Source organism: Denticeps clupeoides, chromosome 18 (genome assembly GCF_900700375.1).
Source record: "Denticeps clupeoides chromosome 18, fDenClu1.1, whole genome shotgun sequence".
NCBI lineage: Eukaryota > Metazoa > Chordata > Actinopteri > Clupeiformes > Denticipitidae > Denticeps > Denticeps clupeoides.
Window position 1 is genome coordinate 12,250,310 of NC_041724.1, and position 115,997 is coordinate 12,366,306.

At 42.5% G+C, this 115,997-nt stretch overlaps 8 protein-coding genes across 12 annotated transcripts; 2 read left to right on the forward strand and 6 right to left on the reverse strand.

Annotated features, from left to right (window-relative positions):
* Nucleotides 1–6,102: 6,102 nt before the first annotated feature.
* On the reverse strand, nucleotides 6,103–7,661 carry mid1ip1l (MID1 interacting protein 1, like). Of its 2 annotated transcripts, XR_003743022.1 has the most exons (3): nucleotides 7,553–7,661; nucleotides 6,875–7,419; nucleotides 6,103–6,780 (listed from the first exon to the last, which is right to left on the reverse strand). XR_003743022.1 is itself a non-coding variant. In XM_028960346.1 (2 exons), exon 2 carries the CDS (start codon nucleotides 7,394–7,396, stop codon nucleotides 6,929–6,931), a length of 468 nt encoding a protein of 155 aa, XP_028816179.1. In that variant the 5' UTR covers nucleotides 7,397–7,419; nucleotides 7,553–7,661; the 3' UTR covers nucleotides 6,103–6,928. The 2 variants fall into 2 exon arrangements, 1 of the variants encoding a protein (XP_028816179.1); XM_028960346.1 differs by having other exon boundaries at nucleotides 6,103–7,419.
* Nucleotides 7,662–8,377: 716 nt separating this feature from the next.
* On the reverse strand, nucleotides 8,378–12,013 carry tspan6 (tetraspanin 6). The gene is made up of 8 exons (XM_028960405.1): nucleotides 11,856–12,013; nucleotides 10,379–10,567; nucleotides 10,206–10,280; nucleotides 10,028–10,123; nucleotides 9,783–9,944; nucleotides 9,543–9,626; nucleotides 9,362–9,446; nucleotides 8,378–9,236 (listed from the first exon to the last, which is right to left on the reverse strand). The coding sequence occupies exons 1-7, from the start codon at nucleotides 11,940–11,942 to the stop codon at nucleotides 9,378–9,380; spliced, it is 762 nt and encodes a 253-aa protein (XP_028816238.1). The 5' UTR covers nucleotides 11,943–12,013; the 3' UTR covers nucleotides 8,378–9,236; nucleotides 9,362–9,377.
* A 2,684-nt stretch (nucleotides 12,014–14,697) lies between these two features.
* Nucleotides 14,698–22,867, forward strand: srpx2 (sushi-repeat containing protein X-linked 2). Its single transcript, XM_028960448.1, has 10 exons — nucleotides 14,698–14,878; nucleotides 17,085–17,165; nucleotides 18,041–18,232; nucleotides 18,327–18,503; nucleotides 20,185–20,308; nucleotides 20,392–20,513; nucleotides 21,368–21,547; nucleotides 21,725–21,858; nucleotides 22,082–22,203; nucleotides 22,341–22,867. Exons 1-10 carry the CDS (start codon nucleotides 14,803–14,805, stop codon nucleotides 22,519–22,521), a joined length of 1,389 nt encoding a protein of 462 aa, XP_028816281.1. The 5' UTR covers nucleotides 14,698–14,802; the 3' UTR covers nucleotides 22,522–22,867.
* Nucleotides 22,751–34,766, reverse strand: sytl4 (synaptotagmin-like 4). Of its 2 annotated transcripts, none has more exons than XM_028960445.1 (16): nucleotides 34,472–34,766; nucleotides 32,149–32,274; nucleotides 30,979–31,194; nucleotides 30,650–30,759; nucleotides 30,457–30,565; nucleotides 30,222–30,347; nucleotides 28,885–28,993; nucleotides 28,374–28,586; nucleotides 27,629–27,721; nucleotides 27,349–27,527; nucleotides 27,134–27,236; nucleotides 25,704–25,886; nucleotides 25,245–25,347; nucleotides 24,963–25,071; nucleotides 24,680–24,888; nucleotides 22,751–23,387 (listed from the first exon to the last, which is right to left on the reverse strand). In XM_028960445.1, the coding sequence occupies exons 1-16, from the start codon at nucleotides 34,477–34,479 to the stop codon at nucleotides 23,245–23,247; spliced, it is 2,139 nt and encodes a 712-aa protein (XP_028816278.1). In that variant the 5' UTR covers nucleotides 34,480–34,766; the 3' UTR covers nucleotides 22,751–23,244. The 2 variants fall into 2 exon arrangements, with proteins under 2 accessions (XP_028816278.1, XP_028816279.1); XM_028960446.1 differs by having other exon boundaries at nucleotides 25,704–25,865; nucleotides 34,472–34,765.
* A 1,870-nt stretch (nucleotides 34,767–36,636) lies between these two features.
* On the reverse strand, nucleotides 36,637–39,704 carry tyw2 (tRNA wybutosine-synthesizing protein 2). Its single transcript, XM_028960415.1, has 7 exons — nucleotides 39,517–39,704; nucleotides 39,044–39,212; nucleotides 38,781–38,970; nucleotides 38,543–38,693; nucleotides 38,291–38,400; nucleotides 38,014–38,171; nucleotides 36,637–37,208 (listed from the first exon to the last, which is right to left on the reverse strand). The coding sequence occupies exons 1-7, from the start codon at nucleotides 39,567–39,569 to the stop codon at nucleotides 36,822–36,824; spliced, it is 1,218 nt and encodes a 405-aa protein (XP_028816248.1). The 5' UTR covers nucleotides 39,570–39,704; the 3' UTR covers nucleotides 36,637–36,821.
* Nucleotides 39,705–40,368: 664 nt separating this feature from the next.
* On the forward strand, nucleotides 40,369–64,235 carry zdhhc9 (zDHHC palmitoyltransferase 9). Its single transcript, XM_028960130.1, has 9 exons — nucleotides 40,369–40,927; nucleotides 50,839–50,999; nucleotides 53,552–53,710; nucleotides 54,214–54,351; nucleotides 54,488–54,536; nucleotides 55,105–55,207; nucleotides 57,439–57,542; nucleotides 57,644–57,758; nucleotides 61,290–64,235. The coding sequence occupies exons 1-9, from the start codon at nucleotides 40,758–40,760 to the stop codon at nucleotides 61,476–61,478; spliced, it is 1,188 nt and encodes a 395-aa protein (XP_028815963.1). The 5' UTR covers nucleotides 40,369–40,757; the 3' UTR covers nucleotides 61,479–64,235.
* Nucleotides 63,427–72,567, reverse strand: sash3 (SAM and SH3 domain containing 3). Of its 2 annotated transcripts, none has more exons than XM_028960132.1 (8): nucleotides 72,404–72,567; nucleotides 70,047–70,142; nucleotides 68,381–68,512; nucleotides 67,628–67,769; nucleotides 67,364–67,524; nucleotides 66,376–66,588; nucleotides 66,041–66,185; nucleotides 63,427–65,406 (listed from the first exon to the last, which is right to left on the reverse strand). In XM_028960132.1, the coding sequence occupies exons 1-8, from the start codon at nucleotides 72,464–72,466 to the stop codon at nucleotides 65,183–65,185; spliced, it is 1,176 nt and encodes a 391-aa protein (XP_028815965.1). In that variant the 5' UTR covers nucleotides 72,467–72,567; the 3' UTR covers nucleotides 63,427–65,182. The 2 variants fall into 2 exon arrangements, with proteins under 2 accessions (XP_028815965.1, XP_028815964.1); XM_028960131.1 differs by having other exon boundaries at nucleotides 63,427–65,409; nucleotides 72,404–72,566.
* Nucleotides 72,568–76,530: 3,963 nt separating this feature from the next.
* Nucleotides 76,531–86,503, reverse strand: xpnpep2 (X-prolyl aminopeptidase (aminopeptidase P) 2, membrane-bound). Of its 2 annotated transcripts, none has more exons than XM_028960324.1 (21): nucleotides 86,259–86,503; nucleotides 85,677–85,744; nucleotides 85,433–85,543; nucleotides 85,085–85,148; nucleotides 84,906–85,010; nucleotides 83,982–84,068; nucleotides 83,433–83,576; nucleotides 83,021–83,122; nucleotides 82,015–82,096; nucleotides 81,736–81,937; nucleotides 81,505–81,594; nucleotides 80,164–80,273; nucleotides 78,903–78,980; nucleotides 78,732–78,803; nucleotides 78,575–78,635; nucleotides 78,376–78,445; nucleotides 78,158–78,262; nucleotides 77,580–77,639; nucleotides 77,421–77,497; nucleotides 77,255–77,344; nucleotides 76,531–76,785 (listed from the first exon to the last, which is right to left on the reverse strand). In XM_028960324.1, the coding sequence occupies exons 1-21, from the start codon at nucleotides 86,323–86,325 to the stop codon at nucleotides 76,585–76,587; spliced, it is 2,046 nt and encodes a 681-aa protein (XP_028816157.1). In that variant the 5' UTR covers nucleotides 86,326–86,503; the 3' UTR covers nucleotides 76,531–76,584. The 2 variants fall into 2 exon arrangements, with proteins under 2 accessions (XP_028816157.1, XP_028816158.1); XM_028960325.1 differs by lacking the exon at nucleotides 86,259–86,503 and adding an exon at nucleotides 85,816–85,916.
* Between the last annotated feature and the right edge of the window lie 29,494 nt (nucleotides 86,504–115,997).

Consider the following 115,997-nt stretch of genomic DNA (forward strand, 5'->3'; position numbering starts at 1 on the left):
GTCCAGGCATGGCCCGATCAAACATGCAGAAACATGAACTCGTTTTTTTTTTTTCTTTGCGCCCCACCCACACGACTTTACAGCACATTGCATGCTCATTGCAGGCTCAGCAACATACACGATGTTATCTTTTGGAAATACACCTGAACAGGCTTCAATGGATGGATTGTCATCAAGAAAAAATCTAAAGAGAAAAAGAGAAAAGAATTAATCTGATTTCCCCTCTGTGGATCAAAGTCAGAGCGATCGGTTACACCACAAAGCAGCGGCTTATTGTTTCCCGTATAGACCACCGCCCTGTCCGGCAGGTTCGGAGCATAAAACGTCTCACTAGTGCTACAGGAAGGAAAATGGGGGAACTCTCTATTCCAGTGTCGGTAGTAATGCTGGTAACATTTTGTGTGTAACTAGTTAATTTATATTAGTAGAAAATGAAGGCAATGCATGCTTTCTCTGTGTGAAAGCTATTAAATGTCATTTTAAAGGTTTAGTACGGTATAATGAGCATAATAAAAGTATGCATTGCAAAATTTTGATTCAGGTATTTATTGTCTGTTGCGGAATTTTGCGAGCATTTCTGCCCCATCCCCCTGCTCTTGTCTGCTCCCTCCGAGTTCACTGGGTTTCTCTGCCTGCTCACAGATTATGCAACAGTCCTGTTTTTTTTTTCTTTCCTAAAGCCCACAAAGGGGAAGGCCTTTGTCGTTTTGGCTCTAGCTCTGCAGCTCAGGAAAGAACACTTTTATAAAACTTCCTATTCACTCTTTCACCACAATGAAAAAGGGACCTGAGACTTTAACCACTGGCTCAACCAGAAACTGTTCCATGCTGCCCTGTTCTCAAACAAGACAAAATCTACATCTGAATCGACGTGAAATGTTGTCCCTTAAAACATGCAGAGATTTCTGCATAGCGAGAGAATGCAGGTGCAAAAATGACATCGCCTTTTGTGAGACTAGAGTGACCTGTAGTTACCTGCAGGGTAAATGCAATCAAATTTGTATTTGTACAGTGCTTTCTGTACAGTGTACACTGGCACAAATGGCCTGACTGTAAATCATTATTATAAATATACAGAATGACCAGAGTGCAAATAACGAATTACTCACATTAAGTACAAAATACAAAATATTTCATGCTTTTGTCAAGTGTAATTGTCATTTATTCCCCCTCCCCTAAAAAACCCTTTAGTAACCCCATCTATCACCAGTCAAGGACAGCTTTTGCTGAAAGCCTGTGTTACTAATCTAGGTCTCCCGCTGAATATATTTAGCACGGATTCAACTGAAGGACGATCTAACACTATGCTGGGTTACACACCCCCTTTTGTGAGGACAGATGTCCCCTGCGGCTTAAATTAGAAGGTATTGGAACCGCCTCACGCATTGCCTCACATCCCAATCAGAGGGACTAGTGCAGACTAAGACAAGGACGTGTGTCAATGACCCACATGCACAGCTGACCGCAGTCTAGACGGCGGTAAAAAGCAACTCGCAGGTCACAGTGCACGTCTTGCATGCATGAAGCGACGATGCTGGATGCGGAAAAGCCTTTTATCAGCACGACGTTAGCATGTTAGCATGTTAGCATGTTCAACCATTTCACCAACATATTGTCTTGAATTAGATTGTCTTGACAATAACTGAAAGACCATGAACTTCTTCTGCACAGTTCTGGAAAAAGAGAGACTGAAATAAGGCGCAGGGTTCTTACATCCATTTAGTACTTTACTTAAGTTAGGAATCTTAAATACAATGGCCAAAGGATGCAGGCCGTCATGATGACATTTGTACATTTATTACATGCAATACTGTGATATGGTATCAATAATGACGCACACAGGCTCAATCAAGACAAGAGAACCACAGACTCGACGGCCTTGTTTAGATAGGACTGCAGAACCGCGGGCGCAAAGGGAACCCAAGGAGACACGAAGCAGCGCCCCCCCCGTGCGGAGTCTGCGCTCATTATTACATAACGCCAGCTGCTCCCGGCATTCCCAGGGTGCATGTGCTCCGCATGGCACAGGCGAGCTGGTCACGGAACCTTCTGCACTCGACACCAAGGCCTCAGGGCCTGTGTGCCTGGAGAGAGTTTCTTTACTTTACTTTACCAAAGCGACTTACAAGAGGAAGACACCAGCAATTCTCGTTCAGTTTTCCCGGATTTTGAGTTACAAAACCAAGAGCCCGGATAAGGCCTAACTTGTCAAGAACGATTTTTCATCAGCTCTAACCAAGCCTCTGACGTCGTTGGTGTTCACATCACTTTTGTTGCGGCCCTGTGGGTCTGCAGGGTGAACTGTGGCCCGAGTCACAGCGGGCCACAGTAACCCCTTCTGAGGGTGATGGTAACACGGTGGCACAATGTTCATGTAACAGGGTGCTGATGTCTTCTGTTTGAGGTTTTTTTTTTTTCTCATGCCATTTGCAGCATTTATCAGACGCCCTTTATCCAGAGAGACTTACAATCAGTAGTGACGGGGACAGTCCTCCTGGAGACTCTCAGAGCTAAGTGCCTTGCTCAGGGACACAATGGCTGTAAGTCGGGTTTGAAGCTGTGATTTTTTTGGTTCAGAGGTGAGTGTGTTTCCTACCAGGCTACCACCACCCTCTACTTCCCACTGAGTCATTTTAAGTAATGAGCTGGAAATGTTTAGGGTCTTCTTCTGCAGAACGTCTGGCTCAAATGACAATAAACGGGGTCATGCTGCTCCCTCAGCAAGAGAAGATAAGGCGCGCTACGTGCACGAATCACGGCAGCACGGCTGGCCTTGGTGCGAGAAGAGAGCGTGGGGCTGCAGCCCTCACAGCTGCACGCTGCGGCTCAGATTTTAAAAGACGCACAATTCAAGACCATGTTGATAAGGGACTTTAGGTTTAATGCAAAGTTTTGTGTGTTCTTGGATGAAACAGAACTTTGTTGCTGACTGTCCAGTTTATTGTTCAGCAATTACATGAAGGCGATGACTCAATATTTTGTGCTTTTAGGAATTTATAAAAGTCGAAAGAAATCAACTCGAATCATGAAAATCATAAAAATCGGTTGGTCATGATGGTCCCTTCCTCTGAAAAAGGAGTTACAGAAACTTGATATGACTTTATGGTTCGTCTGTAAGAAGAATATAGCCTTATCAAGGTTATAGCTGTGAACCTTTGTCATGATAAAAAAACGTATCCTATTTAAACTGGTTCCGGGGAAGGCTTGGAATGACTTTTGGGCGCACGCTGACACCAATTACCATGCACAAGGCTGTCCATTGTAGGGAGAGTGGCGTGAGCGTCAGTGTGGGATGGGGGGAAGGGGGGTCTGCAATGACTGGAACACTCCCTACAAAAGTAGCTTCCCACTTCGTAGCTAAACCTGTTGCAAGTTAAACCTGCTTCAAGCTGTGTTCGGGTTTAGTGTCTCTGTCACTATTTAAACACCCGTTTCGCAATGCGACGAAAGAAAAAAGGCGATATCTTTTAAAGCCCACGGGGGGGTTTTATTACTTGATTAAAAAGGCGGGTGCCGACAACCTCATAATTTCACCCATGCCCGCTGCCAGCTGGATGGCAGTTGAACAAGTCTAGCCAGTGCTTGACAAGGGCAGCTGGCTGGGTTCAGTCTGAAGGGTGGCGTGCCAGGTCTCCACTCGCTGTTCATGCACCCGTCTCGTGTCCACGGCCGTGGCAGTGACATTTCCCAATCAGGGACTCGCCACGTCTCACCCAAGACACATTTTGTGTACCAGCGGAAGGGATTCTTTGCCCACTTTATGGGTATCACATTCCGCGAGTGGAGGTTTCAGGTTTGCGTTGGATGGATATTTATCTCCGCATTTGTCCACACCGCTTTGAAAGTGTACTTTGTCCCAAAAGTAACTCTGTGAAGAAAGAATCAGCAGTTTGCAATATGCTTCATCTTCCTGTGAGAACCCAGCACTACACAACGTGCTCTTTAATGACGCAGACACCGTGTCACAGTGGCTGCACACTCTCTCCATTTTGCAACTACTTTTTGACACAGTTAGCATCATCTTGGACACGTCCCAAAAAAACAAGTATCTTCCAGTCAGTTGGAATGGAGAACAGTTTAGGCTACAGGGTTACAGCCCTGGGAAGCAAACACAGTGGCACAATATAACTCAGGCTGCTTATGGTGGATGCCAGACCTATGAGGTTTAAAATAAATTATATATATAATAAATGTTATGGTTTAATGTACAAAAGTAATTATTATAATATTAAATTGAATACATTTAACGTAGTGGGGACTTCTTATGGTTTTCTTTTAACAATGGCTCTCTTCTTACCACCCTTCCATAGAGGCAAACTTTGTGCAGTTAACAACTAGTAGTTGTCCTATGGACAGATTCCCCCAGTAATTTCTGATCAGCGCTGTCCTTGTTCGGCCTGTGAGTTTAGAGACAGCCTTGTCTTGGTAGGTTTACAGTTGTGCCATATTCCTTCCATTTCAGAATGATTGCTTGAACAGTGCTCCGTGGGATGTTCAAGGCTTGGGAAATCTTTTTGTAGCCTAAGCCTCCTTTAAATTTCTCAATAACTTTATCCCTGACCTGTCTGGTGTGTTCTTTGGACTTCATGGTGTTCTCTTAAACAACCTCTGAGGTCGTCACAGAGTAGCTGTATTTGTACTGACATTAGATTACACACAGATGCACTTTATTTAGTCATTAGCACTCACCAGGCAATGTCTATGGGCAACTGACTGCACTCAGACCAAAGGGGGGTGAATAATTACACACACCCCACTTTTCAGTTATTTATTTGTAAAAAATGTTTGGAATCGTGTATGATTTTCGTTCCACTTCTGAAGTGTACACCACTTTGTATTGGTCTTTCACGTGGAATTCCAAAAAAATAGATTCATGTTTGTGGCTGTAATGTGACAAAATGTGGAAAAGTTCAAGGGGGCCGAATACTTTTGCAACCCACTGTATATTCATCATATTAGCTTAATATTCTCCTGACCAATTTACACAGTAAATTGATAAAAAGCACAACTGGTTTGGGTTGGGATTATGGAAACAGTGGAATATTTGCTGTCTGTACCAGTATAGAATGAAGGTGAAGGTGAAGTGAATTTACTGAAGCAGTGCTGGGATGTCCCAAGACTGCCAGCTTGGTCCAGATAGCTTTTGACAGAGGATGACCCAGTTCACTTGAGTGGTCAGCAGTTGGTCTTCACACGTCTTACTCTTGCTCATGGCCTTCTGCCGGTGAATCACAGCTCTCTGTTTAGATGCAAGAGTGGCTTGTGGTTTCATCCTGAATGACTACGGCATCATGACCAAGTAACTCTAACCTTCAAAAAAGGAAACGGTTATCAAAGGGCCTTCATTCCTTCATTTGTTTATATATATATATATATATATATATATATATATATATATATATATATATATATATATATTTGACAACCACGCTGCAATCAGAATGCTGATGCATTACTTCCTTTTTTCCCCTTGGAACAACCTTTTCACACAAGTTTCCGTAACTCAACATGCCTGTTATCAGTACAAATTTTTGCGTATTATGTTGCATGTTTTTACAGTATGCCAAAAAGTGAACAGTAACTGAGAGAACGAAACCGTGAAACGGCACAGACCAATAAAATGATATAGAATTTCCCACCTGGCTCTTTATGAGCAGATCCATAAACAGGCCACTGATTGTAATTTATGGCAGGCTGTTGTCTGACTCCTGTAGACATTAGCATTGGATTGTCACGTGATCAAGTAGTCAGAAACCTTCGGACACAAGGTGAAAAGTTCTTTTGAAAGTGGAAATTAAATATTTCAAGTGTCCGAACTCTAGAAACCTACTAAACGCATTTTATTAACAGAATATAGAAAACGTACACTTCCATTGTAGAAAGGTAGGTGGGGGCTTAGATTTGGAGCAAGGTGTGGTTAGAATTTGGGAAGGTGATACGTGGATCAACGCAAGGCGGGGAGAACAAAGCAACAAAGCCGAGCTCGACAATAGCAGCAGGCCAGAACTTGCAGCTTTCATGTAACCGTTACAGCACACATGTTGCAAACCTGGAACGTTGCAGCGCCTTAATGTGGACAGGAGAAGAAATCAGGCAGGTTTGGAACTAAAAAGTGCTTTATTTGGATCATACATTACTACAGCTCAATAGAAAACTAAATACATTTTAGGATATAAATTAGTATCTGGAACTGTTTTAAACATGGAAAAAAAACAAAAAAAAAAAAAAAAAAAAAATTTTTTTTACAATCAAACTCTAGACAACGTTGACAAGGACAAAAAATTTGAACATTAAGTGGAACACTGTGTAAACAAAACAAATTAAAAGGCACTTTATTGCGCTTGAGGAGTGTGCTACGTGCAAATAAGTCCTCAAATTTTAGAAGACCAGCACTCTAAAACCCAAGCCTAGACGAAGGTGACAGAACAACCAGCATTCGGCTCCTCCCCATCAGGCTATCAGACCAGGACCTTGTGTTACGGGATTCTTGCAGACACGGCACACAGGAGATCTCTGAGCACCGAGGGAGCTAACGGAACCCCTCCCCTCAGTAAGCAGATAGTAGAAAACACAGAGACTGTTTTTCCTTGTTTATTTCTACAAGATGGTTCTCGGTTTTGACGGCACACATTTTGTGAAGGACGTGGGACTCTGCTGGTGTTCGGAGCACCTTTCGAAAGCCATGGCACGGTCAAGAACAAGACTGCAGCGTCCACGAGCGTGATGTTGGGACTGGGTTCAGGGAGGTGGAGGGGTCAAGTCAGCGGTCCTGCAGATCAACTGAATGGCATGGAGCAATGGAGACCTTTGTAGAAGATATATATATAAAAAATAATAAAAAAAAAAAAAAAAAAACACATCATCCAGCTCCTACCACTCAAGGACATCCCATAGCTGCAGTTCACGGCGGAGGTTATAGGTCCCGGGCTTATCTAATGAGACTTCCTCCACCGATCTCCCTCTTGTAGCGGTTGGTGAGGTGGTCCGCCTGAACAGTGAGCTTGGAGAGGACCCCAAAAAGGCCGCGCAGGTGGTAATGGAACTGGTCCTCCAGGGCGGAGACGTCCTCGGGCGGCAGGCTCTGCTGATGCTCCTCCTGCTGCTGCTTGACCGCCATCTCCAGGAAGCTGGCGCCGCCGCTCATCTCCCTCTTCAGCAGGCCCCACTCCATGTCGTTCTTCAGGGACTTGAGCAGCAGGTAGTGCTCGTACATGTCCCGCTGTTTGGCCGGGAGAGCGGCGTCGCCGTGCTTCTCCTGCTCCTCCAGCGGCACGTCCCTCAGCAGGCTCGGCACCATGATGGTCTCGTCCATGTTGTTGGCCGCGGCGATGAAGCGGTGCATCACGTTGATGAGCGAGTGCTTGTTGCAGTGGGCGTCGTGACTGATCTGCATCATGTTGCAACCTTCTGTAGATCAACCTACGGCAGAAGAAAAAAGGAACAGGGCGCACGATGAGAAACGTCCTCCAGAACATCCACAGCTTAACGTGACCCAGGAGAAGCTTCTCAGCCGCTGCAAGCAACACCTTCACCTTCCCCGCCCGGAACGTACCTGCAGGGGCCTCGGACGACGTCAGGTGAGGTGAGGTGAGGGGTGGTGGGTGACGTGCTCAGGCGTCGCGCCGCAGCCTGCAGCCCGGGAGAACAGAAACCTCAGGACTTTCTCTCCGAGCTCCGGAGACCGCGCGGCTTTTATAGCGGGGCGGCCGGCGACAGCCAATCGGAGGGCGGCGCTCCTGGTCCAATCGGAGCGCAGCACGGGCGGCGCTCATGGACCAATCGGAACGCAGCACGGGCGGCGCGTCATCAGCCGCCGGGGCTAATGTTACGCCGCTGGCTCATGTTGAAAGTGCCTGCAGTGAATTTGTTTTGCCATATTTTGTGTCTACTTGTAATAAATGACACACATATTCTCAGTAGCTCCTCTTTCGAAGTGCCGATATTGTTATCGGCGTTAGAAAAAGCTGCTAATACATATCGTGTACAATGTTATATTGATAACAGTCATTAAAATGCAGATATTAACTGTTCTCTGACGAAATTAAGAATAAATGCATGGCAATGGAGACTCATTAGACTAATGGGAATGACATGAGAAGGGTCCTGTGATTTCCGGGTCACCTCAGGTCACGTTTCGCTTAAGACTTGGACGTGGTTTTTACTTTTAAGAAATGCAGAAGCTGCTTTAAAAACAATTCCAGCGAGGCCGTGGCGGCACGGCGTACCTGGAAAAAAACAGAACTTATTTCAGGCGAGGAGCTGTAAACAGGCAGCGACGCAGCGTTGCTCTGTAGAAACGGTGCGATGGCGCCCCCTGGCGTCCGCCACGCCTGCCTGAAGACCAACACGCCCCAGATACGCACTCAAGAGACGACTGTACATGAAATTTGTTGCTTTATTATTATTTTTTTTTTTCAATTTTTCACAGATTAACACTGAAAAAGATATTTCTTACAAAGTTGAAAGGGTTACGTGAACATGTTAACAAGACTAGTGAGAACATGAAAAATCGGACCAACAAAACATCAGTCTCTGGAAAGTGCATGAGCATTTCCATACGTGTCTATACATATTTTTTTTCTGGAGCAGCAGCTTCGTAACCAGCACATGAGTTTAATACTAGCATTTGATATCCTAAATGAGAACTTAAGAAGTAAATTCAATCAGGCTTCTTTTCCAAAGGCTACATAAAAATGGCAGAAACAACATGTTTCACATTGCCTTTACTCAAAAAAACATACAGGGTGTTCAGACATTACAGTGAGAGTAACGTGAATCAATCGTGAACACACAAACACAAAAAAAATCTCTAATTCTACTTATTACAATATAGAACATAAAGACATGCATCTTTATAAAGGTGTGTTGCTCTTGGAGTAGATAGGTGGGAAAAGGCAAGAATTTAATCACATTGCACTGCATCAGCAAACAAGGTGTGAACAACATGAAATGAGCTTTTAACTAGAAATGTTACTGAGCTTATTCTCATCTTTCATTTGTTCAAAGGCACATCTACTTAACATCCAGATCCTTTCTATGCAATGCACACAAAAAAAAAGCCTTATCCCTTTCACATCTTCCCTTCCATCTGGTTGCCATTGAGTTTTAAAAAGCAGCGGCTGATTTTTTAAAAAAAATGAAATGGAACTACAGCTAGCATACAAAGAAGAAAGAAAAAGAAAATTAAAACTATAGGCTCCCTTTGTTTAAACTTCAGTCCTAAGCAGCCAGTGATCCTGAAAGAAAAAACATTTCAAAACACTTTTCATTGTATAGGCATTTGAAAATGCTAAAACAAAGCAAATCCGAGACTTAAAGAACACATTTTATTAAAATAAGAGACAATTGTAGTGTGATTTACCATTAGATACTTGTTTTTATACCATCTCATACTGGTTATTGGTGATGTAACGTGACAAGCAGCACGCCAAGAAGATTCCAATGAGCTGGACAGGAAAAGAAGCAGGTTTACAACACAAAAGAACCAAAAACCCGTAAAAGCAGCCTTGACTAAAATGGAGGTAATGCAGTTCAGACTGTACCTGAAAGAAAGCAATCCCAAAAGATATCCCAGCAATGATGCCCAGGTTGGATTCCATCACATTCGTCACCAGGGCAAAGCAACCCTAAATGGAAGAAGAAGAACAAAACGCACTTCATTCGGTTTTCTCCCCCCCCCCCCCCCCCCAAAGTAATGGCTGTAATGGACTAAGAACGTAAAAATCCAACCTGAATCAAGAAAGAAGATTAAACGCGCGACACGCTTGTTCGGTGGGACTTACTTGGCCGTAGACCGCCTCGGCCGCCTTGTGGACATCTTTGAGGTTCTCGGGCGTACAGAGTTTCATCGCACTGTCTTTGCAGCAGCTGTCGGGGATGCCGCGCTCTTTGAAGTAGTCCGTTTGCTCCCAGTCGGTGAAGTTGTCCACGCCGCAGCACTTCAGCTACAAGCAGGGCAACACCGCGGAGCGCGGCTAAATGAGGACACCGGAAGAACCCACGGCAGACGTAAAGCAGGAGAACTTACGGTCCTCTGGATGGTGTCCACCGCGTGGCCTCTGGCGTCAGTTTGGTTGTAGTTACTGACCGCGCTCCTGTAGACCGTGCCCAGCTTCTCTTTGATCTGGGAGGAACAGCGTTTAGAAACTGCACATCACGATTATCATTTCTTTACATGAGCTTCAACGCCCGCCGCAGCCCATTACCTCGTGTCGGAAAATGAAGCCCGAGATTCCTGCCACCAGCTCGGCGAGGAACACCAACGTCAGAAACATAGCGTACTACGAAAGGGGGAAAAGATAGAATATATATTTAAAAATAAATAAATAAAAATACAAAAAGCGCATCACATTTAATACAAATTATATGCAACTCTTACCAGTTTCAGCATCCATGTGCTGCCGCGGCACGTGGCGAAGCAGCCAAACAGGCCAAAGATGACGATGATGGCGCCGGTCCCAATGAGGACATATGGTGCGTTGGTCCTCTTCTCCAAGGCAAGGTTTAGGTACAGCTCCAAGCTCACTTTACCCCAAACTCCAACTGCCAGCAGGATGACTCCTGTGAACTGTGACAGGGCAAAGACGGTTATTATTACGGAGATATATATAATATATATATATATATAAATCTCATTTCAAATTATTGCTCCTCGGTCATGGTAACATATGGCAGCCAAATGCAATGTTCTTTTAGTGGAATAAGTAACAGTGTAGGCATTTTGGATGTCAAACCCTCTCAAATTATGTTGACGCTCATAACAGGTCACATTTTAAAATGTGAAGTGATTTGTCATTGTGAAACGCAGCACTGCACACAAAACGTGTCGTCTGCATTTAACCATCACCCTCGGTGAGCAGTGGGCGGCCATGACAGGTGTGTGGGGATGGTGCTTTGCTCAGTGGCACCTTGGCGGGCCGGGACTTGAACTGACAACCTTCCGATTACGGGTCCGCTTCCTTACCCGGTACGCCCGGTTCGCATCCTGCCATTGAGAAAAAGCACCGACCCCACACACTGCTCTCCCTTCACGACTGCCCACTGCTCACCAAGGGCGATGGTTAAAAGCAGAGGACACGTTTCGTTGGGCCACCATGGGTCGTGCATCAAAACGACAATCGCTGTCTCTCTTTCTAGGGACAAGGACTAAATGACGTGCTGCCATCGTCTGCTTACGCCTTTGGCCCTTCGGAGGGGCGTCAAAATGTCACATATTCGCCACCGAAGCATAGAAGATGGAGAAGGTGGACGGCAGACGCGCAGAGGTGATTAAAACAGAAGCTGGTTTGGGTTTTTACGAGTTCTATGACGGCGAACCACGGAACGAGACACGACTGCTGACGACGCGCTGTAATCCCCACAGCCCACACGGCCGGACATTAACAGCAGCGATCAATCGGTGGCCGAAGCAATAAACGATAAAGAAAAAGAAGGAAAACGACGCAACCGCGGACTTCGCTCCGGCAAAAGCCACGTTGGACACACCAACAAACGGCCATTTAACACCAGGGCAAAGTTTAAATTCGGGACATTATAATCCGAATCAACCACGATCCACGTCGAAAATAAATAAATAAAAAATCACAAAAAAAAAGAAGAAAACTCCTTATTGCGCCGAACGACGAGCGTGTTGTCCCGCTATTTCGCGTTTATTTCACGGCGGAGATGAATATAAAACACGCTTTTTAATGTAAAAAGTCCGCGTGGAGCGCGTTAGCCCCGCCGCCGCGTCGGGAACTTTAGCCCATTGTTTCCCGCGCCGCTAGCCGCTCGGCGGACCCCCGTTTTCTCCTCTTTTTTTCCTTTTCTCTCTTTTTCTTTTATTCTTCCTCCGTCCCCGCGGCGCGTAAACTCACCCAGAATATGAGGCTGTAGGAGATGAGGAAGGTCTTCAGACATGTTATCACCGGCTTGGTCTGCAGCCTTCGTGACGGGGGAGACATGGCTGCTGCAGCGGGGGGGGAAACAGAAAACTTCTCCTCCTCCTCCTCCTCCTCCTCCTGCCAGAAAACTTTTTTTTTTTTTTTTACGTTCGTTCCCGTCGCGTCGACGCTTTCCCGACCAGATGGGAAATTACGTCAGGAATTTGGGATTCGCCTTCCGGCGCAGGGAGAACGTTCGCTTATTGTCGCTCCAAAGTCAACTTGACTCTCGTGTCAGTATATACAAGTACACAGAGAGACATGCGGGACAATAACACACGACACAAAAACGCGACAAAAAGCACACGGAATACAGAGCAGAAGTAGCAGCAATGTGATCATATAACATTATACAGTACAGGCCAAAAGTTTGGACACATCTTCTAATACAATAATGTTTTCTTTATTTTCATGACCATTTACGTTGGTAGATTCTAACTGAAGGCATCAAAACTATGAATGAACACGTGTGGAGTTATGTACTTAACAAAAAAAGGTGAAATAACTGAAAACATGTTTTATATTCTAGTTTCTTTGCTCTGATTACTGCTTTGCACACTCTTGGCATTCTCTCGATGAGCTTCAAGAGGTCGTCACCTGAAATGGTTCTTCAACAGTTCTCAGAGGTGTTTAGCACTTGTTGGTCCAGCTCACCCCAAACCATCTGGACTGGGTTCAGGTCCGGTGACTGTGGAGGCCAGGTCTCCACTTATTGTTAAGTACATAACTCCACATGTGTTCATTCATAGTGTTGATGCCTTCAGTGAGAATCTACCAATGTGAATAAAGAGAACACACTGAATTAGAAGGTTTTTCCAAACTTTTGGCCGGTACTGTATGAATCAGAATCAAAATATCTATACTGTCATTGCAACAAGTACAAGGTGCAGTCCCTGTGTGTAAAAAAGTAAGATAGGAGAAAGATATCTTAAAAAGAAGACAACTAGCATATATAATACAAAATCTAATGCAAAATATGATATAAATTTAAAATTAAAGGGTGTTGTAGAAACCTTGGAGAGAAATATCCTATCCTATGGATATATTTAGTAAGTATAGTGTATATCGTATATGATATAATATGATAATAGTAGTAGTAGTAGTAGTATGACATGAAATGATGATGATGAGGATTATAATAATAATACTTGCAGAACATTGTGCGGTAGTGACAGATTACAGTGCAGGGTGCCATGCTTGTTGTTCAGTTTAGGTGCAGTTTTGAGTTCTGCAGATGATTTAACGCTTGCAGTGGTTTAACCTGATTTACTTTTTTTTTACTCTGGTGAAATGAAAAAGCTGACGTATTGGCTGTTTACTGCATGAATTAATTCTCATGTGCCTGCTGAGATCATGCAACTCACCACCATCAGATGGCGGTAAGGAAAAACTGAGTGGTCTCTCGATGAAGAGGTTTTAAAAGGTTTGCTTTGTTTTTAGCTCCTGAACACAGATCTATGTGTCATTGTAAGAAAGTATGGAGCCATGCATTTTTACTGAACTCATAACTTAACAAACGAATGCCTATTTGTACATAGATGTGGGAATTTTAATTCAACATTTCTCCAAAATGGTCCAGTAATGTATTCAGCATGTGAGAAGTCCTGAGCACTGAAAGTGAAGTGACTGTCATTGTGAAACAATGCAGCACAGCACACGGTGACACAACGAAATGTGTCCTCTGCTTTTAAACCATCACCCTTGGTGAGCAGTGGGCAGCCATGACAGGCGCCCGGGTAGCAGCGTGTGGGGACGGTGCTTTGCTCAGTGGCACCACAGTGGCACCTTGGCGGTTTGGGATTCGGACCGGCAACCTTCTGATTACGGGGGCCGCTTCCTTAACCACACTGATCCAGGAGGTGTTGTCAGAAATTATGAAGAAATACATTTCACAGAACTCCAGAGAACTCCATTTTGTATGGTCCTCCAAAAGGGTTAAGTCAAAATGCTTTAAATTCAACATTATATTTATATTAAATTCAGAGACCACTATCTCTCCTTCTTGACACACATCACTAATCTTTCCTGCTCATGAACATTCCCTCTCTACAATATCAGACCTACAAAGGGTCTACAAAGCCATCCTACCTCACGGCCCGTATTAAACCTCGCACCCTCCGAGCCTCCAGTACTGCTCGCCAGGTCCCTCCACCGCTGAAGGTACGAGGAAGACACTCATCTGGACTCTTCTCTGTCTTGGCCCCTGAACTCCCCCTCGAGGTCAGACCAGCACAGTCTCTGAGTACGGCAGCCTAAGACCTTCCTCTTAAGAGGATACTTAGACTAACTTGTAACTTCCTTATAGTCTGACTTATGGAAGAAAAATGATAACTGAGTGAATAAAATGATTTGTATTGAGTCCTAATGAACCAGAACTGATTACTCCATTAATGGTAACATGAAAGCACATGTCGCTCTGGATAATGCCATAAATGTAAATGTCAGAGAATTCCTGAATATGGATCCATGACTCAGAAATGAGGGGAAATAAACAGACCTTGAGAAACGAATACATATTTGTACATAGATGTAAGAATTTATTTGAACATTTCTGTGAGTATCCCACTTACTACCATTGTGTCCCTCAGCAAGACACTTAACCCTAAGTTGCTCTAGGGGGGGACTGTCCCTGTAACTACTGATTGTAAGTCGCTCTGGATAAGGGCGTCTGATAAATAATTTGACTGTAAATGTAAATATAGTTTACCGTATTACACACATTACATAGTAGTGCAATTACCGTAAAGGTCTGAGTACATGCGCGCCACCAAAATTTAGCCTCAGCTGATTTGACGGCGGGGAAGCGAATGTCGGACCGCACTTTGTCCCGGGACCCTCCGGACGCGCCTGCATCGATCGCGCATCGTAGAGATTTACTGCGATGTCTGCAAAGGTCTTTATGTTTTTGCTGCTGGAGGCGCACGTTTTTGCCGAAATCGTTGGACTAACCAGCGAAGGTAAGTACGGCTCGTTCTTTTCATCCATCTCATTAAAGCTCTGGCCAGATCCGTTTATTCGAACTTCTCCCACGTGTTCCACGGATCTCCTAATAATGGAATAACACGCGCAGTCTCGTTCTAATTGTAAAGGCGTTGATTTAGAAATGTCATGATTCTGTTTAAGAACGCCATAATAATAATCTTCTTGTCCGCGGACATGACACCCCTCGATAATTAACATCACTTCCCGGTTTTAAGTTAACCTTTCTTCTTCCTTTCGTCTTAGTGTGTGATACATTTTGTCATGATACAGGATGTCGTCATAATAATAATAATAATAATAATAATAATAGGCTGGTCGTTTACTTTACACAGCCATTCGAACGTAGTCTGTTCCTGTCCTTACTGTCAGTTCGGAACTGAGGGTCAGTAATTAAACCTCAGCAGCATCTTTAATCACCACCTAATTACTAAGTGCCTGTCGACAGAACCCTAATTTGCACCCATTTAAAAAGGTCACCTCTAATTCCCACAAGTGCAATGGTCACAATGACAAAAGTAGATCAGGGGCCAAACTTTTAGTGCATTTTCCGTTTTTTCCTTTACATCCATTTCCCGAGCTGCCACGTAAATCGGAGAATTTGTTCCAGTAGCGCAGTGGAGGTAGATTATTTATGTCAAATCTGGACGTGGTCCCGGAGTGAAAAGCGGTGAGCACATGCTTTCCATGTAGAGTAAGCTGAGCACAGACTTTGTTACGAACGTGTGCTGCGTCACAGTCTGGATATTTTACAACCTCATCAACCTTCGCCGGACCGAGGGCCTGTGTGGTCGGGCCTGTGTCAGTCGGCGTGAAGTCGTCAAGTCAAAGCATGGTGTCACTTGTTTGTGGTCTGTAGATGAAGCTATCTCCTTCGTCACAAAACACAGTTGTATTTTAGATACGCTTTTAATTTCTCCCCAGAACGTGGGTCTTCAACGCGTTTTAGAGTTTTCCTTACTTTTCTGTACTTTACTTGGCAGATTTACAAGGAGAAGTCACCAGCAATTCTCATTCAGTTTCCATAGATTGTGAATCAAAAAACCAAGAGCCCTGATAAGGCCTAACTTGTCCAGAATAGAACATGCTAGGGAATTGTTAAGTGCTAGACAAATTTTTATTAGTGTGTGTGTTAGTGTTAGACCTGTTTGAAATACTTTTTAAACAAGTGAGTTTTCAAATGTTTCTTAAAGGTGGTAGTAATCCTCTTACGTTTCTGATGTGATGAGTTCACATTATTCTTCAATAGCGCTTTAAATGCCCGGCTTGCGGTTTGTCTCCAGTCCAAGTGACTGTGGCTTTATGAAGGATTCAGCTCCAGCACGCCAGGGTACGAAGAGGCTGATGCACGTACAACTGGACCGTTTCATTGCTGTGCATGTCCATTCCTGTTCTTTTAATAAAAACATAGAAAGACTTTCTACAGCTTTAACCTTCCCCGCACACCGGCTGTGACGCATTTGCAGTTCTGTGTTGTTTGTAGGCTTTATTTCAGCATTAAATGTATACACACAACTCAAGATGCCACAAGGTCCCTTCACCTCATCTGGTCGAGCTGCCCCTCCAGCAGGGTATTCTGAGGGTATTACACTAGCGTGAGCTTCCCCACCCCTCGCAGTGGCACCGAAGGCCCATTGGCAGAGCAGATGAAACGGAGAAATACAGACGTGAACCACATTATTATTGTGCCATTATTACTTTATTATTGTGGCCACTTCATTATTGTTGAAGCATTATTACAGTATTTGGGGTGACAACATTTTTTGGTTTTACACAGTCGCCTCACTGGGATGTGAATCGACAGGAAATAGATTCTGAGCCTCAGGGATTTGGCGTAGTCCTGCAAGCTTCCATAATCACAAATCCAGGTGTTTTTCTTTATCTTCTTCCCCCCCACCTTCTTCAAAACACCCTGTAAAGGACTAGAAGCGACTAGAGAAAGGAGAACGCATCGAGCCGCTGCACTGGCCCGCATTCTTTAAGATGGGTTTTGGATTCCGAAAAGCTATTTGTTCTGGTTTGAATTCCCTGAAAGTGGTTTAAGATGAAAACCAGTTGTGCAGCGCTGTCTAGGGGCTCATTACGGCCCCCTGAGTCATCAGCAGAAATACAAAGTTGACAGATCAGCACTTTGCATTGTGGATATACTGACGTTCACCATGCACACCAACTTTGCGGTTGCAGGCTCAGGGACAACGTATAACAGCCACAGTGAGGTCGTACACGAGGAGGAGACCTACTACACGCCACAGCTGGACTACAGAAGTGAGCAAAATACTGCAACTGGCAACGGGCCGGTATCACAACAGAAACGTCTCTCATAACTATATGATATACTGCATAACAGTTTCAAATATCAAATTAAGCCAAATATGATCATGATGATGAAGAAATACCATCTTTGGTGTCCTTCTACTAGTATAGGATTTTTATGCGATGACCCCAAAATATAACACAGCACCACTCAGGAAAATTATATAAGTATACAGTACAGGCCAAAAGTTTGGACACACCTTCCCATTCAATGTGTGTTCTTTATTTAGGTTGGTAGATTCTCACTGAAGGCATCAAAACTATGAATGAACACATGTGGAGTTATGTACTCCACTGATAGATTGAATCTTACATTTTGCCACTTTAATCAATATGTACAACACATAATTGATATGATTAAGTTATTAAGATTCTGTTGTTAGCAATTTGACAGGCACCTGACAGCATTATTGATGACTGGCTTTTGAATAAACTCACATTGTTTATGTATACACTGTGGACCAAATTCTCCTGGTGCAAATTTCACATCAATAATGTCTTCCCAATTTACACAAATAAATCCATACATACCAGAGAAATCTGTGTGCATCTGTTAGGGGTCACAAACATCTAGATATCTCAGGATCAGGGCTGCATGCGTATGATCAGGTGCTTGAATTCAAACCTTCTGCCGGGGGATTTGTGACTGTGACATTAGGGAACTCTCTATATGTGACTAGATAACATGGATTTAAAAAAAGATGGCTGGGAATGGGTGGGAAATAACCTCTGGGCAAGTTTGTATCTGACACAGGGAACAGGCCCTTTTGGTAAGGTCACTTAACCTTGCTAAAAAAATAAAAACCTGGTCCCCTGTGCACTGGCAGAATCCCGCTGGTGCCACACGCTGACCCTGTCCAATGGCGAGGTGAGCTGCTCGTCTCCATACGGCAGGAACCTTTACAGCTCATTGGGCTCACGATGCGAGTTATCATGTGACCGCGGGTACAAGCTGCTCGGCCGACCTTCTGTGCAGTGCATGGCCAGCCGCAGATGGTCAGGAACAGCCTACTGTCGAAGTAGGTACTTCCCACACCCCTTTATGTGGTATATAAAAGATCATTTCAGCATCTCATCTGTTATTTTGTGTCTTTGATGCCTGTCTGCTCGTAGGAGTACGTTGCCACGTGCTGCCCTTGATCTCACATGGCACTTATCACTGCCCGGATGGTACAGTTGTGGACTCGAGATGTGAGTACATGTGTGATCCGGGCCACCAGATTGAAGGAGACCGCTTGCGCATATGCCAGGATGGAGGCAGTTGGAGTGGCTCTGAGCCCACTTGTGCAGGTACAGAATTGGAAGTAGATGCTAAAGTCTCAGTTGAAATACAGGGAACACGGTGAAACGTTCACTGACATATTGAGATATGGGCTCGTCTAGACCTCAGAGTCATGCTGATGTATCTGACACCAAGCTGTTGTCCATGGATTGGACTTGTTTTTTCTAGCACATCTCAGACCCTTGATTAGATTGAGATCTGGAGAATTTGGAGACAAAGTTAACCATTTTTGCAGTGTGGCAGGATGCATTATCCTGCTAATAGAAGGGGTATACTTTGTCAGGCAACATCAACATGAATGTAGGGCCCGATGTTTCCCAGCTTTCCATAGTGCAACCTGGTGTCATGTGGTAGTAGGGTGGTAGCAGCAATCACACTCTCCTACGAACCCAAAGACCACAAAGCCACAGGTTCAAACCCCACCATTGTCTTCCCTGAGGGGGGGAATGTCCCTGTCACTACGTATTGTAAGTCGCACTGGATAAGACTGGATAAATGTAATGTCCTTCCTCCACATTCTTCCATGAATCCATGGCCCAGTTCTCATGCTGCAGAAGTTCAAACCTACGCGTCTAGTCATTCGGACACGGGCTAGACAGAAACATTGAGCATGAAGTGGTTTCAACCAACAGAGGCTTTGAAAGGTACAGCGAACAGAAACAGATGGTGATAAACTGCGTGTTCTGACACCTTTCAGTCAGAAGCAGCAATAACTTGTTGAGCTCTAGGAAGTCCTCAAGATGTTCACTCCGTGTCTGATTGTATGTCCCCACCCAATGCCAGATGCCTGTGTAACAAGATATTCAATGTCATTCACTTCACTTAAGTGATATGGCCAATTAGAGAGAGTGTGAGAGTTGACATTATTAACAGTAATATTTTTTTTTTTATATTTGGAGGTCACTCCTGTGGTTTTGATTGGAATTTTAAAATGAGATCTGACTGGACCACTGAAGGACTTGCTCTGTTTGGCTGGGAATTGTTGTCTAAGAGCACCTTAGTGCACCCTAGGGGTGTTTTGTCCATTCAGCTTCAACAGGAAACTACGCTCAATTAGCAAAAATGTACTTAAACTGCCTTCAAACTTGTTATACCAATTATTCCAAAGTCTGATCTTCTAGAAAGCTACGTCATCTCTTCATTGTGGTAGCACTAGCAGTAGCAAACATAAAGTCTCTTTATTACTGATATTTTAGATGCTAGTAGTCATACGTTCCATTAAAAGTGTGGGAGAAACGAAATCATCCAAATGAAGTTCTGTGAACACTCAGTGGTGTGTTTAGTGGTGAAATATGAAATTCCACATTGGAAAAGTGCGAGTTGCCAAGATGTCTTGAACTCTGGATTCGGTTTGTTCCACTCTCACACGTGTTCCCCTTGCTGAACTTTCAGTTTTTTTGCTGCGACGTCTCCCCACGTAACTCCACTGCATTTTTCGCTTATTTACATATGCAGATTACTTCTAAAATCGATGATGGGCTGAAGCCTTGAGCCTATAAACACAATGACAAACATGTCATTCGCACTGGAATGGGTTGTTAAACGGCCTGCAAATTCCTCACTATCTTGTTTTGAAAGCCTGTTTGAAGCAGCTGGGCGACTTCCTCAGAGGAAGTTTACTCGACCAGAGCCAACTATTCACTCCCCTCCCCATCCAGATCTGTTCAGCATGTCCTCTCACACTTTCAGACCTCGAGCCTCCAAAAATAAAATGTCCCGCATCCAAAGTCAAGGTTGCCGAGCCGGACAAGCTGACCGCCAAAGTGTCTTGGGACCGGCCGCAGGTTTCGGATTCCGCTGGCAAATCCCTCGAGTACGTAGAGCAAGACATTGTTTGCTTTTGAGAAAGTGTCTTCTGCCCCATTATAAATCCACCATGTCTGCGTTACTCTACAGCCTAATGCGCGTTGGTCCCGAATCGGGGTCAGTTTTCACCGAGGGCATCCACATTATTCGCTACAGAGTTTATGACCAGGCTAAGAACAGGGCAGCCTGCAAGTTCTCTGTGCACATTGAAGGTAAGAAATGCAACTTGCCATTTATTCCTGATAAAATGTGTAGGATCTGTTCTCTTGTATTTGTGAGTTCCCCAGAACGGGCCACGGAGGGCACGTTTCACGCTTTACAGCAGCTTGTATCCAGCACCAATCAGAAGCAGGTGATGGCACCTGCTGGCCACCGTACTTTCTAATACCCACTTGGAAAGAGGCGTGTGCAGGTGTTCAGGTTGCGATCTACAAACTCATCCCCAGACCTTCAAGTTCAGGCCTTCAAAAGACTTCATATCTGGTTTCAGCGGATAATGGACTCTGTATTTTGGCCAGGCAGATTTAAGCAGCTTTCATGAACAGTAGTAGAATGATTAAATAACGCGTTAGATACCCGAAACCTGTAAACAGATATCTGAATGGAAAAAAGGGAGGTGAGAGACGTAGTATTTCCGTCCTGATGAGTGATGGACATGGGAATCACTAATATGTCGCACAGTACAAAAAAGTATGAAAACCATATAGTAGAAGAAACTATCTACTGAAGTCACTTGGGGCACTGTTTTAAAAGTGGTGGTAGGTGAAGCGTTTATGCAATGAACTGACAGCTGTCACACACGCTTCCTTGTTCTGGATTATTACGTGTGTCCGTCAATGCAGCACATGTGCAAACATTATTTAAGACCATGCTCTTTTGTCAGAACTAATTGCACACCAACAAAAAGGGTTCGTATCTTACAGAAGAGAAACTGACGACTGCCAAGCAAATAAGCCCCACGCTTTTAAAAACATTGACCTTTTTCCTTTTACTTACTTCCTTGCACATTTCAATATAACGAAGCCTTAATCTATGAAGAGTCAGTTGGATATTTGTGTCTGAACAGTGAAGAGATGCCCTGCCCTGAAGCCACCGATCCACGGGTACTTGACGTGCTCATCCAGCAAGAACAACTACGGAGCGGTGTGCGAGTCCCACTGTGAAAGTGGGTACGAGAGGCAGGGCCCTGCCACCCGTGTGTGCCAGTTTAACCGCAGCTGGTCCGATGAACCCGCCCTGTGCACTTGTGAGTACTAGGCACCTAGTAGTGATGGTCTTGGGTAAATTCTAAAAATTCTACCTTTTAAAATGTGGCTTGTGATTGTATCATAGACACTGTCCTGCAATCGTATAGTCTAATATAGAATTTGTATACTGTATACTGTATATATACGGGAGTTATATGTGTGTTTGGTGCATCCAGCAATGCAGATCAAGACCGATGTGAGGACTGCGGCTGCTCTGCTCGATCAGTTTTATGAGAAGAGGCGGCTGCTGGTTGTATCCACACCTGATTTAGGCAATGAGTACTACAAGCTTCAGAACATAATGCTTCAGGTACGTCACTGACTAAAGCAGTTTGTCAAGGTCTATGCCCTGAATTTCAGCTGACTTTCTGTTTTTCGACTTTGGATTGGATTTATTAAGATATTTAAATGCACCCCTCTGACTTTATTTGACGCTAAAATCAGTAAATGTATAGAATTTTTTTTTACTCTATAAACAGTTCATTCAGAGCTATATTTTTTTTTCAAAATTTTTTTCCACTTACCCTTCACAGAAAGCAGACTGTGGTTTGGACCTTCGCCATGTCACCGTGATCGAGCTGCTCGGGGTGCAGCCAAAAGAAGTCGGACGAATTAAGGGGCGACATCTCGACACTCAGGTGGTTGAAGATCTCAGGTAATAACCCGCTCCACACAATAACTGTAAATCTCAGCCCGGGAACAGGATGTAGTAATTGGATTTTTTTTTTTTTTCATTGCTCCTGCCAAAATATTGTCAGTTAATGGGTTTTCTCAAATGTTTGTGTGTGTTAGGCAGTCTTTACGCATCTCCACCTCATATTTCACTATGGTGTTGCTGGACGAGTACGGTATGGACCGCGAGCGTTTTGTGAACCCCGCCTCATCCGAAGAGCTCTTCGCTCACATAGAAGACTTCCTGCTGGACGAGGACGAACGTGAACGGCTGGAGGCCAACAGGGAATTCTGTGACTGAGCGCCTTAAAGGACTCCTGAGTTCTGACAACAGGACCCTTCCGTGACAGGACACACTCAGAACAAAGGAGTGAATACAGAGGAGACATCATGTATTTAATTTAGCGTTACACTAATGGTATTGTAGCTAAACCCATTATAAAAGTGTATAGGAAGGTCAAGGAATATTTAAAGGCTGGACTGTAGGTGCATAAAAAAAACAGCATATAAATCAGCGCTGGAGTAGTACATTGGGTGGTCAAATATTTATTTTTATATTATTTAATACGCCATTAAAATTACTTGACATGAAGATAAATTTGCAAGAAGTGCTGGTTTTGCTGGGCAAAATATATCAACTGATTGGAGAGAAATTGTTACATTCATGTGTATGTGACCCAAACGACATTTATATGATGATATTGACAACTTAACCTAAAAGGAAATTAATATAAAACACTGTTAAAGCAGCCAGTTCAAACTTGTTGTAGTGTTTCAATTCAAAATAGCTTCAAATTGGAATTGCGCTTGAACATACAGGCACCAAAATATGTACATAAATTGACAGTATTCTACTTTATTCATTTGATTATTTAAAAATATAAAAGTTGTCCATTGACACTGTAAGGTTATCATTATGTAGCGATTTCTTAGTGTCATTTAACTCATAGTTATAACTGAAGATTCAGATGATCGGTGACAGACGGTCCCTTGTTCTGTGCTGACTGGAGGTGACAGGATGCGCTCATTTGCTCTTTCCCATGGTGGCACGCAGTGGAAGAGTGCCCTCTGCCCACGAGTCGGGGTACTGCATGACGCGCTGCCATAAACTCACCTCATCCTCGGAGGACTCTGCGACCCACTCATCATGGCCAGACTTCAGGGTGACTGTGACAAGAGCACGCACAATTTAAAAACACACTAAATCACCATATATATATATATATATATATACACACACACACACACACACACACACACACACACACACACACACACACACACACACACACTGTATGCTTCTTCAGTGGTCTCATTATGGCACAGCCTTGCATATTTTAACAAGAGGGTATTTTTAAGATTCAGTGAAACACCTCAAAAAAGGTTATTTCACTGGAAACTGGACTTGTTATAGATCCTTGACAACGTTTCGCCCTTCCAACGTTATCAAGGATCCATAAAAGTCCAGTCGCCAGTCAAACAAACTTTTTTTGAGATAACCATGACCTGGACGACTGAGAAACTTCACAGATATTCAGTGAAACGTGTTGTTTAAGTTAAGTGGTCTGCAGTCACAGTCAATATAACCAAATTAGGAGGGGGGTTAACTAGGAACATTAGGCCCAAAGTCTGGTTTGTCGGCTTAATTTAACCTTATCCTATTACTCTGCTGTCATGCGATGTGCCCCTCTAAGACATCAAAGAATCAGAAGTGTGGGACACCACTGAAAGAAGAAGTGTATCCAGAGCAACAACCACTCAGAGGTCCTCCGATGACACTCAGATTAACTGTGGCCCCAGGCCGCATACTGAACCCGGCGTGTACACAGCGAAGGCTGTAATATAACGCGGCTCATTAGTGTTCAGACAACAAAGTGCAGAAAGCTGAAGTGTGTCTTATTATCAGACATACACTCGAAAAATGCATCATTCATGCAGTGGCAAAGTACATGTCCATGTGGAAGGATGAAGACACTGTAGGCTACATTCTGGTATATAGGATGTATTTCTAGTCAACAGTATGTCTTCGGGCCCAATTTTCAAGGAGTGTAAACATCACATGTCCTCAGGACTGCTTCCACCCCGCTCATTTTGTTGGTGTGTAAATATTTCTGAAGCCCAGAAGACAAAAAGAAAATAGGAAAATGGGAGGAGCCTATGGGGATGATCTCTCACGTCCCCTAATACTTCATTCTGGATAATACATCACAGAGGCAAAAAGCAGCACAAGGTCCGTCTCCTCCCTTCCTCCTCTGTTTCTCTTGGTGATCTATGTTTGTAATACCCCTTGGGGGGGTATTACATGGGGGTGTCAGTGAACATCACAAAGGAGATCCCGTCACGGCCACACCCACCTTTCCAAAAAGACATTCTGGGCTAAACATCTGACCTCGGTGATCACGCCCACAGGCTTCTATAGCATTTTTGTTATGTAATGGGCAAAATATGAATGCATGTACCATTGCCTGCGCTCAGTCGCACTCCGCCAAGGAAGTCGTTGCTGGACAGGGCTTCCCGGTCCCAGATGGTCAGTTCCAGACACATGTCCTTCAGTTGCTCCAGGGTCACATCTTTATACACAAACGTGTGATCGTAGTGCGGGTTTAAGCTCTTCTTAACCACGGTGGTTTTTCTCTTTGTGGATTTGTTCTTGGATGGCAGCAGATACCTGGGGAATGTACGACAACTCGGTTTAAAGGAGTCCACAAAGGGTCCGGTGAACGTTAAAACAGCGCTGCTGACCCTTTCACAAAGGAATCGGACGTGCCCCCTGATTTCATAGCTGTTAAATTTTTGGCTTCTTTGATCAGGACATGCAGCTCTGCCCCTTCCTCTGTTTTCCCTTTCTTTCCTGTCAGAGGAAAAGAGAGCGAGGAGAAAAATAACACACACTAGTCCAAATCACTGTGCAACGTTTTTTCCACGCTTATACTTTCCACACTTCAGAACCTTATTCAACATTGCAGCATATGGCAAACCCCTACAGTAGAGTAATACGACAAAGTGCATTAAAGACTAAACCACCTTTGGGCTTTTCTCCAGGCGGCTTTTTGGGTGTGATGTATTTCAGGGAGATCACCAGCTCCCCTTTGTACTGTGCAAATGCGGACGACTGGGATGATATTGCCTGCAGGAAGAACAGAAAAGTCTATTTTCAGCAAATCTTTTATTCTTTATTTATTCATTTGTTATACTTTTTATTATTTTTATAAATTATAGGTAGGAACGCATTTGCCTCCTATCTACTGCATTTTAATGCCTTATTGTACTACAACTATAGCATGTTTTCATTTATTTTATTTTATTATTTCAAAACTAAAACAACCACAACGCACAGACATGTTAGCATAGATTTATCATGGTGGTCAGTAAACACTATTGATCAGGATCTGGAGAGTTTATTATCATTATTATTAATAATCAAATGTCATATCAGGCTGTTGATGGATGCAAAGCTGAGGGAAGGCTTGGTTGAAACTGTACCTTCCCTCTGAGGGCCACGCACTGTTCATGGGGAGCGTCAACATCATGGCAGTCAAGTGGGATCTCCACTTCGCCCAAGAAGGCATTGCGGCCAAAGCGGTCATAGTGCCAGACGGAGAGCTGGAGGGTCCGCGTGACTAACTGAGAGCGACTGATGGTGTACTGGAAAAAGAGAAAGGAAAACTGGACCAAGCACACACACACACACACACACACATACACTCCTACATCAGGTAGTTATATGTTTAATGAAGGATCTGGCCTTTCATCAAAATAGTTGTACGGGAACACCTTTATTCAGGATTACCGTGTCCAAACCTATCTGTCCTCACTCCGCGTTCTGTTTACACTGTGGGTTACAAAAATGGGCTGCGAAAATCAATATTTGTCTGTTAGTCATGCACGATGATGAAGCTAAACTTAACGTCTGTGTCAATACAAATCTAATTGCCTGTCAGAGGTCAGCGCTTTAATCTACTATGAACTGAAACGGAATTTAAAACACAAAACGCTGTGCTACACTTGAAGGAATGGGCTTCATCCGTTCCATACAGCACCTTCACTATTCCCAGAACATTCAATAGCATAGACGTGGGCCAATCGCATGCCTTTACCACTGATTGAAAACTGGTAAAAGATTTATGGATTACCGGAGACATGGCGAGCCTGAATTACCCCGCTAGGCCAACCAAAAATAAACTGAGAATATCTCAGCAATTAGAAAGAGAAAATGTATGATTTTGTCTCGTACCACTTTTACACTAGTGCAAGGATCAGGTGAAGAATCAGTATATATATATATATGTTACTGTGGCAAAGTAAATGAATCATGTCTACCAGAGTCAACATCCATTTGAAATGATGTGATTGCAAGCAGAACGAGAGGACAACGTCTGACCATTACCTCCAACAGGTCTGATCATTTAACTTCTTGGAATCATTCATTTTTGGGGCTTTTAAGTCCTGGATATCCAGCATCATGTACATGTTGCTATGGTGTCATGTTTGGTTCGCCCCTTCACTTAGAATGAATGTTCACATTATGGAGGTGATTGTACAATATGACAATAGTCATGGAGTGAAACACACTCGCCTATCAATCAAACCCCACTTACTACCATTGTGTACCTGAGCAAGACACAAGTCTCCAGGGGGACTGTAAGGCAGTTTGATAAATGCTACAAATGTAAATATGTGATGTCACCACCATTGTCCCAACAGAGGAACAGAACCTGTGACGAGGAAACACAATGAAGCTACCCTCGTGGCTTGTGGCCAACACCTTACTGAGACACTTCACGTCACCAAATGGTGATGTGGATCATTTGCCTATAACTTGAGCATCCAGTCACAGCACAGTGGGAAACGGGATACAGGATAGGAAGGCTCTGGGACTGGTTAAGAAGTCCATTGTGTTTTACATTAAATACCTTCAGGATTTCATTGAAGGCAGGACTGGTGGTATTTTGCTTGACTGCAGTCTTCTTCTTACTCTGACGAGACTTGTCAGGCAGGAGGTAGCACTTAACGTATCTACACATTGAGAGAGGTTGCTTAATTAGTTCCCATAAAAATCCATCAAAACATGGAATTTTCCCACTGAGAATAAATTCCCCCCAACCCGCGTGGGTGTAAGTGCACTCACGGGTTGGTGCGCTGTTTCGCTGAGTTGGCATACGCCAGGCCCCGGCATTCTTTCACCAGGACAGACAGGATTTGTGTGTGTTCCTCGTAGCCGACGGAGAACATAATTTCCCCGCTCACCTCCACCGTGTCGTAATCGCCAGCCTCGCTGTACACACTCATCATGCTTCCCAGAGTGCTCTGTGTTTCAAACACCACCACACCCACATACCAAACGCGCACGATGTTTACACACGCCGCTGACCTGCTCCATTTACTCAGTTCCCAGCTCTGCCGTTTACCTTGGAGTTGCGGCGGAGGCTTGAGTTGCTGTCGGCTACTGTTCTTCTGTGGATTTTCACCAAGTTATCAATATCCTCATCTTCCTCGTCATCCTAACATCACAGCACACATAATCACACAGCATGTCACACAGTTGACTAATAGCCTTAACTATAGGCTCAACCACTGCTACCCACAACAACAACACTACGCCTTTTTTCGGATCCAGGGCAGCTGTTCCTGAAATTCATGAGCATTCATGAGGGTTGAGAACCTGGGTAACATTACATCAGGAGGACGAAAAAATCTCTAAATAACTGTAAACAGTCAGCAAAAATGGCTTGCCAAGAACTTTCATTTGGTTTCACCGCACCCACAATGTCACTGACAACCTTTGATAGGATATTATGAATTGGAATGTCAGCTAAATTAATACAATTTATTCTAAGCACAAACAAATCTAGCATCATAAGTCGAAACAGTAGAAATGGTCTACTTAGGCCAAATTTGGTTGTAAATGTTTTATACTTGTCTTTAACATCGCTCACATTTATAAAAAGGAAAATAAATATATCTTTCATTCAAGTTCTATGCAAATTGGTATTAGAATTAAATTGACTAAACTGAAAACATTTAAATTATAGTTTAGAGAAGATAACATATCTTCCAACATTTGCATCAGTACATATTTATGATACAGATGTACCTAATGCAAATATGTGAACTCTAGAATGTATTTGATGTTTTCTAGGAGGAATTGCTTACAGTGACATTTAGACCTGGCACCGACTTGCTTCGGTCACCCATGGAACCCTCCGTGGCATTAGAACCCCCATCACGCAGGTCCAGCACTGACGTGGCCAGCCCTCCTGAAGCTCCAGAGAGTCTGTGCACCCGCCTGACACTTCTTTTGAACAGATTGTCATCCTCTGACACCAACGAGTCGGTGGCGGGACTCAGATTATGTTTTAGGGAAGACTAGGAGAAAAAAAAAAAAAAAAAAAAAAAAATAAATTATATATATATATATATATATATATATATATATATATATATATATATATATATATATATATATATATATATACACACATACACACACACACACACACACCACACACACGCACACGCACACGCACACGCACACGCACACGCACACACACACACACACACACACACAAAACAATGGTTCATTTAGCAGGCAGTAAATAATAGGATGTTACAGCAATAAATTGTAAATAAATGAAATGAAAGATGTGAATGGATGACTTCTTACTGTCTCTGTGCTGGGTGTGGGGCTGTGGCTTCTGCTGGGTTTGGGAGGAACTGAACGATTTGATGCGTCAGAACCTGCTGGACTTAGCTTAGCGGGCGAATTGCCTTTCCTGTGGATTAAAACGACACACCAACATGAACACGTAAAGCGTTCTCTCTTCGTACGACAAACAAGTCCATGAATCATGGCACTAGCAGTCATTATTTCTAAAAGAAAGCCATGCAGGCGTGTTATGCAAGATATTACGGATATATATGTGGGGGCGTCGACATATGTGACATTTGATGAGCCATGCCACTCAATAGCACTTGTTGCGCCTACATCACGGCCCAGGGGAGCCAATTACCTTCAGACACACTGTGCCATTTATTTTAGAATATCATATGACTCTTTGTTGTAGATCATGTAACCTATGAATGTGCAAAGGTGTTTCCTACCTTTAGTTTTACAAAATACACCTTTATCAAATGTGTGTGTAAAGCAATTATGTCATATTAGTGAGGAAATTCTGCATTGTCATTACCCACATTTTTTCTATTTGCAATTTGCACAATTTGAAGGTTAATGAAAATGTGACTATCGTAACAAATTATATCACTTCTCTGACACAACCAAACATGTCAATAAAACACTTGAAACTGTCATTTTTCTGACATAACAATCATGATATGCTACTCTGTGGCCAAGATGTTAGTGATCACAGACATCATACATCCATAGATTTCCATTTGAACAGAACGGCATCTGGAAGATGGGAATCTTTCATCCCTGATTTTAAAAAAAGGCTGGTACAGATTTCAGACAGGACTAGGAAACTTTGGGTGATTTGAAGTAATAATTTGAAGTATAATTAAGTAAGTAATGGCTGGGCTATTTTTAACATCTGTAGGACTAAACTGTTTTCTGTGTTTTGAACTGGTTTGTATTATAATGATAGAAAACTGATCAAATGAGTCTGCATATCCACAGATTCTAATCAGTTTGATAAATAGTCATAACGGGAAATACAGAACATTGTCTACTACCATCTAGTGGTGCTTCCTTATATGATTTTTTCCCAAAAAAGCCAAAATGTACCCTTAATAACTGGGTGATTATTAGTCTGATGGATAAAATGGAAAAGGTCATTACTGTTTCAATAATGTAATAAGGGAAGTGAAATCCAAAAATATTTACATACAATTTATAAAAAAATATATTTATATATACAGATAAAATAAGGAAAATATCCATAATTTAATTTATACAGCTCATACTTGATTGGACCTGAAGACCTACTTTTTATATTTTTTAAATAATGAAAACAATCGACTTTTACCACAGTGACACTGACTCACCGGGGTAAGACTGGAGTGCCACGGGAGGATTCTGTCCCAGTTTGGCTGTTTAGACTAGTTTTATCTGTGGACTCTGTGTCGCTGCGCTGCTGCAGCACCTCGGGCTGCTCCGTGGCACCCGACTGCCTGGAAATCACATAAGATTCACAACATCATCAAAAAAATAAATACAAAGTGCCCCAAAGTTGTGTTGAACTGCCCGAGACATTTCTAAAGGGTATGGGTTTCTTCTCACCCTCTGTTGGAGATAGCCACGTCTTTGAGCCTGGGTCGTGGGACAGGAGCAGCTGGGCTTAAATCCACGCTGTTCAGGAGAACCTCCCCAGCGGTCTCACGCTTCTTCACTGAAACAGACCAACAGCGAGCCTCAGAAAAGGACTGGCGTACACCCTCTTCATGGCAAATGTCGTCAGAAATGAGGTGCTTGCCCGGGGGCCGGCTCTTGAGGGAGGCCCGGACGATTTCGCGGCCGGGGGCTTTGGAGAAGCGGTTCACCCGCTGGTCATAGAACCAGTCCCCACTACTCTTTTTCAGGTCACTACAGGGAAATAAAACGTTAGGCCTCTCGGTGAAACATTAACCAGCAAAGAAAGAGTGCGTCGTTGAGTTTCCCCACTTCCCTGGTTTACTCTTCCCCCCGAGGCAACAATTCCTAACTGGCTGGCAAATTAAAAAAAAAAAAAAAAAAAAAAAAAAAAAAAAAAAAAAGTCACCAACCACCAGTGTAGATAACACCCGAGACGAGGCAGACTCTTACGCTTCCGAGGCGCACACGCTGCACACCCAGGCTCCGTTGGTGCGAACCGAGCGGCAGTTCCGGCACACCTGGTGCTTGCAGGCCTGGCACTGGCCGTCGGAGGTGGCGAGGCGGCCCAGAGGCTGCTGGCAGCGGCCGCAGCTTCGCTCGCTGTACTTCCCGCTGCTGCGCTTCGCGCCCTTTTTCTTCAGGTCCAGCACCTCCAGCTTCAGCTTCCTGCAGAGAGCGGAAATGTATGAAACGAAGAGCATTAGGATCTGATATTTTCACATTAACACAGAGGCTATAGTAGATAAGCAGGAATCAGCAATCACGCTTCAGGAGCATTCACAAGCACGTCTCCTGGATTTACAGACATTAATAAATATAAAGAAGAAATGACTGCCAGACCCCACAAAACTGAGAAGTAAATGCTGTGCTTGAAACAAGACTATGAAGAACAATGCAAAATCTGGCAACATGAAGTACAAGGTCCTGTCTCCTCCAATTCCTGCAATTTCATCGTTCGTAATAACACTTGTTAACCTTCACCACGTACGTCCACGTACGTCCACTACCAGACCAAACACACAGACACATTTCTATACATACCTGGCAACGTCTTATAAAGCAGATTAGCAATATCTCACACATACACCCCAGGAAAAAACAGGAAACTCGACTACACACATAACAATATGAACAAAACAACTGATTTAGCTACAGGAGCACTTGACAAACAAACGAGAAAAGTCGTTTATTTTCATAATTTAATAAATGTAATAAGTTAGGTCCAATCAATTTAAATTTGGTCATTTCTGTCTGTATAATTATTTTTGATCAATTGTATGTAAATGATTCATTCATAAAAGGTAAGACTACATATAATACATTCATTTTGTTTTTTTGTTGGGAAAATTTAGTATTGCAGATTATTACCTACAAATGTTCATGAAAGGAAAAACTTTAACTTCTGAAAAGTGTGTCCATTTATACACCCGGTCATTGGCTGTGGGTGAGATGTTGAAGATTTTACAGGCTTTTAATGAAGGACCGTTTCATGAAATTTTCTGAGATGCATATGCATAAGCAATGAGAATATTGCCCTTTTTTTCCTTTTGTGTAATGAAACATGATTTCATTGTACTGAACTGTTTAAAAGTCTCATTGCCAGGTTGGGCTGATTCTTACTTGACTCGCTGATCCTCAGCGTGCCGGAGCTGCTCGTCTCTCTTCAGCACCTCCAGGATCATCTCCCGCTCCGACTCGGTCAGGGATGAGACGTTGATCTCCAGCATCCTTGTGCCTGTCCCTACCCTGGTCACACATACACAGAGACTAAGAACCTACATTCTGAACCCACATGGAGTACGGCGGTGCACTTTTAACGTGAAAAAGGCATATATGTAGATGAGCAGAAACCCTGATATTTCAGAGATGCATGAAGGGCCTTGCGGTGGTTGAAGTGACCTTTTCTTCCCTGGGCCTCCATGTGGAGAGCCGGCAGCCGCCAGCCTATCAGGCGATTGGTGTGGCGCCCCGTAGGCGCTGGCCAATTAACACAACGGTGGAAACACAGCAGACACTGAAAACTTGTTCAATCCCAGGCACCAGGGCATGCCCAACGTAAATTCTCCATGTCCTGTGAGCATCCGTATCTGCTCCGCCGCCTTAAGCAACTCGCGTCATCATGTGACACATCATTTGACAGGTTCTGTATGGAAATACACGTGAATGCTATTATGAAATCCTGGCTTATTGAGGGCCTTACTGGGATAGTAGCAATCCTACCAAATGTAGAATATGACCAAATGACCAGACTCACATCTTGATGAAATCTGTGCATTATAATCAGTGCTTTAGAACTAAAAAAAAGCATCGACCCAAGTGGCAATAAGGCAGACAGCGTTATTTTCATAATCCCACGGAGGGACCGGTGGGAACCTCCTCTCGCTCCCAGAGAAAAATGGAAGAAATAAATGTTAAGATTGATGGGTCGTGGGTGGCTGCGGCCAAGTTCTCGGGAATGGGAACAGGAAAAGCAAAACCAACATGAGCTCACCGGCATATCTCACGGTTCCCACCCTCAAAGGACACAGAGCCAAGGGTGGAGTGTGGAGGATAATTATTTATTCAGTGCTGATATTTAGTCCGCGAGCGGCTGAATGGAATGTGGCTGCATGTGTTCCACAGCGCAACTTGACAATCCCTTACAGCTACACTAGGCGCTCTTCCCTTAACACTTTACGACCTCATGAACGAAACTGCACAAATGTGTTGTCGCAACAGGGCAGGCAAAGCAGTGATCGCCTAAGGTCCAGAGAATAGAATGAATATTTACATGCACTACAGCCATTAATCTGCAGTAAACCGGGCTTAACATATTTAAATTGAAAAAAAAAACTAAACAAAAAAAAAAAAAAAACACTGAGGTTTGTGTCTTTTCCAGCGATACTGAATAAGGGCCTGTCCGAATAAGGGACCGTCTCATCAATAACCACAATCCGGTTTCCTTCTTGAGGCAGTTTATTATTGAAATTCATTCAATCAGAGAAGGAAACATTAATGTAAAAAAACAAAACTACTGTCAAATAGGTCAAATAAATTTATTAATCTATTTAACTATGATGCATGGTGCTGGCAACCCAGGTCTGATATGCCCAACAAATATTAGTCCATGCCAAACGAACTATAATACATACTAATTTGGTAGTAGCCTAGTGGGTAACACACTCGCCTATGAACCAGAAGACCCAGGTTCAAATCCCGCTTACTACCATTGTGTCCCTGAGCAAGACACTTAACCCTAAATTGCTCCAGGGGGGACTGTCCCTGTAACTACTGATTGTAAGTCGCTCTGGATAAGGGCGTCTGATAAATGCTGTAAATGTAATTTAGAATTAAGCCGGTTTTGGGCTCCCCTCCCCCACCAGGTCCCTTTAGCCCACGGCCACCAACGTGCATCATAAAATAGGCTACATTTGGTTTCTAGAATTTATTTACTTAACTTACACCCCTTATGAGCCCAGGTTCTGCTCTAAAGGCCTTGGGTTTACTCACCAGAGGCTTTAAACCCTTTGTTCCAACGTGCATTGTAAAACAAAGAAAGGAGCTGAACAGATTACTGACTGATTGATTGATTGGTTGACTTATTGATTGATTTCGAGCTTCCATGAATGCATGGCAGATAAATGGAGGAGACATTTAGTCTATGAGCGCGGTGTACTGCAGCGTTAGATGTTAGATCGAACTGACTGCATATGACAGCTGCCACTGGAACGTGACATGAGGAGGAAAAGGAAAAGGAAGCGCGGAGGGAATCACCATGAGATGATTTGGATGCTTATTACTAGAAAGAACCGCTGCTTTAAACGGCAACAATAAGAAGAATTGTAATTAAAAACTTTCAACGTGCGAGGTAAATAAACCGAAGAAGAACAGACACTCGTAGGATTAAAAAAACGCTTTTTTAATCCAGCTGATGCGATAAAAAGCGCGCAGCGGCGCCTCTCACCCCGTCATGGAAGTCGGTCCTCCGGTCCTCGTCCTGCGCGGAGCCGCCGCGGTCGCCGCACTTTTTGGGGGGACGTGAGTCAGAATAACTTCAATCCCGGAAGACGGAGCTTTTTTTTTTTTTTTTTTTGTCGTTCTGTGGAAATCGCGGGTTCGGTTACAGGCGCGGCGGCGGCGGCGGCGGAGCTGCGCAACAGGTGCGGAGCTGCACCTCCCCACACCGCGCTGGGAGCTGGGACTTCCTCAGCCCACACGACACCTCCTCCAGCAGCGCGTCGACCGGGCTGCAGCGCAGGAAGTCTGTCCGAAGCGCCACCTGCAAATCCATGCAAATGTGCCGTGCGCGGGGTGTTCCCTGTCACTGGGTGTTCGAGCCCTGGCGGTGACAACACACAAATATACATACACATATGCATACATTTATATATACACACACACATATGCATACATTTATATATACACATATACATACACACACATATACATACATTTATATATACACACACACACACACACATATACATACATTTATATATACACACACACATATGCATACATTTATATATACACACACACACATATACATACATTTATATATACACATATACATACACACACATATACATACACACACATATACATACATTTATATATACACACACACACATATACATACATTTATATATACACATATACATACACACACATATACATACGTTTATATATACACACACACATATGCATACATTTATATATACACATATACATACACACACATATACATACATTTATATATACACACACACACACATACATACATTTATATATACACATATACATACACACACATATACATACATATATATATACACACACACACACACACACACACACACACACATTTATGTATACATTCAAACATATACAGTACAGGCCAAAGTTTGGACACACCTTCTTATTCAATATGTTTTAATTCATAGTTTTGAGATTCTACCAATGTAAATGGTCATGAAAATAAAGAAAACACATTGAATGAGAAGGTGTGTCCAAACTTTTGTCCTGTACTGTTTATGTGTGTGTGTGAGTGTGTGTGCATATATATATATATACACACACACACACACACACATACACACATACATACATACATACATACGATACTATATATAATATTAATAAATTCACATGAATTGGTTTTTTGGAGAATTGACTTAGGAACTAATAATGATTCACAATTCCAGGCTATTGCCATGTATTTCCTGGTCGAATGTGTGTCATGTGACTGGGTACGTTGATTTTCAGGTGCGCTGGATGTGTTCAGGAATGTCGGAGTCACCATTCCTCTGAATTCCTGGGAAAAGGCGCTGATTGTTGATCGGCATGTTTGGTTTGCTGCTGGATGTAGTCCCCACATTATTACAGCAGAGGTTGCATTTGTAATGTCACCTGATGCTGCCACGAAGAAGCTTTTGTTGTAAGGATAGAAACTGGGGTGGAGACAGGGTTTTATGCTCAGTGTTGCCAGATTGGACCTTTCCAGAATAGACCAGAATTGGATCTTTCTCGGACAGATTGTCCAATAACTGTGGAGTGCAAAGTTTATTTAAATATGTAATTGTCTTTCAGATAGTTTCGGCATATTTGTGTGTGTGTTTTCGTGTTGCGTTGGATGAAATAATCAGAAATCTGGCAACATGGCTTGCGCTACTTTGCAAGTATGATGTATTGAACCATTCGTTGAACCAAGTATGAAAATTAAACCATCCAGAATTAGGAAGAAGGGTGTGTGAAAGCTGTCAATTATCCCCATTAGCTCCTCTTATTTTAAAATAAACTTTAAAGGTCATGTTCTCTGTGAGCAAAAAAAATTACCACCAATTGTTAGTTTCTCTTCAAGATAATTGACAAGTAATTGTTTTTATCAATTTATTTTTTAATTGATTTTGCTGATCCTGAGGTCGTATTCTACCTGCTACGTCTATTTTACAGTAAAAAACAGGTTTTTATTATCATTAGTATTATCTTTAATTGACCTTGGTTTGAGTGTGCTGAGCGTATCATGATGTACAGACACGCTCTCTCTGGGAAATTCTTTCCGAGACGTTCCAAGAGGAGCCTTCTGCCTCCCTGTAACTTGGACCAGGACAAGCAGGTTTGAAAAATGGGTGGATTTGAATGATCTGTATTACGCAATTTTGAACAATGGCTGGAATTCAAATACATGGAATAATGCATCACACAGAGAACAGCTTTTAATATAACATCATGGAATGTTTTTCAACTGTTTATTTCTTGTTGTTATTCAATTGTATAAATATCATTTTAAAAAATATGAAAAAAATAAACTCTCTTCAGTCATCTGGTCGGCACTCCAAGTCCAGCACTACATGGTCAACGTGTGGAGCATACGATTTAACTTTCTCAATGTGCTGAATGCAAGTCCTCCACGGCCCACCAGTGATATCCCTCAAAAGTGCAGCGATGAAGGTAGCTGTGTCATTTGCCCAAGCCTCCCAGGCATTCCTATTAGCCCTCTGTGGCAAATTGTCCTCATCCTCCATGTCAGTGGTGTCAGATGCAGTCTGGTGTGCATGGTGCGGTGCTGATGTGACGTTATGGTGGATGTGCAAAATGCCCCCCGTTTTCCTCTTCAGCAGGCGACACGCCACCGGCCAGCCCCCTTCTGAACTGGGTATCAGGCCCAGGTTCACCCGGTCCGCCAGGTCACAGAGCGCAAGCTGCAGGAATGAGGAACATAAATGGCCCATGGTCATGCCCACATTATTAAGTCGGTCCTTCATTACATAAGATTAATTTAAAGATCCCATGACATGAAAAAGTCACTTTGTGAGATTATTTAACATCAATACGAGTTCCGCTAGCCCGGCTACGGTCCTGCAGTGGCTAGAAATGGCCATTCTGCATCACCATTCAGACACAGTCAGATCACCTTATGTCATCATAAGGGGATAGGTTACCTCCCCTTTCTCATGCTTTTTCTGAGTTTCCCACCCCTCCCCCAAAAAAGTAACCCTACCAACTGTCATGGCGTTGCAGTTGCTCGGTGATTGGAAGTAAAGATGAGCACAAATGTATTTTTTAATGTTCCATCATGTGAGACTCTGAAGAGCCAGTGGGTTAATTAATTTTTTTCCTGGAAAAAACACTGACACACCTGTTTGCATAATTTTTGTGAATGCCTGTGACCTTCTATAAGCTGCTCTCCTCCCCATCCCTCATTTAAATTGCCATTTAAAGCTACACATACAGAAATAACGTGTCCTGTGGGACTGTTTACAAGTGACCAAGGCTGAATATCAAAAAGAGATGTCAGATACAGTATTAGGGCACCATTAACACCTATATAAAAGCAAAAAAATATGTCATGTCATGAGTTCAGATGTAAGTTCTACTTTTAAAAGTACTAATTTAACCAGTCTAATTAGGGGGAACAAAAATGGATGTACCAATTGAACAGTCCTCATTGTCAGATTTATTAATAAGGTACATTAAACCCAAACCAGATCCTCCAGTATGCCTCACTTGTCTGTTGTCTCCTTGGTGGATGGTGCAGTGGTCAGACACTCCGTTCAACTGCAGGTTCCGGTGCAGAGCTTCCACAGCATTAGGGTTCCACTCGCAGGCATGAACATGTGCCGCGCCGGCATGAACCAGGTAGGGAAGGGTGAAGTAGCCAATTCCTGTATGCAAGGAGACCTTTTAAATGGCACTGCTACTGCCCTGGTGTTAATAAACTGCATACAGTTAATTATGGTAGTGTAGTAGGTGCAGATTCATTATATTATCATAATTAGCCTACCTGCATATAAATCGACAACAGTTTCACCCTTGCAGTTGAATGATGCGATCCTCAGTTTCTCAGAAATGTTTCCAAAGGAGAACATACACTTGCTAATATCAAATTCATACCTGAAATGTAACATTGTTTTATCCCATTATTAACAAAACAAAAATAAAAGGCTACCAAAACGTCTCAACTTGTGGTGGTCAAATGCACAATATTCCAGTTGATCCGCGACGGCGCACGCAGGCAACCTTCAATCGACTTCACCTTATTCTGTTGTCTGTGTGTGTAACATGGCTGCTCTCTCCCAGCAACACTGTGACCACAGGAGTTCGGAACCCATCTGCTGAAATACGTTTAATCTGTGCCAGACGCTTCACACCCAGCGCTCCGGCCACTGCTGACCACATCTCAGTTCCTGCAGGCGACAGAACATCTTTCAGAAAGAAACAGCTGCGAGAACAAATAACTCTCGTAATAAGCATTTTCAGAAAATAATTATTACCCAGATTCTTCCATATTGCATTTGAAAAGCAACCCTGGCCAAAGAGTATCAGATCTCCATGGCGCTGCCAACTCTGAGGAATATCCATCGTGAGATGGTCATCCCAGTGGAGTCCATGGGAAACCAGTAGCTTCTGCATGACCTCTTCAATTCTATCACTTTGTGACTTTACTTTTGTTTTCTTGGAAAGCTGGGGAAAAAGAAAAAAAAAGTACCATTTTTTTCCTATGGCGATAAAAAAAAACCCTTTATTGAATCCTCACCTGGACCTGTACCAGCTCATAAGAGCTGTCAGGGGGCACAGCTCTTTGAAGGGACATAAGGTCAAGTTTTGGTAAAGCGGATAGCAGCACTGGCAGGCTGATCGTCCCATCAGACTGCTTCTGTAGACAGAACCTCTGGTCCAAAACCCCTGCAGACTGCAAATGTTCCCTTCAAAAGGAGGAAAGACATGCAACAACAGCAATCACAGCATTACAAATCGCATTCGAAGCATCAATTCCGACTGTTACTTATTATTATTTTTTAAATAACAAGCCTACTCCCTTCCAAGCCTTCCAAGCCAAATCCCACTTACTACCATTGTGTCCCTGAGCAAGACACTTAACCCTAAATTGCTCCAGGGGGGGGGGGACTGTCCCTGTAATACTGATTGTAAGTCGCTCTGGATAAGGGCGTCTGGTAAATGCTGTAAATGTAAATGTAGAGCTAACGTTAGCATGCTAGCCCAACAGACCTGTACACCTGCGCGTAGCGCTGCGGAACCTTCACACAAGTGACACTCTCCATTTTTCCATGAGCGACTGACGCACTCCTGCTATTAATTCAGTACATGGCTGGCTGGCCGGCTGTAAGCTTTGCAGGTGCGCCGCCAGCAACATGCTTCGACACTTCCTAGTTTGGATAAACAAACTTTATTGTCAGCAGCCAAACACATTTTGGATCTTTACCGCCACCTACTGGACGCCTTTAATAAAAGCATTTTTGGTGTATTTATTTTTTAACCTAACATGTTGAATTTCTTGTTAATATTTTAATTATCTAAAATGCTACTAAATGCTACCTTCATAAATGTTACCTTCATAAATCTATCTATCTATCTATCTATCTATCTATCTATCTATCTACATTCTGTAATCTCTGTATTTTCTGTTTAAAAGATTTAGATTGTTTATTATATTGTACTGTTCATTGTTCATTTATATACATATATATACATATGTATATACATACATATATTTATTATATTTATAAATAGTATAACCATATTATACAATATGTACAAATAACACTTATATACACATGTTAACATTTATCTTATATTTATAGATATAAATCCATAATACGTATTCATATCGTAGATTGTATATTATTGTATATTATATTTGCTATAGATATTGTTCATTGTATCCTTATATCTATCTGTCCGTCGTGCACCACACCGTGCACCAACGGTACAGTAGCGGGGCGTCGGAAATGGCGCCGCCGCCTTTGTCTCGCGTTTCGGGGCCGCTGGCCCTTTAAGACGCGCGGCTCGGACCTGGGCGTGTTCCCTGCGGACCTGGGCGTGTTCCCTGCGCACATTGATCAGAATCGAGCGCGCCTCGCGCCCTGCGGGATTTGCCGGAACGTCGTCAGATCCAGCCGCTCTCGTATCTCCTTGAAATTCCAAAAAAGAAACCCGGCAAAATACGCATGTCCATATAAATCTACATTTGCGTATTTGCACCTTTTTTTTGTCAGGAGCGACGGGAATGTCAGCCGGTCAAGGTCCAGTTTCTCGCTAGCAGGAGCGGGTCCGACGCGGCCATTCACAGGGGAACTTTGATTGGACGCGAGGCGGGAAAATGGATAAACTCCGTCCCGAACCCTGATGCGATTCTTCCTCTTTTTCGTTTTTTTTTTTTGTGTGTGTGTGTGTGCGCCGTGTAAAATGACTGTGTGCGGCCGCCCGGGCGAGTAACCATCCGAGCCGTCATGTCGGCGGTGATGATCAGCAAGAAGGCGGCGAGCCGGAGGTGGGAGAAGCTGCCGGGCAAGAACACGTTCTGCTGCGACGGCCGGGTGATGATGGCCCGCCAGAAGGGCGTCTTCTACCTCACCCTGTTCCTCATCGTCGGGACCTGCGCGCTCTTCTTCGCCTTCGAGTGAGTCCGATCATCATCATCATCATCATCACCATCATAGTAAAACGACACGAGCCGAAGCCTAGATGCTGAAGAAGCACAACATCATGTTTTTATCATGCTGTGCACTATACGGTGGTGTCGGTCTGTAACCTTTTTTTACGGAATCCATGTCTGCGACAGGCTGATTAGTCGTAGATTAATCGTGATTATTTCCGAGTTTTAATATGGTTGTGTTTGGCATGTACACGCGAGCAGCGGTGGAGAAACTACTGTGAAAATATCAATTAAAAAAAAAAAACCCACAAAGATCATCTGCAGCTTCAACGAGCTTCAACATATAACAAATAATACCAAACAATGTAATGTGATGTAATAGTTTAGACACTACTGTAAATTGGACATATTTAAATGTAACCGGAGACAATACAGTGCAAAGTAATACCATATTCTGACACTGTATTAAGCAGCAGTGGAGAAACCCTACAGCAGCGGTAATCGAGTTCAACCTATAAGACACGTGGACCATAATAAAGTCCATCCTGATTAAAAAATTGTACTAATATTTTTACAGCACTGATCAGGGGTGCGTATTGGCAAGGATCTCTCGATATGATACGTATCACGACATACACGGGTCACAATATGATTATATCACGATATATTGTGATACTGAGCATATTGCGATATTTCACTGTTCACTGAAAATGTAAAAACAGCTGAAATACATGATGCTGTATAGTGGGTAACACTCCAGAAGACCCAGGTTCAAATCCCACTTACTACCATGGTGTCCCTGAGCAAGACACTGGACCCCAAGTGTCCCCTGGGGGGGTCTGTCCCTGTAACTGCTGATCGTAAGTCTCTCTGGATATGGGTGTCTGATAAATGCTGTAAATGTGAAATGTAAATCTACAAGGAGTGGGGGTTGTAAAGAAAACGCTCACTAGCACCACCCGGTGGACAAAATTTCTATACTAAAATATCGTATCGATACAATATCGATACAATAATGTAAATACAATATCACCATGTAAAATATCGCAACTTATCACTATGGATATAGTGCCGATGTTTTTCTCAAGGCTACGTCACAGATCCCGTTAATATTTAAATGAGCCTGGTAATAAATGTCCTTTAGTCAAACTGGACAACAGCAGTATTTATGAATGTCTTCCTATGACCTGCAAATGTGTGTGTGTTGGTGGTAGTGACCTCAGGGTTCACTGATGATGGGTGTGTGAGGCTTAACTCGTTCTTGGCCGCTGTCCATAGGTCTTGGATCAATAGAAGGTTATGGCAAATGTAAAGATTTTTGTTTTACGTTTACACAGTCCTGGGTGGTCAACTCTAATCTTCTCAACACCCTTCTAACCCAGCTGTAGGGTAAAAATCCAAGCGTTGTTCAGCTGGACTGAATCCAGCTTCTGTAGGTGAGGCCCTCCCAACACGCCAGCAGCGGCTAATCGCAAGCCGATCGTTAGCATGCGCCGTTCGTATTGCGATTGGCCATAATTACGCCACCATGGCGACGGGATATTAACATGGCGGCTGAACTGGCAGGACCAGGGTGTAATTCAAAACGGTCCATTACTGAGCCATTTCAGGCCGGCCTCCTGCCCACCAACCCAGCAGCAGCAGCACACGTCGCAACTTCTGCTCGTCTTAATAACTCTTTACGATGAACATAAAAACAATGATACGTTCTATTACGCCCTCGTTAAACAGATCTTCTATCTAGCCATAATTTTTCTTTCTGGGCAGTTTTCAGACTTCCCTTTGTTCTCAGTGACTAATTGAGTTTGTTCATTATCTGTGAAATTCCATCAGACGGCCTCATTTTGGGTTTGGGGGTTTGTTCTTTGTCCGGGTCTGTGCTACAAATCACCGGAGAGTAAGATCTCAGATCTCGGAGAGTACAGAAGAGACACTGTGTCCTTGTAGATGGGCTGGATTGAGTCCAAAAACAGCTGGGTAGGCATCTCATCTCCCTGCGATCATTGGGTGATGGGTGGGGGCAGGTCGGCCGAGCTAAAAAAAAATACCCAAAAACCCGTCTTGGTCCCAAACGTATCCAGAATTTAGTTTTCAAATGATGAATTGAAGAACGATGGGTAGAGTTCGAAGGGTGGGTCTCCAGGCAGGTTTCAGGGTTTGTCACTCTGGTTGTTCTCGTCGGGCCGGCTGCCTCTTCACCTCCCCCCCACCCCCCGGGCTGCGCCGCTCTGCCGGGAGCGACGGGCTCGCTGCCGGAGGGATGGAGGAGGAGCTGCGGGGTGGAAGGCGGCGTCACAGCCCTTCCAGTAATTTGCGACCAAATTAGGCTCCATTTTTTTAGGCTTTTTTTGTGCATTTTGATTCCTTGAAATCATAATGATCAGCATCAAAGGAGGTGTAACATCATGTCATCCAAGCACAAGCATAGCGTGTGAAGCAGCGGCGCACAAACACAACAGGAAGTGGGTCTGGGACGTTGTGGTCACAAGCAAACTGAGTTCATGGGGTTTGGGGGGCGTAACAGGAGGACAAAAGTGTGGGGGTCTCAACAGTAGGCCTTGTTAAATACTGCTTGTGAGTTTTGCCTAAATAAGAAATAAATAATATACAATATATATTTTACAGCATCAAACATCATATTTGCATTGAATTGTAAGAACGAAATGCGTTAATAAGAACTAATAGAATAAAATTGTCCACAACTTCAACACTCTTATAAAATCATTAAACGTGGCCTAATAAACCTGGGACTAAAGAAGTGTTGTTTTCTTCAATGTGGCGATAACTATAACAAAATATATCATGTAATATTGTTGATGGATAAAAACGAGACTAAATATGGTTTACAAGATAAAGACTATACTAAAATACCTCTTCATTTTCGTTGACAAAAACAATATAATTATTTCCTCTCGTTTAACCACATTATATTGTGGTTTCAGTGTCCTATATCTCCCATCTGGTTGCACAGATGACGTCATTTCTGCAATACGCAATTAATTCGATTTCAGGATACTTCTGATGGCCGGGAGAAAACAGTGAAACGATTTTTGGACACTCTTTCTTTACAATGAAGTGGAAAAGAAAACGGAACGCGTGGTCGAAGAACATGGAACAAATCAGAGCGTGGTTCTCTACATCTATGGATGTAGAGTATTCTTGAGTCTATGGAGTAACAATAATATAATCATACATTAAATAAGATAACCTTGTTTAATTATGAAATTGGTTTGACTAAAAAGAAAATGTTGTTTTTGTCTGTTCTAATAGGTACTTGTATTATATTGACTGGGTCAAATATAATTGCATTACTAAAAAATGAAATTTCTAAACATAAATACATATATTTTCTTTAACTAAAACTAGACTAAAATATTCATAGATGACTAAAATGCTCAGACTTTTAGTTGACTGACACCTGACTAGGCTAAAATGAGTCTGGACATGACTAAAATGACAGCTTGACACAAAGACTAGGCTAAAACACAGGCCGCCAAAAACAACTCTAGACTGTACGATGACTGAATTACAGGCTATGATGGAAGTGAGTATAGAAGAACATCAGCAGCATGTGAAGAGGGAGGGAACACTGGAAATCGTTCTTTTAATATAAAAAAGAGATAAGAGAGTCAGCGAAGGAGGAAACTCAGTTTCTTTAATTCACCCCCCCAATTATAAAGATCTTACTTTACGTTGCATTCTTACTTGCTAGGCAGCGGAAGTAGGTCGCAGCAGCACACACTTTGACATAGTCAGAAAGTGACAGCAGGGACGTGACGATGGCCGACTTTGAACCTCTCTTGCACCAATCGCGCCACGGTTTCGCCGGGACACTGTATTTTGGACCTAAGCGTGCCGTAATCGCGTCCTATGCCCTGCTTGGTGTGAGAACTGAGATTATCTGAGGAGTTGCTGCAAGGTGTGATGGATAATGAAAATATAATACAACTATAGGGGAATGTGTACAATATCACTGATGTACCTGCAGCTGCAGTTATGTGAATATTTAGCCATGATGGTTATGAATGAATGGTGCCACGACGAAGGCTAAACAAAGCGTAAAGCCGCTCTGTGTTTTCATGGCCCGTTTTGGAGCGACTGTGTTCCCAGTTCCCTGGAGCGTGTTTTTATTTGTGCGTCTCATACGAGATCTCGTCTCGCGCTGAGGGACAGAGCTGATGCAAATTTCATTGCTTTGCGCGGAGAGCCGATCTGACAGAATTGGCACTGCACATTATAGTCATTGCAGGGTTAACCTTTTATGGACTTTGCATTGCAAAACTAAAAGGTCTATGAATGTTTATGCCTCCTGTCCATATCAGGCGTTTATGGGCACGGATCTCCATCTGTTCATCATTTTGGCCTTTTCTTGGCCTTTGGGGATCATATTGAGGCGCCACTGAGCAAAGTACCGTCCCCGGGCGCCTGTCATTAAGGGTGATGGGTTAAAAGCAGAGGTCACATTTCATTGTGCACCGTGTGCTGTGCTGCAGCGTATCACAATGACAATCACTTCACTTTCATTCATAGTGTCCAAATAAAAAAAATATGGTGTGAATGACATCTTTTGTGCTGGTGCTGTGGAGTCTCTACTTCCCTTGACTGTGCCGTGGCATATTGGACATACCCTTTTTTTCCCTCTTTTGTACGTCTAAATCATGCATCCGTTTTTTTATATTTATGCGCCTTTGACTGATCTGCCAGAATTTGTGTTGCCACAATTTACACACTGCATGAACCCGAATTGACATTTTTCTGCTTAGGTGAGTGGCCTGCGTTACATTACAATGCAGTTTATGGACAAAACAGCATTGTAATACTGTACTGCATGTCTGATTATTGCATATCATGCATCAGCACAGTCTCACCACTTAATAGGAAGAGGCATAGGGAAAATATATTGATTAAACTTTCAGAGCTTTAGGGCACAATAGATGTCATATCCTAGTAACAAACTCGGCTATAAATTCACAGGTTCACCACCTCTGTGCCTGAGCAAGGCGCTTAACCCTATATGGTGATTCAGGGGGACTTCTGGGTAATTCGTTGAGGTCTGAACCGTCACTGGTCTCACGATTCAATTTGATTACTATTATCGACGCATTGCGATGCATCGCATAAAGTTTTCTGCATTATTTGGTATTATGGTTTTAAATATGTCAGTGAGAGTTATCGTCACTTGGACGTTCAAACCAGGCGTTTTTCTGCCATTTGTGGTGTCGGGTGATCGCCACCAGAACACAATCGTTTATCTGCTCGTGAGGTACATGTGGACGAGACTGAACTCCTCCCTGGAGAGACGCTGTGCTCAGACCAGGCAGCCAGAGTCACTACTAGGACTACTTTTTGACTGGAATTTTTGTGGGGTGTGGCCTGCTTTTGGCCACGGTACCATGCGCTAATGTTTGGCAATGGCGCACACAGTCATTCAAGCTTTCCAGTTTGACCTAGAACCTGATCCAGATGGAGAAGCCCCAGAAGTTGTTGCCCAGGATGTATTTGAATGGTTAGTTAAAATTTAAAATAATATATAATTTATATTTTGTATATTAAAAATAAGTAATTTAATTGGTTTTTCATATGGGTAATGTTAAGCACTTTTTTGGGGGCAGGGGTGGGACATTCCCTGGGTGGGCAAAGCATTACGGGAGGTAACCTTTCCCCATATGACATCATAAGGGGCCAAATTCCAGATCTCACCATCTGAGCTCTCTGAATGGTGAAGTAGAATTACAAAAGCATTTCTGGCCACTGCAGAACCATAGACAGGCAAGGGGAACTCGAATTAATGTTAAATAATCTCACAAAGTGAAATTTTCATGTCATGGGACCTTTACAGTAATTCACAACACTAATTAAACTTTACTGCCACTAATCGCTGCGTATGGTTTTAATGGACTTTCCAACCAATCAAAATTCAGCTAGGTCATAGTATAATGGTAGAGAAACAATTTTCAGGAACTGATCTAATGTTAGAGAAGGCACTAGAGAATTCCACTTTTAAAATGCAGAAGCCGAATACACTTAATTGAGAAACTGTCTCAGCACGATTAAACAGAATTTGCATAGTTGGCATGTAATGTCATATCTCTGTAATGGTGGACAGCACATTTATCCTGGATTTAGTGCCACTGTCAAATGTGGCCACTTTTACAGGCCCAGTTAGGCGGTTCATTATTCGAATGGAGTGTTAATAAATCTCAGGCCCCCGATGTTCGGGTTGAAATTACACAGATAACCAGACATGAGCAATGATGCCTCTGCTGATGTTTTAAAGTCTCCTTTGCTCCTTCTTATCGATCTGGAGATGGAACGCTCCCCAGCGGTTGGTCAAAGTCCGGAGAGAGGTCTGGGATTATAGAATTTGTGATGCTTACCAGTCATCAGCATGGAGGATATGCATCATCATGATGCTGATACACACCACAGATAAGCATGTGCTTTGGCTGACCCCTCTCAGAGAATTGACTGCTGTTTTTTTCACCTCGATAAGCGATGGCCAATGCTTTCAGCCATCGTCCTCTAAGGCTTCAGCTGGCAGTGGAAACTTTTATCGACCGGCTCTGCGATCCTGCTCTGTATTCTGACTCTGTCGCTGTTTGCGTTTGTGTGTGTGCCTGTGTTTGGTGAGGAATGATTCTGCTTAAATAAAAAAAGGACGCCGACCTCCAGAACTGTGTAAATCTACCCTTTAAAGATACTGAGCAGCAAAAGAATGGGGTTAATCTGTACCTCTGTAATGAAATAAACATTTAGCATTTGTTGACAGCAGGGACGTGTGGCGTGGCACCGTGCAACGTGTTTCCACTGCAAGCCACCAGAGGTTTTAGGGTTGGTTAACCTATTATGTAAAGTGTGGTTGACGTAACACTCATCCCTGTGGTTGATCTTTCCGAAACCTTTTTTTCCTTCCCCATGGCTTATGTTTCAAGCCTCGCTTTCACAATTCATTTATTGCAACCCCCATAGCCTGGGGTGGGGTTTCTCTCTTCCCCTCGCCAAGATAAAAATGCATTATGCCTTGTAGCTCAATGAAAGGGCCTGTGTCAGCTGATATTTTGCCACGCCCACTGAGTAGGTCCGAGAGTAACCTGTAAATACCTGCAGTACCGAAGTACACAAAACACAAAATCCAATAACATATGACTACATGGACAGGCATTGCCTGTAAAAGCAACGTTTCAAATGTCTTTAAAAGCCTAATAATGCTCTACACTTCTGCAAGTTTGATATCCTAATTGAAATACTTCTGCTACTGGGCACAACAATAAGATTTAGTTTGATACAGGCCCATGCCATTTGCATTTTATAACCTCTGAGTTTTATCACATTGGCCTCTGGACCATGTTGAATGTGTAACCTTTTGTTGCACATAGCTGTGGAAGTGGGCGGGGCGGTCAGCCAGACTGGACCAAATATCTCCCATAAAAGCACATTTCTGTGAAATGATGATAATGAAGCTATAAAAGAAAAGAATTTGGAGAATTAAGGGATTCTTTTTGCAATCGGGTTGAAACTGAAGGTGATGAGACATACAGTACAGGCCAAAAGTGTGGACAAACCTTCTCATTCAATGTGTTTTCTTTATTTTCATGACCATTTACATTGGTAGATTCTCACTGAAGGCATCAAAACTATGAATGAACACATTCATCTTCTAGTTTCTTCAAAATAGCCGCCCTTTGCTCTGATTACTGCTTTGAACACTCTTGGCATTCTCTCGATGAGCTTCAAGAGGTCGTCACCTGAAATGGTTTTTGAAGGAGTTCCCAGAGGTGTTTAGCACTTGTTGGCCCCTTTGCCTTCACTCTGCAGTCCAGCTCACCCCAAACTTTTGGCCTGTACCGCACACATCAAACCTGTTGTACAAGTCTGCTGCCATTTGTCTGATGCAGCAAGTGTTTTCCTCTGTTTAGGAATGCTGGCTCCTGGCTTTTTTCCAACTGGCATGACTTGGCACCTAATCACAAAAAAAGATTTTGCAAAGCTAACAAATCACTGGAAGCAGGCGAACTGGTCGGGTGGTGGTTTTGGTTAGTATTGCAAAAGGGTGATGTTGACATAAAGGAGAACTGATTTCGTGTTCTTCCCGCATTGGTATCCTGAACGCAGCCTTTTGTGAAAAGACGGGAAAGACGATCCAGGACACACCCTTAATCTCTTCACGGGCTGTGCAACGTTAAGCAGGCCTGCATTGACGATATATTATCCATACATTACACTGAAATGCTGTAGAGCTGCTGCCCTCCGCGCGGGCTGGGAGAAGCTTGCCGTTTCCTCTATAAATAGCTTTTTAGTGCAGTGGCCGGTGGAGACTGCCAATCTGCTGCAGGGCTTAATGTTTTCTGCCCACAGTGCTCACGACGAAGGAGGAAGCGGCTCTGCCGTTTGTGCGAGTTAGGCACTGAATGGGGAGGGAGGAGGACAGTAAATATTGTCTCAAGATTAAGGCTTCAGGTAAAAGCATTGTAATCACTGCAATCACTTTGCGATATGGCATAAAATTCATGTTGCGATATAAATTGAACCATAGAGTGTAGACAGGATAAATCGCATAAGTAAATTTAAACGTAACTGTTTTTGAAAGGGTAACGTGTCCATAGCAAAGGCGCTGCATAGTAAACGTTTTATAGATACATCAACATATAACATAACCATATACCAGATAAATCTGGGCAAGTCTAATGAAAGTGGACTTTCTGTCACACCCATAAGGCGAGTGAAATACCAGGTATTTGTATGACGCGAGTGATTATATAAAATTTTGGGATTTTCTGTATTCAGCTGTAGAGTTTACATAAAAAATACTGTCAGAAAACATTATGCTTGTTCATATTTTTAAAATTATGGCCTTGCATCAGGCACTGGGAACACGGGCCATGAAAACACAGAGCGGCTTTACGCTTTGTTTAGCCTTCGTCGTGGCACCATCCATTCATAACCATCATATTCACAAAATTTGGCCTTGCACCAGGCACCAAACAGGCTAGGACCGCCCCTGGCCATTTCCATGCAAGTACGCAGCGTGCTGTGACCAGCAGATTATTGGCAGGTTGAAGGCTTGCTTCATTTAATTTATTGGGTTTGCATGATTTTTAAGACCTTTAATCTCTGGATTTCAGGATTACTGGTCATTTAGTCATGATATTTAAGGCCATGATTTTAAGACTTTTTTTTTTTTTTTTTTAAGACCTTGATTTAAAGACTTTAAGTCGAATTTAAGACTTTTAAGGATTTGTGGAAACACTGCTGTGCACTCTGTGTGCTCACTCATTTCCAAAACAAATGCAACCTTGGATTCTGCAGTAGGGCAGTATAATCAAAATCTCTCCTGTTGGCCAAATTTATATTTCATACTGTTTACACTGCACAGTACTACTGATTAGTGTTTAGAACATTATGGCTGTCACAGCTTGAATTGAACCTTTCCATGCCTTCTATACAGGATATTGTTTTCCTGGACCAGTAATGCCCTTACCTATTAAAAGGACGCAAATAACAGTGATTTTATTCTAACAATCATGAAATAGATTAATAGGGTTATATGGCCTAAAATCATTTTATTCAGTGTCTGAACAAACTTCAACAAAATTTTGGTTCTGCTCCTAATGCCATTAAATGGTTCAGATAATTTGGTGTAATGTAGTGTGTAGTGTTTTATGACATAAATGTAATGGTGTCCCACAGGGTTCAATTCTATGGCCTGCTTCATTTTCTGCTTCTATGAATTACATCGGTAAGGACATTCAAGCAGAAACATACACCTACACTTATTTTTTCATAAAATTAAAGATGTTTAATTTGACATTGCAATACATCACAAATGACTGATCTCAGAAAATCATAATATTTTTACTTCTTAGTCTTACTGTCATGCTGGAAATGTGCTTCCCTTTTGCGCTAATAAAAGAACATTTTCTTTTAATTTTCCGCAGATGTCCGTACCTGGCTCTTCACCTCTCTCCTGCCATCCCTGTATTCGCCATCCTTCTGTTCCTCTTTGTCATGGCCATGCTGCTGAGGACCAGCTTCAGCGACCCGGGAGTGCTGCCACGTGCTCTCCCTGAAGAGGCTACTTTCATTGAGATGGAAATTGGTGGGTTTATACACTCAATCGACTTGTAATAATGGGTGGTGAAAGCTCAAATTTGCTGTTCCAGACTGCGTCCTATGGAGCTGGCTTATATGGCCTAAAAATAAAAAAAAATCCTCTAAATCACTGTAAAAATGCTAATATTCAGCCATTTATTGCATAATATGACACTAATATAAGTAATTTAACAAAATGCTTTTATTTTAACCCAAAGTATAATATTGATCTGGTTCATAGGTTCTGCTGGACCACAGATCTGTAGATGATCATGTGTTCATTCATAGTTTTGATGCCTTCAGTGAGAATCTAGCAATGTAAATGGTCATGAAACTAAAGAAAACACATAGAATGAGAAGGGCCTGTACTGTATATACTCAATGTACACAATATAGTCCTTTACTACATTGCATTTGGAGCAAGCCGAGAGAAATATGTATATTGTACATGTCGCCCACCCCTACACTGATGTAGCTTTTGGAAATGAAATTTTAATGAATATATGATATAGCCCACCTCTAGCGTGAGACTTGTTCTAAATCTTTGGTGTTATGTGATTGTCATTGTGAAACACTGCAGCACAGAACATGGTGCACACAAAGAAATGTCCTCTGCTTTTAACCCATCACCCTTGGTGAGTAGTGGGCACCCATGTGGGCAGCGTGTGTGGGGACCTTGTGGACCGGGATTTGATTACGGGGCCGCTTCCTTATCCGCTAGGCCACCATTGCCACCACTTTTATTGGGGCTGCATCCGGTATCAAGACTAGACTGGATGGAGTCCTCAAAAAGCCTAATTTCACCAGCCCTCTAACCACTGGTGGAGGGGACAGGGCATTGGGTTCAGCAGCCTTGTTTCGGGGCATTAATTATGGAGCGGGTGCGGTGACGCTCAAGCGAGCCCCTTTCCTCTGATTTATTCATGTTTGTTAGCGTTTATAAAGTGTTCTGTGAAGGGACCCTCATCTCATCCAACTTGCATCGCCCTCAGCTCTAAGGAACAGCACCGTGTGCAACTCAGGCTTCCGGGGGTGGGGGGCGGTTGGGGTTGGGGGTGCCCTTGATTGGTCCCTCCTCCATCAACAGAGACTAATTTGATTGAGAGCCTCAATTACAGGGTGTAATATTTTTCCATAATCTTCTGATTATGGCTGGTTCATATTCACGCTGTACAGAATTGGTCTTTTGTGATTTCTGACCTCACCATAGTGTGTTTGCCTGGAACAATATGCTATGTGGCTGTGTGGTTTCATAAAATGGCATCATTTACAGCCCCCCCATTTTTGACTGCTTGTCATTGCGCTTAAGTGCTTAAGTTGTCTTGACCATTTATGAAGGAGGATGACAGTATCCGAGCTGGTCAGGGCAGGGATTTGTCACCATAGACTGCTAATGACCTGGTGCCGCAGCAGTGCTAATGCATGAGGGATCATTCCGGAAAACGTAATGGAAGTGGCGGAGAAGTAATGGCTTCCTGTGGGTGATGCCCCCTTTCCTGAAAACGGATAAGAATGTAGACAGAGGCAGTGATTTCCAGACCAAACCCTAAATGACCTCCGGTTCCAACACACTATCAATATTAATCAAATTCTATACTAATCAAACTATGTGTCTATTCTCCACCCTTCAGCAATATGACATTATGTGAGTGATCTCAACTCAATTATTGTTTTGCAATTATTTTGATCAGTGATGGCACAGAACAAAATAATATGATTATAATATACATTTTATGTTCATCTTACCGCTGCCCGAGCAGTGTGATATGTTCAAAAGGATTTTTGAAAAATTGCGAGGAAGCTTTTTTTCAGGCATTCACGGCACGATGTTGGCCAACTCTCTGCTGTGTTCTATTTTTGTTCTAGAATGTTAAAGGACATAAACATGGTTGGCTTGTGAGTCAAGTCCAGACACGCATTCAGCGAATGGATGAATCACAATATTAAAAAATGAATTTTGTTATTTATCTACAGTTGATCTAAAGTTTATTTCCTACAAGATATATTAAAACAACAAAAACTCAGTTTTTGCAAGGATGCCTTTGTTCTTGGGCTAAAAGAACACGTTCATTGATGAATGCCTTGATATTGTTTGAGTCTATACTTAGTAACTACTTTTATGGGAAGGCAGTAGAAGACTGTCAGTTCCTTATGAGTGAATTTCACAAAGGTGCGAGCAGAAAAGAGGGTCAGTGATCAGTGTTGTCTACTCATTATAAGGAATTAGGGTTAATTTTTGAAAAGCCTGTATTGCTGATATGAACTCGGTTGATAAGAGGATAAGAGTGTGTGGCGCAGCATATGCTCAACATAACCGAGCACAGAAAGTCACGCTTCTCAATGTCACTGGGTTGTAAACCGCAGTAATGACGTGAGGTTCAGTCAAATAACTGCTTCCAAATGGCTATTCGCTGAACGCTTGAAACGCACTGATTTCATGAACAACCCTGCTAATAAATAATAATCGTAAATAATAATAAATAAATTATAGTAAGAGAATTCCACTTGCTGTGGAAGACTGTGTTTCACTCCTCTCTAATCCCTTCCCACACACGACAGAGGCGGCCAATGCGAACGTGCCTGCGGGACAGCGGCCCCCGCCCCGCATCAGGAACGTGCAGATCAACAGTCAGATCGTGAAGCTGAAGTACTGCTACACCTGCAAGATCTTCCGCCCACCGCGGGCGTCCCATTGCAGCATCTGTGACAACTGTGTGGGTGAGTGTTGGATTGTCTGACGGCATTTTACTCCATTTAAAACACCACTTGACTAAAAGTACAAAAAGCCTTTGCCTTCAATTGTACTTAAGTACCAAAAGATTTATTATGGTTCTAATGTTTTAATATTAATTTTGTAAGAGAGATGTCTTGCTCAATTAACTCATTTTGGGTGAAAAGACTGTTGTGGCACACCAACCTTTTAACAGGATACCTTTCATTTAATTGACGTTCATTTAATAGACGTTCATTATGGTCATAAGCGTACAAAATTGTAAGCAAACTATTTCCATTAGGTGAAACACAGTGATTGTTGAATTACATGTCTGAGAACAGAAGTTTAAGTACAAACCTGTCCAAGACAGATTTACTATAATAATATCTGGTGGTGACACGTAGCTGATGTCAGGGTAAATTTTTTTTTTTGTTGAATTGCCGAGCCCCAAAAATGTTCACAAATTGAGAAGTGGCTGCAGGGAAATCATACTGTGTGTCTGTGACAGATCGCTTTGACCATCACTGCCCCTGGGTGGGGAACTGTGTGGGGAAGAGGAACTACCGCTACTTCTACCTGTTCACCCTCTCACTGTCCCTGCTCACCATCTACATCTTTGCCTTCGACATCGTCCATGTGGTGCTACGTGAGTAGCTGATGACGTTTGTGTGTGTGCGTGTGCGTGTGCGTGTGTGCGTGTGTGCGTGTGTGTGTGTGTACACTTCTGACTATTTAATACTTAACAGATTTAATTTATAAGACCATGCTTTTTTCCTCCTTAGGGTCAGTGGATTCTGGATTTGTTAACACACTGAAGGAGACTCCTGGAACATATCCTTGTAAAATATTAACTACACACTAGTTCATCTCCAAAAAATAGACTTAATTTATTTATTTCGGTTATTTAATTAAATCAAAAAGGCACAGTGTTCTCTGTATTAAATAAGTGTCTGATGTTCATGAGTTATCAGCTATAATTATCAATATATAACAAAAATAATGTCACTTTATGACTACTTAATTATCATGTTATTTTTTCAACATTTTTTGAGCTGTAGCTGTATATCTGGGGTAGAATAAGTTAGCGCATGTTGATTCTTTTCAGTGGATCTGAGTGTTTGTTTTCTTTATAAAACCATGAAAAAGTCATTATCATTTGGTTGTAAAAATGCCTCCATTTCTCCATAAGCCCTGAAGGAATCAACAGAACATGGTAAACGGAGGTATGGGCTGCAGCAGGGATTTAGGCTTTCGGAGCTCTTGCGTTTGTGAATCCTCCGTCTCTGCTCACTCTCATAATTCAGAATTCGATTGGTCAGCCATTTACATTGCCAATCTACTTGCAGTGGAGGGGTTGATGGGACGTTTGACGTTTTTGTTCCTTGACTCCACCCTCCACTGTGTTGGAAGTGCTGGTGTGTTTCTTCACTCTCTGGTCTGTGGTTGGATTGACCGGGTTTCACACCTACCTGATCTCCCTGAACCAGACCACCAACGAGGATGTGAGTCTTTATTCCTCCACCTCTCCAGTCTCTTCTCCTTTTCCTTTATGTGCTAGTTCTGGTTTACTGCTGTCACCTTGGCAACAATGAAGTCAGTGCAGCATGATGAGGCATTTGTATAAAGAGTCAAGCGGGTCACAGCTGCAACACAGGACGATTGTGTTTGTGTGTGTGTGTGTGTGTGTGTGTCTGTATTATAAATGTCCTCATAAAGATAAGAAAACATGAAATTTCATTAAATATGGGGACAGCTTTCTCTTTGTTGCTTCCCAGAAGGGAGGTTTAATGATAGGGTCAGGTTTATGCTACATCAGAGTAGTTACAACCTGTCCTCACAAAAATATTATAAATAATGTTGCGTTATGTGTTCTTTTTTTAATTTAATTGTAATGTTGCATGCACACACACACACACACACACACATTTTGAGGACCACAAAGATGCAACATCCGTATTATAAACCAGCCCAAGGAACCTGTTTGTATGTAAGAGCTTTCTTAGAGGACCAGCAGAACATCCCCAATTTTACATAATGTAGTGGAAAGATACACACATATGCACAGAGTTAAAAGGCAACGTGAAAAGCACTAATCGTATCACGGCGGGCTGGAAGAGAACGCTCTCTGTACCCGCTTTGTAAATGTGACGCATATTTGGCTGAGTGGAAAGATTTAATTAGCAGATTGGCATTAATTGCGTCCCCACACTGGCTGTTTACTTCAGATTCCACTGACAACACCTTCCACTTTACGTGCTTCTGTATTTATAGAGTGTGTTGTCAGACGCCTCCGTTTGTTCATCTCAGTTACAGAAGAAGAGACTCGGCATGATCATGAATTCTATGCTGAGCCAAAAAGGCTCAAAATAGTAATACAAATAAAACAAGCATCTTTAGAATATATCTAAAATGACTTATATCTAAAAATACAAGGAAGTGATTTTATGTTCTCTAACCGCTAAAGGTAATGTGTACAACTAATAATCTGCATTTCACTAAGAATAATTTTTTGTAAGCTGGCAAACAAGGAGTTGCAGAAACAGAACGTGCATCAATTAATTCTAGTTAAAACCCCCAGCTGTTGATCCAGACATTTTCCTTGACGTTCACCCGAGCAGTCGACCTGGACAGTCGTTATTTATTCTTGTAAGGACCTGGCACCTTAAATCCCTCTACGGATCTTTTTACTAGGTCAAGTGTTACCCCAGGGAGGGCTGTTGAATAAGACATAAGCAACGAGGAAAAATCTCATACACAGGCGTTGAAAGGCCAAGTAGAGTGGCAAACGTCCGATCTTGTTATTTAGACAGCAAATGGCTGCAGAAACCGAATATTGGTACAATACGTGCTGAGTGATATGCCTTAAAAACGATTTCATATTGTAAATATTTTACACACTCTTTTAAAAACACTCATCTGAAATTACCTGTAAATAATGTATGTAAAATTGTACCAATGTTACAGAAAAATTCTAAATAAAAGAAAGGAGAAAATGGATGGTGGACACTCTTTTATACTTGGCATTTGACTCCCAAAAAAGTTGCCACAGACCATTCAGGGTTTGTCCTTTGATGCCTCTGCATTGTCTTTCTAATCATGACACCTCAAGCCATTTGCTGGCTTTTGACACCTCTTGTTTGGGGGGTGTCGCAGCTTGACAAAGATACAGGCGGGGCACCTTTACAAAATGCCATGGACCTGGAATTTCCCATCTTACAATATTCCGTTCAGTAATCAATGATTAGTCATATGTACGGCAGTGGTGGCCTAATGGGTAAGGAAGCGGGCTCGTAACGGAAGTGTTGCAGGTTCAAATCCCGAATTGCCAAGGTGCCACTGAGGTCCCCTTCAGCAAAGTACCGTCCCCACACACTGCTCACTGGGTGCCTTTCATGGCTGCCCACCGCTCACTAAGGGTGGTGGGTTAAATGCAGAGGACACATTTTCATTGTGACAAAAACAAATCACTTTCACTTTAAAGTTCACTTTACACTTTTTCAATGAACAATGGCAAGGCTTTTAATAATACATTTTAATAATTGTGATGAAAAGGTGTTCATCATGGCACTCATGGATGTTCATAATCTGTATGTTTTCACAATGATTGAAGAATTTTTGTACCTTCATATTCATTTTTAGATAATTTTGAACCCATTAATGTCTGGCAGTCTGCCATACTATTCAAATGTGAATAATTGGAATGCTTTGTCACTTGGCTTTGCTTTTGCCGCAGATCAAAGGCTCCTGGTCGGGGAAGAATCGTGTTCAGAACCCTTACAGCCACAAGAACATCATCAAGAACTGCTGTGAGGTGCTCTGTGGCCCTGCCTACCCCAGGTAAGACCATTTGCACTCCTCGGGTTGACTACAGTGATCAGTCTACTTGTATGTGAGTCCTTGTTATGTGAGTCCTCTTCATCTGCTGCTCTCATCATCAGTGTTCTGGACCGAAGAGGGTTGATGGTGGAGGAGCTGCCGACCTCTGCATCGCTTGATGGCCCAACTGCCTCCTCCAGTTCAAGCAAGAACAGCATTGCTGCAGCACAGAGCACTGTAAGCACACACACATACACACATACTAACAGACATGGACTCTAAAAAATATAACACACACCTACATACACACATACAGTACAGGCCAAAAGTTTGGACACACCTTCTCATTCAATGTGTTTTCTTTATTTTCATGACCATTTACGTTGGTAGATTCTCACTGAAGGCATCAAAACTATGAATGAACACATGTGGAGTTATGTACTTAACAAAAAAGGTGAAATAACTGAAAACATGTTTTATATTCTAGTTTCTTTGCTCTGATTACTGCTTTGTACACTCTTGGCATTCTCTCGATGAGCTTCAAGAGGTCGTCACCTGAAATGGTTCTCCAACAGTCTTGAAGGAGTTCCCAGAGGTGTTTAGCACTTGTTGGCCTCTTTGCATTCACTCTGCGGTCCAGCTCACCCCAAACCATCTGGATTGGGTTCAGGTCCGGTGACTGTCGAGGTCAGGTCTCCACTTCTGTTGCCCAGGATTTCAGAAGCAGTAATAACATTATAGTTATTAACATATAATATATAATAACATTATATATCCAAGTAATACTGCATTAAATCATCGTGATTTACTGGGGCAGTGGTGTCCTAGCGGTTAAGGAAGTGGCCCCGTGATTAGAAGGTTGCTGGTTCGAATCCCGATCTGCCAAGGTACCACTGAGGTGCCACTGAGCAAAGCACCGTCCCCACACACTGCCCCCCGGGCGCTTGTCATGGCTGCCCACTGCTCACTCAGGGTGATGGGTTAAATGCAGAGGACAAATTTCACTGTGTGCACTGTGTGCTGTGCTGCTGTGTATCACATGTGACAATCACTTCACTTTCACTTTTTGTTAAGTACATAACTCCACATGTGTTCATTCATAGTTTTGCTGCCTTCTGTGAGAATCTACCAACGTAAATGGTCATGAAAATAAAGAAAACACATTGAATGAGAAGGTGTCCAAACTTTTGGCCTGTACTGTATATACACACACAGACACAGGACAGACAAGCAAGAGTCAATCGGTTGTGTATATGTACACACGAACTCTCCATGAACACGCACACACACACATTTGCTCAGACACATACCCTGATCTACAGTCAAGACCGTCTGTCTGCCTGGCACCAAAGATGCCGTTAGCTGCCAGAACGCATGCATGCAGCCCGGTGAGCGAGAATAGAAGTGGAGGGCCAGATCATCAGTGGGTGGAGAGGGCTGCTGGGGCAGAGATGGCAACAGAAGCGAGAAGCAGATTGGTGTTTCTGTAGAGGCAGAAAGTAGCAGGCGTAAACAAGAAACAATCGATCGAGTCACCAGACACTTGCTTGTCTGTCCTGTGGGGTAAAAAGCTCTCGATGGGAGAGTGACGTTCCAATTATATTATATTTATGCGCCTTGTGGAATTTTTGTGCTAGAAGGCTTTTGTTCCAAACATTTCCAGTTACAAACAATTAAAAGGGCTCGATGCAAATGCATTAGGCATGAGTGAATGGTGTGTGTTCCCTGTGGTGGGTTGGCACCCCAACCTGGGTGAGGCTCCGGCTCCCAAGAACCAGAGGGGAACTAAGCGGTTATGGAGAGTAAGTGAAGAGTCTGTGGTAAAACAGGCAGCTTTTAAATATTTTATCACCTTTTTTTTTGGCTTGGACAGTTGCTCCTCCTGGTCTATCTTTCATGTATCAAGAGAAATTATAGTATTGACCTTAATATTAAATTATTAGATATTGTCTAATAAGTGGGTCTAACTTTTATGTCTATAAAAAAATTGTAATACTTGTCCCCCTGGCTCACAAGGTGGCGCCACTGCATGGTCTGAATCAAATCCATATGCCTACCCATGTCGAAAAGAAGTGTTCTTAAATGCACTAAAAGGTGTTAGAAATCCAAATAATACATTTGGAATACATTTGTATTTTTTCAGTACCTACCTTTACTGTACTTAAGTATGGTATTAGAAAGTACACTGTCAGTACAGTGTAATTAAAATATATTTTGTTCTGTCTTTTAAAAATATGCTAAAATGTAAGCATACTTTCAGTTACATTTCAGCATATTTATTGAAACTCATTTATTCAACACTTATTTTAAGTTGTACTTCATTTCATTTTACAAAAGTATACTTTTCAGTGTCATGCAATAAATATGTTATAGGCTAACTTTTTAGGCAAACCTTTATCATCATTTCTGTGTATTTACTTAAGGTAACATATTTATTCAGCACTTCTTCCGTATACTACCTAATGTAACAAAGTCAAAGCAGTCAAAGCATCAAGTGAATATTTTCCTGTATGCTTTCCATAGAAAAACACCACATTTCTGGCTACTTTACAGTGTATTTATTCTCAACATACTACCGTGCAGTTACAATGGTATACTTTGAAAAGAATTTCAAAAGGATACTAAGCAAAAAGACACGTAATTGCAACATACATTCAGTTATGAAGCTGATGATAAAAAATGGTACTACATATGTAATATGACGTTACACGAGGTTACAAACATTTTCAATAATCCCTCTACTTGCTTGCGTTTTAATCAATGCAGTTGCAATTATGTACATCAGTCCCTTTCAATATTATTTGGCAGGGCAATTACATTTTCATTTACAGCATTTATCAGACGCAACTTCAAATCAGTAGTGACAGGGACTAGCTCTTCATTCAGCATTACAACCAGATGCAACCAAAATTTTGTAGTATGTGTTTTGAAAGTGAAGTGATTGTCATTGTGAAAAACAACACAGCACACAGTAACACAATGAAATGTGCCCTCTGTTTTTAACCATCACCCTTGGTGAGCAGTGGGCAGCCATGACAGGCGCCCGGGGAGCAGCGTGTGGGGACGGTGCTTTGCTCAGTGGCACCTTGTCAATTCGGTGATTGGAACCGGCAACCTTCTGATTACGGGCCTGCTTCCTTACCTGCTGGGCCGCCACTGCCCCAGAATTTAAACGAATTCGAGGGTCTTATGGATTGAATTGAGCTAGCAATGGCACCTTCCTTTTCTTGTATAAAAATGCTGAATGGACTTTTTTTGACCAAAGACGTTTTGAGGACATACTTTGTGACCTTTCATTATATATGTCTCTGGCAGCAGGTGTGTAAAGTAGGTCTTTCACAGTATAATCATTCTAAATGCTCTACATAGTAGGTCTTGACATGTATTTTGTTCAGTAAACTAGAGCCAGGCAGTACATGGGGCGGTGGTGGCCTAGCGGTTAAGGAAGCGGCCCCGTAATCAGAAGGTTGCAAAGCGCCGTCCCCACACACTGCTCCCCGGGCGCCTGTCATGGCTGCCCACTGCTCACCAAGGGTGACGGGTTAAAAGCAGAGGACACATTTTGTTGTGTCACCGTGTGCTGCGCTTCAGTGTTTCACAGTGACAATCACTTCACTTTCACTTCACATATACACATAATCAGATAAAAAATTTTTTTTTTAAATGTGATTTTGATTTAAAATGTTTGTAGTTCTTCAGTCAGTTGGAATATGAAGGGAATATCTCCCTTTTTTAAAACAATGTGTTCTTTGTGTTCCGTTTATGCAGAAAACCACAGCACCACTCATTCCTAACGAACACACCCCTGAAGACGTGAAGCCCGGCATCGCAGCCTCGCTGGAGAAGAGCCACACGTCGGAGGAGGAGAGGATGCCCACGCCTCTGAACACACCCTGCAAATCTCCCACGCAGGACAGGGGTCCCTCATCACCCAAGGAGAAAGTCCAGAAGCTATAGAGGACAGCGGACGCTTGTCTTCATGATGAAGCCGAACTGAACCCACGTAGCTTAAACTAATTCCTTTTACCTTAAATCCAGGACTGAACCGTTAATCGTCCTTTGGGATTTATATATAAATTGATATATAAATGTACGTATATGCCTGGCGGTTGGACGTTTTTTTTCTGCCACAAGATGGACCAGAACTCATTTCCTTTGAACTTTGCATGAAGAAGAAACTCATGTGGTGGTAAAAGTGACAGGCCATGTAAGCTTTTGTTTTTCTCAAGGAACCAAATGATCACGATCCATCTTACAGACTAAAGCAGTCCGTGATTAAACTAGTTCTTTTTTTAAAATGTGAATAGCCGTCCAACATTGCCGTTATAATCACCAGTTGAAAACCAATCAGCTATCAGCTTATTTCTCGACAGGCCCTATGCAAATCAGACTGACACAGCAGGCAGAAATAAGCGGTCACAGTTTTTGACGACGTCGGCGTCCCCAACTTTTACAATGAACTGCGGGTAGATAAATCCCCGTTCTGGTGGTAAAACGTCCTCTCCATGTACATAGAAGTGAATGCAGGTAGGTCATGTGCTTTTATATTTAGGGTCAGTGCAGAAGAAGACTCCACGAAGACTCCCGAGAGACCTAGAACCACCACCTATGCCGATCTTGCTCTGTTTAATGCCAAGGAAATAAATGTCCATTAACAAGTGGCCGCGGAAGTGGCCCGTGAACTTCGCTGGAGTGTTGGAGAGTCCAGAATGCCGAAACTCCTTTCTTTACCCTTTGCTTTGTGTACACCTTTGTGGCCACGTGTCAGAGCCATGTTCCTTACTTCCGTTGACCGACACTAGCATCAGTGCCTTATCTACCAGCTGCACTATCACACACAGCCCCCTTCCCTTTGCTTTACGGCATGGTTCTCTGGAGGCGTTGGTGGATTATTTTTAATTGACACAGATGACATCTCTGACATGAGAAGCAGAAGGAGAAGAAGAAAAGCCATTGTTAATATGTATATCCTCATATACATATGTATACGTGTATATACTAGCGTCCGTGGAGGAGAAAGCTCATTCGCTCGTTTGCTTATTTTAAAGGCACGTAAACGTTCACAGAGTTTCTGGTTTTTAAACGACATTCCAGCATCTTCCTATATCGCCTTTCGACTGTTCTGTTGGATATCGGCTCCTCTCCTGGCGAGAACGGCCTTCTACCCTCTCATTATCCGGAAGACGAGAACGATGCTCTGAGAGTCTATTTTTTGTCTCCCCTTTCATGTTTTTTTTCACAGACCTATAATGTCACACTGAAGTGGAGCGGTAGATGCGGTGAAAGGGTTCACTGAGCCCATGCCGGTGATGAGGGGGCACTCGTCGCCGAGGCAACCAGAATGGAATAGACGTTGGTTAAGGGTTCAACTCAGAAAGTGGTGCAATGATGCAGGTATTCTTGGCACGTCAGTCTGCAAGGAAGGAATCTGTTGCCGCTCGTGGGACTGTAGCGAGCTGCTTGCTGGAATTTACTGACAAATTGTGGAATTTTTTTTTTTTCCCCCAGTTGACCATGGACTTTATGAGCTCTTAGAAACACTATTTCATGAGTAAAATGAAGGTGTTCTGAAAGTGTTCACGCAGTATTGTTCTTGGAGATTAATGTAGCCATTGGTTCTTTCTGAATTCGGACCTAGCGGTACTGTTGCAGAACAGTAAGGCACCATGTTAAGACAGTAAGGTATCATGGATCATTTTTTTTTACACTGTAATCTTCTAAAGAGTATTATTTATTGTCATGTTTTATTTATGGAAAAATGCAAGGAATGCTTTTTCAGTTTTATTTGTTGAGTGGAGACTCTAGCATAAGTGTGGTTGTGGTTGGATGTGATGGTAAATTATTGTAATGCCTTTAGTGAAGGAAATGGTACAAAAATTATTTCTAGAAAAAAAACAAACAAAACTAAAAACTAAAAAAGTCTCATAGTTCTTAAATCATCAACTGAGTTTTACAACAGATATTAACATACATAAATGACCCTCCAACCCCCCACCACGATTGGTTAGATAAATATGAATAATATTGTAATATTCTAATTAGGGCCAATTATCCTTGACCAGAAAAAAAATCAGCCGCATTAATTCAGTTCATATTTTTAACATGTTAAATATTTATATTTATATTAGCTGCAATGAAAAACATGTTTTTTGATTAGAAAATAAAACTTTTTTTGTTTTTTTGGATTAATGATGATGGAAGGCTAGGGATTATACTTGAACTGGCCATTATCGTCAACATTTCCATAATATTGTCTTAATGGAGAATACAAACACACACAGAGAAACGCGTAACATGAGGAGCATGCCCTTGCATACATTAGCTGATACGAAACATGCGGCCAGTATGATTGTTTCTGTTGTATGAGTAATATTGGTTTCTTATGATAATGATGCTGGAAGGAATGGTGGGCGAAGTAACTGTTGAGTACCAGTCAACCATCCATAAATGGAAAATGCAGATCTTACAGTGCTTGTGCGGAGTTAATACATCGTCAATGAAAAGCAAAGATATGGCGAACCAACCAATTCAGTCTCGATTCTATACAGTGATTCTGTATCCTGTAGAGTATAAGGTGTCATGAATGGATCTATGTTGTTGTTCACTTTACTTTTGTGAAATCACTGTGATTTATGTATTTTACCCCAGACCTTCCACCTCGTTTTACATGATGGATACACTGACGTTCATTAAATGATGTATTGCCTTCTTTAACTGTGTTACATGCCTGTGTTTTACAAGACTGGCTTGGTGAAAAAGGAGCCTTCCAAATGAAAAATGAAATAACATTTCATAAATATATAGATCAGAAATCTGGATTATACTGTAAAAGTGGTGAAGCCACAAGAACCCATATCAACCTCATCCTCCAACATAAATACCACGACAACATTACAAGACAAGAAGAAGGCTGGAAAGAAAGGAAGAATGCAAAGAATTATTGATGTCCATCAAATAAATTCGTAATTTAAAAAAAAAAAAAAAAAGAGAATTACTTTGGTAACCAAATGAATCTGTATGTACAACTCAATTTTAAAAACAGTAATATTAAGGAAATATGATGTACATTTTATCAGCCTTTTTGGATGCAACGTGTCTGTGAAGATTCTCAGTCATCCAGGTGAATTTGTCTGAAAGTTGAGTCGTGGCAACTCGACTTTCTTTCTTTAATGAGTAGAGGATGCCCTACGTCTCTATGTCTCTACGTTAAAGAAAGTCCAGTTGCCATGACTCAACTTTTTGGATGCAACTTTAAGTATGTTAAATATACAGAAGCAGTGATAATAATGTTCATTTAATACATTAAAAGTATATTAACGAATTGTTTTGACAACAATATGTATTTGATACCAGTATTAAATGATTACTGCAGTGACTAGTGATTTTACATCTTGATTGTATGTATCACTGATTTCAATTGTAATGATCAAATTTAATACTGGCATAAAATAAGCTGGGTCTAAAGAAGAAGAAGTTAATACTCTGAATATACTAATGCATTATATGAATCTCCTTATCACTATCATATTAAACATATGTGAAAACATAATATAAATTGGATTAGTATGTTAATAAGATAGCATCCCTTTATTTGTCTGTATTTGTAAAATAGCCCTGTCCTTCAGAGGAGTGAAGTTCTAGTTAGTTCTAGAAATAGCCGCTCATGATGCCACCTCCAAGGTCAGTTCCTGTAACTGCTCCTGGGTGTTGCTGAGGTCGCCCTCCTTCTGGGGCTTCTCTGCTTCCAACTCTGGTTTCGATTCTGGCTCTGACTCAGGCTCATTGCGTCCGTTCTCCAAGATCTCGGTGCTCTCAAAGCACCCAGAATCCCGAGGGATGTCGTTTTTGCCTGCTGTATTTTCACCTTCAACGTCTGACTCTCCGTCTGCTAAAAAGGGGGATAAAAAGAACATTAACCTTTAATAAGTTAGAGAATTACATCCTTTAAATGAAATAGACTGGGACAGTAATGACATTAAATAGTGACATTCAGTGTGCCGCTTATGGTGGTCCCCCAGGCCTAAATCCAGCCAAGAAAACTGTTAATGAGGCCTAATCACTTTTTTTTTTTTTTACTCTTTTGGAGCCGTTGCCTCATTTCATTCTGAGCTCAAATGTTCTGAAGTGTTGTGAAAAGGATTGAAAATTGTGAAAGGGATTGTGTTTGTAATACACAACAAGCACAGTGCACAATAAAACGTGTCCTCTGCATTTAACCCATCACCCTTGAGAGCAGTGCGCAGCCATGAAAAGTGCCCGGGGAGCAGTGTTTGGGGACGGTACCTTGCTCAAGGGGACACTTACGGGTCTACTTCCTTACCTGCAAGCACTGCCACCACTGCCCCTTCCTATCGCTTCCATGTCCCATCAACAGTTTACAGAGATGGACCCATTCGGACTCATCCGGACATGTACATTTGAGTGAATGAGAGCTCGGTTCTCATGAGGTCACCAGATGTCTTTAGGGCTTTGCCTGGTGGAGATAGGGGATTGGATGAGAGGGAAAAACCAGGACATACACTCATGCAGCAGCTCCACAGCGGTCAGTATCTTCGTGCGTTGCTCCGGTTCAGTGATGTTCAGCTCTTTCAGGTGGGACTCCTTCAGGCTCCCGAAGTCCTCCAAGGTCTGGAATCCATTCATGAAAAGAAGCGAGCCAAGTTCCTGTAGAAAACCAGGGACCAATCTGGGATTACAAAAGCTCATTTTTTTCATCTAAATGATGTCTTCGGGTTTTAATAAAAAAATTAATTACAGCTAATCTCTGTTATTTAATGGAGGACTGATTTAGGGGTGGCACCAGGTTTCCCTCCCTTGTTTCGATGAGGAGCCAGTTGTTTGTTTGGCATCTTACCGTCAAACCAATCCTCTCCAGGACCTCCTCCAGGGTCTTGGCTTTGTGTTTGTTGCGTCTCGCCTGGCTGGAGAACCTCTTTCTTCGGGGTGGTGTGCTCTCCTCTGGCAGGATGGTGACATAGATGAATTTGAAGGAGCCCACCTTGTTATTGAGCTTGCCTGTCCAGGTTCCCACGGGTGGCTTTTCAATTATCTGGATGATGTCTCCTTTCTGTGGAAGATAAACCAGCTGAAAGTTGATACAAGGCAAGCCTTTCGGACCAACTGGGGACAAGTACCTCAGATAAAGTAGCAGCCTGAACCATGACTGGTTCAGTGGATGATGCGGACCATCTGCACAATCAAGATCTGTTCAAAAAATCTATAATCCAGATCATGACAGATAACTCCATACCTGCTGTCAATGTTTGAAGATGTTGCTTTAACTTATGTTGTACTTATATTTTATACTATATTGTATTGTACAAATAAAAACAATAAAAGTGACTACAAAGGATCCATTTGGAGAATTGGCTACCTACTTTCTGTTCATAAGACCAATAAGTTGTTGATGGTAGGATTGGAGTTTAAAAAATCAGTCATGGGGATGGGGATCAGAGTGACGATTGTCAAATACCAACTTTAAGAATGTTACAGAATGGTCAGATCTAAGCAGGCCTCTGGCCGCACAGCTTGGTAGTTCACTATAGTTTGCTGAACTATACAATTTGTCATTTAGTTTCATTAAGAGGAGAAAATAATTAATCATGTAGACGAACTACTACCTGATAATGCCAGTTAGTTCTCTGAACTAAGTTCTCTGCCCTGAACAGTAGAGGGCAGCACAAGATGTTAAACACCTCCAGTAAAAATGTTTTTTTAGGCCTAGTCTGGCTTGTCAGTGGATCTCTCTATCTTAGAATTGATATGATTTGTGTAAATTCTGTGGGAATTTACTTTGCTGTGCCTCCACTAGTACCTGTCCTAGTACAGCACTGAAGTCTCACCTGAAGTTTGAGGGACTCGAAGTCGTAAGGGCTGGGAGTAAAATCCGTGTGGACCTGAGCTCGGCCGCAGAAGGGGCCTGTGTACACAGTCCCGCAGTTGTCGTCCAGCCTCATGCTGTCTCGCTGGCTGTAGCCGCTGTCCAGACTCTGTCTGTCGCCGCCTGGGAAACACCACCGAGACGGGCTTGCCACAGAGCTCGTGCTTCAGAAGCTCGAAATTCCAGGAGAAAAGAACAAAGCCTGCATGCAGGCCTGCACACTTACATCCTGAAAGCTGCCGGTGAACGGGGCTGTGCATGGTTTCCTCCGAGCCGTTGGAGCACACAGAGCTACGATTTCCGGGGATCTGGTCTGGAGTGCAGTCACTGGACAAGGGGGAAATGCAGCCATCCTCCCCACTCTCAGCCTAAATACAGACAAGGCACGGACAATCACAGCAGTTCTGCAGTTCCCAGGGCTTATCTGCCCACAAAAATGCACAGGCGCATTTGGCATATTTTACTAAAAGTTTCATTGCAGGTTGCAAGACACATTGGACACATAGTTATGTGAAAAATAAATGCTCTTTCTAGCTTTCTTAAAACGTGGCATGGGTGTAAATGTTTCTGTATTGATTTGTGTGTCCAAAAGGGGGCGCAATGGTCAATCTTTTGGCCATGACCTGCCTAAGGCCTGTAGATCAAAGTACATATTATATAAACAAAAATATAACGTTTTTCGAATCATCAATGAGCCTTTTTAAATCGACAGGGTTGCATTGATGAACACTGCATTTGATAGAAAATGCAATATTTTTTATTCACACAGGACACTTCTAAATGACCCTAAATTATTAACCAATAAACTAGTTTGTTCATAGATTGACTGTTAATCTATGCAATAGAGCACAGACATATTTTTTCACAGATGTCTGAAAAGTTCAATGGACATATTTTAAAATGACAATATGCACACTTGATGGTGTGTGGATTTATGTGTGTAATATTTTGGCAGATGTTTTTGTCGATTCCGACTCACCCCTTCTTCTGCAAGAGCTTTCTGCACCATCTTGGAGGTTTTGCGGGTCATGGTACGAGTGATTATCTTCCGCCACTTCCCTGATTTACCGCTTCCCTTGCCGGCCTCCTCATGAGCACTCGCCTCCAACAACTAAAAAATAAAGAGATTTTCTGATACTTGCAGTGAAGAATTTTTATTTCAACTTTAATATATATAAATGTATCTTATACTTTGAATCACTGCACATATTCATTCAAATGCTTGTTTTATAATAAAGTAAGGACACCAGTGTCACAACTTCTAGTTAAATGTGACGCTGTGTGTTACTTCTGCGTCACAGCGGAGGATTAGTCATCTGTGTGAATCAGCGTGTGGCTCCTCCCGCTTCGTGGCCGCAGTAGAAATGTCAGCACATCCAGCGCCGGGTCAGATCTTCACCTGCAGACTGCAGGTGCCACTCTTTGGAAGGGCTGCTCTAGCAACCAGCCAACTTTGAATTGTACTTTACATCACAGAGCATTCCAACAAATGCCTGATGCGCCGCTTACGTTTCCAGTTTAAAAGGGGTCATGGATCAACCACACAGGATCCATTGTGGTTTTAACTTTCTGGGTCACAGCTTAGCCAACGCTGCTGTTGTGGTCAGCATCTAGATTAGCACAATCTGAAGCATCTCAGTTGGTGATCTTTCTACTGAGCATGTGGAGGAATGGTCCAATACTGTGTGTATGCCTCTGGAAGCTGATATTAACCACTGTACAAAACCCTGTACATCCTACATAATGTGGAACGTATTGAATGTACCATAATACCCAGTTTAAAATACAGTAAGGAGCGTCTCCCGATCAAGTTGCTGATAAGAACAGAATAGAATCGAATAGATAAACATGAATGATGCGCTTTACAGTCAGTGTTTGGTTTGTCCATTCTGCGCAGCTGTAGAAATGAGTAAAATATGGCCAGCTCCTTATGTAAAAAAACATTTTGCGGAATAATTATAGACATTGTATAAAATCAGAGCATTTTTATACATGTTATAATCAGGTTATGATTTCATAAACTATTAATTCCAGTAATGTTTCTATTTAACAATTTCCAAGAGTGTGGAAAGTTAGTGTCTTAAAAGACCAAGTGAGGCTGCAGACGTGGTGTTTCCTGTGTGTATGTCTTACATTTACATTCACTGCATTTATCAGACGCCATTATCCAGAGCGACTTACAGTCAGTATTTACAGGGACAGTCTCCCTGGAGCAACTTAGGGTTAAGTGTCTTGCTCAGGGACACAATGGTAGTAAGCGGGATTTGAACCTGGGTCTTCTGGTTCACAGGCGAGTGTGTTACCCACTAGGCTACTACCACCTATATGTCTTCCCGAAGCTACTGGATGGATGGGGCTCCAGTTTCAGCGAGATTCACTACAAAACTGGCCGTCAGTGCGCACACTGCTTCTTATTCATCTCTGCAATGAGCACTTCTGTTATTTGTGATTTGCGGAAGCATAGAGCACTTCCTAAAAAAATATGATATGCATGAGGCAGGCTGACATTTGTGTGCCCCGTGAGACCCTCGCCGTTGGTTCATGGGCATTTGCTAGTCCAGAAGAGTACCTTCCAGTTTAAGGTAGATTTCATGTCTGGTTGATGATGCAAGTTAATATAAATGATGATAGGGGGGTGTACGCACGGTTTCATCAATGTTAAAGTCACTGTCGGCCACGGCAGGTGAGGGTGGCTTGGGCTTCATGAAATCCTTGAAGCTGCTGGATCTCTGAAGGGTCAACTGGGAGGAGAGAGAGAACAAAATTATATCAAGAACAGGGCAACGCCATCACTGACAAAACATCAATGACAATGTGAATTTGGTTTGTAGTTTTTAAAGTTTGAAGTTGACCCAAACATTAGGCAAACCGAGACGAAGATGAACCATGCTTTTCAAAATGTATTTTATTATGAAGGTAATGGTAAGGTAGGCCCTTGGTTCTCAAACTGTGGTACTCTGTGGAACTTACTGGTGGTGTTGACAGATTGGTAGAAACCTTATTCATTCATGAACATTCATTACAAAATAGTCACAAAAATGTCTCACATTCCACTAATATATGTTCAAAACAAATCTAAACATGATATATGTGTTTCTAAAAACAACTGCATGATAGGTTTTGTCTCACATGACTTCCCTGCGTGGACTAGGGACACAATGGAGATGATAAGACAAACAGTCAATTTCTCTGCACTGCAGCTTTACTTATCATGCTCATTTGCTTGCATTATCATAGTCATGAAAAGCTGAATATGGCATAAAGTCCCTGTAAGCGGAGAGATAATGCAGCGCTCTGTTAACAGTCATTATCAGGACGGTCATTAGCTCTGTGCAAAGCAGCCCTTATCGCTCAATTCTGTGTATAGCTCTGTCTCCTGCTGATCGTGCCAGTGATATGGTCCGGGGATCGACTGTTTGTCAGACTGCCTGGTCTCGGAGTGTCTGATCAATATTTAAACAGCACAATGACTCATGGCCTGTGGGCACCAGTCAGGGAAAAAACAGAGGCACTGGCACAAGACAGTGATGGTGCACTTTCCAACAGACTGGTGAGCAAGCAGCCACGCCAAGAAACTGTTCCCCATTCATCACAGCCGACGGGAGCGGGGGGGGCGGCCGAGGGACGTTGCCGTCGGCATCACCATGCGGTTAAAGTGACGGTGATCTTATCAGCATTCCAGATGCTGACGCTTTAAATTCAGAACGTCTGGATGGCGCAGGCTCTATTTACCCCAATACACATCAAATGTCTCTGAGAGACGTTGGCCTTGCAGTTCCACAATTTTCTCCGTTTGTTGCCCCCCTCTTATCACCAGCTTGCTTCAGCAACAGGAAACAGACACGTTAACTGTTGATAACCGAGGGAACTGTTGCACGGCACTCTTACATGGACTTGTCTGAACTGGGTGCGCGTGAACAAGTTCCTTCAAATCCTCAAGGCAACGCCATCTTTTGAACAAATTTCCGTTTATTCACAGTGGACACAACACAATGGCACAATCATACGATGTCTGCCAGTTGCACCGTCAGCTAGAGTAGGAGGCTTCAAATGCAGGAAGCGTTCGTGTCTTAGCCAATCATATTTTCAAATGCAACAGTTCTCAGCCATTGCAAGACAGACTTGCTCATCAGAGGGCTTCCTGTGTGTTTTTCAGTTTTTTATTGTGCTCTTTTGACGACAAAGTACCTCAGTGATTCTGATTTCATTACTACATGATTTGTTGCAATGATTCCAGAAGTGGGATGGAAAAGGCTTGCTCAGCGGTGAGCACCACCGGCCGTTGACTGCCAGCGTTGGGGCGAGAAAAAGTTTTGACTCAGACAGAAGGTGTGAAATCTACATCAGTAAATGTGGGCCAGTAAATGACCAGCATGTGAAGATTCCTGCACATGCTCAACGAAGGCAGAGAGGACATCCGCTAGGCAGAGCTGCGGAGAACAAGAAACGGATTCGCTTTCACCACCATTATTAAACATAAAGCGGATCTTAACACAACCATATGACCTGGGAACATCACAGGGAGGGCGATGCTGGACAGATATGTTTCTGTAGTTGTGAATGCATGCAACTCCAAACCCGCAGAGTTGTGGTTACCTCAACCTCACACATCCTGTTATGTATCTCAAAAAAAAAAAAAAAACTAAAGCAGCGAATATCCTGTTCACACATACAGAGAAAATAACGTTTTTCCCCATTCGAGTGTAATTTACCTGCGTTTAAGCATTTTTTTTTTAAATTTCAGATCAGTGTACGCCACTGATCTAAGCAAGCAATGTATCATATGATGTCAGTGTTTAACAGACTTAAGACACTTAAGATTTAAAGCAATAATGTTTACACAGCTCAACCCACACGGCTACAACACACGCTCAAAACCAGCCACCTCCATCCATCTCCCACCTCCTTTCAACGCACTGTGTCCACTCACTCACCTTGTCCAGTTGACCCTGTTGACCCTGAGTCTACACACACACACACACACACACACACACTAATCTACCTTCTTCTTCTGGACCTGCGTCGGCTCCTTCTCGGAGGCATTTGAAGGTTTTCGCCTCAACATTTCAGGCCTGTTTCTGTGCCGGAGTTATTGGAGACGAAGGTGAAATCCTGTCACTCCAAAGTGTCTGGCTCAGGGTTAGACCGGCAAAAACAGCAAAAAAAAAAAACTCTTTGTCTCTCTCTCTCTCTCTCTCTCTCTCTCTCACTCTTCAGCACGTCAAACACAAGTGGGAGGAAGTGACAAGGCCACACAGGAACTTCTTTTTTACAGGGTGGCAAAGTTACTCATCTTAACATTTTAACACCACAATCAAATGTTTTCATAGAACAATGAGAAATGTATTATTATGAAATAATCATTTTAAAAGCACAGCAGCAGCAAGAGTACAATAAAATATAATATAGCATCAAAGACACATACAAAAAGTTGTCACTTCTGAAGTGTGATAACAAATACAGAAATACAGGATACAGGGTTCAGCAGTTCCTAAGCCTATAGATAGGAAATGCCATGCATTCACAATTACAAATACAGAATCCACCCATACATTTTGTATATGAATTATTACATGCACTACAGGATAGAGATTTTTGCTGGCAGACAAATAAACAATATTTTATTTTTAAAAATGTACTTAAATGCACATAAATGCCTGGTTTTCAATATTTTACAATATATTAATTACCAGGTGTAATGGGCTCATGTGTATTTACCTGCTTGGCAAAGCCTATTAAGAAGTAGCAGTATAATAATAATATAATATGGCAGTTGTAATAAACGTTGTAGGAAAGTCACGTACGTACCTATGTTAGCAAGCGCCATAAAAAGCAACATTCTGAACACACCCTCATGTGCCATGTGCAGCTCAGGAAGGCGTAAATGTGACATTTTCTTGTATTATAATGATCTAGGCCCTGTGCGTAAGATCGGCTTGCACACAAACACAGATTTTAGCAGTGTTTTTTTCCACTAAGTGGCATAAAAACTGCATTGTGGACGTGTTAACACCATATTCTTTGCCGTACATTTTTACGCCACTGTTTTAGAAAAAACGCTTTGCAAGTGGCTAATTGTGGCACCGTTCTAATATTTCTGTTCCGTCATGCCTCTGAATGCAAGGGGGCACCACCTAAAATTATGCCCAGTACTCCAAATTTTTTAGACTATTGGTGTTTGAACATATCTGGTGTGGGTTTACAGCATTGATAGTGTCTTAACATGTCTGGGAGGGACTCAAGTTATTTCCAAAATTAGCTGGAAAGCATGCAGTGAATCTGTGAATCTGCTGTGATAAATGCAATGAGCATATTGATAAAAATGAGGTATTAAAATAAACCACCAGATCCGATAAAAGTACGTAAACTATGATGAGTTTTTCACATGGATACTGTATAAGTGATTTTAACCAGCCACAGTCCAAACACCAATTAGTTTATCCCATGTACATTTACTGCATTTACCAGACCTGCATTTACAGGGAGACGCCTCAGTGGTGAGAAGACGCCTCAGCTAGATAAAATTCTTTTATACATTTGACTCCCAAAAAGTTGCCAATCAGGATTTGTCCTTTATTGTCTCTGCCTCGTCGTGACACCTCAAGCCATTTGCTGGCTTTTGACACCTCTTGTTTGGGGGGTGTCGCAGCTTGACAAAGACACCAGGGAGGGGGCACATGAAAAACAAAAGGACCTGGACCTGGTCCTGGAATGTCCCATTTTACAGTTAGAGGGGAGAGCATTTCTAGCAGAATACCTCCTCCAGGCTTCTTTAAAGCCAGGGTGTCTGAAAGTGAAAGACTTTCTTAGGTGGGTGGTAGTAGCCTAGTGGGTAACACACTCGCCTATGAACCAGAAGACCCAGGTTCAAATCCCACTTACTACCATTGTGTCCCTGAGCAAGACACTTAACCCTACGTTGCTCCAGGGGGGGACTGTCCCTGTAACCACTGATTGTAAGTCGCTCTGGATAAGGGCGTCTGATAAATGCTGTAAATGTAAATGTGTCACACGCATTTAGAAACCAAAGACTGTCATGCAGGTGCAACGGACCTGAGGACGATCCAGTAACAGGACAGAGAACGTTATGTGATGTATGTCCTCTTTCATGCACACAAAAAAACATGTACACGGCACTTAAGGTCTGCAGAGGCACTTGTTCTCTGAACAGGAGGTGACGAAATGCTGTGAACCTCGGTCTGCCGCACCAGGAGAAGGGATGGTGAAAATGGTGAAAGAGGAAGTTGGCATTCGTGAGTGTGATTGTGTTTGTGTTTGCTGGGTGAAGTATTTTTGTATCAGCGGCCAACCAAACGATTTCAGGACATCCTAGTTTTGCCTGAGAGATGTTCGTCACCACACACTTGCTTCAGTTTGAAGTTAAAACTACCTGCCTAATCCTATGTTGACATCGCTTGTGCGAAGCTGATAGCCCAGAGAAGGTTCTCTGTGGCATCTGGTACAGATCTTTTCTCAGGAAACCCTTCTGTGTGTCGTAAGCTTGTGGGGTCTTTCGCAGCAGGTCCCAGAGATGTTCAATCCGATAATAATTTGGAGAATTTAGTGGCCAAGTCAAATCAGACCAGACCTCTATATTCCATTCCATGGACTAGTTCTGATGGGTGTGGACACAGTTCAGCATGGGGACTCTTTTTGCCCATTAGCTGTTATCAATCAGTAGTTACAGGGACAGTCCCCCTGGAGACACTCAGGGTTAAGTGTCTTGCTCAGGGACACAATGGTAGTAAGTGGGGGGGGTCTTCTGGTTCATAGGTTCACAGCACACGGTGCACACAGTGAAATTTGTCCTCTGCATTTAACCCATCACCCTGAGTGAGCAGTGGGCAGCCATGACAGGCGCCCGGGGAGCAGTGTGTGGGGACGGTGCTTTGCTCAGTGACACCTCAGTGGCACCTTGGCAGATCGGGATTCCAACCGGCAACCTTCTGATTATGGGGCCGCTTCCTTAACCGCTAGGCCACCACTGCCCCAGTAGGGCTAACCACCCAGCAGAAGGGCACAGATGCCCCCAAAACAGTCCATACCCTAGCGACCGAAGAAGAAGACCACTATAATAAAAACACCTTGATCCTTTATAATTGTAATTTCCCTTTCTGCTACTGCCAACTGACCTCTGTACTTTTGACCCTGCTTTTCCCTGGACCTCGGCTTATTGGATTTACCCCTGGATTCTCCTTCTACTCCTGACAATAGTGTTTTGGAGACAAGTGTTGGAGGAGTGTGATATTTATGGCTTATTGTATTGCCGAGCAATGATAAAATTTTGCACCACCTGACAGGATGAAAGTTTGATGATTTAGCCACCCGCTTAACATCTGGTGGACCGATGGCAATGAGCTCATTTTGAGCTGCTTAGTTCCCCTTTATGTGCCCAGCATAAAGAATGAAGCAATTCTCCCTGACATGACAACAGAGAAACAATTGCACAAATAAATCTCCCTGTATATGTATGCATCCAAGATTGTGAATGATTCTAATTATGGACACTCATCTCTGGCTTTTCTGAGCATAAGCTTTTTCTCTCCAAAACAACTGTAGAAAAAATAAAACTTCACTCCTTTGTAGAAATTTGCTTAGATTTTGTAGTTCCATCATGTCTGGAAACGTTCCATTTCCATTGTTGCATGCAACAATTCAGAACCCCACCACAGTGCATGCTTCTAGACCAGACGACCACCAGAAACGCGTTAAAGGGACGTGGAAGAGCGTGCAGAGAGACAGACAGAGAAACAGCGGATTGGTAAAAAAAAAAAAAACACACTCGCGCCTTCCTGTGGCTCTGACAGAACTGTTGCCTGGCAACGGCACCTCCGCTGGCAGGAGCTTCTCGGTAGCAGAGGCCTCCAGAGAAGAGGGCAAGGTGCTAGTGATGTACGCCTGCACATGCATGCGGTCTCGTGTGGAGGGAGTCTAACGTGGCTTTTGGAGGGACTCCAGCATGAGCCTACTTAACAACCACGCCATAAATATTCATCAGAAAACCTTTGTTTAATGCAAGATAAATAAACCGCGACTGTATACATACATTCATTGTTTTCTCAACTTTATACACATCTGAAACAAACAAACGAAAAGAAAGAAATAAGAATGTGTGACAGGAGAACACCGGGAAGAACAAGCATGATGAGAGGAGATGATATGGGGAGAAGTTAGAACGTCTGGTTAGAGAAGGTGCTGTATGAGGCTGGAGGGGAGCAGGATGAGGAGCAGGAATGAAGATCTGCCGAGCGCTGACACCCTGTCCTGCAGGAACGGCTCGGTGTGCTTCATCATCCAGTCATGAACCTCTTTCAGCCCCTGCTTCTGCAGCTCGGGACCCATGGTGTCACGGATGGTCTTGTAGTAGCGGTCCAGCCACTGCAGCTAATGCACACACAGACCCAGACAGGGACAGCTGAGTATGGAAGATTGCGCAAAGACACACACACACACACACACACACAAAACACCTTTTTAGGTAGCCTACGTTGCTGATATATTGAGATGTGAGTATCAGCAGATGAGCTTATTACACAGATACATGGTTTTCAGACTGTGTGGGATGATTTCCAGATAAAAGTTCATCTCAAGTTTGCTGCGCTACAAGCCACTGAGACAAAATGGTAATGACAACAATAATGATCTTCTGCACAGGTCTCTCTGAACAAAGATGTCAGCAGGGGATTTTCAAAGGAAGTCAGCAGCATTAGTGTAGCGAGCAGCAGACCTCAACACCGCAAGACTCAGCAGCAACCATGCAAAGCCAGGAGACACGCGCAGAGCAGTTTCAGTCTTTAACTGTCTACCGCCTCCCTGACAGACAATGTCCGGAACAACGGATGGTGCAGGGTACCTGCTGGAGGCTGAGAATTGAGGTGTCTATCAGCTTCCGGTCGTATGGAACCAGGGAAACCGTGTCAAAGGTCAGGAAGTTGTTGCCATACTGTGTGGAAGCATAATGCATTCAGATTATGCACACAACGTTTTTACAAATGATGCAAGATTTCAATGGGAGTTACCTTTGTTTCAACTGGAGCTAAGACAGCGATGTCTTCAATCCTAATTCCAAACTCGTTTTCTTTATAATAACCAGGTTCTGAAAGAGGATTCAATTTTCAAATAAGTTCATTGCTGAAACAGACCCCAAAACAATGGCATGTTGAAGACTTGTGCTCTACCTATGGAGGTGAACATGCCCTCCTGAAAGGGGATGTTGTTGGACTGGAACCCAACGGGCCCTGGTAGAGTACATGTTATTAGTGTTAACATGGAGTTCTTCTCTCCTTCTCTTGCCTGAGCCTGATTACCATTCCTGGTACACTGAGTGCTGGACACACCCAGTCCTTATTCCTCTGACCTGTTTCCCTCACCATAAAAAAATTATTGCCCCTGTTGTTCCGGGTCTTGTATTGCACCATTGACCCCATTGCCTTTGTTTGAAAAATGTGATTTGTAGTCCGAGTCGTGGTCTGAGTTGTGAACCCTAGTTAAGGTTTAACCGGGTCTGTGTTCTTCCTCCAGGTCCCTGCCACTTCCCCCGGCAGCATCTGTGTTCTCCAATATTGTGTGTTCTGACTTTCCCTCTCCCTGTACCCCACACTGTAAAATGTATGCTAAAAAAGTTGTGGGAATATATATTCCCATATATATATATATATATAGCTGAGGAAATTAGCTAAACTGCTAATTACAAAATTATACTAGAATGAATCTAAAAAAAATTAATTCATAAAAAAATATAAACATATATACTTACACTCATGAACACCAAAATAGTTGCCCACTCCATGGCCAGTACCATGACCATAATTCAGGCCCACTTCCCATAATGCTCTGCGACCCAGCATTTCAACATTTACACCTTTAACAACAGAAGACGACGGTAAATGAAAAAAAAAAAAAAAAGATAGATAATTGTGGTATAAAACAATAGCAAGGCCAAAATGTTACTGTGTGTGTGTCTGTATCACTAACCTCTGGTTCTGTCTGGAAAAATAAGCCTGGAAATTTCAATGTTCCCCATGAGAACCCGTGTAAATGCCTCCTTTTATATTACGAGAAAATTTATTTTTAAAATGGTGCTCTGAACCTTATGCTCAAGTACAGAATAATAATTAAAAAAAATATGCAGTTAACATTGGTTCCTTTAACATGCCACAGCCTGGGCTTTTACCTTCTGGACATCAGAGGGAGTCCCCCAGTGAACAGTGCGAGTGATGTCAGTGGTGCCATCCCTAAGCAAGGAAATCAAGAACATTTCTGACCGTCTAAACTCCATAGACAGAAATGAGAATACACACTCATCAGAGTAAAAGCACCACTTTTCTTACAAATACTGGCCCCCAGAGTCAACCAGATACATTTCTTTCTCCGTAAGAACTCTGGCTGTTTCGTTGGTGGGACTGCAGAATGGAGCACATAAAAATGACAAAATAATGTGTGGAATAATCTATAGAATAATCAACAATGTTTCAGACCACATCGTAAGGGTAAGGCATTACCTATAGTGGGCCAGGGCAGCGTTGGGTCCACTGGCAGAGATGGTCTGGAAGCTTGGGCCTCTGCTGTTTTTCTGTTTCCTGAAAATCATCAAATCGATGGAAGAGTAGCCTTGTTTTGACATTCATCAGAGTTTGTCACCAGGAAGTGAAAGCACAGCACATTAATACATCACCTTGGTGAGAAGTGGGAACACGTGAAATGCACCCGGGAAGCAGTGTGTGGGGATGGTACCTTGATCAAGGTGACCACGGTGGCACCTTGGTGGTTCGTGATTTGAACCCACAACCTTTTGGTTATGAGTCTGCTGTCTAGTTCACTCAACTGGATTATGTCTTGGTCACTTGTCAAAATTACGCTTTTATTTGTCAGTTTTTGTCACACTGTGGTCACTAACCACACTGAAATGTATATTTACATTTATGCCATTTTCCAGACGCCCTTATCCAGAGCGACTTACTATCAGTAGTTACAGGGACAGTCCCCCCTGTACCAACTTAGAGTTAAGTGTCTTGCTCAGGGACACAATGGTAGTAAGTGGGATTTGAACCTGGGTCTTCTGGTTCATAGGCGAGTGTGTTACCCACTAGGCTACTACCACCCGATTATGCTCAATGAAATGATGATGAATGTGTTATTGGTAACTATTGGTAAGAAGTGACATAGAGTATGAATAATAAAAGAACAAAAATATGCTTGGAAAACATATTCCATAAGATCAGTGTAAACAAAGAATGCTGAGAAATAAAATTATTATTTTGAATTATGTTTAATTATTTTGAATTATGAGTATAATCCACAAAAACATGTGCATTATAGGACTTAAAAAAACATGTCTTCAGAGTGTTCTTTGTTATGGTGTTATGCATTAAAAATCTTTTTACTATGGCCTGTATGAAAACTAAATTGTAATTGGTTGTAGTGGCCCACCCTGTCTCGTAATAGGACTGTGTTCCTGAAGAGAGGATCTACTGATCTACTACGACATCAAATCTGCACTTTGTTCCATCTGAGATATGAAGTAGTAATATATGTTCATGGCTGCTATGATAAACACTTCATCTTTTTGGTGAAATACTGCCACCTATCTGAAGAACAAAAAATTATGAGGCTGACTACACTATTTGCCTTTAAAAATCCTTTTAATTCCTTGGTAATGTAAAATATAACGATGTAATTATACACCCTTGTGATATGTGTAAATTATTATCAAAGCTCAAGCTCTGGTATTATGACTCAACCATAAAAGAAAATGTTTCTTACCAGCGGCATTCATCGACATAAAGTGCTGCAGTGATTTCAGTTTCTCTCCCCTCAGGTACCTTCTGTTCTAGCCAGAGCAAGAGCTGCATGACCGCCACAGCATCCCTAACCTACACAACGTGCAGAACAGAGGACTTTCAGTCAGGACATGGTTCCATTTATTACAGTCTACGGAGCAGAGGATGGCACCATCCATCACTGCAACTTCGGGTCGACTGCACAGGCCCTGGTGCATCAAGTGCAAACAGACTCTGCTCTGGCCACAGAAATCACCAGACTAATGTCATTTTGCTTCATTAGGAACTCTGTCATTTTATGATAAATTGCAATTTACAAGAGCAGCATAAAAAAGCTGTTTAATTTATTATAACAGGGTGGTCATGCAAGGATTAATTAAATTTGCGGTTTATGAGAATTTGTGGAACCTTCTGTCACCAAATTACACATATGATCTAAAGCCTTACAGGCAATTTATCCCGAGCTGCTGACAACGGGTTTTATGGCTGTGTAAACAGGCAGCTAGATGTCCTTGATAACTTGGTGACAGTCTGTGATATCTCTCTGTCTATAAAAATGAATAATGTCTTTGCATTTATGTGCTTTCATTTCTCAGCTTAGCTCTGTTAGAGAGGAATTTTTTCTAAATGTAAGAAACATTCACTGTATAGCCCATTTCATTATGATTTTCACTAGAATGCACTAGCTAAGGAGTGTGTTTACCAAGGTTTTGGTTGTATGCACTCCAGATTTACATTCCATGTTTTTCTTCCATGTAGTTACTGTTTGAACAACGTACAATTATTGTTACTGCTGACATAAAATACTGTTGAAATAAATAATATTCCAGGTTTTGAGGACCATTTCGTCATACATTCTCCACAACAACTGTAATATAGTTTTTTTTTGTTGTTATTTTGTACCATTCTTCCAGCTGACTTTTTTTCTACATTGAATCAAGTTTTATACTTGCTGTTTTAATTCTAGATATATTCTTATTAAGATGCATATTATTTTGACAATATGACATGATGCCAATGACATGATGCCTACTAGGTCAGTAAAATACACACAACTGTGAGATGTATCAGATTGACTAAATTATTAATTGGTTTGTACATAATTGGTTTGTATTCATCAAGGCAGAGCCGCTGTTGCTCATAAACACTTTACTGGTAGGTGACTGCCCTCTGAAAGAGAATAAACCCTCCAAAGGAAAAGTGTGGGAGCGTCTGGTTTAAAACATTAATTAACATTCAAAACTGTCAGAGATGGTCTGAGCGATGAGAACAGGACAGGGTCTTTGTCCATTTCTGTTTGTTCGTTATGTAAGTTCTCTCTTACGTGTGCTTCCCTGAGGATGCGCTGCTCTGTCTGGTCCTTTACAGCTTTAGTGGTCAGCACAGGCGAGTATTCACTAGTCAGTAACTTCTCCTAAATGACAAAAAAAATTACAGAATTGCATAAAAAAAAAAAAACGTTCCCTTAATTATAAGGAAATGATTCACATGCACCCAGCGATCATGAGTGCCAGTTACAGTAAGCAGCTTACTTGCGACCTCGATGCGACCTCACCTTAGGGGTGATGAGCTCGTAGAGGGCTTGGTTGGTGTACTCTGTACCCACCCACACCCTCACACCCAGCCTAGTCACATAATTCTTCAGGTAGTTCCGTTCCTGGCCGTAGTCAATCAGCTGAACACAGTGAGCGAGGTAGCAGGAGGCGTTCAGGTACTCCTTCAGCTCTGGTGTCAGCCTCTCCATGTGAACAAAAAGCCTGCAGATGGAGACGGTGAGTCAAAATGAATTCCAATCAACAAGACAAACACATACATTAAACTTTAAGACACTTGCCATATCTCATCCAGTGTTAGCAGCGTGTAGGAATAGAAGAAGGGATTGTAGGGAATGTCATTACCACGCAGATTAAACAGCCCTGTAACATTTAACATACAAGACAGAATTACGAAAAATTGTGTACACAATGCAATTGGCTTACACTTGCATGCATTTTTTGACTTAACCAATCACTTAACCAGTCACTAAGGAGAGGTAACAAGCAGAAAACATTTGTTTGGGCCAAGAAACACAAGGAATGGACATTAGATCAGTGGAAATCTGTGCTTTGGTCTGATTAATCCAAATTTTGAGGAGGAGGTGAGATGGTGTGGGGGGGTTTTGCTTTGAAGGCACACTGAACCAGCATGGCTACCACAGCATCCTGCAGCAACATGCCATCCCATCCGGTTTGCTTTTAGTTGGACGATCATTTATTTTTCAACAGGAAAATGACCCCAAACACACCTCCTGTATAAGGGCTATTTGACCAAAAAAGAGAGTGATGGAGTGCTGCAGCAGATGACCTGGCCTCTATAGTCACTGGACCCAATCAAGATGGTTTGGGGAGAGCTGGACCGCAGAGTGAAGGCAAAGGGGCCAACAAGTGCTAAACACCTCTGGGAACTCCTTCAAGACTGTTGGAAAACCATTTCAGGTGACGACCTCTTGAAGCTCATCGAGAGAATGCCAAGAGTGTGCAAAGCAGTAATCAGAGCAAAGGAACTAGAATATAAAACATGTTTTCAGTTATTTCACCTTTTTTTGTCAAGTACATAACTCCACATGTGTTCATTCATAGTTTTGATGCCTTCAGTGAGAATCTACCAACGTAAATGGTCATGAAAATAAGAAAACACATTGAATGAGAAGGTGTGTAAAAACATTTGGCCTGTACTGTATACTGTTGTATACTGTTGTCACATTGGTCATAATGCTCATTGCCTGCTGCAATTTACAATATTGCACATATTATTTTAATAATTATAATAATAATACACAATTTGTGTGTGTATATTCTTACAGGCAGTCTCATCTAGTGCAGAAAGTAGTAGTGCCGTGGGCTGGTACGGATTCTCCTTCATTACGTTTCGGATGTGTTCCACCTTCATTGGCCACGTTCTCTCTGTACACATGTACACAGTTCATTATATCAACCATTGTCACTTTTTCCATGGGTACATTTCAGATATAATGCGATTCATCCTGCTTGAGGGTAGATATGCTGTCCACCTCCACCCTGCACTGTTATTTTTACCTTCACTCAGGATTATTGCACTGATAACACAGACGTTTGGCAGTAAAGTCTATGAATACAAAATTTTACTGTCCTGTTTATGATGACGTACAACTGAAGTTCACATAACCAGATAAGAGAAACTCAAACACACACACAATAAACAGACACACACACACACACACACACACACACACACCTATTACACTGTCAGGCAGGCGAGTGAGGAAGTTGGCGGGGATGGCAGGTCGATCACTCCACACTTTATCCACCAGGTTTTCCGGGAGGGATTTAAGGTTCCGTTTGGCTGGTGCCAGGTTGGCGCTGTAGCTGTTGAAGATGTCTGTGATAAAAAAGAATAGACACACAATAAAAGTCAACAATAAACCATTGTAAACCTGTAAACCGGAGAAAACCACTTCACAAAAAACTCCATTCAACTTTCATAGCAGCCGTTCCATGTGCTAAATAAGCTGAATTTTAATACCAACACACCTTCATCAACAGGAGGAGGTGCTGATTAGAAATCTCATCAAATCCTCCTGACTGTTGAACCCTTCCTAACTACAAATTTCATGTTATTAATTAACAGACACTAAAAAACATTTAGGTTACTCTTTTAGCATTACTGTTACACTAACAATCAGTAGTTTATTGTATTAATATTATGTGTGTTTTATATATAGCTTACAAAGTGCTTCTCTCTGCAGTTTCACTAAAAGCGAAAAGGATGTGAATGAGGCCTCACCAACTGAGAACAGGAAAGGGTCAAAGCCGATATCTTCTTCTTCAGGGACCTCTCGAATCAGCCAGTCTGTTATGCTGCGGATGAAGCCTGAGGATGCAGATGTGCATTAATACTGATGTTTTTACCAGGCAGCATTTCAGGAGTGAGGGTTCTGCAGGTGGAAGTACTAGATGACCATCTTACATCGCTGATAACCTGCTAAGCCATATGCCATGTGGTTGGCACAAGCATAATGTCTTTTATATATATTGTTTGACTTGTTTGCTGATGAAGATAGTACTTTATTGTGTTTTTGCATCCCTGTGGAACCAGTGCTTACATATGACAAAACATACAATTGCACTTAAAACATATATATGACATACCCCAGTAATTTATACAAGGCTATATATTTATCCACACATGTATTCATTTACATTTACATTTACATTTACAGCATTTATCAGACGCCCTTATCCAGAGCGACTTACAATCAGTAGTTACAGGGACAGTCCCCCCTGGAGACACTCAGGGTTAAGTGTCTTGCTCAGGGACACAATGGTAGTAAGTGGGATTTGAACCTGGGTCTTCTGGTTCATAGGCGAGTGTGTTACCCGCTAGGCTACTACCACCCTATTCCATTGTATTCCATCTGCCTATTTCCTTAGCAGTCATTTAGATTGATGTATTAAAATTGGTATTATATTCTCTGCAAGGGGAATTTTGAGCAATTTTTTATTTAGATTTTATAGGCTCATTTTCTTTTCCAGAGACAGGCTACTGAGCCAGACTGGATTACATCAAGATAATAATCAGATACACTCTTTGTGCAACTGTGTGTATTATAGTAGTCAATTCATCTTCTGTTCATTAAACTGTTTACAGTAATAAACATTTCAAGCAGCAAAAAATAAATAAATAACAAAAAATTAAAAAAAATATCACCATCTGTCTCCAGGTCCCAGTTGCAGTCCATCTCCCTGTCAGCCTGCACCCAGTACCGGCTGTCTGTCCACAGCGCTGCCTTGACTGGAGTCACTACCGCTGTCCCTTTAAAACAAACAGCCAGGCTTGAAGTTCTGAAAAACTATTTATATTTGGAAGCACTGCGGTGAAAAACTTGCCTGCTGAACCGGTGAATCCAGTCATGAAAGCAACCCGGGCATCTCGTGGAGCAATGTACTCACTCTGCAAATATATAATATTATTCATAATTTAAACCTTTTGTGTGTCACGAAGCTATAGTTACAGATATAGATGTTGGAAATGGATAGTGATTTTAGTTATATTTGGTGCCATTCATCCTCCTTCTACTGATGTTCAAGAATGTTCTACAGTGTATGGAATTGATGGACCAGATTCCCCAAAGATCCAAGTGCTATTTATTTATCACTCATGATTTAGAAATGACTGTTGGGTGTAGTGTGTAGATTTTAGCTGTAGTGTTGCTTTGAGGTGCGGTGAGGATGTACCAGATGGGCGTCAGTGTTGGGGATGATGTAGGCTGAAATGTTGAGCTTCTTCATGGTTTCTCTCAAATCCCGAAGCCTCAGTGTGGTGTTCACCACTGTGGGAGGCAAGTACTGTAAATACACAAACACACACATTGTCATGTTTATAGTTCAGTAGTTCCAAAGACTACATGATGACTGTGCATTTCTATTTTCTCCCCAACCAAACAAGGACATTAATGTGTAGATGGGCGTGCTGAGGTACCGGTGGGACTTCAGAGCAGTTCCTCTCACTCCGACCATGCCCATCAGCAAACGCACCATTCCAGAGTCCTGTAAAGTCCAAAAAAGTGTTCAAAGTCCAAAAGTGTTAAAAACATTCCTTTCATTCCCTGTAAACCCACTGGCTGTAAGTTGATTCCAAGAGTTGGGAATTCCCAGATGGTGTTAGACAGCTGCTGTTACTGTCAGGACACTGTTACACAGTAACATTTGCTGAGACTAGGGCAGGTCTGGAAAAGTGACTGAGAAAGCTGGTTAATATGTAGACTTAATGTTTAAGAGAAACAACATGAAGGCATACAGCAGTAAAGTAGGAACAAATCCTACTTTAAACAATCAAATGAATTCACAAAATTGACAGGCTATGACAGTGACTGTAATATTATTGTTTTTATACTATTTAATTTGCCTGTATTGTTCATTGCAATAAAAAGACTCAATAAACATCAGATAGTGCCTACAACCTGTATTCACAGTTCGTCAGTAAGGGGAAGAACCCATACATAAGCTGCTGTAACACAACACAGTTACTGTAAGAACTTATTAAAAGATATTTCCGTTTTACCTTCAAAGGCGCCAAGGCACACAATCAGGATCCACACAGACCAGGACATTTTAGAACCATCTGTCATGACCCAATCCAGAAAGAGACAGCGGGAGCCCTGGAGTGTGTCTGTGTGTGTGACACTGTTCAACTATCAGATCAGAGTCATGCGCTTAGTGGGAGGATCTTATACTTGTACAATGGCCTTAAATATGGAAAAAAAAGCTGAGCTCTATCTCTCTCTATATATATATGTGTGTGTGGGTGTATTTCATGGTCCCTGTCCAGCTCAGGGTTGTTTTGCACAATACAGCACAGCAGGCATCTGCAAGTCAAGGAGAGATGTCCATGTCTTCAGTTTGACAGCACAGCGGTGCTCTGATCCATTGGTTTTCTCTCTCACACACATGCTATGACTTTATGAGGACCTGCAGTAATATGCATTGTGAGGTCATGAAGTAAGGTGTGTATGTTTTTTCTTTCGATCTATATCTATGAAATATTAAATATTAAATAAAATGTGATAATCTTTTTTTAAAAGCATCCTGACCCCTGTATCCTCAGTGGTAACCTTAAAGGCAAATATTTTGCCTCATTCTATTCTTCATTCTTTGAAAATAGGTGTGTGTGTGTGTGTGTGTGTATATATATATTTTTGTATATTTCAAATAGAGACAAGCACAATCTCCCCCTTATTACTAAAATTTCACACACTCGCACAAAACAGTATTATACAGGTGTTTCCTTTAATCCTCTGCTGTCAGAGACATCGTCTGAATGTCAAAATTATGCCCAGATGCCCATCTTTCCCATTCATGCATACTGAGCCTGTGCATGTCTGGGCTCACAGTTGCATTTTTGGTTGCCTTTGGGGGTGCATCGTGCACAGCGTAATGCGTTAATTTTGATTGTACATCTGTTGCTATCACTTTGACATGCCTTCACAGAGTGCCAGTGCTCCATTACCATGATTTTCTCTTCAAGTCATTCATATCCCAGGCACACAATTCAGCAGATTTGGTGACTCCTCAGCACCCCTGGCAGAGTACTGCATAGCAACAGTGGTATGCATGGGGTGTTAATGAACACTGATGCTCTGCAAGAGGGTTCTTCTGAGAAATTATGACTAAAACATGAATAGGCACAGGAAACTGAATAAACAATGCTGTCATCAACACCAGTTTCTGAGGCTCTAAGGAAATCTGTAAATATCTTGTTGTCATGATCCGGACTGGCAGGGGTTACTCTGATTGTGTTCACCTGCTGTCTATTTATATAATTGTATAAAACTATCCTGTTCATGTCTGTTCGCCGTCGGGTCATTGTGCGTGTAGATGTTCCCTTGTCTCGTGAAGTTTGTATTAAACCCCTGTCCTGTGATCGTGCGAATGCGTCCTCCTTCATGCCATGTCCAGCCCACCTGTGACACTTGTCTAATTGTGTTTGATTGACATTCATGTGCACAGCACCTCCCTTTATATATTTCAACTTTTTTTTATTTTAGATCTGGCTAATGGAATCAATCCCCAGTTATTGCCAGATATCTGCATTTTATAATTCCACAATGCTTCACATGGCCCTGCCCCTCCCTTGACTTTTCCTGCTGTCAGCGCAGCAGATTGAGTGTCATGTGGAGCAATATCCCATCTCTCACCTGTTATAACACAGCCAGCCAAACATAAGCAACAGCCATCATCAGCTTATAACAGGCAAGCTAGTTCAATTGATTAAGTACAAGTGAGCTACGTAAAGCATTGGATATCTGTACTGCCCAAATGTAAATGTATTATCTGAAAAGTGAAGTGAAAGTGAAATGATAGTCATTGTGAAATACTGCTGTACAGCACACGGTGACACAATGGAATGTGTCCTCTACAGTGTGTGGACGGTACTTTGCTCAGTGGCACCTTGGCTCAGAGTTTGAGCTTTAAGACTTATTCCACCGTATTATGCCCAAATGTTTATTTCTTTCTTCTAAATTGACATTTTTTTTTATAAAGGCTGTATTCTTTGTGATAATGACATTAAACAGTGTCACACAATGTACACTCTGATAATTCTGTATAAAGTTTTTTTTTTGGCTTGAGCACCAACCCTCCATAATGTCCTGCTCATCAATGTATTAAAGCCCTGATATTCTATGTTACTTTAGAAGATATTGGTGGTGCATTTAGAGCTTTGCCCCTGCAACAAAGAAGAGGTGGGACCATATCCAAACACATGTAAGATAATGTAAGGTAATGATCACTAGGGGGAGCCATTGATTCATCAATTAGGTGATCAATATTTTCAAATCAGATGGACAAAAACGTACAGGTTCAGGGATTTCCCAATTAAGTCATACATTCTATTTAAGGGAACACACAGTCAAGCAGAAAGAAGTTCAAGCCAAGCTGGTGATCGTTGCCCATCCATCTTGCCTTCATGTGCATGCGTGTGTTTGTTACTGAAAAAAAAGGACCATGACCAGAAAAGATCTGTGAATATGTGACTTGTTTTTAATATTTTCAGAGGAATAGATTATATGGAGAAACTGAGAATTTATTAATTTGACATGTAAGTTAAGACACTTAAATGACTGCATAAATAAATAAATAAATAAAATTATTGCCATAATATTCACCATAATCAATTAATGTAAGATAGTATTTTTGGCATTTATCAGATACAATCAGTAGTTACAGGGACAGTACCCCTGGAGACACTCAAGGTTAAGTGTCTTGCTCAGGGACACAATGGTAGTAGGATGAGTTTGAGCCTGTGATTTTGTGGTCGTCTGGTTCATAGGTGAGTATCTAACTTACTAGGCCACTACCACACACACACACACACACACACACACACACACACATCAGGTATAATGAGAAAATATATGGATTTGAATGGTAGGTGGATGAACTGTATGAACTGTATGAACTGTAAGATCATAAGCTTTTATTACATAATAAATTTGCCAATGCGCACCAGGGGGAGACAGACTCTAGTGCAGACATTGAGCAAACATTACAGCACCTAGCTGAGTAGACCTGGTCCAACTGTTATACTTTATTTTATATTTGAAAAATAAAACAAAATAAAAAATCCTGCAGTGTAATTCTTAGTTCAAAAACCCAGTACGCACACCATGCAGATTAGTCCGGTTGTACATTTGGCCGAACATGCCTGGCACTCGAAGAAAGGTGCTGATAAAGGGTAGCCGTGGCAACAGATTCCCAGTGAAGAACCTGCAATGAAAGTTCACGGGGAACACCGGGGCTTTCAACATAAGTGGTTGGATTAGTCCTGGCAAGGTTATGTCCACCCGCTCAGGCCATTCTGTGTTTAAACATTAACGAAAGGTGGTGGGGAGGCCAAAGTTACCTTGAGCTACAGAGCAAAACGCAGGGAGGGAGAGAAAGAGAGAGATGAGGAATGGGCAGGAGGGAAGGAGAAAAATTTGTGACAACATCAGCAGCAGCAGCAGCAGCAGCTCAGGAGCTTTGTGACTTCAGTCACGTAACACCGGTCCCACTCTGCTCTTGCACCATCAGTGTTTAAGTCGGAGTAAACAGTGTTGGCAGTGTACAGGGTCGCTCGCTCACACTAAACACATTAGCCTTTGTTTTGCGGCGCCGTTCTCAGGTCCCTGCGCAGGCCGACAACGAATAAAAATAATTTCCTCCAGATTAAATCAAACATGCTGCGGTTTGGCGCTCGCTGTTGTAATTTTTCTTTACTTTATTCCAGATGAAAATGGCCAGGAAGAAAATAAATATAAATCTGTGAGAAAGAAAAAGTAATTTTCTGGGATCACAGTTCAGATCCAACAAGGAAAGGATTTTGTTCCTTTTTTTACGGTCTGATTGTGCTCCTGAATTATTGCTCTTGAGGAAGTTAAAATCCCATGGAATTGTAGCTATTGTATGAAACTGAAGCTATTTCAGCCACACAATGAATACTTTTGTTTACTGCTCTACAGAGGGAAAATATAGTCACGAGTTTAGCAAGCTGCTGGTCTAAATGAAAATAATAAAAAGTATGCCAAACACAACTGTTTCACCATCCTGGCCTTGCATTTTGATTGGCTGAAAGGAATGTCCCATGGAGTGAATGTGATTGTCATTGTGATACAAACAACGAATGTGTCCTTTGCTTTTAAACACCACCATTGTTGAGCAGTGGGCAGCCATGACAAGCACCCGGGGAGCAGTGTGTGGGGACGGTGCTTTGCTCAGTGGCACCTTGGTGGCACAGGATTCAAACTGGCAACCTTCTGATAACGGGGCCGCTTCCTTAACCGCTAGGTCCCAACACTGCCCCATGATAATGTCCCTCTGATACATTCCATTAAATAAATATCATGTGACCAGCTGCTGTCAGCATGACATTGCTTAGAAACCACAAGATGAAACTCCTGAATGAATCTGAATGAAGCTGAATCTGAATGAACTGACTCAACTCTATGACTACAATTTCTCATGGTATAGTACCTCTCTAGTACACACCTAGTGTCTACATCAGAGAGGTATACTTGTATTGATTCCATATTCAGTTTTGCCCTAGCATAAATCTTTTTAATATTTAATGTTTGAGTATATTTTCACTATGAAACAAATTTTGCATCTATGAATTAACATTTTAATAAACACAAATTTGTAATAATTTAGAACGAATGTAAAAGATGGAAGGATGGACCAGAAATACAGTCATATAGTCACTTATTAGCTTTTTCCGACCCAGGACCATGTAGAATAAAACATCAATATTGATACCAATAAAAAGGGAAAAAAAAGGCTACCTCCTGCATAAAAAAACATTGTCACATCACATAAAAAATACATTTCTGCAATTTTTTCTAACAAAGTAGCTTCACTATGTGCAGTCAAAAAAAAGTTTAGCACCTACAGAAAAGTCAAATTCTACTTTTGGGTATGAAGGTCATGTTTCTTGACTGGTGTGGAGCTCCACATCAGCTTCTGTTTTGTTCTCTGCAGTAATTCACCTTTACTGAGGCAGGTGGAATGAGAAGAAACATTTTTTGTAAAAAAAAAAAAAAAAAGCTCAGGATAAAAATATACATTTAACCCAAATTGGTGAGTTCAGACAATATTATAACAATATATTTGATTTCGTTGTATCCTACAACCTATTTAAATACATTGCTAATCTATTATGCTGGTTTAAGCGTTTTAACCTGTTTAACACTCTACACTGTTTCATGTCTCATGTGCTTGGATACGCATCATGGACTAATCTACTGGCCAGATTAGGTTTCAGTAATCAGGCTTCAGTTTGACGGAGACAATATACAAGTTGCAGCTTAATCACTCCCATTTAATTCAATTTGGATTCTTCAAAGCTCTTTCTGATTTTTGTTATTTTTTTATTTTTTTTATCACTTTAGGATAAAGAGGATCCACTCCCACACAGAAGCGCTTCAGAGAAGCCGGAGTGGGGTTATCCTGTCCCGCTGTCAGATGCCAGTCTCGGCCTGACGAATGAGAGGCGAGAGCTTTGATGCTGATGCTACGCCAGCCCAGCAGGGAGAAATTGAGTAATGGGAGACGCAGAGGAATTGTGGGATTAGGGAGGTCACTCGGGGGTCATGAGGCGGAGATGCTGAATTTCCCTCTCCGCACCGATTTGACACAGAACGATTTAGTGGGACCGGAAAGTTTTTTGGTGGTAGAAAGCCTTATAACACACATAAGCACACACACACACACACACACACTCATAATCATAAATACACACTCATACATACAGGAAATAGTGCCAACTGAGTCTCTGTTCAGAAGAATAAAGGCTGAATTCGTATCATATTTTACCCTGTGGTAAGTGTTTGGTCGACCTGAGACAGTTAAGGCTGAGCTCCCTCTCGCCTGTCTGGTATAATACATGGCGCTGGCTCCGATGGGACACAAACTGCATCCTAAATCGCCTCTAATAAACTTTGTTTTCTAGGCCTGTGTTAAATTCCCCAAAGATCTTATCACATTATATCACTGATGCCCCTGTAAGAACTCGACACGCTAATAAATATTTATAAAAGGAAGGAGGCAAAGAAAGAGGGGAGGGAAGGGATGGTGTTGGAAACTTAATCCAACTGACGGGGCTAGTTTTTAGAGTAAGAGGTTAAACTAAACTTTCTGTACAAGTTGGTCCTGTTAAATATTCATGACGCTGGGTATAAAAAAAATGACAGCAACATTTTGCATATATATACACGCACACACGCACACACGCACAAACACACACACACACACACACACATATATATATATATATATATTGACCTAACATGTTCTACTAATTAAGGTCTTTTTCATAGCTGCTTTATATATTTTCAGTTTTGTGTGTGATTAGTTTTTATACCAGAAGTGGCTTTATAACCCAGCAACCGGTGATGCACGTGACAGCGTATTTCATATGTGGCCTCATACATTCATAACATATGGTTATAAATATGGTTTTGTCCAAATGTTTACATATGTCTACATTTGCAGATTTCTTAATCAAATATTATTTTTAATACAGAGAGATTAAAGTAAAACCATTTAAGACCCTGGCATGCAATCAGATACACTTAATATACACTGCTCAAAAAAATAAAGGGAACACAAAAATAAGACATCCTAGATTTAAATGAAAGAAATATTCTTATGAAAAACTTTGTTCTTTACATAGTTGAGTGTCTGGATTTGGAGTCACATTTAAAATTAAAGTGGAAAAACACACTACAGACTGATATAACTTTAATGTAATTTCTGAAAAAAAAAGTAAAAATGAGGCTTAGTAGTGTGTGTTTGGCCTCCACGTGCCTGTATGAACTCCCTACAATGCCTGGGCATGCTCCTGATGAGGTGGTGGATGGTCTTCTGAAGGATCTCCTCCCAGACCTGTGGTGCAACGTGGTGTTGGTAGATGGAGCAAGACATGATGTCCCTGATGTGATCAATTGGATCCAGGTCTGGGGAACGGGCGGGCCAGTTCATAACATCAATGCCTTAGTCTTGCAGGAACTGCTAACACACTCCGGCCACATGAGATCTAGCATTGTGTTGCATTAGGAGGAACCCAGGAACAACCGCACCAGCATATGGTCACACAAGGGGTCTGAGGATCTTACCTCGGTACCTAATAGCAGTCAGGTTTCCTCTAGTGAGCACATGTGCGGCCCACCAAAGAAATGCCACCCCACGCCATTACTGACCCGCTGCCAAAAGAACATTCTTCATGGCATATCCTGACTTTGTCAAGTCTGTTACATGTTACATTGAAAGCCTGATTTACTGATTAACAACATGATTAACTGAGGAATTAAACTTCATCAGTTAATAATTTCTAAAAACGTGCACAGTGTGAACGGGCCACAGTTTCCCCTGAGCTGGGAGAAAATGGTTCTTTATTTGGGCTTTCAGTAGTGTCTGCTTTGCTTGTGTGGAGCTGTTGAGTCAGGAGCGGAGGAGAGTCTCCTTAAAGAGCCCACACAGGCTGAGCCAATGACGGTGGCTTTAGTGCCGCTCCGGCTGCTTGCAGGGTTTACAAGAGGGGTATGTTTGGCAGGGTTCAAAGAGGATAGTGTGGCACCATTGACAGGCTGAAGGGTGGCAGGGGTGTCTTAAGCCCTCTTCTCCAGTGGCAAAGGGCTACACTGAGTGAATATGTGCATAAGGGCCCCCTCTCACCCTGTCCACACAAATGAATGAAGGGGAAATAAAAAATAAAGGGGATGTGTGCTGGAGCATAATAGACTCATGAGAACTGGGTGATTAGTATTACACAGGCATACACGCGCACACACAGCCAGGTAACAACTATGTTACACCTGTATTATAAATGTGTAACTACCTCTATATAACAAAGCTTTTAAAATTTTGGCTTCTTTTTATATACTTTTAAAACTAAATGTTCTCACACACATGTGTGAGAACACATACAATAGTGTACAGTAATATATATACAAAAATTAATTCAACCCCATCCAGTCTGCTACTTAAAAAAAAAGAAGAGCTATAAAGAAGCTCACAGCTGCACAGACAATCAACATCAGACATTCAGATCCTTTCAGTTCCTCTGACCCTCTGGTTCTACTTGGCAGGAGATGTGCAGAGCAATAGAAGTTCTTTGATTTTCTCCATTATAATCATCCTCACTGCTTCGATGGGAAAGCACCATTGTCAGAGAATAATTCTGGCCACGGTTCGCGGCAAACATCCGACAGGACTTCTTTTAGGTGTCAGAGGTGTAAACGGATTTTCCGTTTGGCTGAGAGGGTGGTATGGTAGGGGCATATCCAATCAGAAACACTTTGAAGTGTGAGTTGAGTGTGTGTGGTTACTGGAGATAGAAAATATATAAAAACAAAAACTGCCTGCTAATAGTACAGTTTGAGCTTCAGGTATTAACAAAGTATGCGTTTCTGATTGGGCGGAAAGACCTGAGGGTCAGTGTTGCTTGACCCCTGTTCAGGGTCAGGCAGACCCACTCAGTCTCTGTCTGGAGTTGCAGACTAAGGTCAAAGGTAATCAAGGCTTTGGTCTGGAACATAGGTGAAGATGCTGGGAAAAACAGGACAAGATTCTTGTTCTAGTCACAGGCCAAAAAAAGAATTTAAGTGCATGTATGTGCACAAAAACAAAAAAGCTAAACTGTGAAGAAGCTCATCTGTTTTTCTTACATAAGTCTAAAAACAGTGAACCATCAACAATATATTGTTATGATACAGAGCAAATACAAGGATAGTCCCCTTCAGCAACTAAGGGTTGACAGTGATGCTCAGACACTGTCAATAAAGCATCATGGACATGAGGCCTGTTCACTGAACACATATTTGGAGAGACGTTGAACAGAAAATAACATTTTACAAATGATGAAGCGACGTTTACTTCTGCAGGAGTGAGCACATTTTACAGGTTTTATGACACAGTATCTGATCCATAACCCTTTACCCAATCCATTCTGCACATGCATTGGTTTGCACACTAAACAAATATCTGGAACAGATAAGCCATTGAGGTAGAATGAGAATGGATTCCATGTGTCAATTTCAGGAAGGCGGTACGGATCGTGCACAGACACCCAGCATTGTATGACCATTTGAATCACTTTTATGAACAAACAAGTACAGACTCAATCAATAACAAACCACAAATTAGAAAAAGGAACAAAACTCTCATTGGAATCCTTTTCAGTGAGGTTTAAAGTGGGGGGGTTTGGTCTCTTTTGAGGCCACTACCATCGGCCACTCCTGTCAATACAATACTTGTGTGCAATGCAGTGCAAACAGTGTTGCCACGTACTTTAAAACCAAGAAGGTTTCATTTAAGAATTAACAGTGACAGATGAACTTCTCACTTTTGTCGCCACTGCTTACATACTGCAGTCAGAGGTGAGTTTGTCACCCACTAGGCCACTGACACCCACATTTGCCTTCAAATATGCGCTAGGCTGAATGCCTTTAAATCAGTTGTGGGAAAAAATGAAAACGATTCCTCAGGAAGTCCTCCAGGAAGCATTTCATTTATTTATTATTTTTCCTTCAGACTGCTCATGTGGGTGGAAAATGACTGTCTCTTATGGCTGCCCTTTCAGCTGAAGAGAGTAGAGAAGGAGGTGAGAGAGGAGACACTCCAAAAATAGCTGAAGCCAAACTGGGGCGGTTTGAAAAAGGGAAGAAAAAAAAAAACAATACACCACACGCCGGACTCCATCAGGCTTCCTGGGGTCGATATTCTGAGCCTTTTAATGACGTCTGGCAACCAGAAAAGCGCAGTGAAGCCCAGCGAGCGCCTGCGCCATGGGAGGATATTGACTTTCGGCCCTGAAGGAAAACATCCAAACAAGTGGAGCGAGTGAGTGAATAAACAGGAAAATAACAAGGAGCAGCAAGAAGGTCAAGAGCAGGCTGCTTTCAGGGACACGGGGGACACACTTATCCCCCCCCCCCCAACCCCAGTGCGTCCGGTAACATCTTACAGCACCGGCTTCCTCGCTCTCCGGCATCCTGTCTGATGACAGCATTAGAGGCTGTTTCTTTGCCATTGGACGTGTTCCACTTTAATCATGAGGGATGTTACTGTACTCAGTGCTAAAGAATTCTACTTGGATCCACACACCCACGTGCTGGCCGGACAATCTGGAGAACCGCTCACATAGCCTTGATTAGGTGGGGAGTTTTGAAATTCCTCAGACTTTTTGTGAAGCCTAATCTAGGATCAGGGCTTGTTTTTTTCCCCGAAGCCTCATTAATTAAAAAAACAGTAAGACTGAGTCCAAACCAATTAACTGGCTGTGACACAGGCACAAGCGCATGCCAAATTATTCATATTTATTAATGGCCCAGTTAATTTCATGATCCTTGACCTTCGTTTTTGAGCCCAATAACAGGCATAGAGTTTGGAGAACTTTGCTGCTTACCTGAAACATTGGAGATGAGGAATGAACTACAAACCCAGCCATTATTGCCGTTTAGTTAGACAAACTTCAATTATGTTTTTACAAAAAACATTAAAACAGGAGGGAGGGTGATAGCAACACACTTGTCTATGACCCAGACGACCACAAAGCCACAGGTTTAAGCCCCACTTACTACCATTGTGTCAAGACGATTAGCCCTGAGTTGCTCCAGGGGGACTGTCTCTGTCACAACTCATTACATGTATATAAATCATGGCATCTGCTAAATAACATAAAAGTAAATGGAAAAGCTTGTAGACATGATTGAATGCTCTCATAGCCCCACTCGACTACTGTAACTCTCTCCTGGCTGGAGCCTCTGCAGTCACCATAAAACCACTCCAGATGATCCAAAATATGGCAGCCCGCCTCATCTTCAATCAGCCAAAATACACCCATGTTACACCTCTTCTTACCTCCCTCCACTGGCTCCCGGTAGCTGCTCGCATTGAGTTCAAATCCTTGATGCTTGCCTACAGGGCTGTAAATGGAACTGCGCCCTCCCACATCAACACAATACTACCTAGCTACACTCCTGCACGCTCTCTCAGATCTGCAAACGAAAGGAGACTAAAAATTCCTTCTTCACGGGGTCTCCGATTCCAATCATCTCTGTTCTCCGTTGTTGTCCCTGGCTGGTGGAACAACCTGCTCTCCTCCACACGACTAGCCGAGATTATCACCACTTTTAAGAAGCAGGTGAAAACCCTCTTGTTCAAAAATATTACAGACAAATCTAACACTTACACACGCACATGCATACACATTGCACAAACAATACAAAAATGTATAAATACATTATAATTTTTCTTTGTCTAGCACCTAACAATCTCTGAGCATGCTCTTCACTGACAAGTCTGAGCCTTATCAGGGCTCTTAGTTTGTAAACTCAATATTCTATAGAAATCGAACGAGAATTGCTGGTGTCTTCCTCTTGTAAGTCGCTTTGGATAAAAGCGTCTGCTAAATAAAGTAAAGTAAAGTAAAGTAAAGCCCCTTACTCCCTTGTTCTGGTTGTTTTAAAAATTATACAGATCCAGTGAACATTTATCAGTGCATTTTAAAAAAAATTCAAAATGAATCTTGTACCTAGTGCACATATCACCCATATGAGGCCAATCCATCGAGCAAAACAGCAGACCCCATGCGACAAGTAAGCTGGGTCTATAGACCCAGTGGCGATATCAGTGGCGATACTACACCTTGCAAACCAGACTAAGAGGGTACTCATTTCCACAGCATCATGCAACCTGGTCACCCCTGCCATAAACATCCATCTTCAGTGACCGATCATAACCCTGAGGAAACCCACGGCAACACACAAGGTCTGAGCCGGGATTTGAACTCACAGTCACATTGATAACCGTTGCGCCACCATGCGGCCAGCATGAAGCTTTTAAATGAAACAGCTGCTGCTCACATGCACACATTCCTCCAAAAGAAATGCATTCCAGCTCCTTCATATTATGACTGGACACCTGCAGATGTACCCCCCCCCTTGTTTGCATAAAGTGACATTTGCGTACAGTTGATTTTTGTCAACCTTCTTCACTTGATTAAAACTGGAAGCAATTACTGCAGTGAAAATCCCAAATTCTGCGGTTTTTGTGTGTGTATGTGTATATCTATGACACTTCGGGAGAGCGCAAGGACATCTGTGACATCTGACCTTTCTGGGGTGACTTTCTGTGTAAAGATGTGCGTGTTTGCCGAGTGCTTGCAGGTCGGTTGCAAATATCCTTCTAGCAAATTAAAAAAATCCCATTAAGCATTTTTTAAGCTTGCACACAAAATAAAAATTCATTTTCAGTGTCATGACACACAATGAGATTCTGTACTATTGTGTACTATTCTAGGCCAGATGGTTGCATGTGTTGAAGTTTCAGCATTTAATGTGTGCTTTCCTTGATTTGTTAGAAAACTGAGCCTCAAGAAAACACTATCACATCGATTTTCTGCCCCGTGGGAAGGACGACAGAAGCTGGGCCGCGCCCCCCTCGATGCCCATGTTCTCTTGTCACGGGCAGGTCTTTTATGGGGCCTGTCACAGAGCAGTGGAAAAAAGCAAGAGCAGGAATCAGCATTCACACACACACACACACACACACACACATCACTGACCACATTTAAACATGAGAGCCTGTTAGCCCTGACCCCAACCGGCACTTTCTCTCTTTCACGCTTTCGCTCTGTGCTCTGGTGACATGCTATATTTAGCTCATTATATCCCTGGCAACGCCGATTCTTCCCTATCACCTTTCACGGCACCTCATATCAATCTCACATTGAAACAGATATCAGATCTTTAACCTCTTGCTCTGCTGTCCTCATGTCCCAGCTCTGCTCTGTAATGAGATGCATGATGTGGCGGTGGCTTACATCGATTTAGTCTTGAGTAGAGAAAACGATTGGGATGCCTTATTTAAATAAGCAATTTTATAGAACATATCATTGTGGGGTACCATGGGCCTAAATGAAGGCATGCACATTTGCAGACACATGCATGCAACTTTCAAATAAAACAATCTGAAGAGGGCGGAGTCAGAATAACAGATGCCTGGTATCTGTCATGCTTGATGCATGAAGGAGTTGGATGCAGGTGCAACCATAATATTTGTTAAATGCACATGAGTGTAATGCAGAGGAGTTTCACACATTCACACAACAGATGCGAGACAAGGAGATGCTGAGCTAAATCTGGATCCTGGAGGCTGCGAGGGAAACTGTGAGACAGGTGAGGTGAGCGGTGGTAAACAGAACAACAAAAACAGGAAGTGAGCTTGTGACTGTAGCGACCACTAGAAGATTGGGCTTACTAGATCTGGGGCATGGCTGAGACTGTACAAGTAGGAGCTACTGCCATTACAGACACCCAAACAATAAAATGTCGATAAAGTAACTGCCTATAAAGTTTACAAATTGACTAATAATATATATTTATGTCACATATTCTAAGCTAGTAGGTTTTGCAGAAATACTAGCCATATTGCATCTCAAACTATTACTTCAAAAGCAATTAGTTAAAACAATTAGTTATTGCTTTTTGAAGAAAAAAAAAGGTAAACCTTTGAAAATGTGGAATTTATTATCTGTATAGTGAGATGTTTTGTGTTTTTTGCTAATAATTATGACTCACAGCACAATTCAATGTCTAAAATAAAAAACAATTATATCCTACCTTCAATCGAAAAAGTTCAATCAAATAAACTTTTCCGATAATTTGAGATTTTGCATACAGTACAGGCCAAACCTTTGGACACACATTCTCATTCAATGTGTTTTACTTTCATGACCATGGGTGGCTATTTTGAAGAAACTAGAATATAAAACATGTTTTCAATTATTTCACCTTTTTTTGTTAAGTACATAACTCCACATGTGTTCATTGTTCATGGTCATGAAAATGGTCATAAATAAAAAGAAAACACATTGAATGAGAAGGTGTGTACAAACTTTTGGCCTGTACTGTACATTGTGTACTAGATACAGCATGTCAGTGCATCATGAATATACATGATCCTGAACAGTAAATGCTGCACTGTGGATAATGCAGCATACTTTATCTCCAAATTAGGTTGAAAACTAAAAAAAAATGTCCAATGTGCCCAGATCAGAAAATACCTATTCCTAAAAGGCCTTTGTCTCTTTAACAATCCTTTTGTCCTGAATAAAGTGAGATTAATCAGAGCTACTGATGTCTGATAACCGCAGATGTGAGTGAAACCAGCAGCACACAGCTGAGGTACAGAAATGCACATTGCTCATGTTGACATGGCCATTGAAATTGTATTCACAGGAGCACACGCTTATTAAAAGTTCACAACCCAATCCGTAAAAGTGCAGGTAACATTATTTATGCCTTTAATCTCAGCGAGTAGCTGCAGAGGTCAGCTGCGCTGATGTTAGACTCAATTACATAGCCACATGTTTGCTTTTGATTGTTAGCATTGAGGCCAGGAAAGGAAACTTCTAGCCTAAAGTAATTGGAGTCTTAAATGAAGCACGAAGACGCCACAGTGAGCCTTCACACGGCTCTTGGAGAGGCTGAAGTCCTCTGATTAAGGATGATGGACCCCTTCAGACAGAGCTGCAGCCCAGCAGACAGACACTTGTCTCAAGCTGGCCATCACACACACACCACAGACAAGCCTCACTGGGATGGGGTTTATTAGAGATTGTAGATCTTTGCCATGTTTTGACATGTTCATCTGTCTGAGTGCTCTAGTTAGGCACACTGGATGTCCTGCTCTATGTCACAGCCCATCAAGCTCCAATGGTCAAAGCAGATGACCGGCGCGTCAATATGCTGGCTCCCACGGTCGGACGGCAGACTCCCTGTTCGTTTGATTCATAAGTTCTAACAGCAGTTGCTAAAAGCAAAGCAAAACAGCCCAAAGACTAAACCAAACAACACAAGGTTATCATAAATCTAACATGGAGCCCACTGAGGCCTGGCTCCAGCACAGGACACTACAGTCGGGGGTCCTCGTCAAAGCCTGGCCCCATAGGAAGGGGTTAAAGTAGCAGGGCAGCATCTATCTCTGGAATCTAAACACACACCAGGGAAGGGCAGCAGTCACAGAGAAACTTTCCCGGTTTAACCTTTCAGCGCCAGTGTCCTCCAGGGTCCCGCGGCTTTTTAACGCCACACTTCCTGAAAATGGACAAGGCGGCCTTCCCATCGGCTACAGCTAGGGACACGCAAGTCCGTGCTTGAGTTTCGAAGAAGAGCCGAACAGTGGAGGCATCTGATGGAACCTCGAGAGTAGGTTTTTCATCCAGGCTCTTTTTTGGTTGGTATCTGCAGGTAGCTTATTATTTCGCCGAGCGTTTACATCTATGTTGTGCTGAATGTTGGGTTCAAATGCCAGCGGCTAGTTTGATGCGTTTGTCATGACAGATTATCCCTCTGTTGGATTTATAGCCCTCCGGCCCTGCCAGCGCTCATAAAAGTTTGGCACGGTAAGCTGCAAATCACAGACAAAAGGTACTTTGCACCTTTTATGTGTCGCGTGGTTGTGTTTGATCACGGCGCATAGGGGATACCTTTTATCAGGACACGGGGGCGATAAGAAAGGCGGGGATTCTGCTGATCACAATCATTAAAGACGCAATTTATGTCATCTGTGTGAAAGCGCGTGTCCTACATCAAAGTGAGCCACAGGTGGGTTAGCTGTGGCACAAGTGGCAGATAGTGGTGGACACCTGATGTCTGGGTTAAGGCGGGGATGTTGACGGTGTTGTTTTTGGCATTAGGAAATGGTCTTCCATGAACTCCATTGGATGGTCATTGAGTCACAGCGTTGAATGATCAACTCTGTTATCCCCACTGGAACAGGAATTGCCATCTGTCAGGTCCTACAGTCCTGTGTCGGTCAAGCAGTAAGCCATTAGTCATGTTGAACCAAAAAGCCAGACTTACTTCTTCTCAAATAAAACAAGCCTTTCACCATAGCTGTCAGGGAATTGTTCTAATATGTTTTCTGGAGCCTGCCGTGAGTGTTTCCATCACTCCTGTAATCGGGATCGGGTACACTGGACACTTGTGGTCACGGCCTGAAATCGACAAATGGATTCATGCTCAAATTAAATGGATTCATACACAAGCCAGTAAAAGTCACGGTGTACTTGTTGAACTGTTCAGTGCCAGTCAAAACAAAAGACAATGAAGGGGCAATACGCAGCGAATATGAAGTCTGCAGGTGTTTTTTATGCAGTGGGTCATCAACGAAGCGGCACGTTGCAGGAACAATACTCGGGGTGGTTTGCTGTGAATGTTTGCATGGAACCAATGAGCAAGATTGACATTCCTGGCCGTTTCCTCGATGCACGGCCCACTTGACGTTTTGGGCCTCCACGCACTTCCCAGATGGTGCATCCTCTATTCATGCCGCTCCTGGAGATTCCATGAGGCCTGCTGGGCAGGTGCAGGGTGGAATTCCTTAGGATGTCAGCCCAACGGAAGACCCGCTAATGCTCTTTCCTCAAAAATGGCAAACAAAGGGAGAGGAATTCAGGAGGATGCATAGCTCCATGCTGCTGATGGTAAAGATAGAAGCCTCCTTTTCAATAGGAATTTGGACAACGGGCCAAAAGCAGAGGGGCTTTTTGAGAAAAGAAAAAATGTGTTAATAATTGTTCATAACCCTGAAAGGCCAATTTATCGTGCCATGGTAAGTCAGTGTAAGCCAAATTTTTGTTAATAACAATTTTTTAAATATCACCATGGAAATTAGAGAGGATCTGAGCTTAAAAGCAAAAAATGCACATAATTGTTCTCCCTTAGCTTGAACAGCTCACAGAACATGGGCCAAACAAATAGGCCTACGGAGTGCCAATCCAGCAATGAGGACGGCAGCAGGGAGAAAAAGCAATTTCAGCTCCAAAAATGCCATTTTGATGAATGCATTGACTGGATTTCAGCCCTTGGTCAGGAAAAGAAAAAGCTTTAGATGCGTTGTTTTCTGCCACCTGGTATTTTACAGAAACAGAACAACCATGCCTACAAAATGTGAAAGGAACTTAAGGTACAAAGGTTCCTCACTTTTGGCACAGAGGATCCTGCGTTGTTGGCTTATTGATGTGCGCAGGGCCAAAAGCAGGAGACCCAGGGGTCATGTTGATTTTAAAACAGCTCTACGTTTTGGCTTCTTGTATTTTTAACTTCATGTTGGACTTTGCAGTGAAAGCTCAATCAACCCCAAAGTGAGCAGAAAGAACTTTTTCCTTCCCAGTGACCTTAAGCTGTGAAGCACTCTGGAACCCTTTTCCAGGCTGCTATTTGGGAACAAAATGACAGCCTTGAATCTTACATGGTCGCTATGGTCACGGTTGAAGGCTCAGCTGGCTTGTCTCTTGTGTTTTAATGAGGCATCTTTGATTGATGACTCCATTACTGTACCGCTGCACCCCGCTCACCTCCAGATGCAGCCGCGGTCCCAGCCAGCGTTCCCAATGCGGATGTCACCTCGCTGTTTGTATGGAAGGAAACAATTGCATTAGCAAGACAAACAAACCAAAATATCCCTCGCTGACAAATTCCTGCCGATAAGGAAGGGGCTGCCGTTGGGCCGCCAGCTAAGGCGGTTAAGCCTAAATGCCTGTGATGGTGGTCAGAGAACATAGCAAATACCGTTCCAGTGGAATTGGATGGGGCAACCTTAAAGCTGCATCAATGCATGTCAGGTGTTTTTGCTGGAGACACACACACACACACACACACACACACACACAAACATTCATAGACCCAAGGCAGCTGTTCTTTCATTCACATGTCCTGATAAAGCAATGCCAGGAAGAGACAGAGATTTGGGGGGAAAACGCCACAACAGATGAGGAACAGATGAGGAGATCTGCAGGGATTGTCTGTTGTTGTTCAGGCTGTATTTGTATTAATGCACAAGAACAATCATCACAAAAAAAAAGAAAATAATAATCTGTACTTAATTTAGTTAGTAGCGGCAGTGGTGTCCTAGTGGGTAAGGAAGCGGACCCGTAATTTGAAGGTTGCTGGTTCGAATCCCGAACCGCCAAGGTGCTACTGAGGTGCCAATGAAAAAAACACCGTCCCCACATTTGCTCCATGGGCGCCTGTCATGGCTGCCCACTGCTCAATAAAGGTGATGTGTTAAATGCAGAGGACACATTTCACTGTGTGCACTGCTTGATGTGTATCACAATGACAATCACTTCACTTCCACTTTTCACTTAAAGGACCATTAATATACCGTAAGCATGTTCAGTGCAAAAACTTTAATCCATACCATGAAGTTGAATATGGCATGATAAAACATAATGTAACATTTAGAAAAAACTCCAGTGGCATAGGCATGTAACCAGTATATTTTTGTATCTTCTGCAGTGTGTACCAGTGTGTGTTGTGCACCCGCCCTTTAATTTATCACAGGTGTCCATGTTCGTCTCAGTGTTGTTAACTCTGGGGGCCCGGTCATATCCCCTCGGGGAGGGTCTTAGTCCCGGGGTCAAACTCTCACAGACACACTTTGCCCGACGTTTGGGGTCAGGTATTTTATGTATCAGGCCAGTGTACGCATGTGTGGGAGAACATGTTAGGAGGTGGAGGACTGTAACAAAAGAGCCAGTCTTCTTCCATAGGTGGGAAACCAACATAAAATGTGTGGTTGTGTGTTTATTTGTGTATAATATTAAATTCAGGTTTGCAAGCTCTTTGTAAACTAATTTTCTCTCAAAAATTAATTGATTGAAGCCCTATATGCATTATCTTTGACACTGATAAGCATAGTATAAGGACCGGTAGGGCGAATGCATGCTTGGATGTGGGTGTTACTGTGCTTTTCAGAGAGAGGAGAGAGGGGGAAAGACTGACTGGCTGTTGAGCAGAGAGGAAGTGACTCCAGGATTGATACACATCAGGGGTCCTCTGAAAAGTGGTAATAAAAGATTTAGCACCCAGCCATAAATATTTCACAGAGAAAAATAAAAGAAAGGAAGAACATTTCCAGTAAGATCTAGGTGAGGTTAAGACATGTTATTTATTTATTTCACTTTCAACAGAATATTTATTAATCAGACACTACTTGCCTTAACATGCATTTTTATATACTTGTATGAACTTTATGCATTTTCTAAGGAAATTTTAAAGGTTTATTAGGGTGAAGTAAGTTAGTAAATTAGACTCTGACCTCATGGTTGAGTTATGTCAATTTTCTGGACATAAAAACAATGCACTGATGGTTTTACCATTCTACTGATGGTTGTATCATTTCATTACTCTGAAATACTGCATTATTACCCAGATAGTACTAGTACAGATTTCTCTTTTGTTATGTTACCTTGCACCATTTCATCTCAGTTTGTCCAGGTCTGACCACTTTTGTGCCATCTAGCTTTTTGCAATGCATGAAACATAACTCATTGGTTCCAGGTTCTCTATAACACTGTATTTGAATGGAGAAGAATGGTTGTTCATTCCTGCAATTTTTTCCCACAGCTGAATTTATAAAGTCTATTAATGATCATCTGCATGTAATTAAGGGAGGGCAAGCAACACAACCAACTGAGTGGGTGGGAGACTTGGTAGGTGGGGGTCATTTGGCTGATTTATTGAACAGGACTGAGAACCAATTAGTTCTGTTCACCTACACCACCACTAAAATTTAGGGTCCTTTAGAATTGTTGCCAATTGTTTTGTCCATTAAAACAAAATCAGATTAATCAGAAATCCTGTGCAGACATTGTTCGTATTGTAAATGTCTGTTATAGCAAGAAATAGCTGTTAATGGCTGAAATATTTGCATAAGGAGAGAGCTGCTATTAGTGTGCGTTCACTTAAACAGATCTGTGAAAGACTGATTATTAGAAAACTTTTTTTTTTTTGCATTGACCTAAGTTCAACTGCATACACGCTGATTGAAGAATCAATTTAATTGGCTTTTTCTGACTGATCGAGTTTCTGGTATTTCAGCAAATGTGTGTCTGAGTTTATCTTTTTTTTTTACTTCTGTCATTGACTGTTTCTTATTTAATTAGTAATATTTTAAATTCAAGTTCATGTCCAGGTTTTATGGAAAACAGCAAGTTTTGAACAGTACTGTATGCAGTCCTGGTGAGACCAGTTGTTCGGAAAGATTTTGAGTCATGGCAAAATGTTGACCTGCATATGAAGGGAAAATCCTTCTGCGCTCGTGGGAATTACCGGATATATGAAACACATCGGAGGTATTACTGTAGAGGATCCACAGGGGCTTGGGTACAGTGTAGGGATCAGGGAGTTAATTTCTTGGTTCATTTGCTCTTCACACATATGAAATGTGAGTATGGCTGACCTGTCTGAACTCCCTCCAAAACGTCAGGGCACCTGTTTTCTGTAAACTGCCCCCGCCCCCCAAACATCTGTGCCCTCCTCAGTCATCTCCGGTGATCTCCGTCACCCTCCACTCCTAGTTTTTGCCAGTACCCTCCCACCCTTCACGCTCCCGGAGGAATTCCGAGTCCCATCACGGACCCACGGATCCTCTTCCGTGGATTACGCTCATCCTGCGCGCTGTCTGCTGAGTGCCAGCAGGCCGCGGCTGGCCACGCAGGTGGGACCGTGGCCCGATGATGTCTTCCATATGTCGCTTTGTGCGTCTTCTCCTCCTTTTCTGGGGTTTTGTTTTTCTTTCTCTGATCTTCTCTTCTCCAGTGAAGTGACCATTCACAGTCCTGGTACAATGGCCGCTAGTGTAAGAGAGCATGGGTTCTCCCTCTTGCTACCACATGATGGACAGCTATGCTTGTAGATGTGTCAAAGAACAAAGATGAACATTCAATCCCTGCTTGTTAGTGTCTTTGGAGGCCCGTGCCCCAAAGCTCTCAAGGCAAACCAAATATATTGCATTCACATCTCAGCATGATTTATGGGTCATAGGTGTTGGTGTGCTTTAAACCCCCCAAGGGGATCCATGTTGTTGTACGGTAAACTGTGAAAGCAGCAAACGTCATTTTGACACTGCGGTCCTGGGGGGCTTCTCTCGTCTGGGATGACACACACGGCCCGTAATATCCCCCGCTCTGATTATAATCCACGAAGCCCAGCTCATTAGCCAGACATCCGCAGTGAACCCTGAAACAGGGGCGCGGGCGTGAGCTGTCAATCACCACGAGTCACAAAGGTCGGGAACATTTTTTTTTTTTTTTACATTTCTTCTTTCGCCGTGTGCAGAACACCTGTTTTTTTCTCCCCATTGAACAGGAAATCATGAGAATAATTTAACTGGAATGGGAGGCTTCGGTTCATCATGGTGCTGATGTATCCAGGGTGGTAAAAAGGAATGTGGGCCATCTATCACCCTCCTTTCTCTGCCAGAGACACAGCAAACACTGAGCGCTGTTTACACAAAGCGCACGGCCATTCATGCTCATGCATGTTCACATGTCTGTCCTCACATATGTCTGGACTGCACGGCAGAGCTGAAGTAGACATTTCCTGGTTATGCTCTTTCCAAAGCTCTAACCTCTAACCATCAAACCACCACACCACCCCATTTCCCCGCCGAAAAAATCTCAAAACAGAAAATTCTCTCACAGCGGAGACTCCGGTATGACAACACGGGCTTCACAAACATATAAGATGACAGTGTCTGCAGGAGGCTTCCAGGTTCAAAAAACCAACGGCTGACACGCATGATTTGTGGCGTGGCCGTCTCTCCTGAAGGTGACAGGCTTGTGGAGGCTCATAAAGATTTGAACGATGGAACCCCGCCGCTGTCACAACATTCCTCTGCTGTTTGGTTAACAGGCCAGGGCAATAAACGATTCGGCATTAATGGCAAGTGCCTTCTCACTAAACATTGACAGTATCCGGAAAGGCGGAAACCTTTTGAAGAGAAGACACTTTTCATGGGGAAACGAGCATTCAGATCTTTTCAGATCAGCCATAAGTAAAAACAAACAGGGCTTTCACATTTCTGACAGCATTACTTATATAGATCAACAATTTTAGTCAAAACCATCATCATTCATCCCAGTGGCTTAATTGAAGATTTAGAGTCCTGAAAAGAGAGACAGCGGTAATGTCGACTGGGACAAATTGGGCCGTAGTCTTTGGCCGAGGGCTGTTTTCAGTGCAGGGGGAAGACCGCTCTTGATTTAGTGTAAACAGGCAGTGTGAGCGGCATGCTCTGCACCAACGGGTCCTCTGGAGAGCTGCTGGACCTTTGCCTATGAAGCAGATGGCAGGGAACTGCAGAGTAACCCACCCAAGAAAAGACATGACAAAGCAAATGTCTGTCCGGCTGCTTGGTAATTCTCACCCCTCAAAAATTGGGGAACTACAAAAGTGGCTTATTAAAGAGAATAAATGCATTTATTTCATGGAGACCTTCAGCATGGCAAAGCTACCGTTTCAATGAGCTGCAGAGCTACTTATGTAATAAACATATTATACATATAATAAAATTTCATGATGAATAAACAATGTGCTAAAAACTGATAAACCTTGAGATTGGAGTTCCATAAGGGCCACAGCTTGAGCCTGATTTTTAATATGAGACATTAGCTGTTTTTAAACACACACATACGTGCCCAAGTCTCGCAGAGGTAAGTTCTAATACATAAAACCAAAGAAAAATACATAAAACCAATCTATGCATTTTTCACTGAAATAAAGCTTTCAAAATGTACAAGAAAGCTGGATGATAATCAGACAATAAGGCAAATATTATTTTATTGTTCTTGTATTATACTGTCGTTCACAGACTTTTATTTCCTATGTTAAAAATAATGACTTTAGATAATTATTGTCTTTGTTTTCTGCTTTTATGAGCTGTAAAAACTGCTTATAAAGTTATTATTTGAGCTCCACACTTCCCACTGGTTTCTTTAAAGTGGGGTGGAACTGATTGCCTTGGGGTGTGGGGCACCTGACAATCTCACGGATTCCTTTTTATAAACTAGTATGTTTTCATAAAAACTTAAGAGGCACTGTACGAATTCCTCTGATGAGTGAGGATAGATTGATGGTGATGATGAAGAAACACTTAAGAGAGAATGATACACTAGTAGATGAAGCTTGAGGCATTTTGTATATGCCAAGAAATCATAAATCATATTTAAAACCACCCTGGCAATTCACTCAGGCAACTGACATCTGATTTAATGTTCCTTAAGTTTATAAATTGTGAGCACATTTCAATACTGGGGTTTCTTTGTTTTTTTTTTTTTTTGCTCCTACAATGGATGCTGATTGCAATACTGATGAGGAGCTGAGGTTCCTCATGCTCCACAGGCCAGACCTCCACATTCTTCTCCATAACATACATGCCAAAAGCCTTCTACATTACATGTCTGACGGTCATTTGGGTTTTAGTTTGTGGCGATTCCCCAGGTGACTGGAATGCTTGCCTGGCCTCTCCTGTTGTCAGGGGCTGCCCTGGGCTGCTGGCTCAGGTTGCTGTACCTGGGAGGACACCAGGAAGCTCTTACTGGCTGACTGGCAAGCGGCCAGAGCATCTCTCTTCCTCCTCCACTCAGACTGCCGCACATCTGGAGCTGCCGGCAGATGGATTAGGTCTTTGTACCCAGTGGAAGTCCTGATTACCTCGTCTGTAGCCCTCTCAATTTCTTTCCCTATTGGACATAATTAATCCTTAGTGGTCCCCTGGTTTGCATGTGTCACTTCTGTTCAATCACAAATGCTGGTCGCAAAATGGCCATGAGACAAACAAATGTTGTATCTGTACAGTGTGGGTTAAAAAGTCATTATATTAAATATTTTAATATGGGAACAGACCTAATTGGTGACAACTTTTCAATTAAGTTGAGAGCCGACATGAAGGGTTCAAACTGGCACAACCGGTAAACAATAAAGGTATGAGGAAAAAAAATAAATAAAAATATGCAGTGGCAAAAATTCCTCACGAATATCATGATTTAACAGACACAATATTCAACACGATATGAGTTGGGATACCGTCACAGTGGTGGGTGTACGCTGTGTGGGGAAATGCAGATATGAAGAACGAGAAGATAAGCCTCCAGGAATTCTGCTTTAAAGACCAAAAGGAACTCTGTCATGTTCTCCACAAATAGTTGACCACATGGCTTTAGTTGAGATAGCATTCAGTGTAAGTGCTGCACTTAAGCTAATCAGCCATAAATGCCATCATCAGGTGGAACCAAACTATAAAGTGGAACATTTTACGCCAATTGCATACTGAACACATCAGAGTTAAACTAACCCACTAATTAAGCTTATATGAGCAGATGAAGGTGTAATACTTATCTTTTGAGGGCTTTGCTCCACCTTAAGGTGCCTAAATGATGGGGAGAAATGGCCTCCATAGAGTGAAACCTATTGTTTTTTTCCACAAGTACTATAAAACGTATGGATTTTACATTAGGCAGAGGGACAAAATAGATCATTCAAAAAAGATGGTGGTGAAACCGCAAATAGAAAACAGCCCAATTTAGCCTTTGATAAGTTTCTGTACCTGAACTAGCTAATTTACCTCAACTACAGATTAAGCTCTTTGGGGGATTTGTCTGGACAAACAAACAGTATTTTTAAGGAACAGTATTTCCAGGATGCAGAAATAAATTCAACATCGATCTCATCAGCGCAAAACTCCACAATCTCTAGTGATGAAAACAGTTTTTTAGCACATACAAAGATTTTAATGGTCTACCGGGACATTAGAATTCCCCAAATCTCTCATTTCATATGATTTCTTGTCAAAAGTAGTATTCTGTAAAGGAGAATGCCGGAATTTCACCTCGCTGCCATGTACTGTACAGCCCGTCCGCTCTCCATCTCTCCAGGAGAACATGACCCTGCCTTCAGGAAACATAATATCACATAAAAAAGCAGCAGGGAACCGGAATAACGGAAGGACCGAAAGTGCTCGAAGACGCTTTGAAAAATGCCTGCTGACACAAGGAAATGTGACGGCTTGAGCGGCATTGGGATGCGATGGGCCCAGAGCACTCAGGTAGTTGTCTTTTGGTGAGAGGTGAGACAGCCGTTTAATTTGCCATTTTTCATTTTAGTACCGGCCCTGCCTCCTACACGTCTGAGTGGCTTTTACGTTGAACCAACCTTATTTTAACAGGCCACCTTTACGAGATCAACACCATCAAGAACATAACTGAACTCCACGAGCACTACGAGAGAACCCCAAATTTTGTCAGTCTGTTTCTACAAATGAGACAGTGCTTTTGTTCTTTCTTTCTTATGGCAATTTATTCCAACAACTCCCCCACCTCGGCTTCTTTTGGAAGCGGAGAAAGATTTGGTTCAGGAAGTTTAGTAAACACTTTAATGCCGGCAATAAATCAGCCACTCTGTGGATTATCGAGCAAAAATCCGACGGTGCCGGCTTCTGGCCCACTTCCAGATCGCAAACAAAAGGCCGCTTCTCCACGAACCCCAGCAGAACGCACTTGTTAAACTCAGCTTGACATTCGCCTTCTTTAGATTTTCGCTGTCTGAATGTATTTTTTTTTTTTTTATCTCTGCAACCAAACTTTCGCCGCGTTCTTCTTTTTCCTCCCTCCCCAGACGACGTGTTTTTTTCTCTCTTTTCTAATTTGCTGGCCGCGGTTAGGAGTCAGCCGGCCGAGACTTGCTTGTAATTGAAGTCTCCACAGTGACTGCCTACAGCACAGTTTGGAGTAGCACGCTAGGGATCCTTCCAAGGGAATTCTCGATGAGCCCTGCGCACTTAAGCACGGCCATCATCAGTGCTTTTTCCACTTTCGCACATTGTGCTGGTTGACACCTTCCTGAACGCCTCTTTTGGCACCAGATCTTGATACAGATATAAACAAATGTTTGTCCAAAGACATATTTTGCAATAAACTTCAGTTACAGTATCTGGATTATAGAAATGTGTGTTCATGCTGATGCGCTCTTCCCTTTGGGGATGTAGGAATTGATGAAAAATGAAGTGTAACAAAGCATTAATTACAAAAATGGACTCAGTAGTTCAGCCATGAAACACTCCCCTGTGTTGTTCTCCAGGCCTCTGGTTCTTGCTCTGCTCTGAATTAGCAGGACGGACTGCGGGTTGAGCAATAAGAAATATGAAAATATAAAAGATCAAACGGGATGGCTCACTTTAAAAAAAGAAGCTCTCTGCACGTAAATATTTCCCAGCCTCTTGAGAGCTGTTGAACTTCAGGAGAGTGTAAGTCCTCCTCCACTCAGAACCAATTCCTGCGGCCCGCCAGCCACTCTGATGTAAAGAGTTCACTTGGGAACTTGGATTCCCCACTTTCTGAAGGTGAAATATACCCCTTGCGACCTCTAGATCAAAACGAGCTTCCACATCCTGGTGGCTGAAAACGCGTGTGAAGCTCCTGACAAGGCATGCTGGGAAGCCATGTGACCACAGTGGCCGTGACAGTGTGATGAATGGCCAGGTGATGGGATAGAGCTTTTACAGCCCCGAGGAGCAGAGTGGCCCAAAGACCCTCAAGGAGAGAGGGTATTGTGTTTCTACAGACTTTGTGTAATGTCTGTATGATGATGATGACGAGACTCAGCACAGTTATTATGATGTGGAGGATCTGGCTCTGAAGTACAGAACAAACTTTCATTGTACTATTTCTAATCGGTAAAAGATAGGAGGAAAAAAGCCTGTCACAAATCTCTCATCTCTAAAAAGAGTTTGAAGCAATAAACAACAACAATAATATATTTTTGTATAGCCCAGAAATCACAAACAGCATGTCTCGATGGGCTTTACATCCTCTAGAGATGACACCCCTCAGACTTGGGCCCTCTCAATAACATACAGTTGAGGCCAAAATTGTTAACCCCCCAGGAATTGTGGAACACAAACAGTCGTCAAGGCAAAGACAAAGGAAACCAGCTCATAAAGACGATAGTAGAGGCTATACTGCCATCTCTAAGACATTCACAGTGTCTAGAACTGCTGCACATTGCATAATTGCCAAGTACATGAAGACAAATTCTGTAAGAAACAAACCTGGCTGTGGCTGTAAGCACAAGATTTTGAGAACTCTGGATATAGAAATAATCATAAATGTCAGCAAGAGGCCCTGGACATCTGCCAATGTTGCTGACCTGGGCTCTTCTTCGTCCCAGCAGAACCCCTTTACTCAAAAAGTGGCACATCAGCACCCCAACTGAGGTTTGTCTATGAACATTGGAAAGTTAAAGATGAGTTTTGGAGGTCTGTGCTTTGGTTAAACGTGGTGGCAGAAGCATCATGCTGTGGGGCTGTTTTGCAGCCTCAGGAGCACAGAGCCTTGTTTGAGTGCATGGCATCATAAAAAAAAAACATAATTAGGTTGACATTTTGAGGGAGAGTATTCAAAAATCTGCTCGTAGTCTAGGGTTAGGTCGTTGCTGGGTTTTCCAACAAGACAAGACAAGACAATTTGTTCAACAGTTCCTCATGGACAACAAATTCACAAAGTTTGCACAGATCCCAGACCTCGAGGATGTGGCAGGTGCCACAGTGAATGTCCATGCTGCTGAACCATGCAATCTGGATCAGCTAGAACAATTTGCAGGGGAAGAATGGGTCTCTGCGCCAGTCTGGTAGTGAAGTGCAGTAATTGTCATTGTGAAACACTGCAGCACAGCACACACAACAACACGTGTCCATCACCCTCGGTGAGAAGTGGGCAGACATGAAAGGCTGAGTAGAGGGAGCAGTGTGTGGGTACTCTGCTCAGTGGCACCTTGGCGGTTTGGGATTTGAACCTTCTGATTACGAGTCTGTTTTCTTAACCACTAGGCCACGACTGCCCCTGCAGATCTACTTGAAGAGATCGGGGCCAGTTGTAGCTCAGAAAGGGTACACTGTAGGGGTATAATCTTTTTAGAGGTCTCATTTTTTCCTGTTTCAACTTGTTGTATCAATAAAACATCCTAATTAAACTTAGTGGACATTGTTATTTATAGAGCATTCGTTTCCAAAATAACAAACAATATCAATTTTCACAGAGAAGTATTATCTAATTTCATAAAGGGCCTAATAATTTTTGACTTCAAATGTATTCATCCACAAATGTAAAGCCATTTTTCTGACCCATTGTCCCAGCACAGAAAGAGTTGAAAGACCCAAGCGCTGGTAAGTGCCACTTAAACTTGACAAACCAGCATACAGGATCACGAAATGGGGGAAAGGGAAGGATCACACTCATGCGGGGAACACACCACACACACACACACCGCTCTCTTGCGTGTGGCACAGGATGGGACCAGGACCGGAAAACACAAGGCAATGTGACGTCATCACATACAGAAGACTCATAATCACTCTGACTCTGACCAAGACAAGGAATTAGGCACAAACGAAAAACGGAAGAGAGTTCCGGCTGCAGGTAATTGGTAGGACTTCAGGTGCAGGGACTCCAGGGGGGCGTGGCCTGCCATCAGTGTGGCAGGAACCCTCGTCGGGTGTGCCCGGTCCTCGCGGGATCCACCATGACACCACCGCGGATGCCCTGACTTTTACCGCCTTCACGTGTCCCACAGATGGTCGCGATTCCCAAGCTGTCAAGTTGCTGTTCTGGCTTGCATGCATTCACGTGAGACGTTTTCGCCGAGTCTGATGGTAACCAGCAATGAATTAGCTAAACCAGGCTGGTGTCATTCAAGTGTTCATGTAGAGCCTGGATTCTCAAACGTTTTGCCACCAGTGCTCCTTGGGCACGGGTACAATAGTAAAGTCTGAGATTATTGTTCATTTTATTATGCAGCTATTATTCAGTTATTATTCTTAACATCCTTTCTTGTGGTGTGTTTGCAGTACTGAGAGGATGATGGTCGGTAATAAATTATATTTTTATTATGATGTACCTGCCTGTGTAAGCTACCTTTCTGAAGTGGAAATCATAATGAAAAGTGCAAGACGCATACTTCATGGTTCTGGATAGAGAAATATTCTACGATTTATTCAATTTTTTCCATCTAGCGTCCATTAGGAGAGGGTTCTAGCTGTTAACGCTCGTCATTGGTGATAAGACGGTGGTGGAATAACTTCCAGAAAAACACTTTTCCCAAACTTTCCACAATCAATATGGCCTTAAACTCTGAGTGACAGTTCAGCTGTGTCTAACGGATGCAGTCCTCTCTTTCGAGACGCTCTCTCTCTAATCAGCGGTGGGAAGGAAGCTGATGACACAAGTGCCAGCTGAAGGGTCACTCTTCCTCATTACGGCAGGAAGACTGATGACCTCTCTCATCCGCAGTGAGTTATCGCGCTCGGAGCCTTTGGTTTGGACGATGACTCAGCTCAGAGCGCCTTCCTTCAGATAGCAAAGGGAGGAACCCAGCAGTGTCCCTTATAGCCATGACATCACTTTCTTCTACGCACACCCGTGTTTCGGGGGGACGTAATCGCAATATGGGGGGGGGGGGGGGGGGGGGGGGGTGTCTGCGTGAAACAGCATTTCAAGACACTGTACACTGTGTATACTGCTCTGTTGACAATAAACCTCTCTTGAATCTCCTGCAGAATTCTTCCCCAGCTTGATGAATGCTGCCGCCATCTTACACTCCCTTCCCTCAAAAAATACGTCTATCGCGGATGTTTTCCACGAGTCTTTACGCGGGCAAATGTTCACTTTTGTAAAATGTTGGAAAACGTTAATCACAAAGTCCATCAATTCGATAACTGCAATAAAAAAGGGCCAACAGCATCAGCGTGTGTCAGGGCTACAGTTTTCTTGTCTACTGGCCGCAGTGGGGAAAGGGTCTAAGCGCACAATAATTCATCAGCTATTTAACGGCTCCCTTCGCTCGACATATTCTTTAATGAGTCAGGGGCGTATTTAAACAGGAGGGTTAGTGAAGTGACTGCCGGGCGGCCCACTGCTGCGGTGCCG

Bases quoted from the DNA above. Each gene is read 5' to 3' on its own strand.
- mid1ip1l (XM_028960346.1), bottom strand. From the start codon at position 7,396: ATGATGCAGATCAGTCACGACGCCCACTGCAACAAGCACTCGCTCATC.
- tspan6 (XM_028960405.1), bottom strand. From the start codon at position 11,942: ATGTCTCCCCCGTCACGAAGGCTGCAGACCAAGCCGGTGATAACATGT. The intron at 10,281-10,378 runs GTAAGAGTTGCA...CCCCTTTCGTAG, and splicing joins GCACATGGATGCTGAAACTG to TACGCTATGTTTCTGACGTT. The intron at 9,447-9,542 runs GTACAGTCTGAA...TTTCCTGTCCAG, and splicing joins TTGGGATTGCTTTCTTTCAG to CTCATTGGAATCTTCTTGGC.
- srpx2 (XM_028960448.1), top strand. From the start codon at position 14,803: ATGTCTGCAAAGGTCTTTATGTTTTTGCTGCTGGAGGCGCACGTTTTT. The intron at 21,548-21,724 runs GTGAGTACTAGG...TGGTGCATCCAG, and splicing joins TGAACCCGCCCTGTGCACTT to CAATGCAGATCAAGACCGAT. The intron at 21,859-22,081 runs GTACGTCACTGA...TACCCTTCACAG, and splicing joins TTCAGAACATAATGCTTCAG to AAAGCAGACTGTGGTTTGGA.
- sytl4 (XM_028960445.1), bottom strand. The intron at 27,722-28,373 runs GTAAGCAATTCC...CTGTGATGTTAG, and splicing joins TGCCAGGTCTAAATGTCACT to GATGACGAGGAAGATGAGGA. The intron at 25,887-27,133 runs GTATTTAATGTA...TGCTTGGTCCAG, and splicing joins CCTTCAATGAAATCCTGAAG to TTTTCCTTTCTCTTTTTCCA.
- tyw2 (XM_028960415.1), bottom strand. From the start codon at position 39,569: ATGGAGAGTGTCACTTGTGTGAAGGTTCCGCAGCGCTACGCGCAGGTG. The intron at 38,401-38,542 runs GTGAAGTCGATT...GTTACATTTCAG, and splicing joins CACACAGACAACAGAATAAG to GTATGAATTTGATATTAGCA. The intron at 38,172-38,290 runs GTAGGCTAATTA...CCTTGCATACAG, and splicing joins TGTTGTCGATTTATATGCAG to GAATTGGCTACTTCACCCTT.
- zdhhc9 (XM_028960130.1), top strand. From the start codon at position 40,758: ATGTCGGCGGTGATGATCAGCAAGAAGGCGGCGAGCCGGAGGTGGGAG. The intron at 54,537-55,104 runs ATATCCTTGTAA...TCCACCCTCCAC, and splicing joins CTGAAGGAGACTCCTGGAAC to TGTGTTGGAAGTGCTGGTGT. The intron at 55,208-57,438 runs GTGAGTCTTTAT...CTTTTGCCGCAG, and splicing joins ACCAGACCACCAACGAGGAT to ATCAAAGGCTCCTGGTCGGG.
- sash3 (XM_028960131.1), bottom strand. From the start codon at position 72,466: ATGTTGAGGCGAAAACCTTCAAATGCCTCCGAGAAGGAGCCGACGCAG. The intron at 67,770-68,380 runs GTGAGTCGGAAT...GTCTGTATTTAG, and splicing joins AAGCTCTTGCAGAAGAAGGG to GCTGAGAGTGGGGAGGATGG. The intron at 67,525-67,627 runs GTAAGTGTGCAG...GGTGTTTCCCAG, and splicing joins TCACCGGCAGCTTTCAGGAT to GCGGCGACAGACAGAGTCTG.
- xpnpep2 (XM_028960324.1), bottom strand. From the start codon at position 86,325: ATGACAGATGGTTCTAAAATGTCCTGGTCTGTGTGGATCCTGATTGTG. The intron at 85,011-85,084 runs GCAAGTTTTTCA...TTTGTTTTAAAG, and splicing joins TGGATTCACCGGTTCAGCAG to GGACAGCGGTAGTGACTCCA. The intron at 81,595-81,735 runs GTGAGGTCGCAT...TTTGTCATTTAG, and splicing joins ACGAGCTCATCACCCCTAAG to GAGAAGTTACTGACTAGTGA.